Source organism: Mesoplodon bidens, assembly GCF_964165515.1.
Source record: "Mesoplodon bidens genome assembly, chromosome: 7".
Lineage (NCBI taxonomy): Eukaryota > Metazoa > Chordata > Mammalia > Artiodactyla > Ziphiidae > Mesoplodon > Mesoplodon bidens.
Window position 1 is genome coordinate 115,884,782 of NC_138164.1, and position 124,707 is coordinate 116,009,488.

Here is a 124,707-nt window from a genome sequence, read left to right on the forward strand (position 1 = left end):
GCCAGGTGTGGGCTCCCACTCTGGGGGCCTATCAGAGACCTCCTGGACCTCAGCCTCCCCAGCCAGGGGCCTGAGCTCCGGGTCAGGGTAAGGGGGCCCCTGCCCTCCCTGAACCCCGCTGCCGAGGCAGAGAGAGCATGGGCTCCTGTGGAGTCCAGGGTGCGCCCCATTTTGGCACCAATTCCTTCCTGTAGCTCGTTGAGCTCGGTCGGGGCCCCCGGCTCCGGCCCCCCCTCTCATCCCCTCCCTTCCCAGGCCAAGCCAGCCTCTGGAATTACATGTAATTGGAACTTGGGGAGCCCAGCCAGGGGACGCTTTAACAGCATCACATCCTCTGGGACACAGGGCACCTGGCTCGAGGCTGAGAGTGGCCGTCCCCAAGGGGAGTGGGGCCGGGGCTGGACACGGACATGGCCTGGCAGGCACAGGCCCAGCCCTGAAGCCTCTCCAGGATTGGGGGGAGAACCAGGGAGGAGGGTGGGGCAGCCACGCAGGTGCTCCTGGGCCTCTGGTGGGAAGAGGGTCCTGCCCCAGAGAGGAGCTATGGCCTCCAGGGCACCTCAGACCCTCCAAGTGAGCCCGAGCATGTCTGGAAACGCCTTGAGGACGTGGCATCTGAGCTGCGCTGGCCCCAAACATTAGCAACCTCTGGGTGGGCACCCACGTCGCTGGTGGGTAAACCGAGGTCGGGCCTCCCCTCCCTGCGTTCCTCCGTTCTGAAAACAAACGTGCATCTTGAATTCAGCTTTTGACTTTCGCCAGCACAATTGTGGACAACAGCTCTGATGGTCGGGGGGGCCTCGGTCTCCAACCTCGGGGTCCCTGAGTTTCAGGGGCGAGTGGGAGAGGTTCATCCCAACTCTTACCCTGGACAAGGGGGCTGCCCAGTGGTGGGGGCCATGGGACCCTGAGCCCTGCTTCCCTGAGTCCAGCGCCCCTGCAGAGGCAGTGACCAGAACCGGGGCCTTGGCCTGGCACCTCACGGGGACCCTTCCTCTGCAAACAGGCCCTCCACACCACAGCAAGAGCATCCAGGGCCACGAGCTCTGCCCACAGCGCCTGACAATTCCCAGGGTCCCCGCGGAGCCAAGACATCAAAGGACAGGGACCCCCAGTGTCAGAGGGAGCGTATGGGAGCCATGGTCCCCAGACCTGACCCTCCTGGAGCCTGAGGTAAAGCCCCTCATCCTGTCCTGCTGTGCTGCCAGCCCCAGGCCCAGGGGCCCAGGGACGCACGCACGTGGGGGACAGCGTTTGGCTCAAGCCAGGAGGATCAGGGATCAGGAAGCCAGAGCAGCTGGACCAGCAGGCCCATTGTGCCACTTCCCCGTGGGGCTTGCATGGGCTGGCACCACACCCTGGGGAAACCCAAGGACAGGGTCCCCTCCACGGCCCCCAGGGGCAGTGATTTTCCATGCCAGCCTCCCTCTGCCCTGGTGGGAATCAGAGATTCCTGGCCAGAGACAGGACGCGCAGCACAGCTCCGAGTCTGAGAAGGTGGGGTCCTCCCTGGGGTCTGAGAAAGTGGGGTCCCCCTTGGTCTGAGAAGGTGGGGTTGGGTCCCCCCTGGGTCTGAGAAGGTGGGGTCGGGTCCTCCCTGGGTCTGAGAAGGTCAGCCCCATGGACCCTCTGGGTGGGGAAGCAGGTGTCCCAAGGCCCACACCCCTCTTGGCACAGACGCAGGTTCTCGGGTGGGACCCCTGAGCAGTGCCATCAGGCATGCAGACTGGGGTGGACGCAGAGGGCAGGATGGACGGGGCTGGCGGGAGGAGGTGGGGAGGGCTTGGGGCCCCCATGGGACCTCTGGTCAGTCTCCTGACCACTGGGCAAACTCAGTCATGGTGGGTCCCTAACGGGTAAGTCCCTGGAAAGTACCTGAACAGGACACCTGGGTGCTTAGACATGTCCATCCACCCATCACTTTAAATCCTGTGGATGCAGGAAGAGGCCCCTCGGCCTGTGACACTCCACTCAGTGCGCTGGAGCTCCGTTCCCGCCCTACTGGGACCCCCACCCTTCGCTGAGGCAGAGTTGAGGAAACTGCCCAGTGTCCCTCTGTGACAAGGCTGTGATGCCCAAAGGCCACCAGGACACCACTCTGGCCAGCCACAGGCAGGGGCTGCTGAGGGAGCTGACTGCCTGCCCACCAGTCAGGTGGACACCCCCAGGGCACAGACCCCACACACACACACGCACACCGGCCTGGGCAGCCCCGGGCCTCCTCCCGCCAGGCCCCACACCCAGCAGTGTTTACCCCAACAGGACACTGTTCCCAGGACTACAGTCTCAGGAATCACAGTCTTGACCCCAGGGAGGAGGCCACAGAGACGTCACGAAAAGCAGCCTAAAACAACTGTCCACTGCGGTCTGTCCACAAGCCCTGCCTCATCAGGAAGTGGGAGGGTGGGGAATGGGGGCAGGGGGAGAGGGCGACTCATCAGGGAGTGGGAGGGAGGAAGGGCGGAGGGGGTCTATAATAGAACAAGGATCTATATGTGTAGACCCTCCTCAGACCCTGGGCCCAACCCCGGGCCCTCGGCTCCGGTGATCCGGCCTCGGTGGGCAGAAGGAGGGTGTGCCCAGGGAAGCCGTGGGTTCCTAGCCCTCTGGACACCCAAGGGAGCCCACAGCCCCAGCCAGCCACCAGACAGAGTCCCCGGTAGGTAAGTTGTCTGAGGACTCGGAGGCAGGCAAACAAAACCCCAGCCATGCCCACCCCCTCCCCATGTGCTCCCTGACACATTGGAAAGGGTAACTCAGACCTGGCCAGAGGATCCAAAAGAGCTGGGGGTGTGCAGAGCCGGGCCTCACACCACCTCCCCTGGCCCGCAAGCGTTTACCATAGGACATTACCTATTTGCCCCTGCCATGATTGAAGAGTAGGCGGGTTAACACACAAAGGTGTTTGTTCCCCTGCAAGTGGGGCAGGGCCAGGTCAGCGGGCTCTCCTCCTCATCCCAGGCTCCACCGAGCAGGCAGGCACGGGCCCGGCCTCCTTGGGGGTAAAGGGCCACTGCACCTCAGGAGACCAGTCACCTTCCAGCAGCCATCCCCTCCTCGAGACCTGGTCCTTACACTGACCATTGTCCTCACCAACCTGGCTGCACTGTGTGACCACTGCTGGCCTTCAGGCTGTGAGCACATTGAGGGCAGCAGCCTATGTGGGCTCCTCTGTGGGCTAGCGTCACAGTAGACACTCAATAACTTTGCTTCTGGGTGGGTAGGTAGGTGGCTAGATGGATGGGTGGCTAGATGGGTGAATGAGTGGATGCATAGGTGGGTAAATGGATGGATGGATGGATGGATGAGTGGATGGGTGCATGGCTGGATGGACGGCTAGATGGATGGGTGAATGAGTGGACAAACAAACGAAATCTCTAGGAGGGGTGGGGTTCACCTTTTGTAGTAGCTCCACAGGGCTCCCACCTCCTGAGGGCTCATTGTGTTTGGGCAATGGCCAGGTACTCAATCACCTCCCCTTATCATTAAAGTCCTCCACAACCTTGGGAGGCAGGTGCTCACACTACTTCATTCTAGAGACAAGGAAACCAATGATCGGAGAAGGTGAAAGAGCCCCCTGAGCTCGCCCAGCCAGAGGCCACTCACAGTGGTCCTCTCTGCCCCCAGCCGACGCTGTCCACCACTTGGCAATTGTGTGACCATTTTTCAAGAAGGTTGACTGCTGCTCTTTGCAGAAACCAGTATGAGTAACAGAAAATCAGGTTCCTGGGTGGTGTCATAGCCCCAGGGGAGGAATCTGCTTCTCCTGCCTTCCTGGAGTGGTGCCCCAAGGATAGAGCACCTCCCCCCTCCTTTTCCTGCATCCCCCCCGCCCCCCCCACCACCCCCCTACCAGTGAAGCTGATTCATCCATTTGCAATACAGTTAGATTGCTTTGTCACATTTCTGCATGCCATCCTGGGATCCCCCAACCTCCTAATTAGCTCTTGTATTTTGCATGCATTAAGGTTCACTATTTGTGCTGCAACGCTCTACAGGTTTTGACAAATACATAGTGTCATGCACCCCCATTATCTATCAAATCTCCCTTCACCTCCTCAACCCTCCCCACCAAAATCCCTGCAAGCACTGATCTTTTTCACCATCGCTATAGTTTTGGCTTGAATATATTTTTAGGGTTAATTTTAGATCTCTAACGGCTAAAATAATTCTAGAACGTCATGCAGCCATGATAAGTTATGGCTATGATATTCTGTTGCAAGAAGGAAAACACTTAGGATTCACTGGTCTGGAAAACTCAGGACAAAGTTTTGTCTAACAGAACCAATCTGAAATATTTTTTCCAAGTTTTACAGAGGTGAAATTGATATACAATAAAGTGTTGATTTGATCAGTTTTGACATAAATACACACCTGAAGCCATCGCCACCATCAGGACGGTCAATGTATGTACAGCAGTCGCCCAGGAAATCTCATACCCCTTCCCCTCGAACTGCTTCCTGGCCCCAGGGGTTAGCTTGCATTTTCTAGACTTTTATGTAAAGAGATCCACACACAGGCACTGTTTTTTGGTTCGGCTTCTTTCACTCAGCATAATTTTTTTTTTCCAAAAAAAGGTGACTTTTATTTTGGAGAGATTATAGAAGCAGACAACCCTTAGGGAAGCACCACTTCCAAATCAGTGGAGCAAAAGCCTTTGAAACCCTGGCCTATTTTCCAGATATATCCATATCTTTTGACTATTATAAATTCTGAGGTCTCTTCTGTACTTTTGTCTAAACTTTGAATTATTTTCCCTCTTATTTCCACTCATTGGGTCAGCCCGTATTCCTCACACACGTTGGTGGGGAAGAGAAAGCTTACTTTGTGGGGATCTGCTTTCTGGACATGGGTGGTCAGTTTCTCAGGGGATCATCGACTGTTGGGTTTTTTTTTCCTATTTTTTGGCCGCGCTGCACGGCTTGCTGGATTTTAGTTGCCCGACCAGGAATCAAACCCGGGCCCCCTGCAGTTGAAGCCCAGAGTCCTAACCACTGGCCCCCCAGGGAAGTCCCCATCAACTGGTCTTTATTCTGATTTTCCAGCTTCTGGTCTCTGGCTACTTCCTCTGTTTGCTAGCTCTTCACAGAATCAGCATAATTATTTTGAGATGCATCCACAGTGTTGCTTGCATGGATGGTTCATTCCTTTTTATCACTGAGTGGCTTTCTTTGGGGTGGAAATAACAGTGTTCATTTCTTCAGCTGCTGATGGCCTTTGGGCTGTTTCCAGTTTGGGACCATCACAGATCACACTGCCATGAGCGTGTGCACAGGTGTCTTTACACTGACCTGGGAGCGGAGGGTCTGGACCACACAGCATGTGCATGTTCCAATTTCTCTGAAACGGCCAGGCTGTTTCCAGAGGGGTTGTGCATCACATTCCCTCATCGGTGGATGAGACCTCCCCGACCCCGTCCCAGCCATGCCTTTGGCCTTTTCCATTCGGGCTGTTCTAATAGGTGCATGGTGGTATCTCATCCTGGTTCGAATTTGCATTTCTATTCACTAATGAAGTTGAGAACATTTCCGTGTGCTTATCTGCCACCTACCTATCTTCTTTGGTAAAGTGTCTGCTCAAATCTTTTGCCAATTATTTATTGGGTTATTTGGGTGGATTTTTTTAACTGAGTTCTAAGAGTGGTTTAGCTATTCGAGATACCAGTTCGGTATTAGAGAAACTCTTTGCAAATATTCTTCCTCTCTGTGGCTTGTTTTGTTCAGTCTCTTAACAGTGTCTTTGGAAGAGTAGAAGGTTTTCATTTTGATGAGGCCCAGTTCATCCATTTACTCTTTTATGGATGGTGCCTTCGGGATGATACGGTATAGGTAAGAAAGCTTTGCCCAGCCCAAGGTCACAAATATTTTCTCCTGCCTTTTCCTCTAGAAGTATTATACCTTTAGGTTTTACACAATGCATTTTGAGATTATTTTTGCATATGGTGTGAGGCATGGCCTGAAGTTTCCTTTCCTTTCCCAATTGTTCCATCTCCTTCTGGACAAGGCTATCCTTGCTTCCCTGTGTTGCTCCTGTGTAAAAATTTAGTTTTTTATACGTGTGAATTTATTTCTGGACTCTCTCTTCTGTCACATTGATCTATTTGTCTATCTTTGTGCTAACCACACTGTTCTGATCACTGTGGCTTTGCAATAATTCTAATATCACCGAATGCTCACCCTCCAATTTTGTTTTTCTTTTCCAGAATTGTGGGTTTTGTTTTGTTTTGTTTTGTTTGGCTATTCTCTGTCCTCCACATTTCCATCTGGATTTTGGAATCAATTTGTCAATTTCTACCAAGAAAAAGCCTTCTAGTAGTTTGACTGAGATTGTATTGAATATATAGACCAGTTTGGGAAGAATTAAATCTTAGCAATACTGGGTCCTCCAACCCATGAACAAGGTATATCTCTCCATTTATTTAGATCTTTAATTTCTCTCAGCAATGTTTTATAGTTTTCGATGTACGGGTCTTTCATTTCTTTTGTCATATTTTTGTCTAAGTATTTCATGTTTTTTATCGTATGGTAAATGGTCTTTTTATGTCAATCTCTGATTGTTCCTAATATATAAAAATACAGTTGATTTTTGTGGTACCTACAACCTTGATAAACTCACCCACTAATTATAGTAGCTTTTTTGTATATTTCAGGTTTTCTACATAGAAGATCATGTTACCTGTAGCTAAACTTCTTCCTTTCCAGTCTAGTTCTTTTTTTTTTTTTTCTTTCTTTCTCTTCCTGGTGGTACTGGCAATGATTCCCAGCACAATGTTGATTAGAAGTGATAAGAGCAGATATCCTGATCTTGTCCCTGATTCCAGGGAAAAGCATTCAGTCTGTAAGTATGACTCCAGCTGTAGGCTTTTTGTAGATGCTCTTTATCAGGTTGAGGAAGTTCTCTTCTGTTTTTAGTTTGCTGACAGATTTTATCTGGAAGTGGTGTTGAAATCTGTTAAATGCCTTTTTCTGCATCTATTGAGATGATCCTATAATTTTTCTTCTTTAGTCGGCTAATATTGTGAGTTATAGTGATTCATGAATGTTAAACCCACCCTGTATTCCTTGAAAAAAAAATTTAGTCATGATTTTCATATGTTGCTGGATTTGATTTGCTAAAATTTTGTTTAGATTTTTTGCATCTATGTTCATGGGGGAGATGCTCTACAGTTTTTTTCCCCCTTGGGGTGTTTTTGTGTGGTTTTGGCATCAGGGTAATACTGGCCTCACAGAAAGAGTTGAAAATATTCCTTCTGGGGCTTCCCTGGTGGTGCAGTGGTTAAGAATCCACCTGCCAATGCAGGGGACACGGGTTTGATCCCTGGTCCGGGGAGATTCCACATGCCGCGGAGCAACTAAGCCCGTGTGCCACAACTACTGAGCCTGTGCTCTAGAGCCCGCGAGCCACAACTACTGAAGTCTGTGTGCCTAGAGCCCGTGCTCCACAAGAGAGGCCACCGCAATGAGAAGCCCGCGCACCGCAAGGAAGAGTAGCCCCCACTCACCGCAACTAGAGAAAGCCCGCATGCAGCAGTGAAGACCCAACACAGCCAAAAATAAATAAATAAACAAATAAATTTTTTAAGAAAGAAAATATTTCTTCTTTTTCAGTCTTTCTGGAAGAGTCTGTGCCGAGTTGGTATTATTTCTTCCTTAAATGCTTGATGGAATTCACCACGGAAGCAGTCTGGGCCTGGAGCTTTCTCTGTGGGGAGGTTTTTCGTTTTGTTTTGTTTTCTATTTCTTGAATATATAAGACTATTCAGTTATTTCTTCTTTTTGAGTGAATTATGTCTTTCAAGGAATTTGTCCATTTCACCCAAGTTGCTAAATTTATTGGCAGAAAATTGTTCATAATATTTCCTTATTATCCTTTTAATATCTATAGAACCTGTGGTGATGTCACCACTCTGATTCCTAATACTGGTAATTTGTGTCTTCTTTCTTTTTTTTCCATCAGTCCGACTAGAAGTTTATCTATTTTATTGACCTTCTCAAAGACCAAACTTTTGGGTTCCTTGCTTTTTTTTTTTTTTTTTTTTTTTTTGCGGTACGCGGGCCTCTCACTGTTGTGGCCTCTCCCGTTGCGGAGCACAGGCTCCGGACGCGCAGGCTCAGCGGCCATGGCTCACGGGCCCAGCCGCTTCGTGGCATGTGGGATCCTCCCGGACCGGGGCACGAACCCGTGTCCCCTGCATCGGCAGGCGGACTCTCAACCACTGCGCCACCAGGGAAGCCCGGTTCCTTGCTTTTTTCTCTAGTACTTTGTTTTCTGCTTCATCTTACTAATGGTACTCCTTTCTTCCACTTACTTTGGATTTTCTTTGCTCTTTTTCTTTTCTCATTTCTGAAGCTGGACTCTGAGGCACTGATGTGCCACCTTTCTTTCCTCTTTTCCATTGCAGCTGCTTCATGCCTGACAGGTCCCCCGAACACTGCCTTCACGGTATCCCCTCCTCCCTGGGGCTCTGTTTCTAGGGTGCCCATCTGCCCTCCAGTCTCCTTCCTGACTTTGGACCCTGGACTGACCTCGGAAATCCAGCCGGTACCAATTACTGTCCCATCAGAAAAGGAAACCACAGAAGGTATTTCAAACAGACAGGATTCAGCACAGAGCCAGTTACGTTCGCAAGTGCTGGAGGTTGTGAGGACAAAAGGAGGCCCTGAGGGAGTGGCAGGAAGTGGCTTCCACCCCCAGGGCTGGGGGGAGCAGAGAGGAGGAACCTCCTGGGGCTAGGACGCAGCTGGTGGTGGGACCACCCAAAAGCTACCCTCTGGGATGGCAGGGACTCCAAAAGAAGCCAGAAAGGGGACGGGAATGCCTCCTCCCTCTCCCCTCCCCACCCACCAACAGTGCCTTCCAGGGAGCCAGCCGGCCAGGGAGTCTGGAAACACAACTTGCAAGTCCCAGCCACAGGTATAAATCAGCCTTCACTCACAGCACAGCACCTCAAATCCAGCGTGTTCAAACCATAAACACAGGATAGATGATAGATACATAGGTATATAGATGATAGATAGATAGATAGGTGATAAATAATAATAATAGCTAGATAGGTGACAGACGATAGATAGATGATAGATAGATAGATGATAGATAGATATAGGTAGATAGAAAGGTGATAGATAATAGATAATTATAGTAATAATAATAGATAGGTGATAGATAACAGACAGACAGATGGGAGATAGACACATGGGTGATAGATAGGTGACAGATGTGTATGCAGTTGGTGTCTCTCTAGTGCTGTCCACCGAGAGGGCCTGCAAACAGGACACCTCACGAGCAATGACCACACCCAAAGCCCAGATCTTGGTTCTCAACACCATCCTCCAATAAAAGGAACCTGGGTTCCTTGGAGAAGTAGCTGAGCTTCTGGGCAAGAACACTGAGATGACCTGGAGCAGCATTTTGTGACGTCAGAAAATAAGCGTCCCCCCTAGGCGCCCACCATCAGGAACCAAGGCCTGCTGTCCCGCCACCGGGCCTGGACGGATGAAGGGCCGTGAGGCTGGACCCCAGGACAGCCCACAGCCATTACAAATCAAGTTCTCAGCGAATATCTAATGTTTGATTTCATTTCCCCGATATACTGTTGGGAGAACGAGGCCATAAAACAATCTATGGTGACAGCCAGGGCAAGAGGGGAGCGCGCAGCGGGCCAGGGCATGAGGAGACCCACCAACACCCTTGAAGGCTCACCACACCCAGCGAGGGTGTGGCCAGCTCTGCAGACCCGCCATGTTCCTCCAGGACGAAGGTCCCCGTCAGCCCGCACACCAGCTGCCCCTGGGCCAGGTGGTGGGTGCCCCTTGCTGAGGAGCCCTGTGGCCTCCAGCTTGAGGGGGTGTCCGGGGGCGGCTAGCAGTCCCTCTTCATCCACCGCTCACCGCAAGGGAAACACAGGCAGGCGCGGGAACCCTTGTCTCCGGGGACCGGGGGCTCAGGGCTCTGAGGCAGGGGTGGGGGAGCCGGGGTGTGGCCCCTCTGTAGGGGCCACATTGGGACCCCCAGGCCGCTGACCGTTCAGAGAAGTTAATGTTATTTAGTAAAGAGAACTGGGTACAAATTGTCCCCAAGATGTTCAGACATAGAAACGTCTCCAGGAGCTGCACGGAAGAGCTGGGAGGGAGGCCATCGGGGCCAGGACGGCGGTCTGCGTGTCCAGCTCCTGGGCTGATGGAGCAGGGCCGGCACTCAGTAAGGAGCAGTGTGTCTGGCGTCTCTCCAAACCCCTGCCACGTGGGTGTGGACAGGGTGACGTCACACCACTCACAGAGACGCCAAGGCCAGGCTCTCCCAAGGCCATAAACGCCTGCTTCCTGCCCCTGGGGGACCTCCTGATGCAATCACACAGAACAATAAAGATAGGACACCGGAAAGACAGGAGAACGGTCATTCCCCGGGGCCCACATCCAGCATCCCGCCCCCCCGGCGCTGGGGGCTGGGGCCCTCCCTGACAGGACAGGGAGGCCTGGGCCTGAATCCCAGCTGCTCTCTAGGCCTCGGTTCTGAGACTCAAGACACCTGGGCCCCGGGGGAAGGTCTGGGGACCCTTCTAGGGGCAGGAGACCCCGGGACACCCCATCCTGGCAGGACCCCTGGGCCTCTGAGCAGACAGGCACCAAGGACAGGGCTCCCCAGGGAAGAGGAGGCCGCAGGGAGGGCGCGGAGCGTCTGGCAGGTGGCAAAGGGGCCTGGTCTGAACCCTGGGGCCCGCCAAGAAGGGACCTCAAGCTAGAGGCCAGGGCAGCACACCCACCAGGCTGCCCATTGTCCAGAAAACAGACAAGAACAAGTGCAGACGAGAATGTGGAGAAACCAGAACCCCGTGGGCTGTTGGTGGGAATGTAAACCGGTGCAGCTGCTGTGGGAATGGTATGGAGGGTCCTCAAAAAATTTAAAACAGATCTACCATTTGATCCGGCAATCCCACGTCTGGGTACGTCCCCGAAGAAGTGAAAGCAGGGACTCAGATACTTGCACACCCGCGTTCACAGCAGCTAAAACATGGAAGCAACCCGAGTGCCCACTGACGGACGAATGGGTACACGAAAGAAGAAAACTCTGACACGTACTATAAATGTGGATGAATCTTGGGGACATCACACTCCGTGAAATAAGCCGGAAACAAAAGGACAAATCCTGTCTGATTCCACCCACATGAGGTCCCTGGAGGAGTCACATCCATAGAGACAGAAAGTAGACGGTGGGGCCGGGGCTGGGGGAGGGGAGAGGGTGAGTGTTTCACGGGGACGGAGCATCAGTTTGGGAGGATGAAGACGTTCTGGAGGTGGATGGGGGTGATGGTCACACAACAATGCGAATGTGCTTCATGCCCCTGAGCTGTGCACTTAGACGTGGCTAAAACTGTAAAGTTTATGTTACGTGTACTTTACCAAAATAAAAAAATACTTTTTTCAAAAGAGAGAGAAAATGTATTTGAAGTAATAAATAAATAAATGCAGGTCAGGGAAGCAGCCCCCAGCTGGGACCCCTCAGGGAGGGGCGGGTCTATCGTGGGGTGCTCTGGGTGGGTCAGCAGCTCTGCATGGGGGCAACATTGCCACCCTCCAAGGTCAGAGACCCCCCTAAGAAGGAGCACGCATTGTGGTTGGCAAGAAGGGGTCCCCAGCAGGACAGGACGAACTCCTGCACCTGAGGATCCCTTCACACCTTAAAAAGCCTTGAGAGCCCCCAAAGAGCTTTGATTTATGAGGGTGATATCTCTTGATATTTGCCATGTTAGGCAATAAAACTGAGAAAAATTTTAAATGTTTATTCCAGTTAAAAATAAAGACAGGGCTTCCCTGGTGGTGCAGTGGTTGAGAGTCCACCTGCCGATGCAAGGGACACGGGTTCGTGCCCCAGTCCGGGAAGATCCCACATGCCGCGGAGCGGCTGGGCCCATGAGCCATGGCCGCTGAGCCTGCGCATCCGGACCCTGTGCTCCACAACAGGAGAGGCCACAACAGTGAGAGGCCCGCGTACCGCAAAAAAAAAAAAAAAAAAAAAAGAGACAAATACACTACATGCTAACATAAATAACATTTTTACCCCCTAAAACTATATTTTCAAAAAAAAAAACTCAGTAAGAAGAGTGGCATGAATACATGTTTCTGCGAATCTCCCTGACGTTAGGCTTCTCAGCGGCAGCTGGATGTCGTCACCACGTCTGTCTCCCGTCAGGTGGGCGATGTCGTCTTGGTCGAAGCATCCGGAGAAAGTCCGGCCTTGCCCAGACTTGCAGCTGGAAAGGCAGGAGCACACGAACAGCCTTTTGGGATCCTCGCGAACTTTCTCCTCCGCTCCGACACCAAACCCCAGCACGTGGCGTCTCTCGGGGCGGCTGCAGTCTGGACCGGGAGCCCCCCCCCGTGCACGGCTCACTGGGGCCCCGGGGACCCTCGGTCCATCTCGCTCCATGGACGGGTCTCTGGCCGCCGTGATGCTGTAACATGGCGCATCGGTCGTTTGGAAAACGCTGGTTCAGAGCCTCCCATTCCGTGTCCACGTGGAACTCACACCAACATCACGTGCTCGGAGAAAAGCCCTCAGGTCGGGAAGCTGTCTCGCTGATGCTGGCAGGTTCCAAAATTCTCATTCCCACTAGAGAGCTCGAGTTTACCGTGACAACGAAGACTGTCCGCTGTTTTTCTCATTTTGGAGAAAACGTCTGCCAAGAACCCCGGTGTGAACAACGACGGCCCGTCGGTCAGTGGTTCTCACCCCTCGCGCCTCGCCCAAGCCCAGCGCCACCCGACTCCTCACGCGCCAGGGTCCAGACTGAGGTCAGTTAAATTTGGAGCGTTTGCTGAAAGCGCTTCTTTCCCTGGGAGAGTGTGTGGGGAAGACGGGGGGGCGGCCTGCCCCGTGGCCACCCTGAGATCCTTGCTGAGCCAACAGCTTCACCCACTGGGGTTTTTGCGCCATCTGTGCCACGGGAACCCAGTGAAAAAGGCAGCTCACTTGGTCTTGTTATGAAAATAGTTTAGAGCTCTCAGCCTCCCCCCAAAAAATGTCTCGGGGACCGTGCTGGGGAGTGGCTGAGACGATGCATCACCTGATAATATTATTAGAATCCCCCAGATGAACACTGATGCCTGGGTGGGGACCCTGTCCAGGGGCGGTCAGCAAGGAGCTGGAAGAAACACTATAACCTCCCCCAAGGTGGCCCCTTTCCAAACTAAAATATGAAAGTGATCATTTTTGCTTCAACTGACCCCACCTTCCTCAATCCAAGACGAGGCCAGGCTGTGGAAGGGATGGACCCCAGGCCCTGATCCCAGCTCAGGGCTGGCCGAGTGGACGCACGCAGGCCCTGCCTCTTCTGGGCCTGTTTGCCTGCCTGGTCACTGGTGGCCTCTCCAGGCCTGTGCCCCACTGTTGGGTGGAGGGGGACCTGTGCCTGCAGCCCCAGGGCCCCCAGGGGAGCCCCAGCCCCCTGCCGGCCCCCTCCCCAGGCCCACAGAGGAGTCTGCCAGGGCTTGGGCAGGCAGGCAATGCCACCCACACTCTCAAGGAACAAACAAAGGTGGCTGTTCCTGGGAAGGGCTGACAGCTGGGGGCCAGGCTGGGGGCAAAGTCCGCCAGGGAGGGTCAGCAGTCCACGCCGAAGCCCCCGCCCCGCCTGTTTATGGTCAGGTCCTGTTGGGGCACAGGTCCAGCGCCACCACCCTCCCTCCTCCCGGCATCTTCCGGAAGCCAGCCGGGGATCCCGGGGACCAGGAGGCCCCGGCCAGGAGGACACCCACTTCTCACTTCCCAGAGATGGAGGAAACAGCCAGCTGTCCCCCCAATCCAGCTTACAGAATCGGGGGCAGTGTCACAGAGAGCAGAGGACAGGCGCTCCCACAGTCCAGGCTGCCCTCCACCCCGGGTGGATGCACGTGGTCACACACTTGGGGTGCAGCCGCAGTGGGGACCCACCTGCCTCCCCTGAGCCTCCATGTGTTAAATCAGCTGAGGCTAGGGAAGAGGTGGATGGGGGAGGGTCCAGAGAATTGTGGGATCAGCCCAGAGGGCCGGTGGGGGGGGATTTAGGGAGGGAGGTTAGGGTGGGGCTGGGGGTTAAGGGGTACAGCTTTGGGCACAGGGCTGGGTCTGAGGGCTACAGTGTTAGAGCCAAGGGGACCTGGGGTGGGAATTTAGGGCAGGTGTAGCAGGGGTGACACCTGAAGGGGGTGGAATTAGGATCAGGAACCCGGGACCACCGTCACCCACTAAACGACGGGACGCACTGCTCTGGGAAGCAGTGAGGGCAGCAGGGTGGGACCCAGGCGCCCACCCCTGCGGCAGGGCCTCCACTGGTCAGCTGGGGGGACCTCCTCGTCCCTGCGTCCTGCGCGAGGGCAGGGGAACACCAGCCACATCCAGCTGACCCCTCCCTTCAGCCAGGGCCCAGGCGGCCACCAGGAGACCAGCTGCCCTCAGGCCCACAGCCACCAGGTGGGGGCCACCAGGCATCTCCTTAACAGCTGGATGGGTCCTTGGTGCCTAGGCAGCCCCTCTTGGCTCTGCCCCAGGGTGGGCCTGAGATGCAGAGCCTGGTGGCCCCACTTCTCCAGCCACAGGTAAGATCACCGGGGAAATCATTTCCTCCAGGCCCATCTATGGGCTGGGTCGGGGGGACGATGACCACACCCACTCCCAAACCACCCCCACCAAGCCCCTGCAAGTAGCTCAACCAGGCAGCCTGCAGGGGCACCAAACAGCTGGGGTAAGGTGGGAGGGGGAGGGGGAGAGAGGAGCTCCGCCCAGGCGCCCCGGGTTGGGAGTGAATGTCCGGGGGGATTCTGGAACCACAGGTCCTCGCTGGCCCTCAGGGCCAGCCCACTGTTTGCTCCCGGGCCTCCCACCCTCAGCATGCTCTGCATCCAGCTGGCACTCAATAAAAGCCTGAGGTTTTGGACGGCGGAGGGCGGTTCCATTGCACACTGTGGCACTTCCGGGCCCCCGTGTGGGCCGCCACTTCGTGCCCCCACCTGTGCCCTCTGGCCAGCGAGTGGCCCTGGCGGGGGGCAGGCAAGCTGCAGGGAGGGAACAGGGTCCTGGGGGGGAATCCCCGCAGACTCAGGCGGAAACTTAGTCTGGGGTGCAGCGGCGGGGGCTGCTGCCAGCCTGGGGGTCTGCAGGGACCTGGCGGTGGATGGGGGTCAGCTCTGAAACCACACACCACCCTGGGGGGCCATGAGCAGCGGGGGCGGGGAACCGGCCTCCTGTGTCTGCGGTCTGGTCGGCAGCTGCCCCTTCTGCACGTTCAGAAGCAAGGGGGGCTCGGCACAGCCATGGGGAACTTGGGACCCCCCTGGAGCCCGACACAGGGCCCGCCAGGCCCGGAGGTCCCAGGAGCCGGGCGGGCCCTTGCCCCCCGCCCCCGGTGCCACCTCGTCTGCCCATCTCAGTGCTTCCTCTGGGCACTGGGCGCTCTGCGGCCACACGTGCAGGGAGCTCGCTCCCCTCCCAGTCCCGGGTGTGCAGGAAGGGTCTCAGCATCCGGGAAGGCGCACACCTCGGCCAGCGCGACCGGCCCACAGAAGGTTCCGGAGGCAGGAGGCACGCGGGACGCCGATGTGCACTAGCGCCTTGCACATCTTCCGGGAGGAGAGCTGCGCGTGCGCCCTCGTGTGCCGGAGCGTGGGTGGGCCCGAGCGTGTGGGGGTGTGGCTGTGAGTGAGCGGGCCATGCCCACTCGGACGGACCTTCGTGGGCGTGGCTTGAGTGGACCACGGCCACTCGGAGGTCCCTTGCGTCTGCTTCTGGGCCTCAGCGGCCCTGGAACGGAGTGGGGGGCGGTCGGTCAAAGGGCGTCCCGCGGTCACCTGACCCCATCTGTCTCTGTCCCGCAGCCCCTGTGACAAGTGGGTGCCGTCTCCTGCCAGGTCTGCGTCCTGCATGCGGGACAGGCACACAGGCTGGGCCGGAGGGAGTCGGCCCCTCCGCTTCCTCCTGCCCGACCTTGGCCTCTCTCATCTGCACAGTGATGGTCAGGAAGCATCAGTCACTCTAAGCATTACACCCGGTGGGGACCCTTCCAGCTGGGCAGCCCTGCTCGTCCTGGCCCTGAGCCCTCCCTGCCCGGCCCTGCCCCACAGAGGGCCGCCCATCTCTGACCCTGTGCTTGGGGAACTGGGCGGCAGTGAGCAGGTGCAGGGGAAACTCCTGACGTTCGGCCAGATGAGCACACGGAAGGCCATTGAGCATCCTGGCGGCCTCCCTCCTCCAGAGAGGAGCCCTACTCCCCCCAGAGGCCCTGGGGCTCTGCCTACAGCCCCCTGGGGATAGTCAGGGCTCTGAGGCCTCAGCCCACACCCTAGAAGGCCCTTCATGACCAGGCTACCTGGGGCCCACCTGGCCTGAGCCCCTCCCTGGGAAGCCAGGGGGCAGGTTGAAGGCAGAAGGGCCACGCTGGTGGCCAGCCCCTGAGGCAGGGGACGCGGGACGGTTCAGACGTGCCCAGAACGAGGGCCCCAGCTCTGGGGGTGGGAAGAGGCGGGACCCTGCCTGGAATCGGCCACAGCGCCACCCCCGCCCATGGGCTGTGAAGCTTGGATGACTGGAATCTGCCCCTCCTTCCCTCAGAAAGGGGACCTGTCCTCCCCAGGCGTGGCCACGTCTGGCTTTGGCACAGCGACCGTACAGAGAGCCTCTGGTGTCCCAGCTTCCTGTGGTGGGGAGTGCAGCTGTGAGTGGTGACCCCCCAGGAGGGACCAGAGCCCCACACGGCAGACCCAGAGCTGGACCTGGAGCCAGGCCTAGTGACGCAGTGCCGGGGGAGCAGGGACATTCCTTGTGCGCAGGCCTCGAGGAAGCGGATGTGGCCTCTGCACTAGCCGATTACAGAGCTGGCGAGGGGTAGAGTCAACAGAAACCTCTCAAGGAGCAGCTGGGGGGAACTGCCCTACCCGTCACCTGTGGGCCAGAGTCACTCCAGGGGCAGTGGCACGGGAACGGGGCCCAGTGGGCAGGGCCGGACTCCAGGTACCCCCACCAGCCACAAACACTCAAAGGGCAGAGCCCGGCACAGGGCTGTAAGCGTGGACGGCAGTAGCAGCCATTGCCAGGTTTCTTGTTTTTATTGCTGGGAAGCCTACCCTTGTTCTACAAGCCGTGTGTGCCCAGTGAGGCTAGGCCAGAGGGCTGGGGGTTGACTCAGGCCAGCAAGGCCCAGGCCTGGGGGCACCGCATTCATCTCAGTGATAGCCAGGAGGAGGTGAGGGGAGACTCCTACCCTGCGTGGTCCCACAGCGGGTGGGGAGGCCTGAGGGAGAGAGGTCCAGCTCAGAGGGTGTATCCATGGCCCTCTGGAGGCCCCACAGCAACGTCGGGCAGGACCCCCCTGAGATGGGCACCTCCTTTGGGAGAGTGGTCCAGGATGTCTGCAGGATGCAGGGTATGGGCAGGGCCTTGGGAACAACGGGTCTGCCCCACCCCCTCCCCCCAGAGATGGACAAGGTGCACAAGGTAGCCCCTCAAACAGTCTCCAAAGGAGAGAGGAGTCCCTGTACGTGGCCTCCTGTGGAAATGCACAAATTTCCAGATCGAAGTCCTGACCCCCAGCACCTCAGAATGGGACCTGACGTGGAGGTAGGGTCCTTGCAGATGTAATTGCTTAAGATGAGGTCACATTGGAACAGGTGGGCCCTAGTCTATCCAAGTGGTGTCCTTATAAAAAGAGTGAACATTTTAGTCAGACACGCACACAGGGAGAAGGCCACGTGAAGAAGCAGGCAGAGATGGGGGTGATGTGTCCACAGGCCATGGAACCCCAAAAGTGGCCAGGAAGCAGCGGCAGCAAGAGGAGGGTTGTGGACCAGATGCCCCTCCCAGCCTCAGGGGAGCCAAATCTGTTGACACCGGATCTCAGACTTCAGCCTCCAGAACCGGGAGACAATAAATTCCAGGCAGGCATTCAAGGCACCCTGGAAAAGTAAAACAGGCGTCACGACAGTGCTACCCAATGTCTCTCACACAGAAAACAGCCAGGAGGAGACACAGCAAAGGGCTAATGGCTAACAGGGTGTGGGTTTGGGCAGAGGGACTCTGCGGGCCAGTGCTTATCTTCTGGCTACTTTTCTGCATTTGCCCACATTCTGTTAGTGACTATGAACCACATTATAAGGTTTTTAGATTCCATCTCATCAAGTTCTTCCAGCTCCAACTTCCAAAAAGAGTAACACAGGCTGGATTCACTCCCGCCTGAAACAACTAAAAGATGGGACAAAATATGTGAAACAACAGTGGTCAAGATGCTGGACATCAGGCAATGAAGAACAGGGATCCCAGGGGACATGGGGCATGTACCGGGGGGCCCTACATTTTCCCGGGTCACTGCCCTGAGATCTTCCAGGACAAGGTGCAGGGAGGGGGCCAGGAGGAGCTCAGCTGAGGCCCCTGGACACCAAGGTAGCTGGAGTTCAGGGGATGCCGGAGAGGACAGGGCCACAGAGAGTGAGCCCTGGGTGGGCAGAAGCTGCCCGAGCCCCATGGGGCAGGACACACAAGGGAGGATATGCCCGGGCTGGGAGGAGCCACTTGCAAGGACCGGAGAGAGCAGTGGCCAGGGCTCCCACAGGCAGGGAGCAACACCCCCCACCACCACAACCAGACAATGCTGGAAAACCTCAGGATCACAGTGCAGCAGGTAGATACTCCCCAGCCCTGCCTGGACAGAGCACTGCCCCAACCCCATCTGATGGTTCACAAAAGTAAGACCTGAAAGACCAAACTGCATCCACGTACCTTAACCGTGTCCCAGAACAAAGCTCAAGAAGACAATAATATCCAGCCCCCACAAGGTAAAATTCACAGTGTCTGGCGTCCAATCAAAAAGTACCAGGAAGGCAGAGAAAAAGGACAATTCAACCCGCAATCAGGAGAAAAATCAGTCATTCGGAACCAGCCTAAATCTGACATGGATGTTAGAATGAGCAGACAAAGACATTAAAACAGTTATTATAACTGTATTCCCTGTGTTGAAAAAGCCATAGAAAAGACTGACCATGTTAAGCAGAGACCAGGAAGATATATAGATAGATGGATGGATAGATAGATGGATAGATAGATAGATGGATGGATGGATAGATAGATGGATAGATAGATGGATGGATGGATGGATAGATGGATGGATAGATAGATGGATAGATAGATGGATGGATGGATAGATGGGTGGATGGATGGATGGATAGATGGATGGATGGATAGATGGATGGATAGATAGATGGATGGATAGATAGATGGATGGATAGATAGATGGATAGATAGAGATATATTTTAAAGATCCAAATTACAGTTCTAGGGATGAAAACCATGACCACGTATAAGATAAAAAATGCACTGGAGGGGTTAATATCCAATTAGACCTGACAGAAGAAAAGATTAGTGAACATGAAGACACAGCAATAGAAACTACCCAAAATGAAACACAGAAAGACAAAAGAGTCCAAAAACAAACAGCTCATGAGTGAACAGTGGGGCAACTTTAAGCAATTTAATTTACATGTAACTGGTTCCGCAAAGGAGAGAGAGACAGAAAACAGACTGAAGGAATAATGGCCAAAATTTATTCAAAATAATGAAAACCAGAAACCCACAGATGTGAGATGCTCAACACCCCCCAAGTACAAGAAACATGAAGAAAACTACACGAGACAAATCATCAAATTGCTCAAAACCAGTGATGAAAAGAGAATCTTAAAAGAATCCAGCAGGGGGAGCACACAGAAGATGACGACAGAAACCAGCAGAGAAAAGGACAAAGAAGCGACCATCCTGAAAAGTATCTTCCAAAAACAGAGGCAAAGTGACAGTGTTCTCAGATGTGCCACCATCGCACAGGAGAGGATCAGGCAGAAGGAAACAACACCCAATGGTTGCGTGGGTTCACACAGAAATGGAAGCAGCTGGAATGGCAATTACACAGGTAAATATATAGGATTTTTTGCTTATTTTATTTAAATCTCTTTAAAAGATAACCAACTAAACAAAAGTAATAACCACGTAGCTAGTGAGGGTCTATAACACATGGAAGTAAAGTGCACACAGAGCACAGGAGGAGGGAGAAGGGGGCACAGCACTGCGGGTTCTCATCCCACATGCTGTGTCTCTAAAGGTGGGATCTGACAAGTTAAGGCAAACACTATAACCTTGAAGTCGACAAAAATAACAAGACAAAGGATTCCAGCAAAGAAGGCAGCAAAGGAGGTAAACTGAATTGTGAAAAACTACTCAGTGGATCCAAAACAAGGCAGAAGAGATGGAAGAAATAGAAAACAAACAGCAAGATGGTGGGTTTTAACTGAACTGTGTCAATAATTGTATTCAGGGTAGCCTCTGAAACCCCAGTAAGAAGGTATGGGTTGTCAGGTTGCATAAAAAGAGCAAGGCTCCTCTATTAGCTGCTCACTAGTCATTCAAAGTAAGAGGATAAGAAAAAGACATGCAAACAGATGGGAGGAAAATGGAGCGGCAATGTTAACATCAGACAAAGTAGATTTCAGAGCAAAGGGTATCACCAGGGATAATGGAGGTCACTTCATGATAAAATCTGATTTCTTAGATGCAACGCTGGAAAAGCACAATCTGTAGAATAAAACTTGGTAAATTGGGTTTGTCAAGATTAACAATGTCTGATCTTTGAAAGATACTATTCAGGATAAAAAGACAAGCCACAGACTAGGAGAAAAATCTTTGCAAAGCCTCTATCCAGAATAGATAAAGAACCCTCGGGCTTCCCTGATGGCGCAGTGGTTGAGAGTCCGCCTGCCGGTGCAGGGGACACGGGTTCGTGCCCCGGTCCAGGAAGATCCCACATGCCGCGGAGCGGCTGGGCCCGTGGGCCATGGCCGCTGAGCCTGTGCGTCCGGAGCCTGTGCTCCGCAGCGGGAGAGGCCACAACAGTGAGAGGCCCGCGTACCGCAAAAAAAAAAAAAAAAAAAGAACCCTCAAAGCTGAATAACAAGTAAATAATCCAATTTTTCTAATGTGGAAAGATTTGAAGGACACGTGACCAAAGGAGACATATGGACGGCGAGTAAGTACGTGTATGTGAGACACCACTATCTGTAAGAATGGCTAAAATTTGAAAGACTGAGGGTGTCAAGTGCTGACGAGAATGTGGAGGAACCAGAAATCTCATCCGTGGCTGGTAGGGATGCAGGTGGTGGGATCACCCTGAAAGACAGTTTGGCTTAAAAACTCCAACAGATGCCAAACGTGCAATCCAGCCATGCCACCCCCGGGGATTTACCCGAGAGAAACAGGAGCATATGCCCAAGCGAGATCAGACACACCTGTTCCAGCAGCTCTATTTGTAATGGCCCCAAACTGGAAACATCCCAGTGGCCACCAGTGTGGGGCAGAGAAGCAGTCTGGCTCACACAAACCACTAAGTACTGCTCAGTGATAAAATGGAGCCAACGATTGGATCAAACTACAACATGGATGAATCTCAAAATAATTTCACTCAAAAAGCTAAGTGAAAGAAGCCAGACCAAAAAGGTACATATTGTATGATTCTATTTACATAAAATTCTAGAAAATGCAAACCAATCTGCAGTGACAAAGAGCAGGTCCACAGCTGCTGCAGGTTTCGGACGGGTCGTTCCCAAAGGGGCACTGGACACTTCTGGGGATGGGGGAGGTAACTGCTGTCCTGGTGGTGGTGATGTTTTCATGGGTGTGTGCTTGGGTCGAAGCTGATCAGACGGAACTCTTCAAGGGCAGGCAGACTCCTTTTATTGTGCTTGGCAATTATCATGCTTTTTTTTTTTTTTTTAACAAACTGAAGGTTTGAGGCAACCCTGCACCAAGCAAGCCTATTGGCGCCATTTCTCCAACAGCATTTGCTCACTTTGTTTCTCCATGTCACATCCTGGTAATTCTCGCAGTATTTCAATCTTTTCCATTATATTTGTTGTGGTGACCTGTAATTAATGATCTTTGCTAAGGGATCCGATGATGGTTAGCATTTTTTATCAATAAAACATTTTTTCATTAAGGTATGTGTAATGTGTGTGTGTTAGAAATCATGCTGTTGCACACTTAATAAACTACAGTGGACCATCCCTAAACTCTAAGATCACAGGGTCACAGGGACCCAGCACCAAGCCTGGAGCAGACAGGGCAGCAGCTGGGAGGGGGGTGTCGTGCCTCCGCAGCTGGCTTGGGACTGGGGCCCCAGCAGCCCCTGAGCCCTCCTGCACCTGCCTCGCATCTGAAACTGTGGAGTGAGGCCACGGAGGCCACGTCTTGTATACAGCAGGTGCTAGTGCCCCGAGCCAGGCTCCCAGGTGAACCGGCCCCCCAGGTCCCAGGGCCAGGCCAAGGGGCTGCCTTCCCTGCCGCCCAGGCTTGGCCCTCCAGTCCCGCGAGCTCTGGAGCCCCTGGCAACTGCCTCCGTGCCCACAGCCCAGCGGCCACTCGCTGTCTGAGGCCTGCAGGTACCTGCATGACACCTCCCCCAGGTGACCAGAGTGACACCATGGCCGCTGGACAGCAAGTCTGGGCCCCAGGGCTCCCCTGGGCCAGTGCCTAGCATGAGTGGCCCCGGACGTCCACCTGGTCCCGTATGGCACGTGCTGAATCCCCGTGACCAGCCAGGCAGACTGGCCACTTTAAGCCTGGGAGCCTGGCCCTGGGACCCTCCCCACCCGGCCCTGTCTGCCCTCCCTGCTTCCTGCTGGGTACCTGGATCGCTGCCCCACCACTTTGTGCAGGACCCCCACCCTGCCGTTCATCTGCAGTTTACCCATTTCTCCCAGCTCACGCTAGGCCCAGAACTCCCTCTGGCCTGGCCCCAGCCGCCTCACCAGTGTCCCCACAACTAAGCAGGCACTTCTGGCCTCGTCAGGGCCTCTCCCCACCCCAGCTCCAACCCCAGGCCTTGAGAGTCTGGCTGCCCCTCCTCTAGCCCACCTCCTCCAGGAAGCCTTCCCGGGCTGCTCAGGGCCCTCCCAGCTCTGAACTGTGTCTGCCCTCAGAGACCACTTGACTTGTGCTTCTGGGGTTCCTACCGGGCCCTCCAACCTGACAGCCCCCCACAACCTGGTACCACCTGTTTGGGGCTGCATGTTTGTGTTTCCCCAAAATTCATACGTTGAAGCCCTGACCCCAGGGTGATGGAATCGGGCCTTTGGGAGGTGAAGAGGTCGTGAGCGTGGGGCCCCATGATGGCATCAGTGCCCTCCCCCCTCTTCCCACCGGGCCCAGGAGGAGCCCTCACCAAAGCCCGGCCCCGGGGGGACCCTGACCTCGGACCTCAGTGTCCAGGGGCTGCGAGAAGCGGTGTGTGTGGGCGAGCCACCCGGTCCGGGGCTCTGCTCAGCAGCCCGACCTGGGCACCCTCCTGAGAACAACCCCCATGTGCTCCCCGCCGCCCTCCTGCCCCCCAATGGAGGAACAGATCATGTGCACCAACCGGCACCACCACCTGGCCACCAGCTCCCGGGTCACACCCACGGCGGCCGGCAGCCCCTGACGGCCACCAGCAGAGAGCAAACACTCAGTTCCCGCCACGTCCGCACCTGGAGCCACAGCAGCCCGATAACCCCTGGCTCGGGGTGAGGCTCCCGGCCCGCTGCTCCTGACCAGCTTATCTGTTTGCTTTTCACCCAACATCCGCTGGCACTCAGCACAGCACCGGGCGGGGGGCCGGGGACATCCGCTCAGCCAGGCGGGGGGCCGGGGGCGTCCGCTTAGCCGGGCGGGGGGCCGGGAGCGCGCTCTGAGCCGGCCCACAGCTGAGGGGCAGCGGGGGCGGAAGGCTCTGGCCAGAAGCTGAAGGCATCATAGTCGCCTCCAGCACCTTGGAGGTGGAGACTTCGGGACCCTCAGCTCAGGGGTGGAGGTGGGTGGGTGGCAAGCCAGGCCCAGGAGAAACATGACTCGGAGCCCCTGAGGGGCAGCCCCAGGTCCCGAGTGGGGTGGGAGTGGGAGTGGGTGCTGGTCGGGAGGGGCCGCGCCACCACGGTGGGGTCAGAGGTGCCCAGACTCAGAGTGGGGGGAAGATCGTTCAGAGCACGGGCCGGGGCCGGGGGGCACCCCGGGTGCTGCCCAAAGAGCTGGGCCGAGCACTGCCTCCTAGGAGCACGTCTCCCCGACCCCAGCTACGCTCCCCCCTGGTGGGAGGGGCAGGTGGCCAGGCCCCCATCCGGCCGGAGCTGCCTGGGCAGCAGGTGGGCATCCAGGCCCAGGCCTGCTTTTCCAGCCCACCGTGGCTCAACCTGCCCCTCAGCCCCCTTGTGCTCCCCCTGTCAGGCCCCAGCACAGGGCCAGGCACCTAAAATATACACAAAGGACCAGAGGCCCTGGCCAGGAGAGGGGCAGAGGTGAGCCTGTCCAGGAGCACGGTTCCACCAAGCCTGTGGCAGTGACTCCCCCACCCCAGACCCCCTAACCTGTCCCAGGTCCAGTCCTGCCCCTCAGCCCCTCCTGCAGCCACAGCCATGACGTTCTGTCCATCTGACAGCTACACGATGAGGCTGTGGGCAGCAGTCAGCACTGGGGCTGCCCTGCAGGGGCCCGAGTGGTGGGGGGCAGCACACACCCCAAATCCAGGCCCAGGAATTTGGGGTGAGAGCTGGGGCCCAGGGGTAGGCGCTGGGGCTGGCAGGGAAGCCCTGGGCCCCGGAGGAACGGCCTGCCCCAGCCCCTTGCAGCACCCTCCCTGGCTGCCCAGGCCCCTCGCCTGTGGCCCTGGCTCAGTGGCTTCACTTCTGCCCGGCAGGGTTGATCCCAGCAGCTTAGGATGGGGGGTCTGGAAGGGCCAACGAGAAGCAGGAGTTGGCCGGGGAGTGGACAAGAGGCCAGGGAGCTGCAGGTAGGGTGGCTGGGATGTGGCGGGGAGAGCCTGGGTCATCCTCTCAGCCCTCACGCGGCCGCTCCCAGCTGGCTCCAGGGTGGGGGTCTCGAGGAAGGGCCTGCAGGAAGCTGGAGGCGGCGCGTAGGGCCCTCTTCCTGGACACCAGGCTCTGGGGCTGGGGGTAGGCTCAGGGCAGGCTTCAGCAAGGGCTCAGGCCCCCTCGGGCTCCCTGCCTCACGGCCCCGGCCACACAGGCAGAGGGGCGAGAGCAGACAATCACCCGTGTGACCGGGGTTCCGCTCCATGAGGCTGGCCGTTGGGACCGCTCCTGTCGCCCAGCCTGCAGGGGACAATGGCCAACAACGGCCACACACATGCTTATCTCCCTGCCTCCGTTTGCTCAGCGCATTCCAGCGCCTCCAGGTCAGCAGACCACAATGCCATGCTCTGTGGTTTCCCGCCAAACCACTGCATAGAAAGGGAAAAGGGGCCTCAGCCCCGCCTTGCTGGGATGGAACAGGACCCGGGAGCCAGCAATGCTGAAAGGTCAGAGCTGTCCGCTAATTTCAGGGCCTGGGCCGCCTGCGGTGACAGATCCTCGACGGCACGGCACAACTTTCCCAGGAAACTCAAACCAACTCACACGCACACGTACACGGGCCTCTGATCCAGGCCCTGGGGGCAGCCGATTGCAATCCGGTGATATCCCACACCAGCCAGGGCCACGCCTGCAACCCTCAGGCTGCTGGGAGGTGTCCCTGGACCCCAACGAGGGAGCCCCTTGCCTGCCACGAGCCCCGCCCCACCCAGGACACAGGAGTGTCCAGAGACCACAGCCTGCCCCACCTGTCCCCTGATGTGTCCTGAGGCATGGGCACACTGCAGGTGCTGGGACACACGGAGAACAGGCGGACGGGCCCGTGGGGGGAGGACCTGCTGGGAGACACAACAGCACCCAACGTGCAGGGCGAAGTCTGAAGAAGGGGACAGGGGAGGCTGTCAGTGGGGAGGGGAGGAGCCAGGGGACATCTGGAGGCCGTGTGCGAGACGCCAAGGGCAGCCAACGCCAAGGCCCTGCGGTCAGGCGCCTGCTGGGCAGGGGCTAAAGCAGCTGGGGACCCGAAGGGTCAGGGCAGAGGGAGGGAACGGGGGCCATGAGAGAGAAAGGCTTGGGGCTTGATCCCACAGCCAGTCCCGGTGGCAGGGGACCTCTGGGGGACAGCCCCACCCGGCCCATTCTGGAGCCTCGAACTGCCCACCGTGGGCTGCACCCAGGCCCCGGGGATGGCTGTGTCTGGTGGGAGACGGCCCGGGTGGCCTGTCGGAGTCCCTGCTTCCCTGCTTGTCCCAAGGCCCGAGGGGCCGTCTCCCTGCAGCCCCCCAGTGTGCTCACACTCCCGGAGCCCTGGCCAGGGCTGAGGCCTGAGGGGAACGCCCACCCTCTTGCCCCTGAGAGCCCCCACCCACCAGCCTTCCCTGGCCCTCCGTCTGGAGCTGCATGAGTGCCCCTGTGAGCGGGAGCTCCCCGAGGGCAGGGGCAGCTCCCACGGAGGCCCCTCGGCAAAGCCCGGGCAGATGGCCACGTGAGCCCACTCATGCCCAGACCACAGGCCCCTTTCAGCACCATCCCTCCTGCAGGGACCCCGGCCGGGAGGGTCCGGGGTAGGGGCACCCAGAGGGGCCTCCCTGGGACCCCCTTTGCCCAGCCCTGCCTGGGCCGGGAGCATTCCTAGGCCTGGGGTTCTCCAAACGGGGTGCCAAGAGCATCGTGGAGAAATGACAAAGAACAGGGTCCCCAGAGCATCCCACCTGCCTGCCCGCGCACCAGGGCTGAGGCACCTGCAGGCCAGCAGCTCGCCGAGAGCGGTTTCCTGTTAAAACAACTTTCTATTAAAACTAAAATTTATTTAAGGTAAACACACAGCATCTTCTGCATCTGTGAGCCGGGAGGGGGTGGCACCGCAGAGGTGGGTGGTCTGTGAGGTATGGGGAGGCCCCAGACACAGTCTCTGTGGAAGGAGCCCAGGTCCATGTGGGGCAGAACCGCCTCAAGAAGGCAGAAGCCCCCTGTGCCGAGTCCCCCGGGCTCCTACTCAGGGCCAGGATGCCCTGGAGAGGTCGGACCCACCCTGCTCCCTGACTGCGAGACAGTCCCGTGGAGAATTCGAAACACCTGTGCCCCGACCGTTGCCTCACCCTGACCCTGACCTGACCCTGACCCTCGCCCTGACCCCTCGCATTGCGGGCGTGTGAGCTGCCCATGGACAAGTGCCCACCGGCCCCACCAGCATCCGGCTCCCCAGGGTGCCTCCCCCAGGAGCCATGTCCTTCTGTCGTTCTCCCAGGGGGGTGTGGGCACAGCCCCTGCTTCTCTGCCTGAACAGGCCGGGCACCCTGAGGCTGGCACAGGAGATGCCGCCCGAAGGCCGCCTCACTCCTGCTGTGCCTGAAGCAAGCAGCTCAGAGCCATGTGGGTTCAGACAACCTTTAATTAGGGGGCCCCGGGGTCCAGCAGGACCACTCTGCCCCTCCCAAGACCGAAAGTCCCAGGGGGCCAGCTGAGAAGGGGATCTCCAGCAACGAGCTGGCCAGCCAAGGCCATGCACCCCAGGGATGTGGTGTCAGCCCCACAAGCTCCTCAGGCCTCCAGGGAGGCATTCATCTGAGCCCCAAGGCCAGCGGCCCATGCATGAGAGCCCCCCAGCCTGGACCCCACCCCGAGGGGCAGTCTGGATTGGCTTGCCCTCTGGAGAGTCCCTGCCACTGGGCAGTCTTTCCTCTCAGGGTGGGGGTTGGGCTCAGTGTGCTGGCACCTTGTAGGGGTCCTGGGTCCAGGTGAAGATGAAGCGCCTCCCAGAAGCTCTCTGTGTAGCACCTTAGAGGGGGTGCCCAGGCGTCTCTCCCCACATGTCCTGGACAAGCCCCCTCTCAGTCCCCAGGTGCCCACACTGACTCCCTGGACTGACCCCCAGGGAGACCCCTGGCAATTGAGGTTTACCCCTCGCCTCGAGTAAACACCGGAGATGTGTGCAGGGCCCCGGAGGGTGTGTGCCAGCCCCCTGCTCAGAGGTGAGTAACAACGGGGCCGCTGCCCACTGAAGAATTTTCCAAAGGTCTGATCCTGATAAAGCAGCGCCCCAGATCCTGTTTGGCCACCACTGGGCTGGCTGGCCGTGGCAATTACCGGACAGGAGCGTGGGACACAAGCAGGTGGGGCGGGGCAGGGCCCTTGGCCCCTATATAAGGCGTCGGGGGAGGCCACTCAGGCCGCACAGGTGCAGCGAGCCTGCCCAGTGTCCCGCGTGGGGGGTGTCGGGTCCGGCAGTGGCCGCTCTCCTCTCCGCGCCATGCTCGGGCCCCAGCTGCTGCTGCTCCTCTCCTGCGGGGGTGCCCTGCTCAGCGCCGGTGAGTGGGGGGGGCCTGCAGGCCGTGCACCAGGGTTGGCCAGACACCCTCAGAGGGCCCCTGCGCGTGGGAAGTTCTCCCAGGCCTTCTCGCCTCTGCGGCTTGGCCGTGGGGACGCTGATGAATGGGAATGGGAGGGGAAGCCAGGCCCAGGAGGCTTCTCCTCGCTCCGTGGCTGCCCCACACTTGCCGAGGCCCAGGTCTCCGCCGGCAGCCTCGGAGCCTGGCCCAGTCCATGGGAATCAGAGGGGACGGACAGCCTCCTCCACAGTAGTGGGTGCAGCAGACGTGGGCGTGCGATGCAGGGACAGTGCTGGGGCCTCAGCGCTCAGAGCCTGGCCCTGTCGCTCTCCCCACTGGGCCCTGGGTCCCGAGATGCCTCTGGGGGTCCCCAAGGGGCAGCCAGGGGGCGTGTAGTGGTCCTTGTGGGCCTTGAAGTCAAAAGACTCAGGGAGAGACACCGGCTCCACCGGGTCCCGGCTGCAAACAGACACACCACGAAGTGGGCTCTGGGCCTCAGTCTCCAGGTCTGTACAGGTGCAGGCGATGCCTCCCTTTTGTGTGGCTGCCATGAGGATTGAAGACCTGGGAGGCTGGATCGGGCCGCCCCGCCCGAGTGCCCCCAGCCTCACACATCGGGCTGTTGGGACGGGGGTCCCCTTCCTCCTCCCCCAGGTCCCTTCGGCCAACCACCCCAGGCACGGCAGATGCCGCAGGCCTAGGAGGCTCTCACCCCGGCCCCGCCCCCCAGGAGGTGTTGGCCCCAAGGGGTGCCCTGATGGCCCGGGGGAAGCCCCTTCCTGCTGACTGCAGGCACCCGCCCCAGAGCCCCAGTCTCCGAGCCAGCGGGACTCCTCCTGCCTGCCTCCTAGGTCCTTGCCCCGCTGCCTGCTCCTTGGCGGCCCCAGAGCCCCACCAGCCTCAGCTAGGAGCCATGGAGAAGCGCCAGGCCTGCCGTCTGGCCATGGCCCAGGCACTGGGGGCAGGCTGGGGGCTCCGAGTAGAGCAGGCCTCCCCTGGGCCCGTTCCACCCCTTGCCTCCCACAAAGCCCCTTCCCCACCCCCCAGGCCCCAGGTTTCCCACCAGGGGTGGCTCTGAGCACTCAGGACCCCTGCCCATCCGAGGCCGCCTCCCTGGGCCCATCCCTCACCCTGGGGACCCCCAGACCTGGACCCAGAACCAGGGCGAGGAGGGAGGTGTTCGGGAGCCAGGTGGGGCGGGGTGTAGGCCAGCAGGTGTAGTGAGGGGCATGGCTCTGGGGAGCTATGGGGGTCCAGGCTGTGAACGCTGCATGGGGCGGGGGCGGGGCCTCTCCACGTTTCAGTAAACACTCTTTGAGCACCGATTCCGTGCTGGCATCGGGGGGAGCGAGAGGCAGGCCCTGCCCTCCTGGACCACAGGCCTCAAAGCACAAGTTCAGACATCAGGATCTTGGGGGCTGGGGATTAAAGGACAGAGGCCCCTGAGCCGGGCCAGGGTTGACCCAGAACGGGCAGGGCAGGCAGGGCTGCCACGCGTGCAGAAGGAACACACAGCGTGTGCTCCAGCCACCACAGGGCCCGTCCAGGGGCTGAGAAAGGCCAGGGGCGGCGGACCGGCCCGCGCTGCATGCCCCGCGGGTCCCAGCCAGGGAGCTGAGCGTGGTGGGAAGCTCAGACAGTCCTAGGTGAGCAGCAGTGACGCTGCTGGGGGGCTGTCATTCAGACAGTGGGGCCGCAGGGCCGGACGGGGACTGGGCAGAGCTGAGAGCCGGAGCGCAGAGGGCTCGGGAGGCTGGTGCTGGGTGACGGGGCACGGGAGGAGCCGCTGCAAGTGGGCACCTGGGAGTGACCCTCGGGGGCACGGTGGGCGCGACTCTAGGCATCGTGGGGGCCGGTGGTGAGCTGAGAGGAGGGGCCCCAGGCATGGACGGGCATGGTGGGCACTGCAGAGGAAGGCGGCCAGGTGTCACCTCCCGCCCGGCCTGGGGACCCTGTGCCGTTGGGCAGGCACCCCTGCTCCCTGGCGTCACCCAGAGAAACAACACCGGCAGCGACCAGCCCCGTGACTCGGGAAGTCAGTGTCACCCAGGAAGGCACAGACCCCGGGGAAAAGGGGGTGCAGTGGGGAGCAGCAGGGACGGGACCCCGGGGGGCCGCATTCAGCGGATGACCCTGCCGCCCGCCGGCGCTGGGCCTCATCTCCCACGGGGCCCACGGGGCCGCAGGGAGGACTGCAGCAGGGCAGGGAGGGGGGAGGCGAGGCTGGGCCCGTGCCTCCTGCCCCGACAGTCGCCGTGAGCAGCGTCATTGGGCGTTTCTCCGGCAACGTGCCGGGAGGTTGACAGGAAGGAAGGAAGCAAAGAAACAGCCACTTTTAGGGCCCAGAAGGGGGAGGAGTCCTCCGTGGGCCCCAGCCTCACTCAGCCTCTGAGCTGGCGGCAGAGCGCGCACGGACCCCAGAGGGAGTGGACCCGAGGTGGGCTGGGCTGGGAACTCGGCAGGTGTAGCCGGATAGCGGCACGCCGCCGGCCAAGTCACCCACAGACGCCCAGGCACCCCTGCCCAGCTCTCCCTGACCCTCCCGCCGCTTGCAGACCACCGAGTCCCTCAGGGCTCCTCACCCCCACCTGCAGCTACTACCCCCCATGAGGCCCACACGGGAGCCCCCTGGGAGCCAGCGCAGCCGGGAGTCCCTTTACCACACGCCACCTGCGTGTGCAGCGCCCGGGCTTCTCTGGGGAGCGAGCCAGTGCCTGGAGCCCGGCGGGCAGACCTGCAGGTGCCACGGGCCAGACGACGCCACGGACAGCCGGGGCCCAGCTCACCCAGCCCTGAGCCCCACTCTCGGGACCCCATCTCCCCAGGGACCTCCCGGCTCCCAGCGCCTGCGGCCGCCACCTCCTCATCCTCTGGCCCCACTCACTGCCCTTCCACGTGTGCGTGTGCCTGGGGGTGGGGCCTCATCCCCACTGTGTCCCCAGCCCCAGAAGGTGACAGCTCAGAGAGGTCCCTCTGAGGCAACCAAAGGAAGGGACGGCAGAGCTTGTGCAGCCCAGGAGCAGCCCTGCTGGCACTCCCTGCCGTGCCCCGGGCCCGGCTCACCCCAAACACGCTGCCGGCCACAGCGCTCGAGCAGAGCTGGGCAGCCCCACACTGACCGCGGGCCCTGTCCACACAGGTCTGGACGACAGCTCCTTGGTGCCCCCAGGCCTCGGGAGGCTGAAGGACTCCCCGCAGACAGGTGAGGGTCATGGCAGCCCCCTGTCCCTGTGTCCACCGGCCACGGCCCTGCTACAGGGTAACCGTGTCTGGGGTTTCCACGAGGGGCTCCAGCTACGGAAGAGCCTCAGACCACCCTCACTTGAGGGAGACAAACCCCTGCTGCCCCTGCTGGATGTGGGCTAAGCTGCAGCTTCATGTCCTACAGACCCCAGGGCTGATGGCGCCACAGACCCCAACCACAACAGAGGCCTGTGCTCCCGTAGGCAGGGGATGGGTGTGCGTCGCAGGGCCCTTCTCCCGCCCACCCCAGGAGGGCCTGGAAATTGGGCGGCCTCTTGTCTCCCAGTGTGGGCTCCCCAGGGCCCCAGACCCGCCCCACCAGCCGGGAGGACACAGGGCTCCGAGACTCCGCCCGCTCTCTCCGCAGCTCCAGACAGGGGCTGGTGCTCTACGTGGGGGGCCGGCCACTTCTCCACCTTCGATGGCCACGTGTATGATTTCTCGGGGACCTGCAACTACATCTTTGCGGCCATGTGCAAGGATGCCTCGTCCACCTTCAGCGTGCAGCTACGGCGAGGACCGAGCGGGAACATCTCCCGAGTCATCGTGGAGCTGGGGGCCTCTGTGGTCACTGTGCAGAAGGCGGTCATCTACATCAAGGATGTGGGGTAGGCTGCAGAGCCGGGCCGGGCGGCTGGGGGCCCGAGGGACAGCCGCTGACGGCTGTCACCCTGCAGGGTCATCAGCCTGCCCTACACCAGCAATGGGCTCCAGATCACACCCTTCGGCCAGAGCGTGCGGCTGGTGGCCAAGCAGCTGGAGCTGGAGCTGGTGGTCATATGGGGTCCGGGCGCCCACCTCATGGTGAGGACGCGGCAGGGGTCGGGGGACTGGGTGGCGGAGCTGCCCTCCTGGGGATGGGGGCCCTGACCCCGGCCAGGAGCCTGGGCTTTTTGTTGGCTCAGTTCCCTCCATCGAGCAAGAATGGAGGTCCCCTGGGAGGAGCTGGGTGGGCAGACCCTGGGGTGGCATGGTGCCAGGACCCTCCCCATGAGGGGTGCTCTGGGCCCCTGGAGCAGGCGTGAGCAGCTTCTGAGGGGTCCTGGGGCCCTGGGAGTCCTGTGCGCCTCCCCGCCCACCCGACGGCGGTGCCCGACCCCTCCAGGTCCTGGTGGAGAAGAAGCACATGGGCAAGATGTGTGGGCTGTGTGGGAACTTTGACGGCGAGAAGGCCAATGAGTTTCTGAGCGAGGATGGTAGGTGGGGGGAAGTGGTGGGGAGACCCCTCTGTGGCCCAGCAACCATGGTGCTGACCCGGCCCCACCCCTCACCCCAGGCCAACTCCTGGAACCCCCTAAGTACGCCGCCCTCCAGAAGCTGGATGACCCCAACGAGATCTGTGCCTATGAGGCCATCCCCAGCCCCCGGGTCCCGCAGGCAGAGAACGTACGTGAGGCGGTCGGGCTCCCCAGGGCCAAGGGGGGAGCCCTTCAGCCAGGATGGGGCCTGCTCACGGGATCTGGCAGGGTCCCAAGGCCAACGACGCCCCCAGACTTCCAAGTCACATGCATGGTGTGGGATGTGGCCTTGACCCCTATGACCCTGAGTGTCCCTGTGCCCAGGCCCAGACCTGCATCCAGCTGCTGACCCTGGTATCCCCCGAGTGCAACGTGCCCAAGGAGCCCTTCCTGCTAAGCTGCCAGGCGGACATGGCTACGTGTGCCCAGCCCGGCCGGCACCACTGCAGCTGCGCCACGCTATCCGAGTACTCGCGCCAGTGCAGCATGGCCGGCCAGCCCGTCAACAGCTGGCGGGGCCCTGGCCTCTGTTGTGAGTCCTGGGGAGGGTCAGGGCCCCAGACACGATGCCCCCAATCCCCCCCTTGTCTGTGAGACAGAGGAGACCCAGGTGGAGGAGGGGCTGGCCTAAGTCCTCGGCCAGGGTGGGGTGGGTGGCCAGGCCCTGGGCGCCCGACCCCTCTCACGAAGGCCACGGGCCCGCAGCTGTGGGCCAGTGCCCAGCCAACCAGGTATACCGGGAGTGCGGCGAGACCTGCGTGCGGACCTGCTCCAACCCGCAGCACAGCTGCTCCAGCTTCTGCACATTTGGCTGCTTCTGCCCGGAAGGTGAGGACAGCTGCTCTCCCAGGACCGCTGAACAGGAGCCCGGAGACAGGGCATCCGCTCTGTCCACACCCATGCTCGGAACCCCCAGACACTCTGCTGGGACTTGGCCCAGTGAGGGCTCTGCCTTCACTGTGCTCACAGACACCCCGGGCCATGGCCGCAGTGGGCAGAGGCGGGCTTTAAGCTGGACAGGGCCCGCTGCCCAGCGAGGAGCAGCACCTAGCACGAGGGGGCTGCAGGCGGGGCTGAAGGTGGAGGCTCTCCTGGGGCACCCCCCCCAGCTCCCCCACGGGACAGGGTGGAGGAGGGGCTGCCCAGCAGGAGAGCGGGAGGGGGTCTCCTTGCCAGCAGCCCCAGGAAGCCCCTCTCCCGCAGGTATGGTTCTGGACGACATCTCCAAAAACCACAGCTGCGTGCCTGTCCCCCAGTGCCCCTGCATGCTCAGCGGGGTGGTCTACGCCCCTGGGGAGGTCACGACAGCCGCCTGCCAGACCTGGTGAGTGCAGAGCAGCAGGAGAGGCTTGCAGGCAGGCTGGGGATAGGGACGGGGATGCGGCAGCCTCAGCCCTGGGGGCCAGCTGGGTCATGCCTCCTCACCCACAGCCAGTGCTCTGGGGGCCACTGGGAGTGCGTGGAGCAGCCCTGCCCCAGGCGCTGTGCCCTGGAGGGCGGCTCCTTCGTCACCACATTCGACGCCAGGCCCTACCGCTTCCACGGCACCTGTACCTACATCCTCCTCCAGGTAGGACACAGCCTCTGCCTGGGGGCCCACCACGGGGGGTCGCCGTGACACCCTGGGCCCCCCTGTGCTGAGCCGCCCCTCCTCCCAGAGCCCCCAGCTCCCCGACGGGGGCTCGCTCATGGCCGTGTATGACAAGTCTGGGTACTCGCAGTCAGAGACATCGCTGGTCGCTGTCATCTACATGTCCAGCCAGGTGAGGCCACCCCGCCTGCCACCTGCGCCCACCCGGGGCCCCAAGCAGATGCGTCCCAGCTCCCCCTCCACCCTGCCTGGCCCGCAGGAGGCGGAGGCCTCCGCAACTCCCGGCCCCCCCGTAACTCAGCCACCCTCCCCGCAGGACAAAATTGTGATTTCTCAGGACGAGGTGATCACCAACGACGGGGACACCAAGTGGCTGCCGTATAAGACTCGTACGTCCTCAGCCCCCACCCAGCACCCAGGGCCTCACGAGCCGGGTCCCAAAGCAGGCCTCCTGCTGAGGCCCCTATCCCCTCAGGCAACATCACGGTCTTCAGGCAGACATCCACCCACATCCAGATGGTCACCACCTTCGGGCTGGAGCTCGTGATCCAGCTGTGGCCGTTGTTCCAGGTGTACGTCACTGTTGGGCCCCAGTTCAGAGGCCAGACCAGAGGTGAGTCCCTCCCCTGGCTGCCCCGTTCCCACCCAGCTCGGCCACTCCAGAAGAGGAGAGGCCCAGCAGAGCCCTGCACTGACCCAGGGTGTCGGGCACTCACGGCCCAGGCCGGCTCCACCTGGCCGGCTGGTCCTCCTAGGGGCGTAGCCAGCCATGGCCTCTCGCCCTGGGCGTGGTTAGGGGAGAAGACAGGCTTGGGGGGGCGGGGCCTTTGGGGAGGGCGGGGCAGGACAGGGGCATGGGCCAGTTCACCCTCACGTCCGGCCGGACCAGGGCTCTGCGGCAACTTCAACGGGGACACGACGGACGACTTCACGACCAGCATGGGCATCACCGAGGGCACCGCCTCACTCTTCGTGGACTCCTGGCGGGCAGGGAACTGCCCAGCCGCGCTCGAGCGTGAGACCGACCCCTGCTCCATGAGCCAGCTCAACAGTGAGTGCTGTCCGGGAGGACTGCGGGGTGGGCGGGAGACCCCGGCGGACAGCTGACCCACGCCGGTCTGCCCCCCAGAGGTGTGCGCGGAGACCCACTGCGCGGTGCTGGTGAAGAAGAGCACGGTGTTCGAGAAGTGCCATGCCGCTGTGGACCCCAAGCCCTTCTACAAGGTGGGCGGCCCCGTGGGGAGCAGGGGCGGGGGGCGTGGCACGGGGGGCACCCTCAGGGTCCTGGGTGGGCACCCACGGCCCCTGTCTGCCCGCAGAGGTGCGTGTACCAGGCCTGCAACTACGAGGAGACCTTCCCGCACATCTGCGCCGCCCTGGGCGACTACGCCCTCGCATGCACCTCGCGGGGCATCCTGCTCCAGGGCTGGAGGGGCAGCGTGGACAATTGCAGTGCGTACGGGCCAGCAGGGCTGGCGGGGCTGGTGCCACCCACTGCACCCCCCCACTGGGCCTGACTCCGGGTCCCCCGCAGGCACCCCTTGCACAGGCAACCAGACGTTCAGCTACGACAGCCAGGCCTGTGACCGCACGTGCCTGTCTCTGTCTGACCACGAGGTCGAGTGCCACCCCAGCGCCGTGCCCGTGGACGGCTGCAACTGCCCCGAGGGCACCTACCTGAACCACAGGGCTGAGTGTGTGCATAAGGCCCAGTGTCCCTGCCTCCTGGACAGCTCCAAGTTCATCCTGGCCAACCAGTCCACCATGGTCAATGGTGTCATCTGGTGAGCGAGGGGTCCAGAGGGCGGCCGCCTGGCCTGCAGCCCAGCCCAGGCGGCGCTCACCGGGCCTCTCTCCTGCAGCTACTGCGTCAACGGGCGGCTGAGCTGCCCAGCACAGCCTCAGATGCTCTTGGGTACGTAGCTGCAGCCGAGGCTGGCGGAGCTGGACTGTGGGTGCCTTGGCCCCTCTGGGCCCACCTCACCCCATACCCCTTGTCTCTGCAGCAACCTGCTCGGCCCCCAAGACGTTCCAGTCCTGCAGCCAGTCCTTGGAGGACAAGTTCGGGGCAGCCTGCGCTCCCACCTGTCAGATGCTGGCCACCGGCACCCCCTGTGTAAGACCAGGTGGAGCGAGGGGCGAGAGCGCTCCTCGGAGGGCAGGTTCCACTGCCTGGGGATGCCGGGGACACCCTGGGTTAGACATGCCCACGGTGGATGCCCCAACATCTTCTCCTTGGCCCCCAAGAAGATTCCCACAGACCCCTCATGAAAGGCGGGCCATGCTCCATCCCCACCATCCTATGATGCACGTAACCGGTGGCGTGGCTGCCGGTGTGCTCCTTTGTGGGCTCCCTGAGGACCGTGGGCCCTGCCAGCTTGGGGTGGAGGTACACCAGCCCAGACATGACGCAGAGGTGATGCCCCTCAGAGGGGGGCAGCTGTGCTAAGGGAAGGCCCAGAGCAGGATGGACGCAGGGAGCAGGTCTGTGGAGAATGCTGGGGAGTCTCAGAAGGTCCCAGGGCTGCGGCAGCAGCAAGCAGGGCCACCCTCCAGGGGCCACTGACCCTCCTCCCTGCAGGTGCCCACCAAGTGTGAGCCTGGCTGTGTCTGTGCCAAGGGGCTCTACGAGAACGCCAGCGGGCAGTGCGTGCCCCCCGAGGAGTGCCCGTGCGAGTTTGCAGGCGTCTCCTATCCCCAGGGCGCCGAGCTCCACACGGACTGCAAAAGCTGGTGAGCCACAGCCCTACCCGCAGACCCTCGTGGCCCAACTGTCCTTGAGCCCTTGGGGCAGGCGAGGGCCCCTACCAAACCCACGAGGTCAGGGTCCTGCGGTGGGGGGGTGCCCCAGTCACCCCAGAATGCCCTGCTCCTCCCACAGCATCTGCTCTAGAGGGACGTGGACATGCCAACAGAGTGCCCGCTGCCCATCCACCTGCACCCTCTACGGGGAGGGCCACGTGGTCACCTTCGATGGGCAGCGCTTCGTGTTTGATGGCAACTGCGAGTACATCCTGGCCACAGTGAGTGCTGGCCTGGGCCACAGGGGGGCACAGGGGGGCCATGGGGGGCCACAGGGCCGGCTCCTCCTCAGCACCGTCTCCCCACAGGACAGCTGCGGTGCCAGCGACTCGCAGCCCACCTTCAAGATCCTTACAGAGAATGTCGTGTGTGGGAAGTCGGGCGTCACCTGCTCGCGGGCCATCAAGATCTTCCTGGGGGTGAGCAGGCGGGTGGCCTTCCCAACCTCCCCCTGGGGCCCCAGGGCCTGGCCTCTCGGGGCCCTCACGGCCCTGTGCCCTGGCCTCCACGTCCACATCACGGGGAGCAGTGTCCCCGGAATTGGACAACCGTACAGCAGGTAGGGGTTCTCCTACAAGCCTGACCCTCAGCCCTCGGCAGTTTCCAGCATGTTCTGGAACCTTCTGCAAACAGAAGGCTCTAGAGGGCAGACCCCCCAGGCCCGGGCTGGCCCTGCCATGGAGAGCTCAGGCCGGGAGGCAGAGCCCAGCGGCATTTAGTGGCCACCCAGGACGTGGGCAGACATCCTGTGACAGCCACACCCCACAGGGCCTGTCCATCATGCTGGCGGACAGGAACTACACGGTCAGCGGGGAGGACCCCGGCGTGCACTTCCGGGTCAAGGCCAGCTCCCTGCACCTGGTGCTGGAAGCCACCATCAGCAGCACGTACAACCTGACCCTCATCTGGAACAAGCACATGACTGTCTTCATCAAGATCGCCCGTGCCTCCCAGGTACCGCCGCCCCTGCCCCACAGCCCCAGGGAGTGGTGAGTCCCTGCCTGCCTGCCGGCCGCCTGACACCAGCCCCCGCAGGACCCCCTCTGCGGCTTGTGCGGCAACTACAACGGGAACATGAAGGACGACTTCCAGACACGCAGCAAGTACTTGGCGTCCAGCGAGCTGGAGTTCGTGAACTCCTGGAAGGAGAGCCCGCTGTGCGGGGACACCTCCTTCACGCTGGACCCCTGCAGCCTCAACGCCTTCCGTCGCTCCTGGGCTGAGCGCAAGTGCAGCATCATCAACAGCCAGACCTTCGCCGCCTGCCATGGCCAGGTGCCCCCGCAAGTGCCCTGTCCTGCCCTGGCCGGCACCCCGGGGCTCCGCGGCCAAGCCGTCAGGGGAGGGGTAGACAGGAGGAGCCTGGCCCCCGCCCTGATGCTGAGGGTCGGCCCCCACAGGTGTACCGCCTGCCTTACTATGAGGCCTGCGTGCGCGACACGTGTGGGTGTGACAGTGGCGGGGACTGCGAGTGCCTGTGTGACGCTGTGGCCGCCTACGCCAAGGCCTGCCTGGACAAGGGCGTGTGCGTGGACTGGCGGTCCCCAGACTTCTGCCGTGAGTCCCGCTCCTGCCCAAAGGCCTCCGCGGGGCCACAGGCGGAACGTCCGGCTGCAGCGCTTCTCCCGGGCAGGGGGCGGGGGGCGGGCAGCACCCCCAGGGAGGCAGAGGCACCCTGAACCTGCTGGCAGGTGCGGGCTCCCGGGCCAACTCTGCCGCCTGACGGTGCCCTTCCCCGCAGCCGTCTACTGCGACTTCTACAACACCCACACGCAGGCAGGCGGCAGCAAGTACCAGTACGCCCGGGAGGCCAACTGCACATGGCACTACCAGCCGTGCCTCTGCCCCGCGTGGCCGCAGAGCATCCCAGGCACCAACATCGAAGGTACTGGGCGCAGAGGAGACAGGAGGAGGGGCAGGCCTGGAGGGATTGGGGCTGCTGGCGGGTGGGACGTGGGGGTGTGTCTGACAGTGGGGACCCAGGCGGGCACCTGCGCCAGGGGATCGGGGGAGAGGTCAGGAGAGGGTGGGGGGGACCAGGCCTGGGGAAGAGGGGCTTCTGGCTCTGGACACTGAGGTCTGGCTGTTCTCTGCACGCCCCCCTCAGGCTGCTACAACTGCTCCCAGAACGAGTACTTCGACCACGACAAGGGGATGTGCTTGCCATGCAGTAAGCTCAGTCCACTGCCCGAGAGGCCCCCCGCGCCCCCCAGAGCTCGCAGCTCCTGCCCAAACCTCTGGCCAGCCCCCCAGCACCCCCACTCCCCAGGGGCGCAGCCAGAGACACAGGGAAAGGGACTGGCCTTCGCCTCCCCTCCCCTCCCCAAACACACACTCACCCAGCCTGCGGCCACAGGGCACACCCAGGCCCTGCCAGCCTGCTGGGGTGTGTGGGTGCAGAGCAGGGACCTCCTGGGAGTTCAGCAGCAGGCGGCCTGGTGGGCACTGGACACTACTTGCAGCTACCCTTGGGCAGCACCCCAGCTGGCCCCTCCACTCCCTGCCGGGCCATCAATGCAGAGGTCGGGGGGCGGAGAGAAGACGCGGAGGGGAGAGAAGATGGGGAGCAGGGGTCCCGGCACTTCTGCGGTAGCTCCATCCCCCATGTCCTATGCCTCACACCCTGGGGACACAGCCGAAGGTTCTGAAGGGCCCAGGCAGGCGGAGACGGGGTGGGGAGGCAGCACCCCCGACCACCCCTCCTCTTGCAGCGTCGTCACCCACCGTGCCGCTGCCCACAGCAGGTGACTGCACACACGCAAGGTGCCAAGGTGACGCAGGCTCTCTCTCAGGCCTCTTCCCCAGCTCCACCAGCCAGGCTGCAGCCAGCCCAGCCTGTGTCTGTCCGCCCAGCGGCAGCAGCCAGGCTTGCGGGTGTGGGGCGGGGCAGGGTGTAGCTGGGCTGGCCCTGGGCTGCTCGGCACCGTGGGGGCAGCAGGTGCTGACCAGGATGTCAGACGGGAGGGGCTCGGCAGGCCCCACTGGGCCCTGCTGCCTGGCCACCGAGCACAGCAGGGCCAAAGGACACATGCCCTGCCGGGAGCCCCCACTGCCCTGAGGGCTGCCGCCCAGCCCACGTGGCTTGGGGGCCCAGCAGGGAAGTGAAGGGTGAGCCAGAGCAGCTCCCTACCCCGCAAAAACGGCATGTGTGCCACACTCAGGCTCGCATCCCACGGAAACCAGGCCCACCACAGCCACGGCCAGTACTACAGTGACCCCCAACACCACTGGGCTGAGCTCCACCACACCCTCACCAAGCTCCCCGGCCACACCTGAGGCCCCGACCCGGACACCCAGCCTTCCGGCCATGCCAACGGCCACAGCCACAGCCCCCACCACCCAGACACAACCAACAGTCCCCTCAGGAGGTAAGGCCCCCGGGCCAGGGCCCCGGGGTGGGTGAGGAAGCGCCTGTGGCAGTGCAGACGGGGCTGAAGGGGATGTCGGGCACTGTTCCCTGCAGATTTGCCTCGAACCACCTCCAACGTCACCACCCGGGCCACATCGGCGCCGGCCACCACGGCCACTCGAAGGCCGAGAGCCACGGCACCCACCGTGACCCAGGCCACAACGAAGCCCACAGGATCCTCCCGCAACACAGCCACGCGGTCCACAGCTCGGTCCACGGCACGAACCACAGCAGCTCCGCCAACCCCAGCAACATCAGGGACCTCCACAGTGTCCCCTGCAAGTAAGCATGCACCCACTGCCTGTCCCCACAGAGGGGCCTCAGCGGGGCAGCCCCAGTGCCCAGCCCAAGCAGTGTGGGGCCGCATGGAAGAGAGCAGCCTTGGGCCACCTCCACGACCACACAGGGCCGCTCAGGCCCGAGGGGGGCAGCAGCCTGCCTGGCTCACCACACTCCTGTTTGCACATCTCCCCGCCATGGTACCCAAGCGCCCATCCACCACGGCCACCCCCACCAAGGGAATCCACAGGCCCCAGGGGATGCCAGGGCTACAAAAGGCCCCTGACCCAAGTGCAGGCCCCAACCCTGGGGCAGGGCCACAAACCTCTGATTCCCCTGACAGCAGGCGAGAAGAGAAGCCCTTTCCCAAGGCCAGCGGCAGGGGAGCCATGCAGGGATAGCCGAGCCCACCCGAACAACGGCCACTCTGAGAGTCACACTGAGGGGACAGAGCCGTGCAGGGCTGCCGGGGAGGGACCCCAAAACCCACTGCAAGCAGCTAAGATGCAACAAGGGTCCACAGAGAAGGCCGCAGTGGGGCTTGGGAGAGGCATGAGATAGTCATTCAGAAAACTCCTGGACACACCACCAGGGACACACAGAAGCCACATGTGAGGAGAACTATGTGGAACGTGTGGGTGATGAACGGGTCACAACACAAGGGAGGGTAACGAGGAGGAGTGAACTGACCACCACTGTTTTCTACAGCATTCTCAACACACCGTTGGACCCCTGAAACCCCCGTCACCCAGGAGACACAGCAGACGGACACCCCCCGACCCCCGGAGAGCACCACAGGCCACAGCACAATGCAAACCAATCCACTGTCAAGAGCCACCACTGCTAGGGCCGAGGGGAACACCAGTCACACCACACACTCTGCATCCAACCCCCTACCACACACCGCCACGGCCACACGCACCACGCCACACACCCCTTTCACCACTCACTCCACCCCCACCCTTTCTGTCCCCACTACAACCCACACAACAGGTACGCCCACGGGAAGACCTTTCTGGACCACCACCACCTACCCCACCCCATCACACCCAGAGACCTTTCCCATCCACGTGTCAACATCTGCCACCTCCTCGGTGGCTCCAACCTCTCACCGAGTCATCACGCCAACAGAGTCCCATGCCACCTCCTCCACCCCAAAGCCACCTGGCACCCCACCCACATCGACACACGTCCCTGTCACAGAAACAGAGCCTACACCCACAGTCCCACCACTGATGAAGACCACAACAGGGACCACCACACCCAGAACCCCGCCACTGACAAAGACCACAACAGGGACCGCAACACCCACAGCCCCGCCACTGACAAAGACCACAACAGGGACCGCAACACCCACAGCCCCGCCACTGACAAAGACCACAACAGGGACCGCCACACCCACAGCCCCGCCACTGACAAAGACCACAACAGGGACCACCACACCCAGAACCCCGCCACTGACAAAGACCACAACAGGGACCGCCACACCCACAGCCCCGCCACTGACAAAGACCACAACAGGGACCGCCACACCCACAGCCCCGCCACTGACAAAGACCACAACAGGGACCACCACACCCAGAACCCCGCCACTGACAAAGACCACAACAGGGACCGCCACACCCACAGCCCCGCCACTGACAAAGACCACAACAGGGACCACCACACCCAGTACCCCGCCACTGACAAAGACCACAACAGGGACCGCCACACCCACAGCCCCGCCACTGACAAAGACCACAACAGGGACCGCCATACCCACAGCCCCACCACTGACAAAGACCACAACAGGGACCGCCGCACCTACTGCCCCGCCATTGACGAAGACCATGACAGGGACCACGCAAGCCCAGAAGCTGGTCAGCACAGCCACAACCTCCACTGTCCCAGTATCACACTCTACTTCAAATGCCCTCCATGTAACCACGTCCCCACCATTCACCACCTTCTCCCTTAAATCCACCAGTAGAGGCGCAGGGACACCCGTGACACACACCGCCACGGCCACCCACACTGGGCCACACACCCCTTTCACCACTCACTCCACCCCCACCCATTCCATCCCCACCACCTCCCACACAACAACTCCATCCACAGGAACACCCTTCCACACAACTACCCCCTACCCCATCACATCACATCCAGAGACCCTTCCCATTCATATGTCAACATCTGCCACCTCCTCGGTGACTCCAACCTTTCACCGAGTCATCACCCAAACAGAGCCCCATGCTACCTCCTCCACCGCAAAGCCAACTGGCACCCCACCCATATCAACACACATCCCTGTCACAGAAACAGTGCCTACACCCACAGCCCCACCACTGATGAAGATCACAACAGGGACCGCCACACCCAGAATCCCGCCACTGACAAAGACTACAACAGAGATCTCCACACCCACAACCCTGCCACTGACAAAGACCACAACAGGGACCGCCGCACCCACAGCTCCGCCACTGACAAAGACCACAACATGGACCACCACACCCACAACCCCGCCACTGACAAAGACCACAACAGGGACCGCCACACCCACAGCCCCACCAATGACAACGACCACGACAGGGACTTCCGCACCCCCAGCCCCACCACTGACAAAGACCACGACAGGGACTGCCGCACCCACAGCCCCGCCACTGACAAAGACCACAACATGGACCGCCACACCCACAACCCCACCACTATCAAAGACCACAACATGGACCGCCACACCCACAGCCCCACCACTGACCAAGACCACAACAGGGACCACGCGAGCCCAGAACTTCGTCAGCACAGCTGCAACCTCCACTGTCCCGGTATCACATTCTACTTCAAATGCCCTCCATGTAACCACGTCCCCACCATTCACCACCTTCTCCCTTAAATCCACCAGTAGAGGCGCAGGGACACCTGTGACACACACCGCCATGGCCACCCACAATGGGCCACACACCCCTTTCACCACTCACTCCACCGCCATCCTTTCTGTCCCTACCATCTCCCAAACGACAGCTCCATCCACGGGAACACCCTTCCAGACAACTACCCCCTACCCCATCACATCACATCCAGAGACCCTTCCCATTCATATGTCAACATCTACCACCTCCTCGGTGACTCCAACCTTTCACCGAGTCATCACCCAAACAGAGTCCCATGCTACCTCCTCCACCGCAAAGCCAACTGGCACCCCACCCATATCAACACACATCCCTGTCACAGAAACAGTGCCTACACCCACAGCCACACCACTGATGAAGACCACAACAGGGACCACCACACCCACAACCCCGCCACTGACAAAGACCACAACAGGGACCGCCACACCCACAGCCCCACCAATGACAAAGACCACAACAGGGACTTCCGCACCCCCAGCCCCACCACTGACAAAGACCACAACAGGGACTGCCGCACCCACAGCCCCGCCGCTGACAAAGACCACAAAAGGGACCACGCGAGCCCAGAACTCGGTCAGCACAGCCGCAACCTCCACTGCCCTGGTATCAAACTCTACTTCAAATGCTCTCCATGTAACCACGTCCCCACCATTCACCACCTTCTCCCTTAAATCCACCAGTAGAGGCTCAGGGACACCCGTGACACACACCGCCATGGCCGCCCACACTGGGCCACATACCCCTTTCACCACTCACTCCACCGCCATCCTTTCTGTCCCCACCATCTCCCACACGACAGAATCATCCACAGGAACACCCTTCCAGACCACTACCACCTATCCCATCACATCACACCCAGAAACCCTTCCCATCCATATGTCAACATCTGCCACTTCCTCGGTGACTCCAACCTTTAACCAAGTCATCACCCCAACAAGGTCCCACACTACCTCCACCACCCCAAAGCCAAGTGGCACCCCACCCATGTCAACACACATCCCTGTCACAGAAACAGAGCCTATACCCACAGCCCCACCACTGACGAAGACCACAACAGGGACCACCACACCCAGAACCCCGCCACTGACAAAGACCACAACAGAGACCGCCACACCCAGAACCCCGCCACTGACAAAGACCACAACAGGGACCGCCGCACCCACAGCTCCGCCACTGACAAAGACCACAACATGGACCACCACACCCACAACCCCGCCACTGACAAAGACCACAACAGGGACCGCCACACCCACAGCCCCACCAATGACAACGACCACGACAGGGACTTCCGCACCCTCAGCCCCACCACTGACAAAGACCACGACAGGGACTGCCGCACCCACAGCCCCGCCGCTGACAAAGACCACAACATGGACCGCCACACCCACAACCCCACCACTATCAAAGACCACAACATGGACCGCCACACCCACAGCCCCGCCACTGACCAAGACCACAACAGGGACCACGCGAGCCCAGAACTTCGTCAGCACAGCCGCAACCTCCACTGTCCTGGTATCACATTCTACTTCAAATGCCCTCCATGTAACCACGTCCCCACCATTCACCACCTTCTCCCTTAAATCCACCAGTAGAGGCGCAGGGACACCCGTGACACACACCGCCACGGCCGCCCACACTGGGCCACATACCCCTTTCACCACTCACTCCACCGCCATCCTTTCTGTCCCCACCATCTCCCACACGACAGAATCATCCACAGGAACACCCTTCCAGACCACTACCACCTATCCCATCACATCACACCCAGAAACCCTTCCCATCCATATGTCAACATCTGCCACTTCCTCGGTGACTCCAACCTTTAACCGAGTCATCACCCCAACAAGGTCCCACACTACCTCCACCACCCCAAAGCCAACTGGCACCCCACCCATGTCAACACACATCCCTGTCACAGAAACAGAGCCTATACCCACAGCCCCACCACTGACGAAGACCACAACAGGGACCACCACACCCAGAACCCCGCCACTGACAAAGACCACAAGAGAGACCGCCACACCCACAGCCCCGCCACTGACCCAGACCACAACAGGGACCACCACACCCACAGCCCCGCCACTACCAAAGACCACAACAGGGACCGCCACACCCACAACCCCGCCACTGACAAAGACTACAAAAGGGACCGCCACACCCACAACCCCGCCACTGACAAAGACCACAACAGGGACCGCCACACCCAGATCCCCGCCACTGACAAAGACCACAACAGAGACTGCCACATCCACAACCCCGCCACTGACAAAGACCACAACAGGGACTGGCACACCCACAGCCCCGCCACTGACAAAGACCACAACAGGGACTGCCACACCCAGAACCCCACCACTGACAAAGACCACAACAGGGACCGCCACACCCTCAGCCCCACCACTGACAAAGACCACAACAGGGACCGCCACACCCAGAACCCCACCACTGACAAAGACCACAACAGGAACCATCACACCCAGAACACTACCACTGACACAGAGCACAAGAGGGACCATCACACCCATAGCCCCGCCATTGACAAAGACCACTACAGGGACCACCACACCCAGAACACCGCGACTGACAAAAACCACAACAGGGACCGCCACACCCACAGCCCCGCCACTGACAAAGACCACAACAGGGACCGCCACACCCACAGCCCCGCCACTGACAAAGACCACAACAGGGACCGCCACACCCACAGCCCCGCCACTGACAAAGACCACAACAGGGACCGCAACACCCACAGCCCCGCCACTGACCAAGACCACAACAGGGACTGCCACACCCTCAGCCCCGCCACTGACAAAGACCACAACAGGGACCACCACACCCAGAACACCACCACTGACACAGAGCACAAGAGGGACCATCACACCCACAGCCCCGCCACTGACAAAGACCACAACAAGGACCACCCGAGCCCAGAACTCAGTCAGCACAGTACTACCACAAAGCTCTAGCTTTAGCTCTACATTATCTTCTCCAACTCCTCTAAACCCAAGCCAAAGTCCTTTCACCACTTCTGTTTCTGTATCGAACCTTCCACATTACCCCTCGTCTTCATCCAGCACCTCCACTCTCTCCTCCCTGCCCACTACTTCCTCTCTTCCTTCTCACGTGTCCTCACACACCACTCCTCCTTTTATATCATCTTCCCCGTCACCTTCAGCAGTTTCCACTTCACAGAGCATCCCAACCATTAGTTCCGCTCCGCACAGCCCTTCCCCCTCTGCACCCGTGACCATATCACATACAGCCTCCCTGTCTACCAGCCCCTTTTCCCCAGCCACCCTCATGCCCGTCAGGTCCTCCCTCTCACCCTCATCCTCTCCTACCCTGTCCCCTCTCCCCACTTCCAGTACCATAGTCCTGTCTACATCCCGGACCACAGCCAGTAACCCCACCTCCTCAGCTCTGTCCTCTCGGTCCACTACCTCACAGTCCACCTCTCTCACGACCCGAGTCCCCACGCAAGGCCTCCTGTCTTCTACCCTGGGAGTGACGGCCATCCCAAATTCTCCAGCCACCAACCTCACCACCAGACAGCCAAGTACCACCGGGCTGCTGGCCACCGTATTCCTGACCAGCTCCATCACTGCGCATGGAATCTCCTCCTTTCCCACTGCCGGGTCCTTTTCCACCAGGGGCCAATCCATCTCCTCTCTTGTCACATCTCTACCCAGCTCTCCAGGTGAGTGACATCTCTGCAGCCACCTCATGACCTGTGGTGCACGCTTCTTCTCAGCCTTGTCTCTCCACTCTGGACAACACTCTGGGTCACTCCCATGGGATCTCCGCCTTTTCTTGTCCCCTCATATTTCCTGATGACCCTATGGGCACTGCCTCTCGGCCTCTGCTCCCACCTCTGCTGCGCCCCATCATGACCTGCACACACCCCCAGAGGCTGGCCCGGCCCTTGCAGCAGGTGTGTCTCCTTCCCTCCCCCTAAAGCCTTCACTTCCCTTGCCTGGGGATGGCCAAGCAGCACAGGGCACTGAGCAGACTCGGGGTCACGTGCAGCCTGGGGGAGCCGCAGCTTGGCCTCTGACCAGCCCTGGAGTGCCATTCCAGGTCTCTGAGCTTTGGTGCTTCAGCTGTGTCCTGGGGGTGTCTAGAAGGACAGGGCCCCCACCAGCAGGCGGTGGCCAAGTCACGTCTCCCCCAACCCCCTCTCCAGCCTGTCCTCTGCTGTATGTTGCTTACATGTTCTTGGGGCCTCTCCTCAGCCTTCCTTGGCCAGGTCCCAGATCCTTTCTCCCCTCTTCTCAGGGCACAGCTCCAGTGAATTCCAGTCTGGCCTAAATGGGCGCCTGGCCTCTCCCAGGTGGCCCCCTTCCCCACCTCAGGGCCTGACTGTCCTGCACCTGCCTCCCTCAGCCCCCCGCCCCTCCACGTCCCTGCTGCAGTCCTGGCCTCCCTTTGAGGTGACCCCCTCAGCAGCCTTCCACGGCGACCCTCTGCAGAGCTCAGAAAGACCTTGAGTTTCAACTCTCGCAACCCTCCCCCTGGCTGCAGAAAGCAGGCACGCGCCTCACCCCAGGTGATCGTCGGGGCCCGAGCTGGGACTAGCGGCCGGGGTGCCTGCACTCCAGGGTTGGCGCCCACCCAGGTCTCAGTGCTGCAGGTGCCTCCAGCTCTGCTCTACCTTCCTGCCCCAGGCCTGCCTAAGCCCACCCTGTCCTCCAGGGACACGCCCTCCCCTGCACGGCACCCGTCCCCTGGAGCGGGCTCCCCTCTCACACCCCCAGCCTTCCCCCAGCAGGACTGTCCACCACTGCAGGATGGTATTGAAAAAAAGTGTTTTCTCTTGTGGGACAAGGCCTGGGTGGAGGCTGCCCATGAAGAGGGGACCCAGGACGTGGGGTGAGGGAGCAGGAGATCAGGAGGGGAGGAGAGCTGTGGGCAGTGGGAGCCACAGGGAAGTACCCAGAGCCCCATCCCCGCCAGGCCTCTTGTCCCACCTCCAGTGGAAAAGCAGGGCAGGCAGGGCTCGAGGCCACAGGGAGACCTTGGAAGGGGGCAGGTGGGAAGGCAGGAGAGACTGTCCAGTCCTTGCTTTTTCACTCAAGTCCCACACTGGCAGTTTCTAACGGCAACACTGCTCTGCCAGCTGTCAGGGCACCCACTACAGACTGTCCACTGGGACAGATACAGGACAGAGCTCACAGCCAGGTCCACACCCCTGCAGGGAGCTCTTGTGATACCAAACGTCCCCTCAGGGGATGCTGATATCCTACCCCATCCCTACCGCAGGTACTGAGCCCAGCAGACCAGAAACACCTCTGCCCACAGGTTGGTGTCAGGCCAGGAGGGGAGGTGGAGAGGGAGGCTGGGGCCAGAGCTGGGAATCTGCCTCGTCCTCTGAGAAAACCCTTGACCCTGGGGGACTCCCAGTGTAGCCAACTTTCAGGAAGAAAACACACAGTGAGAGACCTGGTATCAGGTTTTGTTCCCATGCAAAGCCATGAGGTCTGAGCTCAGTGGGGCTCGGACAAGGGGAGATGGCCTGGGGCAGGGGCCCGAGTGCAGGGTGGGGGCCCAGGGAAGATGCCACCGTGGGCACGAAAGTGCTGGCGGGTGGCCACACGGCCACATCCAGATCATCTAAGCTGTCACTCCCTTGGTGGAGCCGGCACTATCCACCGTGACACAGGAAAAGAGATTTAAAAACCCGAGGCCCAGAGCCACGTATGTCAGTTCCTGCCCTTGAGAGGGCCAGGTGCGGAGCCCCCAGAGGCCACACCTGTCCTCCAGCCCCGCCGCGGGGCCGCCGTCTGATGCCTGCCTCTCGGCTCCCAGGGACCTGCAGAGTGAGGGAGTTTGAGGAAGAGGTCACTTACCAGGGGTGCACGGCCAACGTGACGGTGACCCGCTGCGAGGGCGTCTGCGCCTCCTCAGCCAGGTGAGCTGTCGGCCCCGTGCGGTCCTTGTCCAGGTCCTGGACTTGGAACCCGCCCTGCTCGACAGAGGCGCTCCCAGGGGGAGCTGGGGAACATACACAGAGAGCTCCCGGTCCAGGCGGCGTGCTGCCCCATTGGGTGGCCCCGGCCCGCACCCACCTCCACCACACCTGCCGGGAGCCGGGGAGGTCAGCGATGCGAGGCCAGCCCCTCCCCGAAGGCGCAGCCTGGGACCCTGGCGTCCACCTCTCCGAGCGCCCGGGGAGGGGCAGGAGCGCTCCTGAGGCAGCGGCCCTGACCCGCGCCCCCCGCCGCCGCTCCTCCGCAGCTTCAACGCTGACACCATGCAAGTGGACACCAACTGTAGCTGCTGCCGCCCCCTCGGCTCCCATAAGAAGCGGCTCGTGCTGCCCTGCCCGGACCCCAGGGTGAGGGAACAGCAGCTGATGCTCACACTGCAGGTGTTCAGCAGCTGCACGTGCCGCTCCCAGCGCTGCGGAGACTAGAGACCCGGCCCCGGGAGTGAGGATCGAGCCGCGCCCCCGACACCCGCTCACCCCGACGCACTGTGCCCAGCAGCCCCTCTCCCAGGCACAGGGCGTGGCCTCAAAGAACCCTCAGACGCAGCTCACCCGGGCATCTGAAGAGAAAGGGGCTGCAGGCGGGGGTCCTGCCGACCCTGACCAAACCCAGCAGGCTGCACTGGACTGCCAGCCTCGGGATTGCACAGGGCACTACCCACCGCTCATCCACACAGCCTCCCAGCCTTTGAAGGCAGCTTTCCAGTCCTGCTGGGACCAGAACCCCGCCCCCGGTGGCAGGAGGGAGGAAGGCTGCTGCAGAGGGGGTTCCTGGGGAGACAGGGGCCACCCAAGCAGAGAAGGCTGGGGGAGAGGCTCGGGTCACAGCGAGAAGAGGGGCCCTGCAGTCGGGGAAGGGGAGGGAGAGGCCAGTGTCACCGCCTGCCACCAACAAAGCTCACCCTGGGGAGGGGGCACCGGTGCTGTGCACCATGAGCGCACTGTGAACAGACAACAAATAAACAGGCACCGGTCAAGGCACAAAGGCCCCTGAGCTCTGCGCCTGCTGTCTCCCGCGCCCCTCGGGCATGCGTGAGTCCCCAGACCCGCGTCCGGCTCGTGGGGTCGGTCCCACACAAGTATGGGCCAAGAAGGGACGCCACTGCGGGCCCCCAGCCTTCCCTTCCCCTCCCCTGCAGGCCCCCTCACCCTTCCCAGCTCAGGACTACTCTCCTGTGAGGCCCTCCGTCCCGTGGGACCCAGTACCCTGCCTGTGGCTGGGGCCACCCCGCCTGAGCTCAGCAGGCTCACTCCCCAAGAAGGAACCCCTGGGCCCACTTGTCCCCTAGACCCAGGCCTCCAGAAGGCAGGCCCCCAATACACACCACGGAGTGGGGGGAGCCAAGGCCAGGCTGCATGCAGGCCCCAGCACGATGAGTCCCACAGGCTCAGCCCACGTCCTGAACCCAAGTGCAGAGCAAAAGGTACGTCACCTCGACACACCTCAGCTTCCACCCCCGTGACTGGGGAACAGGTTCCGGACAACGGGCCCGCGTCACCGGTTCTCAGCGCCCCACGCAGCCCCACAGGACAGGACCTTGAGCCGTATGCCAGGTGCCTTTCCCTCCAAAGACCACACACGTTCCAATCGCCACCCCAGCATTTGTTCTTCTTTGCTGATGGATGCTCACCCAGAATGGTGGGTACAGGGAGGGCGTCGGCTGACATAAGAAACCAGCCCCGAGCTGGCAGTCCAAACACTGGAGCCCAAGCACCGCGTACCGTCCAGCACCTTGAACAAAAGCACGACGGCCACGTCATCCATCTGCAGTGCACAGCAGTGCCACCAGCGGCCATGCCGCCACACACGCAAAGCCTCAGCCTCCCCAACTGCGCGCTGCAGGGGCTGCACCGGGTGGTGGGTGTGGGAACCTTGAGTGGGGTGTCCGCAGTGTGGGGGGCCCCAGGACCCACATGGCGACTCCCAGAAGCTGCCTCCCCGCGACCCGCACCACGGCACAGGGCCACTGTGTTCCCCTGCCCCACGTGGTTCTCCCCATCGTACGGCAGGGAACCCGGTCCCTGCTGGAAAACCAGGGTAACCAACAAGGGCCCCAGCCGTTCCTGGGCCCCTCAGTGCCGAAAGCAGACGTGTCTGTCGAGGACAAACCTGCAGCCTGTGCCTGCCGCCCACCTGGCACATCTGCCGCTAACAGGACACAGGCCTTGCCTCGGCATCTCGAGGCGCAGGGGACGGCACATGAGAGCCGCACGCACGGAGGGGTTGGGGGGACAGGTGCCAGCCCATCCCCACTCTGCTGCTTCCTGACCACTCGCAGGCCTCCCTCCTCCCACTGCACAGGCCAAGGTCCACAGCACCCTGCCCTGCAATCATGACCCCGGCACATTTAGGCCGCTGCACAGGGAAGAGACCAGCTCACCTTCCAGAAATCTCTGTTGGCCCACAACAAACCCTGCCATCACAATCAGGAACCAGTCCTGGGCCACTGTGGTGACAGTGCACTCATTTGAAACCCAAAGATGTATGAGGTTAGGTACACACCCTCCAGAGCCACCAGGAAACCCACCCCCCAAGCACTGCACACTTAAGGTCTCAGTCAGATGGCTTTACAAATCTCGCTTTAAGAACACAGTGCTGGGAAAAAGGAAAATAGAATTAAATCTAGCCAGGATACATGTTTTTGTTGATCGTCATTGAGAACACAATCCTGTCTAACTTCTAGATTCAGAATCCGGCCCCAGCAAGCCCCCAGGCACTGTGCTCTCACCCTGGCCGAGGTCGGCGCTTGGGCCCCATGTGGACATACCCATCAGCCCTTGGGCCACCTCCCCATCTCCCATCCAAGTAACCAAGATCTATTCCCGTGGCAGACAGAATGCCGCCTCTCCTCTCAGAGCATCAGAGATGAACTATCAATAAAACAGCACTGGCATCTTGATAAAATTTCAAAAAACTTTCCATTTTCATTCAAACTGCTAAATTCCCTTTAATTTGTAGACTTAACCACAGAACTGTCTTGATTTCTATAAGAGTTGATCCCGGGATCCACGCCCCTCTCCTCCTGACTTGGCAGGACGGCTGGGTCCAGGCTGAGCCTTTTCTTCCTCAGCGGCACACAGGCTCCCCATCCATCCCCACAAGGGACGAGGCCAGAGAAGCAGGGCTGGGAGGCGCCCGGGGCTGCGACACTAGACAGGGCATGGACTTGCAGCACGACAACGAAGACGACAGTGGAGATGAAGAAAAACGCAGACACAGGAGCCTGACCCTCTGTCCTTGTTGATTAAAACTGTTCCGAAAGCAATTCACACAATCTCTGAGAGACGGTTTCTCTACTCGTCCGCAGCGTGAGTCGGTACATCTGAAACAGAGGACACAGCAGGTCAGTGGCGGTGCCAGGGCAGACACTGCGGGGCCAGCCCTGCCCAGCGGCCCCTCAAGGCCCCCTGCTCAGCCCTTCCCTGGAGGTGCCACTGTTGACAGACTCAAGCATCGAACACGCTCTCAGTGGCAAAAATAAAAGTTTGACAATAGCAAGTGCTCGTGTGCATGTGGACCAGCTGGAACCTTCATGCGCAGCTGGTGGGCTGTCAGGGCAGCAACACTGACCGTGCCCAGACCCCATGAGCCGGCAGTCCCACCCTCAGTGTTCCCCCCGTGAAATGAAAACACATCCACACAAAGGCATGTCCAGATGTCTGCAGCAGCCCTATTCAATGCCTCCTGAAACAGGGGCAGCCTGATGTGCATCGACAGGAGGGCTGGGCAAACCAGCGTGGCACCTCCCCGCAAAGGAGGGCCACGTGCTCCATGAGGACCACTGTGGACACAGCAGCAACACGGTGACTGCTGGAGCCCGAGGCCAGGCGGGCCCCATGCTGGGCCACACGGCGCTGCCTCCTAGGGAGGCCGGGGCTGATGCGGGCGTGCCAGAGAACTTCCTGGTGCGATGGAAATGCTACACGCACCAACGGGTGGTGGTGGTTACACAGGTGTACACATCTGTCGAAACATATCAAACCACCACATCTGGGATCTATCTGCATATCTGTGTGTGAATTACACCACAGTAAAAAAAAAAAAAAGTAAGCGTATTCAGCGATTCCCTCGAGGGGCTTGACCTGGGCTTGCAAATTCGGCTCCAAACGCAGTAAGCATCCAATCTGGGTGGTTTTGGTGTGTATGATACCGGCTCCCACAAAGTTTGCAGGATTAGGATCGACTTCCTCTAGGAGCGCAGAACCAAAGCCAATAATCTGTGGGAAGAACCAGGAGAAACAGGACCCCTTGCATCGGCGCCAGCAGAGGTGGAGGGTTCTCCGAGGGGAGAAGCCGCCAGCCTCCTCCGAGGGCTCCGGTCGTGTCCCGACCCTGGGAACATCCACAGCAAGACCTTTACCTTGGCTTTGGTGATCTCTGTGTCCATTGGATGCTTCGCCTTGAAGATATTCTGCACTTCCTGCTGGGGACTGTGGGAAACAGAGGCCAGCACGAGTGCCATCAGCTGAGCCAGAGCCAAGGCCTCCCGCCCACCCAGGGGAACAGGGTGCCACTCACTTGCTCAGCTGCTTCCAGCGCTGGAAGAAATCCTGAGAAGCCATTTCCGTGGGCTGGAAAAACTTGTTGAGTGTGATAGGCAGCTTCACAGACACATTCTGAAAGGTTCCCCCGTACCTGTGAGCAACACAGAGGCACGCTGGGAAGAGTCCACGTCCCGAGTGTGCCACCTCCAGGGCACAGAGGGGCCGCGTGCAAAAGGCGGGGCGGAGAGATCTGGAAGGGCAGCCCAGGGCTCCAGGGAGGCTGGTCCACCTACAGCGCACCGTCATCGATGGCCGAGGACGTCGGGGAACATGCCCCCGCCACCCCCGGCCGAGGCTGCCGGGCTGGTCGCACCGCTGGGGACAGGTGCCACCTCTTCCCATTCCCCAGCAGTCCACGTCCTACAACTTCACGTTTAAATCGTGTGGGTTTTTTTCTTTTTTCCATGAAAAGACTAAAAGAAAACGGTGTGCCTACGGAATGAAACAAAAATTCTGCACGTCTATTTCCCTAAATTTTACAAAGTACACCATCTGCAGGTCTCTGTATACTCCATATTTGGAAAGGTGCTTTTTCAAAATTTAACCTCACGAATACCCAACAGGGAAGGCTGGTATGCACACTCTACCGCAGTCACTGAAAGATGGCAGGAACGAGCCGAGAAGCAACACAGACACGTCACAAAAAAGAGTCAAACCGGCGCGTACGCTCAGAGTACAACACGTGGGCGCTCACACACCAGCCGAGGCCCTGGCGGGCCCGGCACCCTGCAGCCGGCCTCCAGAGCAGCAGGCTGGGCAGCGCCCGCAGCGGGACAGGCCCGCGGTCTCTCGCCGGAAAGCTCCGGGCCTTGGGAGGGAGGCCCCGCCCACCCAGCGTCCCAGACCCCGGGCACCCTTTCCCTCCCCCACTTCCCACACCCTCTGTAGCAGACGCCGGAGTGTGCACAGCAGGTCACCCCTCGGTCCTCACCACACCCTCTGAAGGAAGGACGCAGAGGGCCCACGTCACAGCCGCGTGCCCGCCCAGCCTGACACCCCCGCGCCCAGCAAGAGCGGCTGCTGCCTGGCCAGGGCTCCCACCTGAACTGGATGTTGAGGACGGGCGCCTCGGTGAAGTCGGACACGCACTCTATGTTGACGGCCTGCTGCACCTGCGCGCCCCCGTCCACGGTGGGGTCCACGGGCTTGGTCTGCAGGCTCAGATGTGCATGTGTCAAGGAAGCTGTGGCGATGCTGGGAACGTGGGCTGAGCCCAGTGAGCCCCGAGGTCAGAGAGGCTCCAGAAGGGGCCCGGCACGAGTCGGAGCTCACATCCTGACCTCGGACAAAACCTGCCATACGTGTGTTTTTAATGACTATCCGTAAACATTTAGCTTTAACGGTCCACGTTTAAAACGTGTTTATCTTAAAATAAAAATAGATCTGGCCTGTAGTAAGGAGGTTCCTGCTTCACACGGCTTTTCCAGGGAAGGCGGCATCCTTGGTGGTCAAGCTGGGCCTCCTTCTCCCTCACTTTACCCGGGTGGCCCATCCTCATGGGAACAAGACACCTGGATGGCAAGGCTGACGGGCTTGAGAAGCTCACGTCCCAGTTCTGCCGTTTCTATGGGACTGTCTCCGGTCGCAGCTCGTCCCGGGGGGCCCATCACTCGCTCTGCCCAGGGAGCAGCAGCTCCCTGGGAGACTCCCCAAGGAGACCAGAGCCCCAGCGGATATGGAGGCCGGAACAGGCCTGCATGTCTTCACCAGCGTTGAGACGAGCAACCTGAGTGTGGGAAGGTACCCCGAGGCTGCAGTAACAGCACCCGGAAACGTCCTCCTAGTCTGTCCTCCACCCGCCTCTGCCAGGGGCCTAGGGGCACCGGAACCAAGGATATTGGCCTGGAGGTCATCCGAGCAGATGAGCGTCGGAGTGAAGCTCAGGAACTGCGTGGACGTCTTATTACCGTAGAATATGAACATCCGGCCTAGAAGGAAGCAAAGTAGCTTGTTCCCACAACACACCACAGCCTCCTGAGCTGCACGGAGGAAACCTGAGCCCCCGGCCCACACAAGTGACGCCCCGAGCCCTTGGCCGCAGCACTTGGGGGGCTCGGAGCCAGCACACCAGAAACCGCCACACAGACCTCTGTGAACGTCTTTACGCCCTCAGAATTCAGAATGGAACGTGAACTTCAAACCTCCTGAAGAGGACGCACAGGTGGGCATGCCTCCCCCACAGCCTAAGAAACACCACGGCTCCCGCGTGACGCCACTGTGGCCCAGAGTCTAACCCCTTCATCCAATGAGAAACGAACACCTCCGTCCGTCCTCAGTGAGAAAGAGTCTGAGGGGTCCTGCGGGGCAGACGTGCTGCCTTCCCACCCTCCACTCGTTTCCGCAGACAAGTCTCCACGATGGTGCCAAGAGGGAGGCGGGGCCAGCAGCCCACAGGGCCCCTCGGCAGCAGCCCCAGTAGTCAGTGGGCATAATTTTGGGGGGCTGGGGGGAACAGAAAGCTTTTCAAAAATGTGGTAAAACATACAGTATATACCCTGCAATTTACCATCTCAGCCATCTCTAGGTGCACAGGGCGGGGCACGAAGCACATTCACATGGTCGTGTTACCTTCCCCACCATCATCCCCAGAACGTTCCGTCTTCCCAAATGGACACTCTGTCCCCATGAAACACTCACCCTCTCCCCTCCCCCAGCCCTGGACCCCACCGTCTACTTTTCTGTCTCTGTGGATGTGACTCCTCCAGGGACCTCATGTGGGTGGAATCAGACAGGATTTGTCCTTCTGTGACTGTATTATTTCACTGAGCGTAATGTCCTCAGGGTTCACCCTGTATAGCCTGTGTCACAAGTTCCTTCCTTTTTAAGGCTGAGTAATGTTCCACTGTGTGTTTAAACCACATTTTGTGTATCCACTCAAATGGATGGACATTTGGGTTGCCTCCACCTTTTGGTGACTGTGAACGTGGGCATGTGAGTACCTGTTCCAGTCCCTGCTTTCCTTTCAATTCTTTTCAATCCCAGAAGTGGGATTGCTAGGTCATATATATGGGAGTTCTATTTTCAGTTTTTTAAGAAACCCCCAGACTGTTTGCCACAGAAGCAAACACACCCCCGCCCCCAGCGCACAAGCTTCCAATTTCTCTACGTCCTCGCCAACCCTTGTTTTGTTTTTTATCACAGCCGTGCTGATGCGTGTGAGGTGGTACCTCGATGGGTCTGATTGCATTTCTCAGACTATTAGTGACGCTGGGCACCTTTTCATGCTCTTTTGGACATCTGAATGTCTTCCTTAGGAAATGTCTGAGACTTCTGCCCATTTTTTAACTGGGTTTTCTCTTGTTGATTTGGAGTCCTCTGTATATTCTAGAAACTAGACCCTTCTGAGATATGTGATTTGGAAATACTTTCTCCTCATAACTTCTAAGAGAAGTTTTCATTAAGTAAAGTAAAACACGTACCTAAATTCTGCCGAAACTCAGACTTCAGTCCAATCTGAAGAAGCTGGTTTTCAAACAACACACCATTATTTTTACAGACAAACCTGGGGGACAAGGGACAGCATGTGAGTCACTCAAAGCCAGCCACCCACCGAAAATACCAAAATCAGTTTTGAAAAAGGGTTTAAAGAACACGGAGACCAGAAAAACCTCTCTGGGACATGAGAGAAGGGAAAAGCAGCAAATATTCCAACGAACACCATTAAAAGCGCCCACCAGAGATGGGAGGTAAGCTGAGAGGGTGACACGGCACAACCAAGGAATGACCACAGGAGCAGGTCGTCTGCTTTCCATGAAGGTGCTGCTCAACCATGAACAGCTCCCACTGACTCAGGACACGGGCACCGCAGCAAAAGCACACACGTTTGTTCAGGTCAGCCCACAGGCTCGGTCACCTGACACGCGGCGCTGGCCTCTAAACGGCCTCCACCGGGGCTGTCCGCAAGCCACGCCCACACCCAGGCGGCCCTCCCTGCCCCTCCTGTCCTTTCTCCTCTCTCCCTTCCCCTGGTGCTGGGAAAACTGGACAGCTACATGGAAAAGCATGAAACTAGAACACCTCACACTACATACAAAAATAAACTCAAACTGGATTAAAGACCTAAATGTAAGACCTGAACCATAAAACTCCTAGAAGAGAACACAGGCAGAACACTCTCTGACATAAACCGTAGCAAATGTTTTCTTGGATCTGCTCCTAAGGCAAAGGAAACAAATGCAAAGATAAACGAGATCTAATGAAACTTAAAAGCTTTTGCACAGCAAAGGAAAATCATCAACAAAACAAAAACACAACCTACCGAATGGGAGAAAATAGTTGCACATGGTAAGACCAATAAGAGGTTAATTTCCAAAACATATAAACAGCTCATACAACCCAATATCAAAAAACCAAATGACCCAATTAAAAAACGGGCAGAAGACCTGAAGAGACATTTTTCCAAAGAAGACATACAGATGCCAACAGGCACATGGAATGACTCTCAACATCACTGATCATCAGGGAAACGGGGGTCAAAACCACAAAGAGACAACACCTCACGCCTGTCAGAACAGCCGTCATCACAAAGACCACATACAACAAACGCTGATGAGAACGCGGAGAAAAGGGAGCCCCTGCACGCTGCTGGTGGGGATGTAAATTGGTGCTAACACTGGAAAACAGTATGGAGGTTCCTCAAAAAACTAAAAATACAGCTACCGCACGATCCAGCAATTCCAGTCCTGGGTATATTCAAGGAGAATGAAAACACTAATTTGAAAAGATACACGCACCCCAATATTCACAGCAGCATTATTTACAAAAGTGAAGATATGGAAGCAACCTAAGTGTCCGTCAGTGTATGAGTGGATAAAGATGTGGTATAATATACGATGGAATACACACACACACACACACATACACACACACACACACACACACATACTCGGCCAATACAAAAATGAAATTCTGTCATTTGCAACATGAATGGACTTGGAGGGCGTCAGGCGAAGTGCAATAAGTCAGACAGAGAAAGACAAATACTGTGTGCTGCCATTCACATGCAGAATCTGAAAAATGAATGAATATAACAAAACAGAAACAGACTCACAGATACAGAGAACACACTAGTGGTTACCAGCAGGGAGAAGGGGGGAGAGGGAAGACAGGGTACAGGAGTAAGAGGTACAAACTGCTACGCATAGATAGATAACCACAAGGATATATCGTACAGCACAGGGAAATACAGCCACTATTTTGTAATAACTTTAAACGGAATATAACCTAAAAAAGTTGAGTCCCTACGTTGTACACCTGACACTAATATGATGTTGTAAACCAACTAACTATACCTCAGTTTAAAAAAAAGAGAGTCTGTTTTCAGCCAGAGACAGACAACTAGTGGCACAGCAAACCTGCCTTTCCCCAGTCGTTTCCGACAAGCAACAGGAGATAACCAATCAGCGCGCGGGGTGAACAGAGAGAGACTGGAGAGACTAGAAAACCACAAGAACTCTTCCGTGGTCACAGAGACCAAGGACAAGCAGCCGCTCCTTGGAGACAACAGAACTCACACCCACCCTCCTCTCGGAGGGGGAGCCCCCCACCTCCTGGCTGGATCTAGATCAGCAGAGACAGAGGGACAGACAGCAAGCAGGGAAAAGGGACAGGATCCGCGCAGCGAAGCGCGGGCAAGAGCAGCCTGGGATTTCGCCTTGAAAGTGGGAGAACGGGGCCAAGTCGACCGCACGCAGGACTCTGCTGGCCCATAGCAGGGGTGTGAACATCGGGACACCAGTCAGACAGAGGTGACAAGGACGGAACAGGTCAGCGGAGGAGCAGGAAGCGGGCCTTGGAAGCAGACCCCACAGGACAAAGCAGTGACTGTGAACTGAAGAGCGTTTCTTCAAAAAAAAGATAGGCTCCTGGAGGGCAGACACGGGGCGTGATTAGAGAGCCCAGGGGCATAGCACGGAGAGCAGAGTGCAAGCGTCCTGCAGGGCAGGCGCAGCCCACGGGCGCAGACAGCACGCAGGGCGCCCACCACTCCCTCACCTGCCCAGAGCCTGAGCCTCCTCCCTCCCTGGGTGGCCAGGGTGCAGGCCTGGCCGGGCGCGGGGAGCCCCTGTCCTCGGGACGCAGGAGGCAGACTACCTGGCGAAGTTGTCCTCGGAGCCGGGAGCCAGGGGAGCAACCGCGGAGGGTGAGTCTGAGAAAACATCCACGAGCAGCCCGCCGGAGGAGGGTGGAGGTCCCGTGGGGACGGGGGGCGCAGCCCCCAGCCCCAGGAGGTCTGCTGACGGAGAAGGCGTGGACTGGAAGACAGGGAAGGAGAAGGTCAGCGCAGACCCTTCTGGGCACCACGCCAGGCAAGCACAAGGGCCTGAACCCCACCCACACCCCGAAAAGAAGGGTCTGGTTTCAGAGAGAAGACTGTGCACGTCACTGTCAACCACCTAAAAAAGTCTGGAAAGATGAAAGAAGTAAAAGCAAGTAGCTTATTAGGGTGCATCCCTAATCATTTCTATGTTCTATTTTGTTACAGAGAAAAAGCAGACAAAATGCCTGCAGAACAGGGTTTTTTTTTTAAAATATTGTTTTTTTCGTTGTTTTGTTTTGTCTTTTTTTTTATTTTTATTGAAGTATAGTTGATTTACAATGTTGAGCCTAAATAGCTGCTTTTTACTGCGCACTCACTCGTCTTTCCAGGAACGCAGCCACGCTGGCAGCCACGCCGAGAGCCAAAGGAGGCCAACGCCCCTTCTTTCTCAGGAGTGTGGATGCACCCACCACCCTGGGCACTGGCCAGTCCACCCTCAGGCCATGCTGAGGACGTACACGTGGGAATCATTACGTTAGCATAAATAACTACTTATTTCCCTTTTATATTTAGAGCACTGCACTGAATTTCTAAAAAATTACACGTGTAGGCAGAGGATTTTCTGTATGGATTCCCCGCTGAGACAAGAGGCGCTACAGAACACGTGTCCCGTCCCGCAGGGAGGACGTGGGCCTGAGCCGGCTGAGAGCTCCGCTCCGCGTGCCGGGCCCTCCTTCCTGGGGCTCCAGGGCAGGCAGCGTGCCAGGCCCACCCTGCGGCCGGAAGCGGCCCGGAAGTGGGCAGCTCCAGGTGAAAGGGGCTCCTGGGTAGAGCCGACAGGCCAGGCCGGGCTCCCCAGGAGAAGGGGAGGGGTCCCCAGAGGAGCTGTCGAGCTTCCTCAGAAGCTTCTGCGCCGCCGGGGGGGAGTCGATGAAACGGCCACGGGGGCTCTTGGCCCTGCACCTGGGACGACACTCCCGCACACACAGCCCCTCACAATAGCCTCCTGCCAGCGAGGCCATCTTCGGGAGCTTGGCCACCCAAGGTTAGGAGCTGCTCCCAGGGGGCCCCAAGCCTGCTGTGGGTGACGTGAGAGAGGCCTCTGTCTGGGCCACAGAACCCACAGCCTGACGAGGTCACTGCACCTCTGCCACCTACTGCACAATGTCTCCACTGGTTCCCAAAGAACAGTGAAAACGCTTTTTAAAGTAGGAAAACTCTTCTGTCCCATTAAGTCAAACACAGACAGACAAAAGCAAGGCTGCTCTTTCAGGAGGCCCCGCTAAGACGCCTGCTCCCTCCCCAGGGCTCTACCCTGCAGCACTGGGACCCCCCACCGCTTCGCCGCCTCCCCCTCTTCTCAGGACTTGAGGAGACCCTCCCCCAGGAGCCGGCCTGACACCCAGCTCTGCACAGGTGACACCTGCTCAAAGCGCTGAACACCATAGGGCGCAGGGCGGCTCTGGGCTCCTCCGCCAACCCAAAGCCCCAGGACAACTGGCAGCCTCCAGACACCCACCCTCAAGGCGCACAGACAAGCACCCCGAAGCCACAGCTGAGCTGAGCTCCCAGGAAGGCCACAAAGAAAATCACCTCCTGGCATGACCTGCAACCCTAAATAAAAGGCATTCTGGCCAATATCACACAAAGTAAAAGGCATCACAGGTTTTCTTGTAAAATCCAGACATCTCAACGCCACTTTGAGGCGGGGCCTCCCTTCTGAGTTTGAAGACAGGAGAAAGAAGACACCAGGAGAATCCCAGCCAGGAGCGACCCCAGCCTCTTTTCTGTCCTGCTGCTTCTGCCTCAACTCCCCAGTCCCATCAAGGCCTTACCCCTGCCCCAGCTCCATGAGTCATGAGGACAAACGGGAACTCACATCCACAGGGCCACGAAGGGCGCCCCTGGAGAGAAGGCATCAGGGCTCAAGTGAGAGGTCCTGACTGTGACGGGGCCCCAAGTCAAGGGCCAGGCCAGGTCTGAGCACAGGCCTCACGGTGGGCCCGAGGCCCCGGGGCACACAAGGAGATATGGAGCCAGGCAAGCGGCCCCCGAAGGAGCACCAGGACTCGGATACGAGCACGCTCTGGATGAGCAAACCACCCGGGCCCCGGGCTGTCCACACGCGGGCACACGCCACTGGTGGGGCCCGCCCTCACAGAGGCCGCCGGACAGGGTAAGCAGCACCGTCCACGGCGCTGGACCGGCGTCCTGGAGGGGAGACACAGCTCTCCCGGCTGCCTCCCGACGGGCCAAGCATAAAGCCCAAGGTCCTCGGGAGCCGCTCGCAGGGCCGCGGGGGCTGCTGCCCAGCAGGGCTAACGCACCTGCTCCCTGGGCTCCCTCCAGTGAGCCGAGAGAGGAAACACAACTCTCAAAACGGCATTTTCCCCGACGAACGTCAAAGGACATGTTCTCAGGGCATCGTGCGTGAACAGGACGCTCGCGCTAACGCGCTCACTAGTGAAAAACCTCTGAGGACAGCAGGAGGCAGGTCTGCTGGAAACCAGCGAGGGGCGCAGGACTATACGGCAGTCGTGCAAGAGACGGGTGACCACGTCTTCTAAATCCAAAGCCGAGGGGAGACGTGGGAGCTGACCGCGGACCCCAGACAACCATCCGACAGACACAGTCTGGCTGACAGACACAGGCGTCTGGGTCAGCCTGCCCCCCAACGACAACAGTCCAGGGTCACGGATCTCGGGGAGCAGGTGCCCCAGGAGCTCACGCAGGGTACGGCCCTCAGGAGGGGACCCACCGCAGTGCTGGTGCTGGCCGGGGCGGGCTCGGGGCCCCCGTTGACGTCGGCGCTCCTCTCCCGCTTGGCCTCCTCCAGGTCGGTCACCGTGCTGGGGCCCTTCTTCTTCTTGAGCTTGGCCAGGATAGAAGACTCACGTTCTGGAAACGGAGGCATCTCCTCCAGGACAGTCGCCTGGGGGGAAAGGAGCCCTAGGTCAGTGCAGCACAAAGCCCCATGGCCTCCGGCCCCCAGAAAGGGCAGCCAAGGCGAGGCGGGGAGGGGAACAGAGCAGCGTGGCGCACCAGGATGTCGGTGCTGGCGACAGTGCTGAGCCGCAGGTACTCGACGGCGCGCTGCTGCAGCTCCACATCAGCGTTCTTCAGCTGGCTGTCACTGCGCAGCACGTCCTGGATGGTGCCCTTCACCTCCGGGAAGAGGTTCACGAACTTGATGTAAGTGGACAGGAGGAGCGCCCTGGTGGGGACGCTGCACAGGTGGAACTTGGAGTGCAGCAGGTGGAACTGGGTCAGGGGGCTGGGGGGGCACACATGGGGCACAGCGTCACCTCCACGCCTCACGCCCTGCCTGGCCCACCCCGCCTGAGCCTGACTCCCGTGTGTCCCCGCAGGACGGGGAGTGAGCGTGGAGTGATGCGGGGAGATGAGCCCACACTCAGCCAGAACCTGCGCGTTCCAGCTCCAGGCCGAGTCCAGGCTCCCTCTGAACAGTGCTGGCCATCGGCCACGCCTCCTTTCCCCCCAGAATCCCCATGTTCTGTACAGTCAACCAGAGTGGACATGCCCTCGCCACGGGCTGTCCTGGGGAGCTCGGGACATCAGCTGGCCTCTACTAGGCCATCGGGTGAGAACCAGTGGGCACAGGCCCGGCACTGGACGTGGGACTCCCAGCCCCCGGGTGACTCACCTGGATCTCGGGTCTCCTGCTATCAAGTTCCCAAACTCCCCTAGGATGTAGCCACCGACTTTGACCAGGTTCTCATGGCACGCTGGGGCCTGCAGCGCCTACGGAAGAGCACGCGTGGTGAGACTGGTGCCCAGGCAGAGGAGGCACCAGTAGCGCTCGGCCTCCGGAGAAAGCCACCGAGCCGCGTGACGAGCCGGGAGAGTGGACTCAGGCTGCCTTCCCGGGGAGCCTGCTCTGCACGCGGCCGCAGCCCCCAGCCTCCTGAGCCCCTCCCGAATGCACGCCCCGCCCCATCCTCTCTCCTGGCCACTTCGGCAGAGGGATCGGTAGCAGGGGAGCCCCACGGGCAGGGCCACGGCCGATCCCACCCCTGGAACGAGAGCTCCTCCCAAAAACTGCCGCTTGGGCCCTGGGCAGGGGTGGGGGCACACGGCCCTCACCGACGGAGACCGCGAACCCACCGTGGCGGCCCCACGCTTGCTCTCAGACACACAGAGGCCAGCCCGAGGCCCCAGCCCAGTCAGCTTGCTCAGGAGGCCGCTCGCTGACTGAGAGCCTCCCGCCCGGGGTCGCCGTGTTGAAATCACGGAGAGAGGGCAGTGAGACTCCAACAGAGGCAGGAGCAGTGCCGGAGCCTGGCCTGCGGGAAGGCTGGCAGGGGCGGGGCGGGGCCACACCTCAAACACCGTCTTGGCGGCGTAGCCCTGCACGTCGTCCCGGTTGATGACGATCTGGATGACGCGGTACCACACCTCCTCGCTCACGTAGTCTCCGGCGATGCGGATCAGGTTCAGGATGGTGTCCACGTACCACGTGTAGTCCACGGCATACTTCTCCGCCAGGATGGCGACCTTCAGCACCTGCAGGGCACGGCCACTCAGGGAGGGCCTCAGAAGGGCCTGAACCCACACCAAAGCGACCCCCACTTCTCAAAGGAGCCCGTAAGTCTAAGGTTCCAGGAACAGACGTGGAAGGACGTGTCGAGGGAGAACAGGTGAGACGGGCACAGCTGTGGGAGGCACAGCGCGCCCCGCCCGCCCCGTCCACCCGGCCCGCAGCCCAGGCAGCCCTGCTGGCAAAGCGCCGCCCGCGCTTGCTGGGCCTCCTGCTCCAACAGCCCTTCTCGCCAGCTCCCCAGGGCACCTGCTCTGGGCTGTGGAAAGCAGGCCATTCACCTCCCCCGGGTACAGCCTCCTCCTGCACCGAGCCTGCCCTGAGCAGCATCGGCCGCCAACCTGGAGCCCGGCCCCCCGCGCTGCCGCCCTCACGCCCACCTTCCCCAGCGTGACCTCCTGACCGCGCCCCAGAGCCCCCGTCCACCTGCTCTGCACACCCTCTGGCCTCCAAGTCGACCCTCCGTAACGACCCCAGAGCACCGTTCCAGAACACCCACCTCGTCACCACCCTCGACTTCGAGTCCTTCAAGCCCAGAGCTGGCCCCAAAGCTGGGCGCTGGGGGCCCCTCACTGCCACGCCGGCCTGTGTCCCCGCCGCGCCCGCCCCCCACGCACGCCCTGCTCCCTCCTTGCTGAGCACCTGCCTCCCAGGACCTCGGCACAGAAGGGGGAGGGGGAGGAGGGGAGGGCCTCTGCAAAGTGATTCTGAAAGACTGGAAGGCTCCACAGAAAATGCTGATAAAAAAGCTAAAGCAAAGGACTCTTTCATCCAGTATGTAGTAGATTCTCAACAAAGGCTGTAAGGAAGTACTTCAGCTGAGACACACAAGCATCAGTGCGGGTGACGACACAGAGGCCGCCAGAACTCACAATCTCTTCTCGGATAGAGTAGTCGGCCGTCTCCAAGTAGCTCAGCATCTCGGCCACGATCTGCTGGGCGTTGCTGCGGTCGCACATGGCGTAGAGGAGGTCCACGGCCCGCTGCCGCACGCTCACGTCCCGTTCCGTCTGGGGAACGAGCACAGAGCCAACAGCCACATGAAAGGAGCCTGGGCAGGGGACGGTGGCAGTCCGCTGTGACACTTGCCCTCCCACGGTCCTGAGCTGGGTGGCTCAGGCACCACCACCTCCCCGCCGTCCCAATGCTCACTCGGAGCTCTCCCCACTCAGCACCCAAATCCAGGAGCCCAAGAACCCCTCACTTGCCACCCCACTGCCCCCCTCACTCCGGCACTCAGACCCCGCGGCTCTGGACCGGCCAAGATCACGATCACGCTCCATCCCCAGGGAGTGGGTCAGAGGCCGCCTGCTGTGTGGTCACAGACCGGCCCCTTCCGCGTCGCCTGAGAGCCTGTCCCCGTGCTGGCTCCCAGCCCCACCCCAGACCCTCAGAAACAAGAGCACAGCTGCTCCCCAGCACAGGACAGCATGAGAGGCGCTGCCATGGGCCCAGCCACAGGCACGGCAAGAGCAAGTCTTTCTGATCCAGGCAGTGACTGAAAGAGATGCCAAAACCACCCAGGAGGAATTCGAAACACCAGAAAGCGAAATTCCAAACCTTTGTACGGCCTCTTGTTCAAAACACACACCAAAAATGTCTATTAAATACACGCAAACCCAAAGGAACAGGGTCAGACGTGTTCTCAGCAGTAAGCCCGGGACCAAGACAGTGGGTTCTGTAGCTTCCCCTCCTGCCTTCAGTTTTCTAACATGTAGGAACGCAGTGGATGTGGCTGTGTCTGACCCTGAGGAACCAACCCTCATTAGAGCAGAAGACCTCCGCTTGGCTCTTCCAGCTCTGGAATTTCAATTCCCTGAAACAAGCAAATATTCTTCTGCAAGGAGTGAGTTTTCTCGGAGACATGGACAAAATAATGCATCCTTCTACCAAAAAGAACAGTTTCTGTTGATCCCAATTTTTATTGCGACTCTGCTCACGCGCCAGGCCCAGCGGGAGATGCCCTGTGTGGTCATGGTCTCTTGCGGGCAGAGCGCAGAACCGCCCAGGGACGCACGCAGCCCGCCAGATCGCCCGGGGCCTGAGCGCACGGCCCCAAGTGACCGCGGGACCCCACCGGGAGCTCACGAGTGACAGCATGAGTGACACAGGGACAAGGCGCCCCCGTGGCCAGGCAGCCCCCAGAAGAGCACACTTGCCTTCAGGGCATTGATGACCGTCTCGATGTGTGTCTTCACAGCCTCATGGGAGAACTCGGAGCTGGCCAGCGTGCACATGCTCTCCAGGGCCAGGTAGCGCAGGTTGGTCTCCCGGTGCTGCAGGAACTGGCCCAGCTGGTTACAGGCGCGGACCAGCAGGTTTGGCTCGCTGTGCGGACAGGAGGGGTGGGTGGGCAGGGGTCCCCCACTCAGCCTAGGCCGTGCCACGTTCACGGCCACCACGGCCTCCCGGGACGCAAGACCTGACGCTCACCCTAGTTGGTACCACACGAGGACCTGCGCCTTGCGTCCCCCAGAACACTTCTGAGTGCATGTGCAGAACCCCTGACTCCAGAGGGTCGAAGGCAGCTGAGACCCCGAGCCTCCACGCCAAGCTGGGGGGGCGGGGGCGGCAGAGGGACCCGGCTTTCACCAAGCCTCAGCCAGGGGCGGGCTCTCAACCAGAGAACCCTCTTAGCTGACAGCCGGACGAAAGCCGCGACACCGAGAGACAGATGCACAGACAAAGATGATATAACAGAGGTTACTGGCTATTTAAGTACCGACTACATGAAACTCGGCGTAAGTCTCTGCTCGCTCTTTACTCTGCCCTCTGAACAGTTAACAAGGAAAGGAGGCCGCTCCGAGAGGGAGAGTCTTGTCACTGGTGCTCAACCCTGTGGACTGCAGAGCTCAGGCAGCTGCACCCAGCGGAAGCGCTGCAGGAAGGCGGGGCCACAGGAGCACCCCCCACCCCCTCCCCTCCCCCTCCCCTCCCCGTGCCACCTCCACATGCTTTCCCACCACAGCCTCGGACCAACAAAGCCTACAGGACACACGTGCTCACGCCGCACTCCCAGGTGGCCCTGAGAGCAGCGGGTCGGGCAGGACGCCCAAGAGAAGCAGGGCAGCCGTGTGGGGGAAGTGAGACCACGGCAGTCACGCTCACGGCGTGCAGGGTCTGAAGCCAGAGTGCGCGCGGGGCAGCTCCCAGCACCGCGCCCTCAGGCCCTCCAGGGAGGGTGGCGCCAGGGACCAGGCCGCGGGGGCCCACCTGTCGTGGTGGATGATGAGGCTGATGGCCTCGAAGAGCACGGCGTTCTTAGCGTTGGAGTGCTGCACCTTCTTGGACTTGGGCGGCTCCTGGGCTTTGTTCAGAATCGTCTCCAGGCACTCGGTCAGGCGGCCTCGCACTGCAGGGTCTTCTGGGCGAGACAGACAGACGTTGGCCTGGCTCCCCTTGGCCCGCACGGCCGCCCCACCTGAGTCTTGGTACCCCTCATCTCACAACCCCAAAACGAAGGGCGAGGACGCCTACTAAAACCGTGTGGCTGCTTAAAATAAGAGGATTTGACAGCCAAGGCAACTACACATACGTTTTAACACAAATAACACACCCAAGTGTTTGCTGAAACATAGATTACACAAGTCAAGGACCATAAGATCTCAGAGACGTGGACAAAACACATGATGTGTAAGTTTGGGGGGGGGGCGGCGGGCAAAGGGTTTTCTCCTCTACCTGCTGTTAGCAATAGAGACAGAGAAAACACCCTGAAGAGCAATAAAATGAGAAAGAAAAAGTTTAAGTTCTGGTCCAACCAGAAGAACAGAAATAATGGGCCAAAAAAAGACCAAGAAAGCGATAAAACTACCAGAACTCCAGAAACTGTGGCAGCGCATCTAAGGCACCTGCCCCACCACCAGCTGCTCAGGGAGGGCGGGCCTTGGGCACCTGAGCGGACGGAGGGCAAGGCCCCCAAAGCCGCCCTGGGGTTGGGGGCAGGGGCCTGAAAGGAGGAGGAGGGTGATGAGATTCACCCCCATCGGGGGTCGGAGTCACCCCAGGTCTCGGAATAAAGGAGGCAGAGGTCAGTTCCACGGAGAGAACTAGTGCCGCAGGGGAGATGGGGGCGGCCGGTGGGCGGGAGTGGGAGGCAACGGCGGGGTCCCGCTCCCACGCGAGGGCTCTGCCGCAGGGCATGCGGCTCACGCTTTAGTATAGAACAGACTCAGAATGGAAAGTTACTGGAATTTAACAAAGACATACCTTGTACAAACACAAATGAAGATTAAAATGTAAAGGTTACAACAACAAAACCATCTTTGTAGAGGCAATTTGGAAGTATTGAACACAAATTCTCTTGTGCATTCTTCAACCAGGAAATTCTCTTTCTAGATACCTACCATACTAGTCAAATGTAACGTTTTAGAATAAAACACGAACATAACATCCGTGATGTGTACTTTAAGGTCACACAGATTGTTAACAACTTAGGATGTAAGGTTTCAAACAGTTCCCAGAATCATTCATAAAAGCAGAGGTCACCCCGAGCCGTACCAAAATTGTGATTTCTCTACCAGCTGCTGGGGAAAGCCAAGAGCCCTGGCAGCATCACAGAAAGATCCAGAGAACAAGAGCCAGCAACGGAGAGGACTCTAAAGATAGCGAGCAAGAGACCTAACCCTAAGACGCTGCAGTAAACCCCTGCGGAGAGGCCTCTGCTGCACGGCTGTCACCTGGGGGCGGGTAGCACTGCAGCAGCCTCAGAAGTTTGACTGATAGCCAGGGAGCCGGGACGAAGTAGTACGTGTAATCCTGGAGATCTGTGGAGGCCGACGTCACGATCTGCAAAACAGCACAGGGGGATGAGACACCGCGGGCACGTGTGCTGAGAGCGTGCGGCACACCTGTCTGTGTCTGAAGGGCAGGAGCACCACCGCCCAGGCCCCAGGAGGAGCCACTGCGCAATGACGCCCCTCCCCCGCGGGACACAAACCCTGGGCACCCGACCCTGGAGAGCGCAACAGCGACGCCGCCCTCGGTACAGAGTTCTCGGAGCCTAGACTGGGAAAGTGCATTAAACGCAGAAGGGAGGCCTTCGGTCCCCGGCCCTGCACCCACACTGGCCCTGCACCCACGACGCCCCGAGCACAGGCCCCACCGTGAGCTGCCCAGGCCCGAGAGCAAGCAGCCTCCCATCACACTGCCACCCGCCTATCCCAGGCAGCCTGGGCAGGACAGACACCCCCTCAGCCTCCCGAACACGGGACTGTCCCTTAAGGCAGCACACGCCCCCCCAACACGCAGCCCGGCACCTCCCCACGTCCTGCGTCTGGGAGCTCGGAGCGGCTCCTGTCACAAAGCTCGCAGCGGCGAGCGACACTAGGTCGTGAGTGACCTGGGACGCGGCCACTCCTGCACTGGGTGAACTCCAAGCCGTGTAAAGCACTGACGGGACCAGCAGAAGCGGGTGTGAGCGCACCAAGTGGAAGAAGGACCGCACCACCGCGTGGACACAGCCGGCCAACAAAGGCTGCCTTTCGAACACGTCTCATGCAGCTAATGCCACACTTTGAGACAAACTTTCAGCTTTAAATGCACACAGTGAAACAAATACAGAAACAAAAGCACTGAAGAATTCATCTCAAGGGTTCGGAAAAAGACTAGCAAATTAACCCAAAGAAAGTAGAGAAAACAATAAACATATAAGCAGAAAGTAATAAGGTAGAAAAATCAAAATAGGACCAACAAAGTCCAAAGAAATTCTTACACACCTGATGAGATTAATCAAGCAAAAAATGAAAAGGGCAAATATCCAGCGTCAAAATGGAGAAGGGAGACCTCACTATGAAGCCGACACACAGAATAACTTCCGGCCAATATGTCTGAATATTTACACAAGTTAGCAAATGTCAAGAATTGAATTTGAATTGAATGCATAATTAGAAGTTGTCTCACAAAGAAAACCCTAAATTCAAATGGCTTCACCAGTTAATCAATGACAAAAATGTTAGCAAAGATATAGAAAGGAATTTCCTTAATGTGGCAAAGAGAAGGAACACTGACAAAACCAGCCTACGTCGTCGTACTTAACAGTGAAACATCGTAGACCTTTCCTTCGAGAGTAGAAATAAGACACCAATTATCTCTCATATTCAACACTGCCAGTGGAGGTCCGGATTGGAGCCATAAAGCAGAAAGTATAAACAAACATGGACTGGGAAATGAAAAAAACTGTCATTGTCCACAGACCACAGACCACATGACGGAATACAAAGAAGACCCAAAGCAACCCACGTATAAATTACCAAAATTAATAGGTGAGTTTGGCAAAATTGCCAACATCAAGAGCAATATACAAAAAACAACTGTGCAAACCAGCATACACTATTGTATAATAACATTTTTAGGGTACCACTGAGAATAGCATTTTTTAAATAAAGTATATAAAGACAAGTCAGATAAAAAATAAAAGAACCTCTACTCGAGAAGTTGAAACATTTTTGACAGAAATTAAAGACTAAGTAAATGGAGAGAAACACCATGGTCATAGATTGAAAATCTCAATACTACATAGACGTGAATTCTCCCAAAACTGACCTACAGATTAAAGGCAGCCCCAGTAGAATTCTGTTGAGTGGGGGAACACTGGCCCCACTAGACATCAAATTAACCCAAAGTCACACCACTGGTGCAAAGATGTACAGAGAAACCAACGGAGTGCAGCACAGACCCGGCCGCTGGTGTGGGACCAAGGGGCAGCGCAGAGCCTGCGGGGAGGAAGCAGCACTACACAGAGACACCTGTCCCAGGTGGATCGTCAACCCGCACGCGAGCCCTCAGAATAGGGAACAACTTCAGACATTTAAGGACACGAAGGCATTAACCATACAGGAAAGGATTAGTAAGTCTGACTATATTAAAATGTGGAATTTCTGATCATAGAAGACTTCTTAAGAGACTGAAATGGCAAGTTACAGAGCAGGACAAGATTTTTAAACACAGAGTAGGCTGAACCATACAAAGCTGGCATTTTTGTAGATCAATAATGGTTAAAAGTTGGCAATTTTGTTTGGTTCAACCCAATCTAACCAACAAAGTGCTCATATCTAAAATATATAAAGGGGACATCCCTGGCGGTCCAGTGGATAAGACTCCTCACTTCCAGTGCTTCCACTGCAGGGGGCCCGGGTTCCATCCCTGGTCGGGAACTAAGATCCCACACGCCACATGGCGTGGCCAAAAACATAAATAAATATAAATGTAAAAATAAATACAAGGGGCTTCCCTGGTGGCGCAGTGGTTGAGAGTCCGCCTGCCGATGCAGGGGACACGGGCTCGTGCCCCAGTCTGGGAAGATCCCACATACCGCGGAGCGGCTGGGCCCGTGAGCCATGGCCGCTGAGCCTGCGCGTCCGGAGCCTGTGCTCCGCAACGGGAGAGGCCACAGCAGTGAGAGGCCCGCGTACCGCAAATAAATAAATAAATACAAAATTAAGGTAAATTAACAAAATAAAATAAGAACTTCTACAAAACAACAAAAAAGACAACGCCATGAGAAGATGGGTGAAACACTGAACAGGCTCTTCACAAAAGAAGGTATTCAAAAAGCTAGTAGACGTGCAAAGCTGCCCCAGCTCGTAGATAATCAGGAAAGCGTAGACCAGATCACAACACGAGGTGGCCCCCGGCACTGGGCAGGGGGCAGGCCCATCACAGTCACCTCCAGGGGGACGGCTAAGTGCTGGACAAGATGAGGCACAGGCGGGTGGGGCACAGACGCTGCACGGCAGCAGGGATCAACCATCGGCACTCGAAACAATTCGCCAACTTCACATGTCGAGCAAAGCAAGCCAACCACAAAACAACATATGCTGTGTGATCTTGTCACACAAAATTTAAAGTGCAGAGCTGAATGCAGTTTGAGGACGCTCCCTCCCTGTAGCGGGGCCAGGGGCTGAGCTGCTCTGCTCTGTGCACTTTGCCGCGCGAACAGGGCATTTCTGACAAAAAGGTCGAAAGAAAAGCCAATCAGCTATGAACCAAGACACGTTTCCACCCCTGAACTTACAAACTGACCCAAACATTTTGCATTCCAAAAAGTACATACATTAATTAAAGAAAATAATTAAGACCAAAACCCACCGAGTTCCGCTCCCCTCGACGGACTTACTCTGCTTAACCTGGAGACGGCCAGAGACACAGAGGTTTTAAACTCTTCCGGGTTCTTCTGTGCTAAGGTGGTGATGAGGCTGGCGGCGGCAGTCACCACGCCCTGAGAGGAGACACACACACATTTAGACACCAAAGCTCCTGACGACGCCCTCTCATTTTAAACTCCTTTTCTAAACAGAACTTTAAACTCAGAAGAACAAAGGCAGAGGCAGCCCAGGGCCACCTCGGGCCCACTCTGAATAGCTCTCAATGTGCTTAGAAAGCAAGGTGCACACATAGGTTGTTTTCCTGTTCTAGTGTCTCTCTGAAAACTGGGAAATCCAGCACCCCTCTAGCCCAGACCCTGCCTCAGTGAAGGCCAGCGTGGGGCAGCAGCTCTGGGCCCCAAGCTCCACCCGCCCGTCGCCTGCCTCTGCACTCGCTGCCCCGATCTAAATCATTCCGGGTGGACACATCGTGTTCAGACTCACATGAATCTTTACAACCCAAAACTGAGATCATGTAACAGCAACTGAAAAGCCCATTCTTCCCCATTTTGAAGAGTGGTCCAAGCCGTGTCTCTGCCCTCTGTCCTGGAAGCACCACCGGGCCTGGGCGAGACCCGACCCTCCCCACGGAGCCCCGCGGAACCCTGGCCTCAGCACACGGGGACCTTCCACGCAGCCCAAGGGAGTCTACCGTTGTCCTGGGACACTAGTATTTACTCCCAGTAACTCACGTCTCCTGGAGGGAGACACGGGTTAGGTAGAGAAGGTCTCTTGCAAATATAAGAAAAAACAAAACGAATGACACCCATTGACAAAAACGGGTGTAAAGATGCAAACAAAGCTCCCTCGAATCATCACATAATCCCTCCAGTCCCTCCCCCACCCCCTCCTGAGCAGGTGGGAGAAGGTGGCAGAGTTTCTGCAGCCGAGGCGGGGTCAGGTCCAGCACCACAGCGACCTCATCAGAAGCCACCACTGTGCTATTCTTTCGTCTTTCTGATGGAAACGCGAAAGCCACGCTAAAGAAACGGATCTAACTGGCCTCACTGTCCACATCTCAGTGGGCAATAAGGACCAAACACAGAGCTTTAACAAACAGGCATTTGCAACACGCAGATTCCGCAGGGCAGAGTCTCTTTCACCGTGGCTTCTGAGTGTTTGGGACACAGCCTGCTTCCCCAGGAAGGTTCACCTGCGGGATGAATCAGGCAACCTTCTGACAGAAGTCAGTTGGGGCTGGTTGGCTCCCGAGGTGCAGTTTCTCACCTTTCCTGCACGCCCGCAGGGTCTCTGCAGGAAGGCGGTGTGAGGACAGGGCTGGGGGCCCACGCAGCCATGGCTCTGCCGGCCCCCAGTCCCCCACCCACGACCTGGGCCACCTCCTCTCCCCACTCGGAACACCGCTCGGGCCGCGCATGACTAAGGGAGGGCCAGGCCTGGCGCACAGCTCTGCACATCACAGCCCCCCCGCCTCTTCCGCTGCTCTCGGAAGGGCTTGCTCCCTCTGGGTGGGCGAGTGACGCTCTTCCTGAGGTTTCCTGACCTTGAGACCAAAGAAGCCAAATCTCACGCCTTTGGTGGCAAAGTCAGGAGGTGTGCGACACAGAAGCCACAGCCCCGCGGAGGACAGAGAGCAGGTGCAGAGAGCAGCAGAGATGAAGGGAGAGCTGGCCGGTGGGCGTGGCCTCGCCCTGGGCTGGCTGAGATGCCCCCCCACCTCGCCCAACGCAAGCCGGGCTCCTGTGGCCCAGAACCACAAAGGCGCCAAGCGGCGCACCCGGCAACAGAGCCGGGTACGTGAAAATACAAAAGCAAACCAAACAGCCAGGCACAGAAGCATCAAAGGAGGAGAGCCTCCTGGCCGGCGAGAGACACGGCTCCGCCACCCTGGAAAGCGCTCGGTATGGACGTCGCTGGCCTTGGGCCTCGGCACCTGTCGGCGTGTGGCTGCAGAAAGCTCCCCCGACAAGGCAGGAGTGATGACAACTCCTGGTAAAATGCCACGAACCGTAACCACTGGGCCGCGTCCCCGCCACAGCTGGGCTCTGGACGGCCCTGCCCCGGCCCTGCCTTGCCGTCGGCTCCGGGTTCAAGCCCGGACCTGTGTGAAGCCATCCAACCTCTCTGAGCCTCAGTTTCCTCATCTGCAAAACTGGAAAATGCCCCACGGCCTCCAGCCTGGCCTCCTGACTCCACGGCAGGGCCTGAACCCGAAGAGGTGGAGCATGGCCCAGCACGCGAGGCCCGCATGTGAACGCTGCGGCCCAAGGCCCCCGCCCCCGCAGCTGGGCCTGCAGACGCCCCTCCCCTCCGAGGAACGGCTGCCCTGTGCAGACTCGAACGTTCCTGGTAAGCGTGGGAAACGACGGAGGGACAGCTCGCCGGGCAGTCCAACAGGCAAGCCGCCCAACCACCAGCTCTCATCTCTGAGTCTACATATGCCAATGGGTTACTTTTCATTTAATCTTTAAGGGAAATTTCTCTTCTGGGAAACAATGGAGTAACCAGCTAATGTGCTAACACCTATCAGCTCAGCAGGAAATTCTCTGTGGAACCTCGATTCTCTCGTTTGTACAACGGGATTCCGGCAGGACAAGGCCACTCTGTCCAGCGTCATTTCCTACTCGGCCCCGCCTCCCGGTGTCAGCGTGGACAAGGGTCCGTGACTCACGGCCAACCACAGCCACCAAATCGCTCCACATCTCCCTGCCCTGGCCTGCGACACGGGGAGGGCTCGGGCCTGGCTCGTGCACCAGCTATGTGCATTAGACAGCCTGCACGCCAGAGCCTGGTGGGCTACAGGACAGCCCTCTGACAGCCTTAAACAGGGTGCAGACAGGCACGCCTTGTGAAGCCCTCAGTGGATGCGGTGTTTCCAGAAGATGCCGGGCTGTGCCTTGTTCGTCCCTGCAGCCGGCAAGCTGGAGACCCTCCAACGCCTGGTGACAGGGTGAGCCAGAGACCCGGTCTAGTCCACCCTGTCCCCAGGGCAGGGGCTCCCGGCCCCTAACTGCAGGCGCTCCCAGGCTCGATGGACGGGTCGTGGACGTCACCCCAAGCATCCCGGAAGTCACACGCAGCTGCTCACACCGCGCTGGCCCAAAAGAGGCTGCTCCACGGGAGGGGCTGCACATTGGCCCAGAGGCACCTACCAAATGCTGGTCATTGAGGAGGTGCACCACGCGGGATGTCCAGTCGCCCATGGGGACGAGGTCGGGAGATGTCCTGTACAAGCGCAGCAGGCACAGAGCGGCGCTCTGCTTCACGCTGTCCATGGTGTCTCTGAAAGACAGACAGCAGTCACTCCTGGGCACAGCCGGCGAGCCCGGCCCAGAGCCCACGGACAACACCCCCGAGTCACCATGGGAGCAGAGGTGCACCCGTGCGGGGACTGGAGGGACACTCAGGATAAGGCCGCTTCGAGCTCTCCACGCAACAAGCTCAGGCCCACCTCTCGCGATGGGTCTTGGTGGGGACCACGCCTGCACAGTGACAGACAGCCGTCCGCTCGAGGGGCCGCCTCCACGGACATGGCCCCGAACATGGTGGACGGAAGGGGTCCTGCCCCCGTTAACCTGCTCCTCGGCGAAGCAGCAATTCCCAAGCGCCATGCACGACCTCAGCTACGCAGGCTGACAGCTAACGTTCCAAGAACTGACAACTGAATTACAGTATTTTTTTTTCATTTCTTTTCTATTTTTTATTTTTGGCCGTGTTGGGTCTTTGTTGCTGTGCGCAGACTTTCTCTGGTTTCGGAGAGCGGGGGCTACTCTTTGTTGCAGTGCGCCGGCTTCTTATTGCGGCGGCTTCTCTTGTTGCGGAGCACAGGCTCTAGACATGCGGGCTCAGTAGTTGTGGCTCGTGGGCTCTAGAGCGCAGGCTCAGTAGTTGTGGCGCATGGGCTTAGTTGCTCCGTGGCACGTGGGAGCTTCCCAGACCAGGGCTTGAACCCGTGTTCCCTGCATTGACAGGCGGATTCTTAACCACTGCGCCACCAGGGAAGTCCCCAATTACAGTATTTTTTAAGCTCACTTAATAACACACAGTCCAAAGGGGAGAGTATCAGAGAGCCTTGCACGGCCATGGCGCTCCATGTCCACCTAGAGATCTCCTCCCCTACACACCGGGCGGGCGCCCGGGGAATGACCGCAGCTACGCCGGGCAAGGGGCGTCTGGAGGGTTCCTGTCCGGGCAAGGGGCGTCTGGAGGGTTCCTGTCCTGGTTTTCGTGCTGACCGAGGACAGAGACGGTCCCAATTCTGTTCACCCCTCCTCCTCCCAGGCCCCAGCCAAACGCTGCCATGCAGCCGGGCAAGCGGCAGGCCCACCGAGGAGCGTTCCAGAGGAGGCCATCAAAATACGTCTGAGAAGAACATGTCCACACCCCCTCAGTGCTGATAGAAGCAGTGGGGCTCCCGTTCCATGGAGGGAAGAGCGGGGTTGGGGCTGTCGTTACCATTTCCCTCCTTTTAGGTTTTTTATTCCTAAATAACTCCCAACGGATATGACAAACCCCTGAACTGCCCCCCATTCCATGCCAAAGAAAAATTACTTCAGTAAAAATTTCTCTCTTGGATGTAAACCCTCTGGGGAGCAGGGGCAGACGCCTGTCCCTCTCTCTGGCCCCGCGCCGCGTGCACCAGGAGCGGCGGGCAACAGCAACCTCCGGGCCTCACGGCCTCCTGGGCGTCTGCCGTCTGCGCCCACACACTGCGGCTGAAAGAAGCCGGCCGGTTTCTACCACGGGGCCTATCAGCTGGCGGCCCACCCTACCCGTACAGCTGCTCCTGGTGGGAACACCAGAGAACGGTGCGAAGCAAGGAGACCGCTGCCCCCTGAGCTTCAACTCTGTCTCCAGTCGAGGCCCAGAGCTCAGTCCCGGCCTGGAGGGCGCCCCATCGTCTCTCCCTCCCCGACCTCCCGGCTCTGCCCCGCTGCCCTCAGCCTTGTAGCTCCACGCCCAGGCACCTCCGTCCCCACAACTCCACTTTGAGTCTATTTGGTCGCTGGATTTCAAGCGTTGGTCATTTGTTTCAAGGAGGGCTCGCAGGTCCACACAACCTGAGCGTCTGGGGGGAGAGCAGCTGCCTGTGATGCTGACACTGAGAGAACGAGGCCGGCTCCCCGCACACCCCTCAGTGATCTTCCTGCTGCAGGCTCTCTTCTCCACCTTGGGTTCCGCCCCTCCAGGCTGTGTCTCAGCACACACCCTTCTGTGTCCTTTCAACCCACAGTGCAATCCACCCTATACTTCAGGGAAGTGTTGTGGAATTATCCGAACACTTTCAGAGATTACCTCTATTTTACATTTCACTCATCCAACAGGTATTTATTTACCGAGCGCTTACTATATACCAGGCATTGTTCAAAATGCTAGAAAGAAGGCAACAGTCACAGTGAGCAAAAGCTCTGATCCCAAGGAGCTTGCTTCTGAAAGCAGAGACCGGTAACCCACAGCCAGATTAACTGTGCACCGGGCAGGGGCGGGGCGGGAGGAGGGGGTCAGGACCCTGCGGCACAGCTGCCTCCTGACTGGCTCCAACCTCCAGCCCCGCCTGCCCCTCAGGCCCACTCTGATCATACCACGTCTTTCTCCCACCTCGGGGCACCCCGTGTTCTCTGCGTCTTCTGGTTCACAGGCGTGTGACAGTGTCGCCTTGGTTCTCCACGAGCTTCCAATCAGCTCCGCCAACCCTCCCCTGTGCTTGCGCTACTGTGGGTCCACCACCTCTGAGCTCTCACATTCGGGAACGCTTTTTCCATCAGGCGGTTCCATGGCCTGTCTTCCAGCCTGGCTCCTCCGTCTGCCTCTGGTGTGACACCCCGGTGGCACTCCTCCAGGCCTGCAGCCACACACCCGACACTCCCCGGGCCTGTGGCCACCCAGCCACTGCACTGCTTCTTGCTCACGGCCAAAGTGCTCCGTCTGGCACAGCTGCCACCTCGGGCTGATCATTCTCTGTGCACCGTTGGCCTCCACCCGTGAGATGCCAGGAAAACACCCTTTGTGGTGACAACCAAACATGCTGGGGCAACACCACTCATTGGGAACCAGGCGTCTACACCCATGTGCTCTGGTGAGGTGTGGGCGTGCTTCCCGACAGCCTCCCGGCCTCTCCACTGTGCTGCCCGAGGGTCGTCCCCACTTCCCCGTGGCCCCAGTCCCCTGTGGCCAGAGGAGCTGGAGTTGCCGAGTCCTGCTCCACCTACTCGCTGGTTGTCCCACAGAACCCAGTCCCGAGTCTTGACGAGCCCCTTGGGCTGGGATCCTATTCAGCCAGGTGTGCTGCCCGGGTGTGGGCTCTGGGTCACCTTCCCAAGGCGCAGAGCGTCCTGGAACAGGAGGGGGGCCCGCCTCCGCCATGCCCCGTGGCCCAGCCCGGCACAGCACTGTTGGAAACTCCTTTCCAGACCTGCCTGCTCAGCCCCACTCAGCTTCCCTCCAGATTGGAGAGGGTGGGGGTGTGGGGTGCTGGGAAGTCTCAGGATTGGGGTATGTGAATGCTTCTGGGAAAGGGCAAGAAGGGGCCCCGTGCCCGCAGGACGGCCGCACTCCCTCTGCCTGGACGGAAGGTTCACCTGGCCTCCCCGTCTCCCCACCACATAAGACGTGAGACGGGGAGGTTAGCTCACTCCATAAATCCTTCAGCAGTCACACAGTTGATCTATTTAACGTAAGAGATGGCCACACCCTCAGCAGGGCACCGGACACATACCCGGCTACGAGGATTTTAGGGACCTCCCCCGCGAACGCCTCGGCCATCTCCCGGCTGCCCACGTTGGCGATGCAGTGCAGGGCCAGGCCCGTGAAGGTGGGGTTGCGGCTGCCCAGGTCGTTCTTGACGGCATTGTTGATCAGGCGGATCAGCTCCGAGTTGGAGTTCACCAGCACCGAGATGAACAGGTAGCCCTGCGTTCCAGAGGGGCAAGAGAGCACAACGCTCGTGACAGCCCGAGCACCTCAAACACCAGGCAGACGTGCTCGGCCTTCAGCAAGCCCCAGCACCATCTCAGTCTGCTCGGGGTGCTGCGCCCGTCAGGCCACGGAGGACCCAGCTGCCTTCTGCTGAAAATGACAGTTCTGTCCCCGGATTCCGCCATGAACGATTCTGTGGGACGAACCTATAAGAGGCGCTGTCCCCACAGGCATCAGACACCTTGGTGCCCCCATCCCACTCACTCATCCATGGGGACCTGTGCTCACCACGGCCTGAACAGGATGGAAAGGCCTGCCTCCGCGGCAACGGGGACACTATGGTGATTTCCAGCAACCTGGCTGACTGCCGTTCTCCCCTCTCTCCATTTTGTCTCTGGGCCCCAGCTTCCGCTTACCAGCAGGCCAAATTCCAGCCCCTTGTCACCCCCACTGTCCACGTCCTCCCCACGCAGGGACACGCTGACCTCTCAGCCCCCATCGGTCTCAGGAGGAGCTCGCCTCCTTCTCTGGGTTCCAGCCGCTCCACCCTTCTGCATACGCGCCTTGACTGGGTGCTGCTGCTCTGTCTGCCGTGGCCCCCGGTGCACCCCTTGGCCTCAGTCTCAGCTCAGGATGCCCCCCCGGAAGCCCTCCCTATTAGCCACCCGCTTCTCAGGGTCCAGAGGGTTCTACACGCCTCTTTCACTGGGCACTGCCCACAGCTCTATTCTCTGTGTACAGGGCTGTCTGATGCCGTCTCTCCCCTGGAACAGAGCAGGGCCCACATCTGCTTATGGTCGTATGTCCCCAGGGACCCCCAGCACACTGCTGGGTCCGTGGCAGACACTCGATAAATTCCTGTTGAGGGCTTCCCTGGTGGCGCAGTGGTTGAGAGTCCGCCTGCTGATGCAGGGGACACGGGTTTGTGCCCCGGTCCGGGAAGATCCCGCATGCCGCGGAGCGGCTGGGCCTGTGGGCCATGGCCGCTGGGCCTGCGCGTCCGGAGCCTGTGCTCCGCAACGGGAGAGGCCACGGCGGTGAGAGGCCCACGTACCGCAAAAAAAAAAAAAAAAAAAAAAAAAAAAATTCCTGTTGAGTAAATACCAATACTTAACAGAACTCCTGGGGCATCTAGGGTATTTTTTCACTTTCTGTAAGTTAAATTTTTGGACAAGAGGAAAATGTTACTTTGTAACATTCAAGAAAACATACAAATAATGTTACTCCAAGAGAATGCAGGGTTACAATTACAAAGCCTGGGGTGGGCAGGGCCCAGGCACTGGGCCAGCTGGGAGCAAGGCGAGGACTGCCACCTGCCCTCGGCTCTTAAACCATGTGGGTGTGGGGCCTGGTTCAGAAACAGGCAGTGGCCGGAGGGGCCACTGGGTGAACTCATCTGTGACACGCATCAGCAAGGCACTGAGGGGAAGGAAACGCTCTTCCCTGCCCTCTAAGGCGGACCCATGGGAAACGGCACCCCTCGCGTCAAACGGGGGTTTGGTGCAGCTCCCGCCCGAACCCACGGGAAATCCCCAGACCAGATGGAAGGTGCAGAGAAAGAGCAAGACACTAAATGGCCACCTGATGAGAAGAACCACCCCCCCGCCCCCGCGCACTCACGATCTGCTTCTCGGTGTATCTGTTGGAGCTGAGCAGGTTCACGGCCTCCATGTGCCCGAAGTCAATGTCGTGGCCCAGCAGGAAGATGAAAAGCAGCTTGCACACATACTTCTTCTTGCTGTAGCCGTCCAGGGCCTTGTCACCTGCAGAAAGGAGGCAGGGGCAGGGCAGAAACAAGACAGCGGGACGTGAGGGGCCAGCCTCCAGGAGGCCAGGGTCGTGAGTGCGTGGTGTTGCTAAACCAGGCACTGCACGTCAGAATCCTAATGTCTGGCTTCCCTGACAGAACAGAAGCCAGAACCCCTGCCTGGCAGCCGGAGTGCGGCCTTCCCAGGACAGCCCCGGGGCCTCACTCCCACCGTCCACAACCTTGCCAGGGCCGCCCTGTCTTAACCAGCAACTTAATCTTTTAAACATGTTTACTATTTTAGGCAGGTGAACGCATTCTAAATAATCTTTCATTACACCCAGTTTTAGAACAAATCACCCACCCTAAAAGTCACACACAAAAGGACCAGAAGGGCTTCTGTGTCTTCACCCTAATCACAGCGTGACTACGCCTCTCACAGGAGATCAGAGCGAGGCACCTTCATGACGTGCCGCTGGCAGAGTATAAGATGCCATTTTAAAAAGGACCACTAAACGCTGCCATTTTAAATACCAGAGGTTCTTATTTCCCCTAAGAAGTGTAAAACGTTCCTTAGCAGATTACAAAGATGACAACCAGAAAGGCTGGCCGTCTTCCGAGCTAGGCATCACAGCGCTGCCACTGCCACACTGTCAAGGGCCGGACACGCGAACCAGAAAGACAATGACAGCAATGCTCCTCATGGTAAGGGGTCAGGTCACTCGTGCTCCAGGGACAAGCACTGGCTGACCTCAAAGCACTGTCTAGAAGAAAGACCCACCCCACCAAGATTTCCCAGGGTGACACTGGATCACAGTGGATCACGAGTCAGCCAGCCAGCTGACACTGGGGAGCTCTGAGAAACCCTCCCTCCTTCTGAGCAGCAAACTGGCATATGATTTAATGAGCAAACAACATAATGTCAGACCAGGTCTGGCTCCCACCCCCACCCCCACTCACTCATCTGCCCGCTGCACCCGAGGAGCCCAGCTCTGTCACTTCCTGGCTGGGACCCGTCCCCGTCTCCGTGGGAGAGCATCTGCAGACGCAGGACACGCAGCCCACGGCAAGCAGCAGCCCCCATCTCCTACCCACCCGGCCACCCCTCAAGAACCAGCCTGAATTCCATCACCTCTGGAAGCTTCCTTTGACAAGCAAGCCAAAAGTGCCGCCCCCTCCTCTCACCCCCTGGAGAGTGGTCCCTGCCACTCAGAGCCCAGGGAACGGCCGGCCAGCCTGTGTGCTGGATGCGGCCTGGAGGCCCGAGGGGCTCTTTCTCTGCTGCCTCAAGACATGGACCCAGGGTCCCTCCCACAGCCCTGCCCGACGCTGGGAGACTTACAGACGCACACACTTGAAGGCCAAGCGCACAAGAAGGTGGGGCCACAGCGCAGGCAAGAACAGTCAAGGGTCTCGGCCCCGGTGCTGCCGTGACACAGGATAAGAGCCAGTGTCTCTAGGGAAACGCGTCTGAGCCCTGGTGACCGAATCCTTCTGGAGGACTTTTAACTGTGATCCTTTTTCACCCTTTCTCTCTCTGAGACTGGCGTTCAACCCTGACCCTAACCCTCAACGAGTATCTTCTTACGTTCAAAGAAGTAAAAAGACTAAGATCCCGAGGATGGACACGGAGGGCGCCCCTGTCATTTTCTGGAGCTCAGTTAAAGCACCCCGTGGGCTGTGAGATGCTTCAGAACTGCTGGCACCAGGGTATTAACTCTTCCCTCCCCAGCATCCCCACAGACCTGGGGTGTCTTCTTCATTCTCCATAGCACTTAACTGAATTCAACTGTTAAAAAAGGTAAATACAGGGCTTCCCTGGTGGCGCAGTGGTTGAGAGTCCGCCTGCCGATGCAGGGGACGCGGGTTCGTGCCCCGGTCCAGGAGGATCCTGCATGCCGCGGAGCGGCTGGGCCCGTGAGCCATGGCCGCTGAGCCTGCGCGTCCGGAGCCTGTGCTCCGCAACGGGAGAGGCCACAGCAGTGAGAGGCCCGCCTACCGCAGAAAAAAAAAAAAAAAAAAAAGGAAATGCAAATTAAAACCACAGTAAGGTGTCACTGCACACCCACTAGAAACACCAAGATTTAAAAGATTAGGGGCTTCCCTGGTGGCGCAGTGGTTGAGAGTCCGCCTGCCAATGCAGGACACACGGGTTCGAGCCCTGGTCTGGGAAGATCCCACATGCCACGGAGCGGCTGGCCCCGTGAGCCACAATTACTGAGCCTGCGCGTCTGGAGCCTGTGCTCCACAACAAGAGAGGCCGCGATAGTGAGAGGCCCGTGCACCGCGATGAGGAGTGGCCCCCACTTGCCACAACTAGAGAAAGCCCTCGCACAGAAACGAAGACCCAACACAGCCATAAATAAATAAATAAAATTAAAAAAAAAAAAGATTAACCCACACCACATGCTGGTAAGAATGTGGAGGGACTGGGAACTCACACACAGCTGGCGGGGGCACAAAATGATGCAGCCACTCTGGAAAACGTGTGGCAGGTTCTTAAAAGGTTAAACATCCACCTTCCACGCGGCCCAGCCACTCCATCCCCAGGTACCTTCCCAGTGGGAACGACACCAGGCGTCCACACAAGTCCCGCACGCCAGGACTCACAGCAGCTCCACGCCTAGCCGACAGCACAGGAACAAACCCAGACGCCCACCCTGGTGAGCCAGCACACCATGAGGCAACCCCCCACGACGTGGGCAAACCCCAAACGCAAACGTAAGTCACAGCAAGCAGACACCAGAGGCCTCAGGCTGCCCGATTCTTTTCATGTGAAATTTCTAGGAAGAGCAGAAGTGCGGTGACAGAAGGAAGACCAGGGGCTGCTGGGGGCTGGGAAGGGTGTTAGGGGCAAAGGGACACGAGGGAACATTTTGCGGGGTGGGAATGTTCTCTGTTTTGTCTGTGGGGGTGGGTGCACGAACACATGCATTTTTGCCAAAATTCAAAGTGCACGCTTAAAACGAGTGAACTTTATTGTGAGCAGACTGCATCTCAGAAAACCAATTTTTAAAAATTACTCTGTCAAAATATCCCAGGAAAAAAAGAAGAGCAAAAGATGAAAGAACACGGGCAAGGGGCTTCCCTGGTGGCGCAGTGGTTAACAATCCGCCTGCCAATGAAGGAGACACGGGTTCGAGCCCTGGTCTGGGAGGATCCCACATGCCGCGAAGCAGCTGGGCCCGTGCGCCACAACTACCGAGCCTGCGCTCTAGAGCCCGCGAGCTACAACTACTGAGCCCATGAGCCACAACTACTGAAGCCCACACGCCTAGAGCCCGTGCTCCGCAACAAGAGGAGCCACCGCAATGAGAAGCCTGCACACTGCGGCAAAGAGTGGCCCCCACTTGCCACAACTAAAGAAAGCCTGTGCGCAGCAACAAAGACCCAACGCAGCCAAAACTAAATAAATAAATTTATTAAAAAAAAAAAAAAAGAACATGGGCAAAATGACGGCAAGTGGTGAAGCCAGGTGACGGCCGCCAGGCGGGGAAGGGAACAGCGCCCCCCCATACGTATACGTTCGCGTTCCCTCGATAAAATGGGGTGGCTTTTTCAAGTCTTTCTCTACCTGTAAAAACATACATCCTTTACGGAAACACTTTTTATTCATCTTTCTACCCCTGGCACCTGGGACTGAGTGAGCGCCCAGCAGTGAATGAGCAAATGAGCGTTGTTACCTGGTAAACCTCCGAAGGCCACCAACCAGAAGACATTCTCCTACCTCGGGGCAGGACAACACAACAGCTGTTTCCTAGAGGTTCCAAGGTTGAGGGCAGGCCCACTACAGCCCTAATGACCTCCCACTCGGTGGCTTCCACAAGCAGGCTGGCGGGTGTGCAGGGCAGGGCAGGGTGGGCGCCCCACCCACAAGGGGCTCTGGGCCTGCCCAGGGAGACGAGCTTAGGCTAGAAGGTGGCGCCATGTCCTCCCTCAGCGGTCAACAGCGCACGTGAGGGCATGGCCCGGCTCTGTCAAGGGCAAGGCTTTCACACGGGCGCTGCCCTGAGGCCCCGGACCTGTCCCAGCGTCACCACCTCTATGTGTCTGCCACCAAGGACTCCACCAGATGCCATGGCCACCGGCAGCCTGTGCACCCACCTGCACGCCCACCTCACCTTTCCTCCATCTGCGTCCGGGACCATTTGTCTCTGGCCCGAAGCACATCCTTTAGACTCTCCTTCAGCACAGGCCTTCTGATGGGAAACTCTCCGTTTTTGTCTGACAAAGGTCTTTTTTACCTTCAATCTTTTTTTTTTTTTTGCGGTACGCGGGCCTCTCACCGCTGGGGCCCCTCCCGCTGCGGAACACGGGCTCCGGACGCACAGGCTCAGCGGCCATGGCTCACGGGCCCAGCCGCTCTGCGGCATGTGGGATCTTCCCGGACCGGGGCACGAACCCGCGTCCGCTGCATCGGCAGGTGGACTCTCAACCACTGTGCCACCAGGGAAGCCCCTTAGCTTCATTCTTAAAGGACACTGTTAGCCAGCTGCTACTGTCCAGCACTTTGGGACCATCCTCCGCTCCGCTGCCCCTCGTCCCCGTGACAAGTCGGCTTCCACGAGGACCCTGTGAAGAGGGCCCCTCTCTTCCCCCTCCGGCAACTTCAAAGATTTCCTGTCTTGGGTTTCTGCATTTTCACAGTAGTGTGTCTAGGTGTAGATTTCATCTTATTTGTTTATTGTAACCGTGTTTATTGAGTCTGAGGTTTAGTGCATTTCAGGAGTTCTGGAAACTTCTCTCACAGCAGCTCCCCTTTCCTCCCAGGAGGTCACTTAACCCTGCAGGCCTTTGAACCACATGCCTGTGTCTCTCACCCACTCTGCTGTTTCGCATTCAGGACAGGCTGTTTCCTTACCCATCTTTCAGAACACGCCTGTGGTTATATCCACCCGAGGTATTCATTTTAGTTCTGCACCTTTCGGTTCTAGAATTTCCATTTGGTCTTATTTCAAAATCTGCTATGTCACTTTTTATACTTCCCAAGCTTCCCACTGAAAATTTCAAGTTCATCTTTTATTTCTTTAAAAACAGTAAACCTAGTTCTTCGTTGTAATCTGAATCTGGTCTCAGAGGCCTCTGTGATTCTGTTTCTGTTTTCTCTGCTGGTTCCTGCTGTGCAGTCTTGATTCTTTGTGTGCCTGATTATCTGTGACTAGGTGATGGACAACATCCTTGAGAAGTTACCTGTAGGAATCACTCAGCCTGTGATGGTAACCTCTTCCTCCAGAGGACTGCGTGTGAAGTCCCGCTGCAGGTCTGGGGCAGGACGGGCTCACTCCCAGGTCACTCCTGCCCTAAGGGCAACCGCCTTTAGGGCCTCAATTTAAAATGGAAGAAGGCCTCACATTGTGGGCTCCGGGATGACCCTCCTCCTAGACCCCAGCTGCTCAACCTCAGCCCTGGGCCTCCTCAGGCCAGGTGGTTCTGGGGGGCTGTCCTCTGTGCAGTGGGGTGTCCGGCGGCCTCCCTGGCCTCCACCCACTAGATGGCAGTAGCACGCCCATCCCCAGTCCCAATGGCCTTTGTCCCGTGGGGGCAAAATCACCCTGATTGACAACCGCCCCTCTAGACACTGAAGGTCACCCAAATCAGGCTCTGTTTCAGGGCTGCTCCTCTGGGGTCAGCAAACTCCCTCCCGGCACAGAGGGATGAGCGCTCTGCTTGCTTTCATGGGCCAGGAGTTCTCTTCTCTTCTTGCTCTATGATGCTCTCACGATTTTTTTAATACTGTGTCTGTCTCTTTTTCAGCCGCTTCCAGTGGAAGAGCAGTTGAGGTGTGCGCTAGCCAATGTGGCAGCTTCGGCTGCATGGTGCTACTGAGTACTTGGCCTGCAACGGTCTGAACTGAATGTGTTCCACGCGGGACGTTCCAAAGACTGGGCATGAAAAACATATAAAATATCTCAATAACCTTTTCTACCGATTACATGCTGCAATGATAAGATTTTAGGTACACTGGATTAAATACAATGTATTAAATTTAATTTCATCTGCTTCTTCTTACTCTTTTTTCTTTTTTCTTTTTTTTTTTGCGGTACGCGGGCCTCTCACCGTTGCGGCCTCTCCCGTTGCGGAGCACAGGCTCCGGACGCGCAGGCTCAGCGGCCATGGCCCACGGGCCCAGCCGCTCCGTGGCACGTGGGATCCTCCCGGACCGGGGCACGAACCCACGTCCCCTGCATCGGCAGGCGGACTCTCAGCCACTGCGCCACCAGGGAAGCCCTCTTACTCTTTTTTAATGTGGCTACCAGCAAATTGAGAATTCAGTACGTGCCTGTGTTTCCAGTGGACAGCACGGATGGAGAAGTGCAAGTGCAGCCCCCAGAGCACATACTTCTGAGAACAAGGAGTAGGTTTTCCCTTGTCTGCTGCCACTCAGGGCACACATGCTCCATAAATGCCAACTGGTTAACAGAGAAGAGCGAGCCTCCTTCCCTACCCAGAAGGGCTCAGCTGAGACAGGCTCAGGGGCAGAAGAAACTACAGAAGTCTTGTTTGTCCCCAAACATTTGAAGACAGTTTGAAGGTTCACCCTCTTCTAACCACATGGTGAACATTTCTTAGGCACTGCGTTCCTCCCCAGGAATGCGCCTGTGTTTCCACACATACGCACACAGTTGCAGCAGCAGACGTCATCCGCCCCTTCGATGAAGGCCTGGAGGTGCCAGGAGTGGGTCAGCTCTGTCAGGGTCAGGATCTGCCTTCCTCGGCTTACGAGCCATGGCCAAGCGACGTCCCCAGCCCGTGCCAGGCCCTCTACCAGACGGTCTGCACTCCGAAGCTCCCTCAGGGGCTAGTGACAACGCTGACAGACCAACACCTCTATCTGCGGGCTCCTCTGCCCCCAGCCAACCTGCTTCCTCTGTTTCTATTCTGCGGTGTCACTCTCTAGTCAATCTTCTGTCCTCCAACCCCATCACAGGGTCTGCTTCACAGAGAACCCAGCCTGAGGCCATCAGCACCCCACTTGAAGGCGCAGGAGGGTAAGTCACTCCACGGGGGGCAACCCAGCTAGTAACTGGCTCTCAGAGCAAGTGCGAGCTGGGGGCAGTCAGGCAGCCGAGCTGTCACCACCACATTATACACACCCTTTTAGGAAGTAGTGCACGTTCCAGACCCCTCACCAGAGAAGACATACAGGTGGCAAATGAATACATGAAAGGATGCTCCACATCACATGTCATCAGGGAAATGCGTATTATAAAATAGCAACGAGGGGCTTCCCTGGTGGCACAGTGGTTGAGAGTCCGCCTGCCGATGCAGGGAACACGGGTTCGTGCCCCGGTCCGGGAAGATCTCACATGCCGCGGAGCGGCTGGGCCCGTGAGCCATGGCCGCTGAGCCTGCGCGTCCGGAGCCTGTGCTCCGCAACGGGAGAGGCCACAACAGTGAGAGGCCCGCGTACCGCAAAAAAAAATATATATATATATATAGCAATGAGATACCTCTACACACTATCGCCGCAGCTCAACTCCAGACACTGACAACACCAAACGCAGTGAGGACGTGGAGCAACAGGAACTCTCATTCGGCACCGGTGGGGATGTGAATGGTGCAGCCACTGTGGGGGACAGCTGGGCGGTTTCTTACAAAATTACACATACCCTCACCATGTGATCAGCAATCATGCTCCTTGGTATCTACCCAAAGGAGCTGAAAACTTATGTCCACACTAAAACCTGCACACTGATGTTTTTAGCAATTTTATTCATAATTGCCAAAACTTGAAAACAACCAAGACGTCCTTCAATAGGTGGATGGATAAAGAAACTGCTACATTGGACAGTGGCATATTATCCAGCTAAAAGGAAATGAGCTGTCAGGCCACTAAAAGACATGAAGGAACCTTAAATGTGTATAACTAAGTGAAAGAAGGCAATGGGGAAAGGCCATATAACCATATGCTTCTAACTCTATGACATTCTGGAAAAGGCAAAAGTACCAAGACAGTAAAGAGATTAGTGGTTGCTAGGGGTCGAACGGAGGGAGAGATGAATAAGGAGAGCAAAGAGGAATCTTAAGGCAGTGAAGGTGCTCCGTGTGAGACTATAATCCTGGGCACTGTCAGCATACATTTGTCCACACCCACAGAATGTACAACGAGAATGAACCCTAATGTGAAGTATCGATTTGGGGTGATGATGACGTGCCCATGTAGGTTCACTGTGACCAATGAACCGCTCTGGTAGGGAAGCAGATAATGGGGAGGCTGTGCATGTGTGGGGACAGGGCGGGTACAAGAAATCTCTGTACCTTCCTTTCAATTTTGCTGGGAACCTAAAACTGCTCTACAAAAAATTAAGTCTAAATTAAAAAAATTTTTTTAAGCAATGAAAGTTATAGACCACCCCTCACATACACACACACACACACACACACACACACACACACACAAATACATATAACCAAACCATTTCACATACAATTTCAGAGTTTCACAGACCTTCTTAGCGGATCCCTGGGCCTGGTTAACAGTAAAGCATAATACCTTCCAAGGGCTCAGCAGGGGATATATGTTAGTAACAACTCAAATTCCATGAGTGTTCGCATCATCTCATCACACAGGACGTCCATTCTCAAACCCTGAAAAAGCTCCCACCCCAAGAAATCCTGTCTTCTGCTGCCCCCCGTTCCCTGGGTCTCGGTCCTGGCCCCCTCCTCTACTCATTTTTTCTGGGCGATTTCAGCCACTCCCGTGGCTAACGTCTGCTCAGAGACTTGAACGAGGTCTCAAATCTGTAAAACTCAACTGAAAAATTAAGACTTAAGGGATTAACCAGTCTTTCATAAACATGTCCCAAGACTGAAAATCTACACTTGACAATTCCTCAAAATGAGGATGCTCAGGGGAGGTGTCCGCCCCAAAATCTGGCTCACAGAGAGGCTGTCTCCCTGAGTGGATTAGACAACGTGGTGCATTATTCACTAACGCAGAGGAAGACACGTCCACGTTGGAAGAGCTCAGGTGACCATGCAAGGCTTCGATGCAGAGCAGTTCCCCACCCGAGACGCACACTCTGCATCGGGTCCGCTGGCTCACGCGCTCCTGCACCCTGAGGAGCAGAGTCCGGGGCCAGGGGGAGACAGTTGCTCTAGACAAGCGTCCTTCCAGCTCCAGGAAAAGGCTGGTCCCAGGAGGGGACCCGCTCTCTGATCAATTCTACACAAACCATCAAACGACTCCAGAATAACCACTGGCTTGACTTTAAACACCAACAAAGCCAGGACAGTAACTGTACTGAGACCTTAACTTTGGTTTGAAGCGAAAAAAAATAAAGATGAGATTAAGTCCCTACTTTATAAAATTTACAAAAGAACATTTCATGACAAAGATTAAACACTTACCTTTAAATTTTGATCTAATGTTTGCCAGCTCTTTGTTTATTCTCTTTATTTCTGCTTCTTTACTTTTGCCTAAAAAAAGAGAACACAAATGCATCTTGCTTTAACTGATCTCTAAACAAACACCCACTCCCTGACAAAACTGACACATCAGAATTAAATGCAGAATCACGGCTCTTAGGAGCCCAAGGAAAGAAGCAACCAGCCTCCACCTGAAGCCAGGCAGGAGGTGGGTGAGGCAGAAGCCGGGCTCCGACGCAGTCTGGTGCGGCCCCTCCCCATCAGGCCCGGCAAGTCCACGAAGCCCCCAGGAGAGAGGGGAGTCGCCACCCCACAGCACATGTTTAGCTCTGCCTTTTCGCCACTGTCCTGGACCTGGAAACTCTCAAAGCAGTGCTAGCTATCATCAGCAGCTAATAGTTTACTCCTAAAATTGACTTTTACTGCCACAGATAATTTTTAAAATTATAAAGATTTAACTACTGTAGGCTTCGAAATTTTTTCTTTATGAAATTCACCAACCTACAAAATCTGATAGGTCCACTTTCATAATATTCAATGAAGTCTGGGAATCATCCAATATATTAAAAAAGGATGGAAGGTACATTAAATAAATACATGACAGTCACACCTCCCCTACATCCTGCATCTAGTGCTAAATCGGCCTTCCTTCAACAAGTGTCGGCATGTGTGTTCAGCTTCAGTCCACCTTGACTAGGTGTGGAAACAGGCCTAGAGAGCAGAGATGATTTTTCCAGGGCCACACATCTTAACAAGTACTGTAAAAATATAAGAAGCTGTTCATCACACAGGGCAGGTGAGTTGTAAGTTCACACTTGTGTAAATTTCCATCGCTCTGGAAAGCAGGAATTAAGTTCACTATTAAAGGCCCTCCCCAGGCTAGTCCCTGGCTCGGTGACTCTATTCCCAGGGGAAGGAAAGGCTGCCACAGCAACTGCCCACATTGGAGCACTGCCAGGCTAGGGCCTCACAGGTGCCCACACGCTGGGCTCGCCAGGCCGTCCTGCAGACTCGCTGCCCACCCGCCCAGCCTCCATCACTCCCGCTCGCAGTGAGGCAGCCTCCCACTCCCCAGGGCACTCCCACAACACCAGTTATCTTTCATGACTAACTCGCTAATAAACAGGGTTTAACATCTGCCCAAGTGTAACGGAACCCTCCTTTGAGCCACTCCTACCCTAGAAAGCCCCTGGCCCAGACAGGGCACAGAGGCAGGCTACCCCCCAGGTGCTGTTCAAGGTGCCAGGACTTAGGTTAAAACAACACATCCTGCCCTCGGGAGCTGCCGTTCCAAGTGGGGGGGAGGGGGGGCTGCAGATCTTTAACAAAACAAGCCCGGCAGGCGGCTCTGGGGAACCAGGGGGGCAGCCGGGAGGGGACCCTGACCCTCCTTCTCAGCCCTGAGTGCACTGCAGGGAGGCGGCTCCCAGCTGCGCCAGCTTCCTCATCTGGAAGAGGTGCCCCGAGAACCCAAAGGGGGCACCGTGTAGAGCAGTGGGTCTAATGCCCCGGGGCGGCGGGTTAAGGGCAAATTTTTCCTTAAGTTTTCCTGAAAAAGTAACACCTTTGCTGACCTGACTGAAAGGGCCACGAAAACAAGGTCATGGGCACCTTCTGCCCACAGCCTGGCTTGAGTGTGGACGGAGCACGGCGCACAGGAGGGCCCACGTGTGTGTGCAAGTGTGCGTGCCTGCGTGTACACATTTGTGTGAGCGTGTGCTTCTCACAAGGGTGCAGGAACCTGTGTGTCTGTGCTGCTCTCCGGTACTCGCACTCAGCTCTACCTGCCCAAGCCCAAGGGAAACAGAGACCCCTGCGTGGCAGGAACTTGTGTTGTGCAGAGTCAAGACGGGTCAGATCCAGAGCAGAAATCATAAAAAGATTAGGAGGTACTGGATGGGGGCATCATGCTAAACAAACTACGGGGATCTATAGCTATTACCCCAGACTGGTAAATCACAAAATAAAACCAAAAGCATGTAGTTTGGAGTTTAGGGGTAGCCAGCAGAAGAAAAAGAAGCAAATGGATAAGCTGCACTCCCTCCGGGCAACAAGACCAGGGCTGGGGCAAGAAGCTAGGGCTTTCCAGCCAAAGCTGTTTCAAAATCAGCCAATTTACAGCAAACACACACACATTTGTTTCAATCAGGGGAGGTCAGGCTCCCCCAGAGGAGAGGCACAGGGGTCCAAGGACAAAAGCAAACTCTGATTAACTCTGCAACCAAGGGGAAATTACTCCGCATCTCTGAGCACAGTTCCCTCAAAAGGGAAATGACTAAAAGCCACAAGACCTCACAGCAATACATCTGGGCAAGGGGAAGTAGAAGGGAGAGCCCCAAACAGACCCGGGGGACTACACGGGGCGGAGCGTGAGCACCGGGGGCTGGCACAGTGACGAGGGACAGGGAGGGCCACAGAGGCCAGTGGACAGGGCCCAGGAAAGCCCGGAAGCACTGCCTGGTGAAGACGGTGGAGGAGGGAGTCTGTGCGACAGGAAAGCCACCTTGGACCTTGCCCCCCAACCCTGCCACAGCCCAGAGGACGAACTCCACGTAAGACAAGCAAGTTACACTCCATACAGAGACGACAAGGAAGAGGAGAAAGAGTAAAACAACACCCAGCAGACAGGCAGCGCACAGACCAGAGCAACACTGGAGCCTCTATCTCCAAACAAGCTGGAAAACAGTAAGAAAAACAGGGAAGACACTTAAAAATCCATAGAAAAACTCAGACATTAGTTAAGAGAAATCAGGTAAATTAGAAATTTAAAAAATCATTTCAAAAATGAAGAATAAGAGGGACTTCCCTGGTGGTCCAGTGGTTAGGACTCTGCGCTCTCACTACTAAGGGCCCAGGTTCAATCCCTGGTCGGAGAATTAAGATCCCACAAGTTGCGTGGCACATCCAAAAAAAAAAAAAAAATGAGGAATAAGAAACAGAAGGAGGGCTCCCCTGGTGGCTCAGTCGTTAAGAATCTGCCTGCCAATGCAGGGGACACGGGTTCAAGCCCTGGTCCGGGAAGATCCCACATGCCGCAAAGCAACTAAGCCCATGCACCACAACTACTGAGCCTGTGCTCTAGAGCCTGCGAGCCACAACTACTGAGCTCGCGTGCCACAACTACTGAGCCCGTGTGCCACAACTACTGAAGCCCACGTGCCTAGAGCCTGTGCTCCACAACAAGAGAAGCCACTGCAATGAGAAGCCCGCACACAAGAGCAGCCCCTGCTCGCCGCAACTAGAGAAAAAGCCCGCGCACAGCAACGAAGACCCAATGCAGCCAAAAATAAATAAATTTTTAAAATAAATAAATTAAGAAACAGAAGGAACAGAAGAACAAATAAACACAACAGAGGTCTGGAGAGAAACAGAAGATGAAAAGAAACAAAATTATTTAAAGCAAAAAGAAATGAATAAAGAGATAAAGGATACAGGAGAAAGCAGCAAATACTGAAAATGGACAAAGATGCAGCGTATGGACAGTAGGAGTCCCTGAGGAAGACAGCCAACTGAGCAGTGGAACGGCCTAAAGCGCGCCATTTGAAAAAGCTTTCCTGAAATTAAACAAAGTAAATAAAAGATTTAAAACCACATAAAAAACCACACCACATACCTGGGAATACCGACCCCAAATAACACACACCAAAACATATTCTAATAAAACTACTGGACTTTAAAGAAAAAAAAAAATCCTGGGAATTCCCTGGCAGTCCAGTGGTTAGGACTCTGCACTCTCACTGCCAAGGTCCAGGTTCAATCCCTGGACGGGGATCTAAGATCCCACAAGCCACACGGCACAGCCAAAAAAAAAAGAAGAAGAAGAAAAAAATCTTTTGAACATCTGGGAAAAAAAGCAGCTGATACAAGGAAGAAAATCAGATTTCCTCAGACCTCAGACTCGTGCAGGCTCAGGTGTGGGCTGGACACCTGGTCCACTGACTGGACTATGCCTGAGTGCCCTCATCACACAAGGGAGACAAGACCTCGGGGGCCAAGGACACAGGCCCACAAACGCTGGTCCTTGCTGGCTGGTGGTGTTGCTTCCACCCGACGGGGCAAGGCTGTGCCTGAGCGGCAGCCCTGGGAACACCCTTGGGAATTGCTCCAGTTCCCACACTCCTGTCCAAGGTGAGGCTTTAAAGAAAGTCGAGTATGGCCATGGGGGACTGACACCACACACAGATCAACGCGTTCAAATCAAACTTATGCCCAAAATTTACCGAACTGCCATCCTCCTCCAGGTGGTGAGGACACCTGGGAGAAACCCATGCGCTGGGGCCCTGGGGGCCTTCCCCACCCCCAGTTCATGCTCACTCAAGCTGCACTTCCCTCCCGACAGAAGCCCAGCCACCCCACACTGCTGGCAGCAGATCTGGCAATAAATCCGATCTTTCTAGATGAAGAATCAGCTCTGGGAGAACGGGAGAGGTCACTGCCCTACCCTGACTTCTGAAGCCCATTCTAACAGGGTAAAGCATCAGCCAGAGTAGCTGGGACGCGGTGACAAGCCTTGCCATGCCTGTAGCTTGATCTCTGTTTCACAGTGCAGAGGTTCTGGTCTCTGCCACCCTGTGCTGTCTCCACCTAAAACGCAGCAGGTCTGTCAGCCACAGAAAATACCAAGCTTCTAACAGGCAATTCCCACAGTGGATGTCGGCGCTCTGGTAGCTAATGAGTAACCTAGACTGTCCCACAACCACTGCCCAAAAACAAGCTACAATTTGCGTCCAGTAAATAGCAAAGAACGCACTCTACGGGAACAAGCTTTGAAAACAGCCCTTGGATTTCTAGAATTACCGCCCCTGGTCATTCTTCCGGAATAACATGCTGGTTGACGATTTCTTCTTGCCTACAGGCTGAGCTCATCAACTGACAGTGCTAGTATTCTGGGAACAGCCTGATTCCAGACAAAGAACACAGGGGCCTATCACAGCTTATTATAACTAACACGCCAAACCGCCGAAATCGCACGGCAGGAAGCCTGAAATTTACAATAAAATTTGGTCGAAATAAAGTTTAGTCTCTATATAAAATGATTTCACTGCGTAAGCCAAAAGCCCAAAATTGAGCAAACAAAAGCCTTTTTTTTTTTGCAGTACGCGGGCCTCTCACTGTTGTGGCCTCTACCATTGCAGAGCACAGGCTCTGGATGCACAGGCTCAGCGGCCATGGCCCACGGGCCCAGCTGCTCCGCGGCATGTGGGATCTTTCTGGACCGGGACACGAACCCGCGTCCCCTGCACCAGCAGGTGGACTCTCAACCACTGCGCCACCAGGGAAGCCCACAAAAGCCTATTTTTGAAGGACGGTATCACTGTTAAAATGATACTGAAGGCGGTCAGCACAGCAGGAAGCAGAGCGACCTCTGGAAGCAAGCCTGCCCTGGAATGCCACTCCATGTCCCCAGGCCAGCAACCTAACCTCGCTGAGCCTCAGTTCTCCTTCTTCACATGAGGCACCACAAAGTGCTGTGATGAGGGCTGCACAGACGACCATCAAAAAGCACACACAGGGGCTTCCCTGGTGGTGCAGTGGTTGAGAGTCCGCCTGCCGATGCAGGGGACACGGGTTTGTGCCCCGGTCCGGGAAGATCCCACATGCCGCAGAGCGGCTGGGCCCGTGAGCCATGGCCGCTGAGCCTGTGCGTCCGGAGCCTGTGCTCCGCAACGGGAGAGGCCACAACAGTGAGAGGCCCACGTACTGCAAAAAAAAAAAAAGCACACACAGAGCAGCCTGCCCACGGGAGGCTGTCATGAACATCATCAGGACTATTCTCTATGTTTTCTCTTTATTTGTGCACAGGAAGGATGGGCCTCCGAACAGAAAGCCTCAACAACAGCAGACTGGAACAAAAGATTTCAAAGAAGAAAAAGTTGCTATGCCACAGAAGATAAAACCACGTTTGACCCTGACAAATGTTAACAGGTATACCTTATTTTAACAGTTTTAGTGTGATATAATTCACGTATCAAACAATTCACTCATTTAAAGCATGTAACTCAATGACTTTGAGTATATTCAGAGTTCTGTATCCATCACCACTATCTAATTCTGGAAAATTTTCATCTCCCCCAAAAGAAACACCACACCCAACAGCAGTCATTCACCAACACCTCCCTCCTCAGCCCCTAATCTCCTTTCCAAGTCCACAAACTTACCTCCTCTAAACATTTCATATAAATACAATCTTTATATGTTCTTTTGTGATTGGCTTCTTTCACCACTTACAAAAGATAGCATGATTTTTTTTAAATATTTATTTATTTATTTGGCTGCACGGGGTCTTAGTTGCGGCATTTGGGATCTTCGTTGCCGTGTGTGGGATCTTTAGTTGTGGCATGCAGGATCATCAGTTGCGGCATGTGGGATCTAGTTCCCTGATCAGGGATCGAGCCCGGGCCCCCTGCATTGGGAGCTCAGAGTCTTAACCACTGGACCACCAGGGAAATCCCAGTGATTGTTTTCAAGGTAGCATGAATCAGTACCTCATCCCTTTTCTCTGTTGAATAATATCCCATTATATGGATACACCATATGTTGTTATCTGTTCATCACTTGATGAACTGGGGGCTTGTTACCACTTCTTGGCTTTTATGAATAATGTTGCTATGAACATTCGTGTACGAGTTTCTGTGTGAACGTACATTTTCAGTGCTCTCGAGTGAACACCTAGGAGCAGAAGTGCTGGGTCGTATGACAGTTCTATGCTTAACACTGTGAGGAACTGACAAGATGTTTTCCCAAAAGGCAGCACCATTTACATCACCACTATAAAAGAGCGGGGGTTCCAATTTCTCCACTTGCTATTGTCCATCACTTTTACTCTAGCCATCCTAGTTAGTGTGTGTGAAGTGGTCTGTCACTGTGGGTTGTTTGGTTTGTTTTTTTTGTTTTTTTTTTTTGACTGCACCACACAGCTTGCAGGGATCTTAGTTCCCTGACCAGGGATCGAACCCGGGCCCTTAGCAGTGAAAGTGCAGAGTCCTAACCACTGGACCGCCAGGGAAGTCCCTGGTGTGTTGTGATTTTATTTTCACTTATTTTTTTTAATCTCCCTTGTGTTTTCTTTTTTGACCCACTGGTTATTTAGGAGGGTGTTTGATTTCCACATATTTGTGAATTTCCCAAATTTCCTCCTGTTATATGGATTTCTAACTTCATTCCATTGTGGTAGGCGAACACACTTCATATGATTTCAATCTTTTTAAATTTACTGAGGCTTTTTTCTTATGGCTTAACATACAGTCTATTCTGAAGAATATTCCGTATGCACTTGAGAAAAACGTGTATATTCTGCACTTGTTGGGTGAAGCAGTCTATAGATGTCTGTTAGGTCTAGTTGACTTAGTGTTGTTCAAGTCTTCTATTCATTGCTGATTTTCTGTCTACTTGTATCTCTTACTGAAAGCAGGGTATTGAAGTCTCCAATTATTATTGTTGAAGTGTCTATTTCTCCGTTCAATTCTTCATGTATTTTTTAAAATTTATTTTTATTTATTTATTTATTTTTGGCTGCATTGGAGTCTTCGTCGCTGTGCGCAGGGCTTTCTCTAGTTGCAGCGAGCGGGGACTACTCTTCATTTCGGTGCACGGGCTTCTCACTGCGGTGGCTTCTCTTCTTGCAGAGCGTGGGCTCTAGGCACGCGGGCTTCAGTAGTTGCGGCACACAGGCTCAGCAGTTGTGGCTTGCGGGCTCTAGAGCGCAGGCTCAGTAGTTGTGGCGCACGGGCTTAGTTGCTCTGCAGCATGTGGGATCTTCTTGGACCAGGGTTTGAACCCGTGTCCCCTGCATTGGCGGATGGATTCTTAACCACTGCGCCACCAGGGAAGTCCCTCTTCATGTATTTTGCTTCATGTATTTTGAGCTCTGTTATTAGGTATGAATATGTTCAGAATTGGGAATTCCCTGGTAGTCCAGTGGTTAGGACTCGGCGCTTTCACTGTCATGGGCCCGGATTCAATCCCTGGTCGGGAAACTAAGATCCCACAAGCCTTGAGGCTCGGGCAAAAAAAAAAAAAAAAAAAAGAAAGAAAGAAAGAAATGAAAGAATTGATATCTTCTTGAGGGCCTGACGCTTTACCACAGTGAAATGTTCTATAACTCTAATAACATCTTTTGTCTTAAAGTCTATTTTGTCTGATACTCGTATAGTCACTCCGCCTCTCTTCTGGTTACTATTTGCAAGGCACATCATTTTTCTTCCTTTCACTAGTATCTTTTGTTTGTATCTTTTAATCTATAGTGTCTTTCGAAGAAAGCATTTAGTTGGATCATGGTTTTTTTTAACCCATTCTGCCAATCCTGCCTTTTAATTTGAGGTTTTAATTGATTTACATTTAAGATAGTTTCTGATAAGGTAGGGCTTACATCTGCCATTTTGCTGTTTTCTATATGTCTTCTGTCATGTTCCTGCATTCTTCCATCATTGTCTTCTTTTGCATTAAGAACTATTTTTCAGTGCACCATTTCAATTCACTTGTTTCTTTTATTTTTCTTTTTAGTTACTTTCCCAGTAATTGCCTGGGGATTATAATCAACACTTAACTTAAAACAATCTAGCTTGATACAAACTTAATTTTAGGGAATTCCCTGGCAGTCCAGTGGTTAGGACTTGGTGCCTTCACTGCCGTGGCCTGGGTTCAATCCCTGGTCAGGGAACTAACATCCTGCAAGCCGTGTGGCGCGCCCAAAAAGAAAAAAAAATTTTTTCCTTTGTCTTTCAACAGTTTGACTATGATGTGTCTAAGTATTGATCTCCTTGAGTGTATCCTATTTGGAAGTCATCTAGGATATGTAGCTTAATGTTTGTCACCAAATCTGGGGAGTTTATGTCTTCAAATATTCTTTCTGCATCTTTCTCCTTCTTCTTTCTTTATGGGACTCCAGTTACGGGTTTATCAGTATACTTGATGGTGTTCCACAGGTCTCCGAGGCTCTGTTCATTTTTCTTCATTCTTTTTACTTTCTGTTCCTCAGATTGGATCTGTACTTACCTTAATAGAGATCTTAATTTAATTATATTAACAAACCTATTCCCAAATTCACTGATTTCTTTCTTCTATCAGTTCAACTCTACTGCTGAGCCCCTCTAGTGAATTTTTCATTTTTTCATAGTTATTGTATTTTCAACTCCAGAATTTCTATTTGGTGGTTTTTTAAAAATAATTTCTACCTTTTTATTGATAGCTTCTACTTGGTGAGATATTCTCATACATTAATTATTTAGACATAGTTTCTTTTAGTTCTTAGAACATATTTATAGTAGCCAATTTAAAGTCCTTGTCTAGTATTATTAAGTCCAACATCTGGACCCTTTCAAGGATAGTTTCTATTGACTACTTTTTTCCTGTGTATAGGTCATATTTTCCTGTTCCTTTGTGCATCTCGTAAGTTCTTACTGAAAACTAGTATTTCAGGTAATACACCGTGGCAACCCTGGAATTCAGACTGTCCCCTTTCCCAGGGACTGTTATTGCTATAGTTATTTGTTTAGTGACTTTACTAAACTAGTTCTGTAAAGTCTACAATTCCCTATAGTTTACAGTTACTATAAGTCTTTGCTCACTTAGCTTAGTGGTCAGTTAATGACTGGTCAGGAATTTCTTTAAATGTGTTGCACTAATAAGTGTCCCAGACACTGCCCAGAAACTGTGCGAGTGCTGAGGCACACCTTCGGTACTCAGGGAGCTATAACTCTGCCTTTGCCTTCACTTCTTATTCGTGGAGGGACTCCAGATTAGACAGAGGTGAGAGACCAGGGCCCTCTCAAGTCTTTCCTAGGCAAATACACAGTCCTGCCTCTGTGCAGCCCTCGAGATCCACAGGAATCTATCAGAACCTTTCAAAGCCCCCTGATAGCATGTCATTCTTCGTACCTTTCTTCTACGATTTTGACCAGACTCTTGTTTGCCCCCAACTGTGATATTAACTGCCACTGATCGTCTGCCACAAAGACACTAAGGGTAGGGCTCTTCCCAGTGAGTGAGATCAAATAATGACAGCTCTGCAAATGGGGCTTTTCCAGAAAGCTGCAAGGCCAGTCAAAGAGTAACAACACTCTGAGAAGAGGACTTTTGAGGGGCTCCAAATCTCATCTGTCCCTTCCAATGGCTGCAAGGCTGCTGGTTTTCACAGTTACCATGGCTGCAAGGCTGATGGCTTTCAATGCTACCACAGACCATGGGAGAGGAGAATGACAGTAGGTCAAGTTGGAGGTTCAGCAGTTTTTCTTTTTTTTTTTTTTTTTTTTTGCGGTGCGCGGGCCTCTCATTGTTGTGGCCTCTCCCGTTGCGGGGCACAGGCCCCGGACGCTCAGGCTCAGCGGGGCCATGGCTTACGGGCCCAGCCGCTCCGCGGCATGTGGGATCTTCCCGGACGGGGGCACGAACCCGTGTCCCCTGCATCGGCGGGCAGACTCTCAACCATTGCGCCACCAGGGAAGCCCAGCAGTTTTTCTTGAATAAATCTTCCTGAGATTATGTCAATTTCTGGTTCATTTCCAGAGTTCCAACGAAGTTTATTTTGACCATTGTTACCAGTGTTTTCACTGCTTTTATGGAGGAGTAGATTTACAGAGATCCTCACTCCACCATTCTTACTAAATGGAGTTTCTGCTATACAGTCAAAGCTACTATGAGTAAAGAGTACTTTACCCATTCGCCCCTCCTGTCAATTCTGATTTCTGTATCTCCAAAATCCACCCCTACCTTTCCACTCCTACTGCCTTGACTCAGACCCTTGCTATCTCCTCTAGACCAGAGCAATCAATCTTTTCCTAACTGGCTTTCCTGCCTTTAAACCTAGTCTAAAATCCATCCTTCGCATTCAAAATTACTATTCTACTAATAAAAAAATAAATTGTATAGTGTCACTCTCCTGTTTAAGATATGTCCATGGCCCACGTCCCACAGAGGAAGTTCCCCATGATCTGGCTATGACCTGCTCCTCCCACCTTGTTCTCCTGCCACACCCCGCGACCCACCAGGCACTACTCATTCCAGGAACCACCCACAACTCCTTGAATGTGTCCCACTGCCACTCATGTCACGCTGCAGTGTGATGCATGGTGCGCCCCCCTTTCATGGATCATCCCCCAATGCCCTGTCAGCTCGGCAAGGCCTGACCCAGGCGTTACCCCATGTTACCATGCCTGACCACCCTCTCCTGACCATCTGCAGCTCGTCCTGCTGAGCTGACCATCCCTCATTTTCACCACACACTTACCACTCTGCATTACAAGGGCTTGAGCTACTCTGCAGAGAGAGATCATGTCTCATTATCTTCAGTGTTTAGCATGTGAGAAGAAGACAGCAACGAGCTTTACAATGCTCTACACAGGCCCTGTGACCCCTGTCTCCCCACCTTCAGTACCCCCACCTAACCTTCTACCTAACCTCCTTCTTGGCTCCCTATTGCAGACACACGGCCTCCTACTATTTCCTCCACACACTGGTTATCTCTCCCCCCAAAATGAAGGCCTTTGTACCTGCTGTTCCCTCTATCTAAGATGTACCCCCCCCCCAATTTCTACGTGACCCAGTGCCTTCAAGTCTTTTGCTCAGCTGTTACCTTTAAAGCAAGACCAATCCTGGTCACCCTATTTGAAGTTGAAAACCCACAGCCCCATGTCCCCCATCACCTTCTCTCCTTAATTTTTCTCTCTTATACTTATTGTCTTCTAACATACGATACGATTTTCTTTTTATTTTCTATCTCCATCCACTAGAATGTAAGCTCCATAGGAGTAGGTAGTTCTGTGTGTTTTATTCACCACTATAGTCCCTGGCATTTAATAGGTGCTCAACAGATATCTGGTGAGGAATGCACACCCAGTATAGAGTGTGTGCTCAATGACAGCACCAGACATCTGAGTACTTGTGCTAAAAACTGCCCCAAGAGCTTTTAAGCAGTTGAGCTAGGAAACAACTAATACTTACTGAGCACCAGAATTGCCACCAATGCGGGTGATGTTTTCATCTCCAACAGAAAACTCTCTCTTGAGGCCCTCCCTCTCCCTCACATCCATCCATCAGGGAGTCTTGTCCATTTTTCCTCCAGAAAAATACACTGTTCTCACCATCTCCCCTGCCACCAACATCTCTTGTATGGACTGTAACAACTTCCACCTTCCACTCTGGCCTCCTCCAATCTATTTCCTCACAGAAGCCAGGGTGATCTTCATGTATAGGTATACCTGTCACTCACCTGATTCTCTTCAGCAGCCTCCTCCAGGACACCTAAGAGGAACTCAGATTTCCCGCCAGGGAAGGGCCTCCAAGGCCCAGCAATCTGGCTCCTTTCTGCTCCTCTCCCTCTCACTCATGATGCTCCAGCTGCACTTGGCTTTCAGGTCCTGAAGCAGAACTAGCCCTAGACTACCCCAAGCCCTTTGCCCCTCAGGACCCAGCTCACATACTGCGTCCTCAGAGAGGCCCTTTATGAATACCCTACCTAAGGTAGTCTCCCTTTCATCCTCCATCATGATAAAGTATATTCTAAAAATATTTCTGTTTTTAAAAGTTTCAGTTCAGGGTTTAAAGTAACTCTTTGGAAAAGTTAGGTATCCAAACTCTCCTGGATTGACTCATCATTACCCATAATAGAATCCACTGACCTCACCACAAAAAACAATTTCCATTTACTATATTCCACTACCGGGAAGAAACTGCCTCATTAACACAGACCGTGTCTATGAAACAAAATCCTATGAGACGCCTATCTCCCCTGCTTTGATTTCTGGGCCTCAGAGCCTTATAAACTGAACCATAAGAAGTAGGTGTGCAGAAGTACAGCCTGCAGTGTTCTGTTAGCGGAGAACAAGGCCCACCCTGCTTGCCTTCCTCAAGTAAGAAGTAAGTGCCACAGAGTCACATGTTCTCTTTAAAGTTCTGCTTAGAAACTCGTGCCAAACAAGCTGCATAGTGAGAACCACCCACCCAAATTAATTTAATAATAAAAGGTATTATTGCTCCACTTAGGAAGTAGAAGGTAAAAGTGCAGAAAGTCAAACTATTCTCTCCCAAGACCTTCCCTCAAGGAGTGGTTAATCCAAAGTAGTATAAATCCAAAGGTTATGAAGGTCTGCATGGCTCTGTGTGTGTGTGTGTGTGTGTGTGTGTGTGTGTCATATAAAATTAGTCAAAAACTTATTTAAAAGGAGAAAACTGTATGACAAGAGCGCAAGAGCAGTCACCCCAACAGCTGTGGACACTGGAAGGAAATGGCCAAGTGGTTAACTGACTCAGCCTGACAGAGCAAACAGGGACCCAGCCGCCCGCAAGAGGGAGAACCAGTAAAAAGCGAACCTTGTCTGTCACAGAACCTGACGCAGGGTGCCTCAGGAGGTGGCTATCAGGAAGACAAGATGGAAGTCTACATAAGGAGCCGCAGGCCCCTCCACCAGACCCCAGAGCCAGGCCACCTGGACCCCTAATCCCAGCCGAAGACAACAGGCCTACTCTCTGGAAAAGCAGGGACACGGGAGCTCTAGGACTGGTGACACCACCACGTGCTAGGGTGAGGCTCCACACTCAGAAAAACACAAGTGAGCGACAGACTCCCTGAATGGTGAGACACCCACACCCAGACAACGGCAGCCAGACTCCCCACACTCACTTACCCCACCGAGCAGGAGAGGAGCCTGGAACTTCTTCTGAAGAACACGTCTGACACACAGCTTCCCTCCGTGAAACAGAGACCCCTCACCCATCACCACACAGTGAGGCCTCCACCAAAGCCCTACCCATGCTGGCTGACACTGGTCCACGTGAGTGGACAGACACTGACCACCAGGCATCCAGGATGGTCTCACAGCATGAGCCAGAGACCAAAACAAACCTACAGAAAAAGATTTCAGAGTAAAGAGGCTATGTAGAGAAGGAAACTCCAAAACAATCAATATTCTTACATAAATAAAAGAAAATACAGCTTTAAGAACCAGATGCCACCAAAAAAGGAGCACTCAGACAATAATAAAGCCCTCAGGGGGGCAGGGAGGGATAAATTAGGAGTTTGGGATTAACATATACACACTACTATATACAAAATAGATAACCAACAAGGACCTACTGCATAGCACAGGGAACTTTACTCAATATTTTGCAATAACCCATAAGAAAAAGAATCTTTTAAAAAATAGATACATATGTATGTATAATTAAATCACTTTGCTGTACACCTGAAACTAACACAACATTGTAAATCAACTACACTTCAATTAAAAAAAAAAAGAGAGAGAAAGCCCTCAAAATGTGGAGAAAAGGGGGACTTCCCTGGCGGTCCGGTGGTTAAAACTCCACACTTCCAATGCAGGGAGCACAGGTTCAATACCTGGTCCCCCGGTAGAGGAATTAAGATCCCACATGCCACACGTGGGGTCAAAAAAAAAAAAATATATGGAGCAAAGGGAACCCTCTTCCATTGCTGATGGGAATGTAAATGGGTGCAGCCACTATAGAGAACAGCTATCACATGACCCAGCAATCGTACTCCTGGGCATATACCCAGAGAAAACTCTAATTCAAAAAGACACATGTGGGGCTTCCCTGGTGGCGCAGTGGTTGAGAGTCCACCTGCCGATGCAGGGGACACAGGTTTGTGCCCCGGTCCGGGAAGATCCCACATGCTGCGGAGCGGTTGGGCCCGTGAGCCATGGCCGCTGAGCCTGTGCGTCCGGAGCCTGTGCTCCGCAATGGGAGAGGCCACAACAGTGAGAGGCCCGCGTACCACAAAAAAAAAAAAAAAAAAAGACACATGCACCCCAATGTTCACAGCAGCTCTGTTTACAATAGCCAAGACATGGAAATAACCTAAGTGTCCATCGACAGAGGTATGGGTATACATATGGTACATATATACAATGGAATACTAGTCAGCCATGAAAAAGAGTGAAATAATGCCATTTGCAACAACATGGACAGACTTAGAGATGATCATACTAAGTGAAGTAAGTCAGACAGAGAAAGACAAATATCACATGGTATCACTTATATGTGGAATCTAAAATATGATACAAATGAACTTATTTACAAAAAAAAAAAAAAAACAGACTCACAGACATAGAGAACAGACTTACAATTACCAAAGGGGAAGGGCAGGAAGGGGGGGGGATAAATTAGGAGTTTGGGATTAGCAGACACAAACTACTGTATACAAAATAGATAAGCAACAAGGTCCTACTGTATAGCACAGGGAACTATATTCAATATCTTGTAATAACCCATGATAGAGAAAAATATGAAAAAGAATATGAGCTGGAAACAACCTAAGTGTCCATCATCGGATGAATGGATAAAGAAGATGTGGCACATATATACAATGGAATATTACTCAGCCATAAAAAGAAACGAAACTGAGCTATTTGTAATGAGGTGGATAGACCTAGAGTCTGTCATACAGAGTGAAGTTAGTCAGAAAGAGAAAGACAAATACCGTATGCTAACACATATATACGGAATTTTAAAAAAAAATGTCATGAAGAACCTAGGGGCAAAACGGGAATGAAGACGCAGACCTACTTGAGAATGGACTTGAGGATATGGGGAGGGGGAAGGGTGGGCTGTGACAAGGCGAAAGAGAGGCATGGACGTGTATACACTACCAAACGTAAGGTAGATAGATAGTGGGAAGCAGCCGCAGAGCACAGGGAGATCAGCTCGGTGCTTTGTGACCGCCTGGAGGGGTGGGATGGGGAGGGTGGGAGGGAGGGAGATGCATGAGGGAAGGGATGTGGGAACAGATGTATATGTATGACTGATTCACTTTGTTATAAAGCAGAAACTAATTAAAAAAATAAATAAATAAACTTAAAAAAAAAATGGAAAAAAAAAAAAAAAAAAAAAAAAGAATATATGTGTATAACTGAATCACTTTGCTGTACACCAGAAACTAGTACAACATTGTAAATCAGCTATAGTTCAATAAAAAAAAGAAAGCTGGGCTCCCCTGGTGGCACAGTGGTTGAGAATCTGCCTGCCGATGCAGGGGATACGGGTTCGAGCCCTGGTTTGGGGAGATCCCACATGCCGCGGAGCAACTGGGCCCGTGAGCCACAACTACTGAGCCTGTGTGTCTGGAGCCTGCGCTCTGCACAAGAGAGGCCGTGACAGTGAGAGGCCCGTGCACCGCGATGAAGGGTGGCCCCCGCTCGCCGCAACTAGAGAAAGCCCGCGCACAGAAATGACGACCCAACACAGCAAAAATAAATAAATAAATAAAAATGAATATCTGCTAAAAAAAAAAAAAGCTGAATCCTTTTCAAAAAAAAAAAAAAAAAAAAAAAGAAAGCCCTCAAATTGTAAAAGTGATAGGAGAAAGAAAAATTCAAAAGGGCTAGAGTCACAGAAAACAGAATACCACAAAGACAAAGAAATGGAAGATGAGAGATAAAAGAGTAAGAAAATGTAAGCCAAGAGGTCCACATTTCAACTATTATTAGAGGATTATTGAAAAAGGAGAAAGTGAAAAGAAATTATCAAAGAAATAAAACAAAAACATTTCCCCAAACCCAAAGGACATGAATTTCCAGAATGAGTAAATCCACTGAAGGCCACACCTGGACACAGCATGTGAACATTTCAAACCACTAGGAACTAAGAGTAGAGCCATGCTTTCAAAACTGAGGAAAAGGGCTTCCCTGGTGGCGCAGTGGTTGAGAGTCCACCTGCCGATGCAGGGGACGCGGGTTCGTGCCCCGGTCCAGGAAGATCCCACATGCCGCGGAGCGGCTGGGCCCGTGAGCCATGGCCACTGAGCCTGTGCGTCCGGAGCCTGTGCTCCGGACAGTAAGAGGCCGCGTACCGCAAAAAAAAAAAAAAAACTGAGGAAAAGTTATTTCCAGTCTAGAATTCTACCCAAGCCAAATTCTTAATTAAGTATGAAGGTAAAAAATGCTTTTGTTTTTTTCAAAAATGCAAAACCTCAAAACCATTTTACCTCCTATGCACTGTGTCACGTGCACAAAAGATGTGCACCACCAAATCGAGTGCAAACCAGCACAAGCCCAGAGGACAGACAGGCAGACTTCAAAAAACAGGAGTTCAGCCAGAGACAAAACCCTCAGGACTATGTGAAGGGAAGTCCCCGGAGGACGGTGTGCGCAACAACGACCTGTCCAGAAGACAACAGAACTGACCACTCAGGAAGGGCGTTCCCACCAGGGGAAGGAGGTGCTGAGAGGCCACCTGCTGTGTTCAGTCACATTAAGGAGGATCTTACAGTCATGTCCGAAAGCTTGGGGCTGAAGAGCAATGGGTGCGTTAAAAGGTAAGCAAAGTCAGGGACTTCCCTGGTGGTCCAGTGGTTAGGACTCTATGTTCTTACTGCAGAGGGCCTGGGTTCAATCCCTGGTTGGGGAACTAAGATCCCATAAACCGCGTGGCCCAGCCAAAAAAAAAAAAAAGGGCAAGAGCTAACACCAAATTAAGAGTTGACCCATTAGATAAAGAAGATGGTGTGTATACATACACACAATGGAATACTACTCAGCTATAAAAAAGAATGAAATAATGTCATTTGCAGCAACATGAATGCAACTAGAGATTATCATACTAAGTGAAATAAAAAGAGAAAGACAGGGGCTTCCCTGGTAGCGCAGTGGTTGAGAGTCCGCCTGCCGATGCAGGGGACGCGGGTTTGTGCCCCGGTCCGGGAAGATCCCACATGCCGCGGAACGGCTGGGCCCGTGAGCCATGGCCGCCGAGCCTGCGCGTCTGGAGCCTGTGCTCTGCAACAGGAGAGGCCACAACAGTGAGAGGCCTGCGTACCACAAAAAAAAAAAAAAAAGAGAAAGACAAATACTGAATGATATCACTTATATCTGGAACCTAAAATACGACACAAATGAATTTATTTACGAAACAGAGTCACAAAAAGAACAGACTTGTGGTTGCCAAGGGGCAGGGGGTTGGGGAGGGATGGATTGGGAGTTTGGGATTAGCAGATACAAACTATTATATGTAGAATGAATAAACACCAAGGGCCTACTGTAGAGCCCAGGGAACTATATTCAATATCCTGTAACAAACCATAACGGAAAAGAATATGAAAAAGAATATATATGTATAACAGAATCACTTTGCTGTATAGCAGAAATTAATACAACATTGTAAATCAAATATAGTTCAATTAAAGAAAGAGTCAAACCATTATTCTCAGCTAAAAAGAATATTTTCAGACATTAATTAAATGTTACAGATTAGTTAGATAAAATATTGTGACCTACTAGAGAATGGGAAAAGGAAAGCTTAGGTAAGTTAAATCCTCATCTTCCACAGTAAGAAGTTAATAAATAATGACTAAATGGGGAAAAACACCCATGAATGGTATGTAATTTAGAATAATCACATTTTTTAAAATAAATATTAGAAGAGATGGATAAAAATGAAAATAACTGACTCCGAGGTTAGGAATGGGGGAATGAGGTGAGGGTCAAGTGTTTTATAATTAACTTCTTAAACTACATTCTTGATTTTCATTTTTTCATTTTTTTAAACATTTAATTGAGGACAAGAAAATAGCAAAAATGAATATAATTTGGAAGACCTATCCAAGCACTTACTGTAACCCTAGCCCTCTCCCTGCCATTCCAAGATGAACGACCCCCAAACCCGCTAGCCCTGATCTTGGCTCCTCAGAAGATCTGGCCCCACCAGGGCCACCGCTCCAACCGTCACCCTCCCCACGCTCCACTGCAGGGACCCCACGGGCCCGTCCTTTCAGCTCACTACATCAGATAAGCAAACTCTGAACCCCACTGCCCCGCCCCAGGACTTACGACCCACTCTCTCTCTGTCCCTCTCCCCGTCCTCACCCCCTTACCAGCCTCAATCCCATCACATAAACCAAGCCCCGACCCTTCTTCTCCATCTAAGCACTTGCTGGCCAAACCCTTCCCTGCTGAATCCAATTCATGGTCAACTGGCAGGTGAGCCTGGAGATCTGAGCGTGCCTGGTGACACACCCCCAGCTCTGCTGGGCTGGCCTCACATGTGAAGCCCAGGGAGGCCCTGCCAGCTCTTCCCAGGGGCCCCCTCACAGCTTCTCCTCCAACACCTCCTCCCTCCCCCATCACTGGTGGCTGGGGCGCCTGTTCCCTCACCAGCACCACCTCCCCCCGCACCTCTGCCCCTCCACTTTCCCCCTGGCCCTTGTCATTCCCATCAGCCAACAAACACGGTCTACCTCCCACCTCCTAGCAGGTCCTCATCTTTCTCACCTGGTTCAGAGCCTCCTAACCGGTCTCCCCTGCTCTTCTCAACCCAGCAGTCAGGAGCTCTCCCCAGAGGTAAGTCCAGCCTCTGCTCACCCTGCATTGGTTCGGCCTGTCACACAGGGTGAAAGCCAGAGTTCTCCTAACCGGCTCCGAGATCCCCACCATGCACCTCTCCCCGTCCCCTGGCTCCGAAGTCCAGCCCCTGTGGCCTCCCCACCTGCCTACCAGCACTCCAGGGACACCTGACCCCCAGCTTCCCTATCTGAATTGCAACCCCCTTTTATTTTTCCCTTTATTTCCCCCTTAATACAGTATGTGATGCACTGTACATTATACTTATTTATTTTATGTCTACCTCACTAGGACGTACGCCACATGGGAGCACTCTTATCTGTTTTTTTGCTCACTGTGTAAAATAGGAACCCAGTAATTTGCTGAGCAAATGAATTAATCTTAAAAAAGCGTTCCTGACCCCACTGTGATAGGAAGAATGCCCCCCCCAAAGACACCCACACCCCAATACTAGGATCCCGTGAGTTACCTTCCAGGGCAAAAGGAACTCTGCAGATGTCACCAAGACTGGGGAATGACCCAGGTCATGCAAGCAGCCCAGTCTAATCGCAAGAGCCCTCCGACCTCCGAGCGGAGGCTCTCCCTGCCTGGAGGGAGAGGTCAGGGAGATCCAAAATCCGGACAGGGACTCGCCTGAGGGGTCTGGGGAAGGACCGCGAGAGAAGGAATGTGGGGACTGAGTGGAAGCAGCGTCACCCACAGAGTCTCCAGAAGGGGCCCTGGCTTCTGCCTGGGAGACAGGCAGAGCACCCTGCTGCCAGGCCATGCCCACTTGTGATCCGCAGAACACGAGGCGTTACAGGAGTGCTGTTCAACGCTGCTAAAAGCGTGCTCCTGTGTCAGGGCAGCAACAGGGGCCAACCTGCCCTCTACCCTCTGCGTCACCACCTCTTTACAGCAAAGCTCCAAGAGAGATGAGACTCTCGTTTCCCAATTCTTCTCTTGTAAACCACCCCGTCGGGCTCAGCCCTGCTCAGTCCTCTCCTGTGACCCACCTGACCAGCCCTCCTCACTGGCCCAGGCTGCCCAGCTGCTTCGGGCTGGCACGTCAGGAGCTCTGGCCGTCCGCCTGGAGAGCTGGCCCAGCACTGTGGTTCAGAGGAAAGACCTGGAGCCCAGCAGCTTGGGTCTGGGTCCTCGCTCAACCACTCCAGAGACAGGGCCTTGGGCTCCTGGGCCTCGGCTCCTTCTCCATTAAACAGGAAGGACCTTAGTGCCTGCTATACAATATCACCATGAAGATCAGATGTGTAAACAAAGATAAAGTGCTTGTGATGATTTCCACCCCCTCCGTCAGCTTCCCAGTCTCCTGGTATCAAAAGCCACCTATAAACAATGCAGCCAAGGTCTGGGCTAGTCTTACCTCTAGCCCAGACCTTGCCTCTGAACTCCAGTCTTGGCTGTCTAACTCCCCAAAACCTACCGGCCAGCAACAGGGATAGGATTTACCCTCCCACCGTAGGCAACTAAAAACCTGAACAAAATTAGATGAAACAATAGTTTTCAGACACTGGACAACAGACTATGGAAAACAGTGGTCACTGAGAGTCAGGAAACAAACAAGAGGGGCCTTACGACTGCCCGGCTCACTGCCTAGGGACAGGGGACCCAAATGGAGCCCAGAGGTGTCAGTGAAGTGAGAAGACGGGCACAGGAGGCTAGAATGCACAATCTTGTGAGAGCGGACAGACAAAATAAACGAGAAAAACCCGTCTTGTCGTTTATTCTGTCTGTCTACTCTCACAAGAATTTAAGTTTCTGAAAGTACAGGGATTTTGTCCGTTTGGTTAAGCACTGAATCCCCGGTGCCTAGAATAATGCCCACACACAATGGGCACCCAAAAGATTTCTCAAATGAATGAATGAATTAAATAATTATGTCAAAAAATAGAATCCAGAAAAATAAAGGAATAAATTTTGAAATACACCCCTTCAAAACACCCTTCACTCTTGGGGTTGTATCAAAATTATAGCAAAACAACAAGAACATAATGTGAAAAACAATGTTTCCTTGGCTACTTATAAAGGAGATTTATATTAGATCTACAGCAAATGCTACATCAGAGAATGCACATCAGACAGACATCAGCTCCAACAAAAGCGCATCTCCTCCCTCTGTGACCAGCTTTCCCGCAAGACAGTTCAGGAAGCCATAGACGCAAGGGACCTACGGCCCCACCCCATGGACGACAGCCTCAGAAAAGCCAAGCCTTGGGAACTGAACGACTCAGCACCAACGGACCCGCAGACAATCACCCTCCCACCTCCCTCTTCCTCCACGTTCTCAGTGCTGGGAAAGCTGGCTGCGCTACTCCAGGCAAGGACGACTCGAACTGTAGTAAAGTAATGAGGCGACGGAAGTTTTGAACCCCGGGAATGAACTGAACAGAAGCTGCAAGCTAACTGACAGAAGTCCCTGAGACTGTGAGAAATGTGCTCCTGGGAAGGAGGGCTTATGCAGACTACTTGGCCCAAGTCAGCACGCGCTCCATCCCAGGAGACTCTCGCTCTCACAGGCACAGTGAGGTTCAAAAGAAGGTTCTGGTCTGGTTGTACCGTACAAGACTCCCTCCCCCCACCAAAAAAAAAGCTACTGAACTGTATTTTTCAATAGCAATAAATGTAGTCCAAAAGTATTCCAAAATACTCATTTTTTTGTTCTATTTTTCGTACTGTGCTTTAAAAAACTATTCAGCATCAACATAGTGCCCTTTTTCAACGCTGTTCAAAGTGCAATAGAAACACATAACTGCCCTCTCAACCCCATCACACAAAGGAAGGCCGGCCACAGAAAAAGCAAAACTCAAATCCCCACAGCACTGCCCGCCCTAAGGAGCTCAAGGTGCTCTAAGTACACTAAATAACTAATCTTCACGACACCCTTCTGTTGCCATCAGAAAGGATTTTAAAAGGAAAAAAAAAAAAAAAAAAAACAGACCTTGCAATGCAAAATACAAGCCAAGCAACCCAATTTGGATTCTGGTCTCCACACTTTGAAGCAATCCTGTAGATGGGGGTAGGTGGAGAGAACCGCACATGGGAAACATCCCGAATACAAGGAGAGGGCTGAACGCAAAGCCGCTGCAAGTCTCACTGGGGTTTTTTGGTTCACGCTGCATGGCTTGCAGGACCCGGGATCACACCTGGGCCCTGGGCAGTGACAGCGCCGGACCGCCAGGGAATCCCCTCGCTGGGTTTCAGTGTCAGGCAAGACGAAGACTCCAGGCCGTCTAGGGCCACAATTTGCAAAAGTGAGAAAGAAAAAGGGACAGGATCAGGATCTGACCCAAACCACTGGCCAGAAGTTTCTGCCTTAATGAACACATGCAGCAGTCAGCCAGCCACTCCCTGTTTCCTGAGGTGCCAGGAGGCTAAGGGAGCTGCACGGGGCCAGAACCGCGCCAGGGCAGAGGGCGTCAGCCTCCCTGCAAAGGGGTTCCCCTCTTTCTTGGGCACAGGGCAGCTGCAGACACATCACTGCCCTCCTGAAATCCGTAGCACCCCGACTCACACACACTGCAAGGGCCACACCATGGGCCCACCCCACAGCTGGGTGTCTCCCGCCGTCCCCGCTGGCGGCTCCCACAGACGCCTCGGGGGCCCCGCCTCCCTCGCTCCCATCTAGGTGGTTGCGAGCCCTGGCCCTGCTCCGCTGCCGACAGTGCTGCGCAGAGGCTGTGCCCGGTGGGCAGTGACAGCGCCTGTGGCTAGGCTGGGCCTCGCCTCTCCGCTGCCGGCACCCCACAGCGCCATCCCCATACCCTTCTAGGTCCTCTTCCCAAGTCGGTCTCCGAGGCACCGTTTTAAAACAGGGCCGCTTCCTCCTTATGTGGTCTTTATTCGACGCACCTTGGCCGAACCCTTACAGCCCTCTTTCCAGCACAGAGGGCGAGAGCTGATCTCTTCCCACAGCCTCAGCTCCCACCTCCACGAGGGAATGCCCACTGGAACCTATCCTGCAATTCTCCTCCTAATAAAATGACACGTTTCAACTGGGTCCACCTTCATACCAAAGTCAGGAAGATTCTGAAGAGGGACAAACGCCAAAATCAGTAAATACAGTTTTGTAATCCAACATCTTAGGCGTCCCGTGGCCTAGTGGAAACTGCTCGTTTCTGTTTTCCAGTGAGTACCATCCCGTTTACCGCGCGGAGCTGGCAGTGAAGTCATTGAACTTACTCGGCGCTGCAGCCGCCAGAGGCTGACAGAAGCCATTGACATTCTAGCTCCCAATGCAGCGTCCGTGTCCAACGCCAGTGCTGACCAGAGGGAGGGGCAGGACGGGAGGGGTGCATGCCTGTCACAGGAGTCCTGAGCACAGGAGGTGCTCGATACACACGGACATGCTGGGGGGAACTCACCTCCCACCCTGTCTGTCTGTCTGTCTGTCTGCAAGCACCTCAGGAGACCAGGGCCGCGTGCTCCATTTCTCAGAACCGCGGCAGCATTTCCACAACGAGCCCAGATGCCACCCATTATCCAAAACCTGAGGCCCACCTTGTCCCAGAACTCAGAACCGCTCAGCCTTTCGGAGGAAGCACAGCATGTGACCGTGGGCCCCCAGGGCGTCCCAGAGGCCAGCTCGCAGGGAAAGGACCACACAGCTTCGTGGCAGCACAGCGCCAGACAAGTCTGCCACAGACTCACAAAAAGACTTTCCATCCTTGGCGGCTTAGAAGTTTTGAAATCTGAGCTCTGGGAGGCCGGCCTTGTGCCCAAGAGCCTGCAAGTGACATTCAAGGAACACAGAGCCCCTCCTGCTCAGAGCTCCCGCCAGAGCCCTGCTCTCTGGTCACAGTAACGCAAGACGCCTTTTCCCACGGCACTCCTGAATCTTACCCTCAGGTCTATTAGATTTTTTTAAAGCCCAGAAATGTCTTTTAATCCCACAAAGACAGCCTTTCCAATAATTCCGCCACTACAAAATCCTGACACGTGTCGGTGCCAAAAAAAACAGAGCAAAAATCATTTTAAGAGGAAAGAAAAGTAATGCTGAGTATGTAGCATGAGAACACTTATCACCAGGACATTTGAACGTCTCGTAAGAGAAGCAGAGTGACCCCCCCACCCCTTCAGAAGAGCCAGAAGGGAAACACAGGGAAGAATACACAGGTATTTCCTAGAAGCAGCAACCACCAGCCTTAGCAGAAACATTCAACCAGACCAAAGCCTTCCTTCCTCCTCCAGCCTGGTGGTCCGTCCCTCCCAGGGGCCTCGTCACATACTTCCTAAATCGGTTTCTAAGGAATGTAAATTATGCAGAAGAGTGCAAAAGAAAATATGCAAGAACAGCAATTTTTTTCAAAAAGTCAGCATTTTTTAAATGTACAGACAAGAGTAAAATGAACCTTAATTTTTTTTTTTTTTTTTGGCTGCATTGGGTCTTCGTTGCTGTGCGTGGGCTTTCTCTAGTTGCGGTGAGCGGAGGCTACTCTTTGTTGCGATGCGCGGGCTTCTCACTGTGGTGGCTGCTCTTGTTGTGGAGCACGGGCTCTAGGCGCGTGGGCTTCAGTAGTTGCAGCACACGGGCTCAGTAGTTGTGGCTCACGGGCTTAGTTGCTCTGCGGCATGTGGGATCTTCCCGGACCAGGGCTCGAACCCGTGTCCCCTGCATTGGCAGGCGGATTCTTAACCACTGTGCCACCAGGGAAGTCCCCAAGTTAGTTTTTGGGGCACTGAATTGGTTCTCTACCTGAGTCACAAAGCTCCACGGAACACGAGGACATGGGCACCTCTCAAATCCTGGAGCACAATCACTGCCACCAGCGCAAAGAGGCGCAGCAGCACTCTAAGCCCGTCCATGGCAGCGGATCCCAGAGTGAGGCACAGTCCGAGGCAGAGCTCGCTCCTAAGGGGGGCGTTTAAGAGCCTGCGTTGTGCAGAAAGGGAAAAGGGAGCTGCGGTTGTAGAGCGGCAACGCTTCAGTGATACTTCAGCTCCAAATCCACCCGTCCGTGTCAGTGGAGGAGACCAAGCCCCATGGCCGTGGCCCCGGCTGCCCTCTCCCCACAGAGCCCGGCCACCTGGCTCACCCTCACAACAGGGAAGCAGAGCCGGCCGGGCAGGGGCAGCAGGGACCCCTCTCCCCACTACTAAGGGCTCGGCTCGCAGCAGCTCCCACCAGGGCTCGCTGTCCGACCCCACCTCCAGCCAGACCTGCTCCTCCTCCCCGCCGTGGGCACGCCCGCCGGCCTCGGCCCGCGATGCCCTTCAGCCAGAGCAGGCCCCAGCTGGGCGCTGTCTCCTCATCCACTGGGTGTCGTCTCACACCACACTGCCAGCCGGGGGGAATGATGTGGTGGGCCAGACAGACGCGGCCCCCACCCCGTGGGGCTTCCACTGCGGGGACGGGGGGAACGGGCCACGGGGCCATGAGCTGCTGACGCTGCTCTGAGGGGAGAGGACAGCGCCGCGGCCGATAAGGGGGTAACAGGACGGCGAGGAAAGCTGGCTCTGAGGAGGGGCCGTATTACACACTGCCCCCCACACACACCCTCCGAAGGATTAGGCGCATCTTCTTGCAGAAGCTCCGTCAAGGAAGACACTGTCTTATTCACGGGTCTACACCAGGGGCTCAGGCTGGGCGTGGGGGGGCAGGGGTTGTGCCCTGCAGGGTAACAGCTGGAAACATTTTTGGTTGTCACAACTGAAGCATTTAGGCGGTAGAGACCAGGGATGCTGCAGAGCACAGGACAGCACCACACAAGTGATCAGCCCCAAATGCCACCGTGCGGGGTGGAGAAAGTCTGTCTACACTCAGTCAACAGCCAAGTCTCCGCTAGGCGGCAGACCCAGCACAGAACACATCTAGTTCGTAGATGATCACTTGTCCAAGAAAATGGGTTTCAATCTCAATGACCTGCCCAATGCAATTTTCTTCCAAAATGGAAGGACAGATGTGATGGCTAATTCAAGGTGGCTAAGCTTTGGCCCAAGGGGTCTCCTGAAGCAGTAGCACACCCACACTCAGCTTTCCAAGACGCATTACGATTACGAATATTACTGTCTATGAAATCACGTTACACAGCAAAGAAAGAGAGAAAGGATACTGCCCAACTTGTAAAAGCACAGACCTCAGGGTGTGTTTCCACACCGATTTCTTGCAGAGAAAGGGAAGGGACAGAAAATCTAACCTTCCACAGTCTGGGTCCTCCATCCCCGTCTAAGGAGGTGACGGGACCAAGGGAGGGTTCAGGACAACAGCATTTACCAGTATATGAAGTCACAAGCATTCTTTAAAATATAGCGAAACCTCAGGTGTTGAAATCCACAAACGTCTGGTGGATAACAAACAGGAAATAAAACCAGACAGGAAACTGGCTTTATGTCTATTTTTTTAATTAGATAAAGGGGACAGCTACCTGAAAAGCAACAGGAGTTTCTGCGCACCAAAGTCAAATGTATCAGTGGACCAACAGTGCACCCACCGGCCTGCCGGCCGTTGCACTTTTTGGGGTGGATTTTTCCACTCCGAGGGGACACATGTCGCTAAGAACCCTGTCCCTGATGGAAGACAGCGGGCAGAGCAGCAGCTCCCCTAAGCCATCACAACCCCCCACCGCCCGGTGTCCAGATTCCCTCGGGAACGAGTCATTTTAATCACGGCCTAATAAGCCGCCAGAACCCAGGTCAAGGAGCTGCTTCCCCGGCAAGACGCGGGTTTCGCTAGTCCCACTCCCAGGGAAAAGCCACGCTGTTTTGGAAAACGCTGGGTTAAATGCTCCATTGCTAGAAAGACGGGCCGACTGCTCGAGATGACATCATGCTGGGGAGGGGCGCCTTCGCCAGAAGCCCCTCAGCGGTGCCACAGACCCGGCGCGGCTGCGGAACGCCGCCCTCACCCCCGCACCCCTGACCCCGCACCCCTGACCCCGCACCCACGACAAGTCCTCACCTCGCTCCCCACCCGCCCCCGCCCGCCAGGTCCGCGCCCCGGACCCCAGCCCCCAATCCCCGGACCCCCGCCCGCCAGGTCCGCGCCCCGGACCCCAGCCCCCGAAGGCCCCCGCCGGCCAGCCCTTCACCCCGGCCTGCGCCCCCACCCCACGCAGGCCGGGTCCGGCTCCCGGCCACTCACAGTTGCGGATGTCCGAGATGAAGACCGCCAGACCCCGCATCCCGTCCCCCTTCGACACGGCCGGCATCTTCGGGCCCGGGGAGCGGCCTGGGCTGGCGGGCCCGGAGCAGGAGCGGGCCGCGGGCCGCGGGAGCGGGAGCGGGAGCGAGAGCGGGGAGGAGCCGCCTCAGCCAAGCCGCCCCAGGCTGCAGCGCCGCTTTCGGGGCCGCCGCCGCGTGCGCGCACGCACGCACGCTCGCAGCCGCACGCACGCGCACGGTCGCTCGCGCGGCCACAGACGGCGGCCGGGGCGCGGGGGCGAGCACGTCGGTGGAGGGCCCGTAAAGGCAGGCGCGGGGCGGCCCGGAAGACCAACGCAGCGAGCGGGGCTGCGCTGGGAGTTGCGGGTTCTCTTGCCCGGGGCCACCGACGCCCCGACCCCGCCCACCAGGCTCCACCGAGCCGGATCCCCAGTACCCTGACTCCCACCAGAGACCCCAGCGCCCGACCCCTGCCCGGGACGCACCGCCGCCCTGACCCCACCGCCCCGACCCTCCCCCCAGACCTCTCACCGCCCTGCCCAGCCGAGGTCCTGGGGCAGCTTGCTGTCGGCCTTGGGGGACCAGTCTCCATCAGAGCTCTGGGGGCCTGCTGCACATCACCTGGGCTGTCCAGAGCCAGCCCCTTTCTTTACAGAGGGCGAGCGGAGAAAACTCTCCACAGCCATCCCTTGACAGCGCCAGGTGACCAGGGCCCAGTCTTGAATCCGATTTCTCACTGACCAACCACACCCTTTGCCACTGTTGGCACCACGAACCTCTGCAGCCTGGGGAGGTGGAGGTGAGGACGGCCACTGCGGCCCACCTGCAGCGTACTGCAGGGCCCTAGGCAGGCACAGAATCCAGGGAGTTTGGAGAGCAAGGGGCCCTGCCGAGCTCTCCTTCATGAAGTAGAATGGCTTTGAAGAGGATCCTTTCTCATCTGGGATCACCCAGGCCCTGTACCTTGAACCAGCCCAGACCCACCCTGGCTCACTTCCTCAGTTCCCGCTGAGAGGACAGGCCCGGGTGGACCCTGGCCAGGAGGACGAAGCACCCAGGCTCTGGTCCTTTGGGACCCCTGGGGGGAGCCAGAAGCCATGGAGACCCGAATCCTTATAAGGCAGCAATTTCACCACCTTCCAAGACCTTCCAAAGGGCTGGCCAGCAGAGGGCTTCCTGAGGGAGAGACCCCTAGGGCCTGCATCCCCAGGCCGGGAGATTATCCTACCACAGCCAGGCCAGGGGACTCAGAGGAGGAGACTGTGACCCACCCCTGGCAGCCACTCACAGGGCGGGGCAATGCAGAGAGGCTGCAGGGGCTCATGCAGGGCATGGACAGAGGGCAAGCTCAGCCCAGGGTGGAGGCGCCTCTGGGAGGAGGGGCTTGGAGATGGGCAGGCATCCCGCCTCCTCTCACTGCTGACCCTGAGCTTCCCAAGCCTCCTGGGATTGCTTCCCACCAGCGTGTGTGTATGTTGTGGGGTGGTCCCAGGGCCTGATGAGACACAGCTGGCTGTGCGAAAGCCCCCAGCCTCCTGCCTCCTGCCCCGCCTTCACTGCCCTGCAGATCACTTAGTCGTCAGGCTTCGGGCCTGAGTCGATGCGGCCCTCCCTGAGCACGGTCACTCCTCAGCGAGGGACAGGTCACTTTCGGCAGCATGCAGTGCTTCGTTTCTTGGGTTGGGTGAACTGGACATGTGTCCCATTGTAGCCATTGCTGGTTCCCAGGTTCTCCTTCCGTATCTAGTGGGAGGCGAGGGCCCCAACACTTGTATCGTAAAGGAGAAGAAATGAAAGCCAGGGAGCCCAGAGCCCAGGGCCGTGGTGTCCAGGGGGCTCCTGTGGCGTTAGCTGGCTGTGTCTCCACTTGTACCTGGGCCTGTCAGTTTTATGAGTGAGCCAGTTTCCTTCCCATAATCTCTGGAGTGCGTTGCAGATAATAACCTTCCAGAAAATTGGGGTTGGCAGCCTGGTCCAGGCGTGGCTAGAGGCCCTGAGCAGCCATGCGTGTTCAGGGACAGGATGTGGCGTCCTGGGCCCCCAGGAGCTACCTGTGCTGACCAGGAATGATATGCCAATGATATGGACTCTGTGATGGGTGGGGACTTCGAAGGAAGCCCAACCACCTGGCGGACAGGGACAGGCTGAAGCCCCTGCCCGCTCACCTTAGGGATGTGGGAACCTGCCTATGACAGCGGGTCTCCTCTCTCGCAGCCATAAAACTGAACCCAGAGCCACACACGGCAGATTCGGATTGTTACAAAAGAGACACAGATGGCACAGTGGTTAAGAATCCACCTGCCAATGCAGGGGACACGGGTTCGAGCCCTGGTCTGGGAAGATCCCACATGGTGCGGAGCAACTAAGCCCACGAGCCACAGCTACTGAGCCTGTGTGCTGCAACTACTGAAGCCCATGTGCCTAGAGCCCGTGCTCCACAACAAGAGAAGCCACCGCAATGAGAAGCCCGCACACTGGAACAAAGACCCAACACAGCCAAAAATAAATAAATTAATTAATTAATTTAAAAAAAAAAAAAAGAGAGAGACACAGAAGGTGAATCTATGGCCTCCCCGGCTGCCCTCAGTAAAAGCTGGCATGCTGGTGGGGCCCAGAGAAGGGGGCTAGGGGGAATATGGCAGACCAGGGGACCCCAACCCCTACTTTCCAGTAGCCCCCTTCACGGCCCCTTTCCCCTCTCTGGGCAAAGTTGTCCCCATACTTGAAGACCATGTCATGACATCCCTTGAAGGGGTTACTTTGTAAGAGAAAAGTCAGCTCCCCTCAAAGCTCCCTGGCCCGGCTCCATCCCTTACGACCTGGGAGAGTCAAGTCCCAACACAAAGTCAGACACGGGGACTTCCCTGGTGGCGCCATGGTTAAGAATCCGCCTGCCAATGCAGGTGACATGGGTTCAAGCCCTGGTCTGGGAAGATCCTACATGCCACAGAGCAACTAAGCCCGTGTGCCACAACTACTGAGCCCACGTGCCACAACTACTGAGCCTACGTGCCACAACTACTGAAGCCTCCATGCCTAAAGCCCGTGCTCCGCAACAAGAGAAGCCACCGCAATGAGAAGCCCACACACTGCAACAAAGAGTAGCCCCCGCGCAGAGCAATGAAGACCCAACGCAGCCAAAAATACATACATACATACATACATAAATTTATTAAAATAAAAAAATATCAGACCCGGATTGGAAAGGCTTAGCTGCCAGGAGAACTGCAGGAAGTTGAGTCTCTGTTGACCGAACTCTGCAGAATGTGTGTAGGATGGATTCTGAGAGAGCGGCCCAGTCCCACAGGGCACCCAGCCATCTGGATAAGCTGAGTCTGCCTGGGCAGCCGACTGCCTGGAAGCTGGACTCAGTGGCCCCGGGTTAAAACAAGGTTGAGATGCCAGAAATTCCTGCATATGATGTAGAGAAGGGAATTCAGAGATGTATTATCTCCCAGTTTTGGAGCCTGGAATTTGTTTATCAAGGTGTCCGCAGGGCTGGTTCCTTCTGAGGCTGTGACTGAGGATCTGACCCAGACCTCTGTCCTCGGCTTGTAGACGGCCATCTTTGCCCTGTGTCTCTTCACACCATCTTCCCTCGATGCATGTCTCTCTCTGTGTCCAAATTTCCCCTTTTAACAAAGACACCAGTCATGTTGGACCCAGGGCCCATCTTACCCAGCACGAACTCATCTGAATTAATTACCTCTGCAATGACCCCAAATAAGGTCCCATTCTGAGGAGTTCAACATGTGAACTTTCAGGGGACACAATTCAACCCAAAACACACGTTTGGTGACATGATTTTGAATCCTGCCCCTCCTTTTCCATCCTACCTACTTGGAGCTCGGTTCTGATGGCTGGAGCTCCATTTTGGACCACACCCTGCACTGCGCTAGCTCGCAAGCTGCCCGTGTTTGTGCCACTGTGGCTGGGGGCTCTGCTACACCTGCCGAACCTAGATACTAATTAACACCTATTCCCATGCCTGACGGTTCTGTGTCATTGGGGTTTCTGGTGCTCTAGGGGCCTAGGACATGTCAGGATGCCCCCCACCATCCTGTCCTGTGGCTTGTCATCAAGACCACTTCACGTCCATTCCCCTTGGGCTTGAAGGGGCCTTACAAGCACTGTCAATCATCAGCCTCAGGAGCAACGCAGCTGATGATGCCAACCAGGGGAGGGGTGGAGCGTCCCCCCAGGATGCTGCCAGTTCAGGCATCCTGTTCACCCCCAGAGCAGGGAACCAGGACCTCCAGTCTCCCTAAGGTACCTGTTGAAAAATACACCCCTTTACCTTAAAGGCCGGCTCAGCCATGCTGGTAGCCAGCCAGCCGTCCATTACTGAATGGGCCTCATATTGTGGGGTGTTTTGTGGCATCTCAGGCCGACATTCACCTACTGCAGCTCCTTCCTCTAAGGGCCCAGCCAGGGTGGGCTGATGGAATATAAGCCAATTTTAAGATTAGCCTGAGAAAAACAGCTTTAGGAAAGAAAACATACCTAAAAATATCAGTTCAGGACTTTCAGCACCACTATAGCAGTTTCCTGCAGCTGCTATAACAGATAACCACAGCTGATGATTTAGGAACAGCAGAAATGGATTCTCTCACGGTTCTAGAGGCCGGAAGTCCAAGATCAACATGTGTGCAGGGTTGGTTCCCCTGGAGGCTCTGAGGGGGACTCCATTTCCCACCTCATCTAGCTTCTGGTGGCTGCGGGACCCCTCAGCCCGTGGCCTTCTCCCCTGCGCCTGTATCTTGGACCTTCCTCTCTCTCCTCTTATAAGGATCCCAGTCACTGGACTGAGGTCTCACCCTAAATCCAAGATGAACTCCTCCCGAGATCCTAAGTCATATCTGCAGAGACTCTATTTCCAAAGAAGGTCACCGTCACAGGTGCTGTGGTAGGGACGTGGACAACCTTCCAGGGTCCACTACTCCACGGGCCCCATGACAGCCACCAAGAAACGCTGCCCATTTGGCTTCGTCAACACACGTACCACCCCTCCCCTTCATTATGGGGTATTTTCACGTGGATTGTGGGATGGCGAGAAGCATTAAAACCCATGACTGACACCACAGAGCACGCAACCCTGTGCACGGCCACTTGCCCATCGCAGAAGTCTACTTCGGGGCTTAGCATCTGCCCGGCCACTGACTGGACAGCTACATGCCAGACAGCACACGATGCCCAAGTCACAGCAGTCACCCCGGTCCCGGCCAGATGGGCTGGTGGGGGTGGGACACAGCAGATCTGCTGTGCTGGCTCTGGAGCCATATCTGGAAGCTTCCGCTGCACGTGACTCCCCGTGCTCCCTCTCCCTTCTTGCTCTGGACTTTGCTTATCCCAGTACCCAGGGAGGGTGTCTCCATCCACGAGCTGGAGGAGGGCTCAGCAGCAGGAAATCCTTGCATGTGTCCCTCTTCCTGGCCTCAAAGCTGAATGTTTCTAGGCCCAGGAGTGATAGGACAGTGATAGTGGCTTGGGCCCTGCCCTTGGCGTGACCCCTGGCCAAGCCTTCCCCATTAAAATAGGACAAGGCACGGGTGGCCCCTGCCAGGAAAACAACTTACCTTGTGCTGACTTGGCAAATAAAGAGAGTCTCAGGGCTGCCCACGGGGCCAGGGACCCCACCCTCGCCCTACCCAAGAGCACTGGCCACCCCAGGGAAGACACAAGCCCGACCCCAGGAGCCCCACGGCCACCGGGCACCCCCAGCAACAAGGTATGAGTGCTCTTGGGGTGTCGACCAGGTACTGGGCTCCCCATAATAAGACAGAGATGCCCTCCAGGCCCTCCTGGAGAGGCAGCCTCAGACTGGGGATCCTCGGCTGGCCGCATGCCCCCAAGGTGGGGTGCTCTGGCCCTGCAGGTGTCCCCAGAACATGGGGGAGGGGCCCAGTGGCAGCAGGAGAGCTTGCCTCTGAAGGCCCTCTTGTTCCACGGGGCCTGTATCTGCCCCTGCATGTCCTCTGGTGCCCACTGAAACAGGCGGGGGGCAAGGAGGAGGATAGAGCAAGGGTGGGCCAGACCTGGGCTCGCAGCTCAGAGCCTGCACCTGGCAGGGCAGGCTGCTCCTCAGGCTGCCAGGGCGTGAGGAAGGGCCAGGGATGGGGGCTGAGGGTTAGGGTTTCGGGTCTGAGCAAGGAGTTTATACTCAGATTTACATTAAAT

General features: G+C 56.5%; 1 protein-coding gene across 2 annotated transcripts; it reads right to left on the reverse strand.

Moving 5' to 3' along the window:
• Window positions 1-52,555: 52,555 nt before the first annotated feature.
• On the reverse strand, window positions 52,556-118,717 carry AP2A2 (adaptor related protein complex 2 subunit alpha 2). Of its 2 annotated transcripts, none has more exons than XM_081239571.1 (22): window positions 118,511-118,717; window positions 91,133-91,201; window positions 81,655-81,797; window positions 79,835-80,028; window positions 76,272-76,401; window positions 73,131-73,232; window positions 69,694-69,802; window positions 68,231-68,378; window positions 67,177-67,345; window positions 65,890-66,027; window positions 64,801-64,983; window positions 64,124-64,221; window positions 63,502-63,733; window positions 63,218-63,391; window positions 60,294-60,454; window positions 57,620-57,702; window positions 56,037-56,128; window positions 55,242-55,363; window positions 54,175-54,291; window positions 54,017-54,086; window positions 53,739-53,873; window positions 52,556-52,978 (listed from the first exon to the last, which is right to left on the reverse strand). In XM_081239571.1, exons 1-22 carry the CDS (start codon window positions 118,575-118,577, stop codon window positions 52,901-52,903), a joined length of 2,814 nt encoding a protein of 937 aa, XP_081095697.1. In that variant the 5' UTR covers window positions 118,578-118,717; the 3' UTR covers window positions 52,556-52,900. The 2 variants fall into 2 exon arrangements, with proteins under 2 accessions (XP_081095697.1, XP_081095696.1); XM_081239570.1 differs by having other exon boundaries at window positions 68,231-68,381.
• Between the last annotated feature and the right edge of the window lie 5,990 nt (window positions 118,718-124,707).

What these genes read in the sequence shown, in the direction of transcription:
- AP2A2 (XM_081239570.1), bottom strand. Translation starts at nt 118,577, where the DNA reads ATGCCGGCCGTGTCGAAGGGGGACGGGATGCGGGGTCTGGCGGTCTTC. An exon ending in GATACACCGAGAAGCAGATC is followed by an intron (nt 80,029 to 81,654) that starts GTGAGTGCGCGG and finishes TCTGGAACGCAG; the next exon opens with GGCTACCTGTTCATCTCGGT. An exon ending in CGCTGGAAGCAGCTGAGCAA is followed by an intron (nt 54,087 to 54,174) that starts GTGAGTGGCACC and finishes TGTTTCCCACAG; the next exon opens with TCCCCAGCAGGAAGTGCAGA.